Raw genomic sequence first — 138,346 nt, forward strand, 5'->3', positions numbered from 1 at the left:
GATTAAGCATTCATGGGTCTTTAATACAGTACAGGCTTTAGATTTGGGATTATTCCTCTTGGGAGTGGTGGAATTAAACACATTAGCTCACAGAGATAAGAAAGGGCACCAGAGTTTAGTTGCCATTAAAGTAGATATGGTGGGTAACAAAAATAGAAGGCAGGGGAGCCGTCTGTACTCTCACTTTCATGGATGAAGTTTTGTGAGTGTGAGGCGTGTAGGCTCCCGAGGGAACAGCCTGGGAGATGTAGGAGACGGAGGAAGCGGAAGCGGTGCTGGTCGGTCCCCGAGTTCCGGAGGAGACATCATGGTGGAGACAGAGAACCTCAGAGCTGCCCACCTTGAAGAGCCTTCCGCTCTGCCCCAAGCAGACACAGCTTTCAGTCAGTGCAGCCCCTCATGCCACCCAGCAAAGCCACCTTCCTCTGGGGCACTCACCACCGAGTGGGCAGGGAAGAGCTGCACGGGTGATTCCAACTGACAGCCCCTCGCTTGTCACTATTCGCGATTGGCACACCTGTCTGCATTTTCTTTTCTGTTCTGTTTGTGGATGTTGAGAATGGATCTGGTCATGCAGTCCCAGAAGCCGAGAGGCTGGACCACGTGTCCACCTAACTCACACGGACAAGGTGGGACGCAAGGGCTCTTCAAAAGCTCCATGTGGGTTGCACACACCTTCACTTCAATTCAGAGGTCTTTAAGTTTTCTGGTTTTCTTTAGTGTGCAGCCAGATGTGGGGGAAAATCAAACCCCATCAAGTCCTGCGCTTTGGAGCAATGAGAATCAAGAAGCACATGTCAAAAAACAGAAGTTTATCAGCATGAGGGAGTCCCTGAATTAAAAATATATCAGCTGACTCCACGTATTTAGAATTCTGGAGATGCAAAGCTAATCTATAGTGACAGAAAGCAGATCAGAGTGTCTGGGGCCAGGGGTGTGGGGGAAGGGCCCGTCGACAGGAAAGCACGGGGACCTTTTGGGGTGTTAGAAATGGCCCGTGTCGGTTCTAGTCCCGGTCGGGGCGCCGGATTCTGTCCCGGTTGCCCCTCTTCCAGGCCAGCCCTCTGCTGTGGCCAGGGAGTGCAGTGGAGGATGGCCCAGGTGCTTGGGCCCTGCACCCCATGGGAGACCAGGAAAAGCACCTGGCTCCTGGCTCCTGCTATCGGATCAGCGCGGTGCGCCGGCTGCAGCGCGCCGACCGCAGCGGCCATTGGAGGGTGAACCAACGGCAAAGGAAGACCTTTCTCTCTGTCTCTCTCTCTCACTGTCCACTCTGCCTGTAAAAAAAAAAAAAAAAAAAAAAAAAAAAAGAAATGGCCCGTGTCCTAACTGTGGTCGTCACACACATTAAACTCATCCACCCCTATACCTAAAGTGAGAGCATTTTATTGTATGTAAATTATACTTCCACAAAGTTGATTTTTCAAATATTCTGCCATAATCACCAAGGAGCCATGGGAAACCTTTCTAACTCATCTTTTATTTTAGTATAAAGGAAAATAGTTGAGCTAATACTCCAGGAGTCATTAGCGCTAGAATAGATTTTTTTTCCAAACAAAAATAATATATATCCATCAGCTTTAAGTGCTAAGGCTGACAGGTCGGCCGCTCTTGCCAGCTGCTACGTGAGAGCCGCACAGCTTGGACGGCTGCGTGTGGTGGCTTCATTCTCAGGAACGAACGGGAGGTAGCTAGGACAGGCTGTCACCTCCCACGTGGACATGGAAATGAGCACCCAGCACCCTTGAGTCCAGAGCCTCTCTATTTTCTTGTCCCCATCCCTTCCCCAGGTGTCAGTTTGGGAGCACTACCTGGGTTTCCACTCCTGAAGGCATTTGGACCCAGGAGCGGGAAGGTGTGCACGGCCAGCCCTAGTACCAAACCCGAAGTGTCACCTGTAGGGTGATGGCGAGGCCACAGGGCATGTGCAAGGTGGGGTTTTGGGGTGTGTGTGGTGGGGGGTGGGGAGCATCTTCAGAAAGTTCATGGAAATGCATGCTAAGAAAAACCAGGTGTGGACTTCAACTTTTTTTTTTTTTTTTTTTTTTTGCATCAAAATGAATTTCACATTTCCATGAACTTTTGGAAGTCGTCCTGCCGCAGACGTGAGGTCCCTGCTGGATGCGGAGAGCTGGGCTCTGGGCCTCGCGTTGACAGTGAGCATGTCCCAGCCGGGCCTTTGGTTCTCTGTCTGTGGTCCCCAGGCTCTTGGAGTGTTTATACTGCGCTCCAGGCCCGAGGAGAATTTACAGCCTTATCACTGGAATTAAAGGCGATGTCGGCAGGGGGATGTGCGTCTGGCTCGTGCATTTTCCAAGAGAGACTTTCAGCTCCGTGTACGCTCTCCTCTGCCTGCAGTTCCTCTTTGAAGATTTTCTGTCATGTTTATTGGGATAATGAGGATTTATTTTTTGCTTCTATTCCAATATTAATGCCAGGAAATGATTTCTATAGGAAACTATTCTCTTAAAACCACAAATTAGGTGTAATCGATATAAAGATGCTGCAGGTCAGTATTTCTCTTTTTAAAAACTCATCGACCATTAAGTTGATGCAAAAGAATATTTTAAATATATGAAAAGTTTACAGAGTATTGATACAATGCATGCAGAGCCTAGGGGAGGAATATTATTATTTTCTTATGAGACCCTTGAACTCCTTCCGGATCCCCCTCCCCTCCCATCCGAAATTTCCCACTATCAGTCTTTACTGTTTGTTTGTTTTTAATATTTATCATATATTTGTTTGAAAGAATGACAGAGACAGAGGGAGAGATATCTTCCACCTGCTGAGTCATTCCCTAAATGCCCACAACAGTCAGGGCTGGGCCAGGCAGAAGCCAGGAGCCAGGAGCTCCGGCTGGGTTTTCTCCATGGGTGGCAGGGACCCAAGAACTTGGATCATCATCTGCTGCCTTCCCAGGAGCTTTAGCAGGGAACTGGACCAGAAGCGGAGGAGTCGGGACTCAAACCAGAATCCAGTCTGAGACTTGGGCGTCTTAGGTGGCAGCTTAATTTGCTGTTGCTCACGCCCTGCCCCGCCCTTAATTCTGTTAATGTGAAATTTTACTGTATGTTTCCATTGTGAAATTACATAATTTTGGCTGGTGCTGCAGCTCACTAGGCTAATCCTCCACCTTGTGGCGCCGGCACACCGGGTTCTAGTCCTGGTTGCCCCTCTTCCAGGTCAGCTCTCTGCTGTGGCCAGGGAGTGCAGTGGAGGATGGCCCAAGTCCTTGGGCCCTGCACCCCATGGGAGACCAGGAGAAGCACCTGGCTCCTGCCATCAGATCAGCGTGGTGTGCCGGCCGTGGCCATTGGAGGGTGAACCAACGGCAAAGGAAGACCTTTCTATCTGTCTCTCTCTCTCACTGTCCACTCTGCCTGTCAAAAAAAAAAAAAAAAAAAAAAAAAAAAAAAAGAAAGAAAGAAAGAAAAGAAAAGAAATTACATAATTTTAAATTTTGGCATTTTTTGGACTTTATGTACATAGACTATTTTATACATATTCTTTTTGGTTGGTTTGTTTCAAGCGACATTATATTGCTGAGTCATCCATTCTGCTGTGCGTAACTATAATTCACTCAAGTTCACGGCTGTACTCATCCTTTTTGCTGGTGGACATTTGAGTTATTTCTAATTTTCTAATTTTTCTGTTCATATGATGCTATTGTCTCCCTACAGGGCTTCTGGTAGACAGTCTGATTTTCTGAAGCCCTTGGCAGGAATGCAATGACTGGGCCAGGGTGTGGGGATCTTCACCAACAATGCCGAGTTGTTTTCTATTCTGCATGTGTGGACACACCCCCTTACTAGCGGTGTATGTGTAGAAATCGTCCACACCTTCCCCAGGGTTCAACATTGTGAGATTATTGTTTGCAAATGTAGTGACCACCAAACAGATCCTTATATGATTTCACTTGAATTTCTGCAATTACAGTACTGAAGAGTGTGCACATCTCTCATCTGCTTATTGGCTATTTATGGGTTTTCTCTTCCATGAAGGCCTGTTTTCCATTACCCATGGCTGTTTCTTAGTTACGTATATTGTAAATATCTTCTCTTGATTTATGGTTTGTCCTTCTGCTATCTTTATGGAAAATTTTTGATGAACTGCAAGTCTCACATTTAATGTAGCTTAATTTATCAGTCTTTGTCCACTTGCTCTGTGTTTTCCATGTGTCTTATTTACGAGACCTTTGCCTCATCCCAGGTTGTAAATATAGTCTCCTCTGTGGTCCACGAGTTTTGTGATTTTCCTGGTGCCTTCCAGTCTTTAATCTACCATCATCGATTTTCACACTTGGCACGAAGTGCAGTCTCGAATGTGCTTTTTACCCTATAGGTACCCGATGGTTCCAGCCCTGTTGAGTGAAAGGGCCCTGGGACTTTACAGCAATGGTCGTAAACTGGGTGTCCACTTTCTGTGGCCTGCGTGGGCTCCCTACGCGAGTTGCGGTTGAAGCCCTCCCAGCCTCCCACGGCGGTGGTGTTTTCTGGGCGGTAATGCGGCTTGTGGGGGTTTGCCAGGAGAGGAGGAGGGAGACTGCGTGAGGACACAGTGAGAAGGCAGCCGTCTCCAAGCCCGGAACGGGCCGCCCTCCAGGAGCCAGATGAGCTGCCCAGACTCCCTCACCTTCAGGACTGGGGAACGAGGGTTACTCAGGCCACCCGGTCCCTGGTGTTGGGGACGCCGGCCGCAGCCGACTAATGCACCACAGATGGCATTCGCTCCCCCCCCATTCTGTTTTTTTTTATTATTATTATTAACTTGTCTATCCCTAAGATGATAAGATATTGAATCAATTATTCATTGTAAATGGTGATATATGTTACATTGCATTCCCCCTTAGGACTTTAATTTTTCAAATAAATACCAGAATCAGCTTGTCACAGAAAAAAAAAAAAAACATTGGGTGTTTTATTGGAATCATATTGAGTTTCAATATCCACTGGGGCACATGACCTTAGTGGTATTGAACTTTCCAGTCTTTGAGCATGGCATGTGCTGGGACTGAAGGTTTCTCTAGCGCATAAGCCGACTTCAAAAAGCTCGTGGAGAAACGGATTTAGAAGATAATGAATACTTGTCATAACTTTTTATAACTCTCTCTCCATAAATCTCTGTTCATTCTTTTCTTTAATGATTTATTCATTTGTTTCTCTGAAAGGCGGAGTGTCAGAGAGAGAGAGGGAGAAGGAGAGAGACAGAGAGACAGACTTTCCACCACTGGTTTATTCCCAAATGGCCACCACAGCCAGGGCTCGACCAAGCTGTGGCCAGAAGCCAGGGACTCCATTTGGCTCTCCCACACCACAGGAGAGTCGGCCACCTTCTGCCTTTCCTAGATTGGAAGCAGAGCAGTAAAGACTCAAATGAGCACTTGATATGGGATGCTTACATTGCAAATGGCAACTTAACCCACTGTGTCTTAAGATGGCTCCTGTCCTTATTAAATTTGTCCTTAGAACTTTGGTGTATAATATATATATAATGCACACACACACACACACACATTTAAAGACAGGCACAGTTAAAGACAGAGAGAGAGATTGATCTTCTGTCTGCTGGAAGACACCCCAAATGGCCACAATGGCTGAGGCAGGACTAGGCCAAAGGCAGGAGCCTGGATCCCCATCCTGGTCTCCCATATGGGTGGCAGAGGCCCAAGTTCTGGATTCACTTTCCAGTACTTTCCAGACACGATAGCAGGAAGCTGGATTGGAAGCTGGGTCTCAAAGCTGCACTCTGGTGGGGGATCCTGGCGTCGCAGGCAGTAGATCAGCCTCCTGCACCACAACAGCGGCCCCAGAACCTTTATATTTTTGATGATATGCCTAAGGCATTTTCTAAAAACCACATTCCTCAACTATTTAGTGAAGGAGAATAGAAATGCAATTGATTTTTATACATTGATGCTTATATATAGCAACTTGTAATTCTTAATCAGTTAATTTCTTCAATGCAATAATTTTATCTGGGAATAAAGATAGTTTTGTTAGTATGCAATCCTTATACATTTTAAGTGTTTACTTATTTATTTTTGCCATAATTGCACTGAGGAGGACCACTGCTGTATGGCTGGATAGATTCAATCATAGTAGGCAATCTTGTCTTATTTATAACTCCACCAGGGAAACTATCAACATGTTACCATTGTGATGTTAATGTGGATGCCCTTGATTGAGTTCAGTAAGTTAGTTCTATTCTTTGATGAGAGGTTTCTATTATGAACGTCTGTTCAATTTGTCCAGTGCTTTTTTATTATCTTGATGATCACATTTATTTTCTCTATTACTGTGATATGTTTCTGTAATTGATTTTCTAGTGTGAAATTAGTTTTGCCATCTAGGAAAACTTGATCATGATGCATGAGTATTTTATATTATGGGGTTTGGCTTGCTAATATTCTGCTTAGGAGTTTTTCATCTAATAGTCCAAGCTTTTACTTCTTAGAAGCCAAATAATTTAATCACCGTGGTCCAGAACCCCTGACTCTGAATCTTAAGAGAGTTAGTGAAAATATTTTCCATCTTGTGACCCTAAAATATGTGCAGCCAAAAAAAATCATTTTTTAAAGATTTTGTTATTTATTTGAAAGTCAAAAGTTAAGAACGGCAGGGAGGAAGATGGAGGTCTTCCATCTGCAGGTTCACTCCGCAAATAGCCGCAACAGCCAGAGCTGGGCCAGGCTGAAGCCAGGAGCCAGGAGCTGCTTCTGGGTCTCCTTTGCGGGCACAGGGGCCCGAGGACTTCGGCCATCCTCCGCTGCTTTTCCAGGCATGTTGACGGGAGCTGGACTGGAACTGGACAGTCCCACTGGAACTGGTGCCTATGGGATGCTGGCACTGCAGGCGGCAGCTTTACCCTGTATGCCACAGCACCAGCCCCCAAAAGAAAAATCTTTCACAGGCATCCAGAGAGCATAAAATAAGGCTGGCTTTTCAGTCCCAAGTAGCTTCTGCATCCATTGAATTTTCAGCCTTGAATTTCTTTTTTGAGCAATTTCACCAACAGCGTGAGAAACACCTATGTTTGCTGGACTGTGCTAAGCTGGTCATATCCATGTGTAACTCACCCTCCATATGTCTCAGTGCTTTGTAGCCACTCTTCTCACTGGCTTGCCTACTCGCGTGGCTTGGCCTCGCCGTGGAGCCTTGTGCTTTTCGGGACAGGCCTGAGGCCTGGCTTTCTGCAGCGCGTGTGTGCTAGGCTGCCTCGCCGCGCTGTGTTTCTCAGTTGTCACCTAAGAGCTCAGAGATGCTTGTCAAGTGGTGTGGTCAGCTTTCCCTGGGGAGAAAGCAAGACTGAGTGAGAGACGCACCCCCTGGAAACCGGCTAAGTGGCAGATCCTTCGTCTGAGCTCAGATGTGCCCAAACTGAACTTTGCCCAGGTCTGTCTGTCTATACCTCCCCCGATGACTTCTAAGAGGAATCAAACCTTTCATTTTGTTAGTGATCGCTCCTGGCCTGGAATCCCTTTTATGGCAGGAGGGCCGAGACCTCCCGTTTTATTAGACGTGTCAACGGACATGGCTGTTGGGAAATGAAAATGATTGAGCAGGGCCATTATGGGGAAGAATTTTTGAAAAGTGAGGGCAGAGCAAAAACAAACACCATTTTTAAGTCTGGATCTACCGGCCTTGGGAACTGAAAAAAAAAAATCATCATTTACCAAATTGGGCTTTGCTGCTTTGTTGCTTCATCTGACCTGAGCTCACAATTACCCTTTGTTACTCTCAACAGATCTTTGGGAAGAACTAACTCTGAGTCAGGCCTTGTCCTTGGCCTTGAAAGGCAAGGCGTGGTCCCTGGGCAGCTGCTGGGCTGCTGGGGGCTGCAGACGGAGCAGTGGCTCTTGCACGGTGGCGGCAGCCCTCCCTGAGCGCTGACTGTGAGCCTGGCACCGTGCAGGCGGCTGACCAGTTCTCCCTCATCTCCCTCTCAGGCCAGCCTATGGGGTAGGCACTGCGGTCGTCTGTGTGTTGGAGGCTCCGGAAGGAAGGTGGGAGGCATTCATTACAGTGCCCAGAGCCTAAGTTCTGGCCACAGCTCCCCTTCAAGTCCAGGTTCCTGCAGTTGCTCCCCGTTCCTGGGAGGCCACAAGTGATGGCTCCAGTACTTAGGTCACTGCCAACCACGTGGGAGAACCAGCGTGAGTTCCTGGCTGCTGGCTTTGGCCTAGCCAAGCCCTGGCTGTTGTGGGCATTTGTGGAGTGAGCCAAGGGATGAAAGATCTCTCTGTGTGTCTTTGTCTTTCTCTCTCCTGGTTTCTCTGCCTTTCAACTGAAATTAAAATACAAAATCAAAAATAACAGCAAGAACAGAAGAAGCACCTTCCTCTTTCTGATCTGAGCTGGGAAACAGTTTCGTATGTGCTCTCATGGTGCTCACAAGTGTGCAGTGTGGGGTTAGAGACTGAAGCCGGTTTTACACCAGGGCCACAGAGTCAGAAGCTGCAAGGCTGGCACCGGAGCCCTGAGCCCCTGCCTTCAATTCCACTGAACCATAGCAGCTCAGCTGCCTGGGGCAGACAGGACAGGGCGCGAGCAACTCGAAGGTGCATGGGTATCAGAAGGACCTCCAGTACACTGGTGCCTAAAGAAATGTATTATCAGGATGCAAAAAATGGAAGCACAATTTGACATCAAAGGCAAGGATTCCAATGAATTAGAAAGATGCCAAAAAATAAAATAAAGCTGCAGGCAATGCATCAGGGGGATGCTGTGTGCTGAGTGTTTATGTCCCTCATCTCACACTGAAATCTAGCCCCCTCTTGGGTGCTGGTGCTAAGAATCGAGGCCCTGGGAAGCATCGTGGCACAGCAGGTGAAGCCCCCTTTTGTGATGCCGGTATCCCCTATGAGCACCGTTTCAAGTCCCGGCTGCTCCACTTCTGCTCCAGCTCCCTGCTAGTGCACCTGGGAAAGCAGCAGAAGATGGCCCAAGTGCTTGGGACCCAGAACCCACGTGGGAGACCAGGATTAAGCTCCTGGCTCCTGACTTGAGCCCACACAGCCGCAGCTGTTATGGCCATCTGCAGAGTGAACCAGTGATTGGAAGAGTTCTCTGTCTCCATCTCTCTCTGTTACTCTGCCTTTCAAATAAATAGATCATTAAAGACAGTGAGAGAGGGAGAGAGAGAGAGAATGTTGCCAGTATGAGGGACCGGTCATTGGGGCTGTGTGGCAGTGAACGGGACAGCACCCTTGGTAAAGAGGCCACAGGGAGCTTGCTGCCCCATCCACTGTGAATACGGAGTGAGAAGACCCCCCACCCCACCCCCGTGTTCCTCAGCAGGGAGCAGCCCTCAGCAGGTGCTGAATCTGCTTGCATCCTGATCTTGGGCTTCGCCTGTGCGCGAAGATGCCTTGAAGCAAATAGAGCACCCTGCACCGGGGGCGGGGGCACCCACATCCACAGATGGTTGTAACTTGTAGTGGGGCTGCTTCCTTCTTTCCCACTCTCTTTCTGACCTTTCTTCTCAACGTAAAAAAATTCTCCCCCCCTCCCCCGCTCCTTTTCCTTGTCTTGAATGCATGCCTTAGTTAATCCTGACAATGGGCCCACAGGCACTGCCGACCCTTGCTAGTGGCAAGCAGAACTAATTCTTTTTTTTTTTTAAAGATTTTTTATTTATTTATTCAAAAATCAGAGAGTTCACAGAGAGAAGAGAGGCAGACAGAGAGAGAGGTCTTCCATCTGATGGTTCACTCCCCAATTGGCTGCAACGGCTGGAGCTGTGCCGATCCAAGGACAGGAGCCAGGAGCTTCTTCCGGGTCTCCCACATGGGTGTAGGGGCCCAAGGACCTGGGCCATCTTGTACTGCTTTCCCAGGCCACAGCAGAGAGCTGGATCAGAAATGGAGCAGCCGGGACTAGAACTGGTGCCCATATGGGATGCCGGCGCTTCAGGCCAGGGTTCTAACCCTCTGCGCCACAGCACAGGCCCCAACAGTCTATCTTATGAATGAGTATAATTTTACTTAACTGTTTGGTTCAACATTTATATCAATTTCACTTGTTTTTTTCTGTGGCATATATTCTTAAATAAAATATTTGTGTCATTTCTGTTCAAGTCATGCAATTAACAGGATTAAACTAAGATTTAGCTCAGAAAAGATGAAGCAGCAAGATACGAATGCTAACTCTTAGGTACAGGTATTGAAATATTTCCCGACTCCTTTTTATCTGTTTATAGTGCTTTCAAACCACATGTTAGGGTATGGGTTATAAACTAATTGCTCACTACTGAAATTTTAGGAAATAGAAAAACATAAGGCCGGTGCCACGGCTCACTAGGCTAATCCTCCACCTTGCGGCACCGGCACACCGGGTTCTAGTCCCGGTCGGGGCGCTGGATTCTGTCCCAGTTGCCCCTCTTCCAGGCCAGCTCTCTGCTGTGGCCAGGGAGTGCAGTGGAGGATGGCCCGAGTACTTGGGCCCTGCACCCCATGGGAGACCAGGAGAAGCACCTGGCTCCTGCCATCGGATCAGCGCGGTGCGCCGGCTGCAGCGCGCCAGCCGTGGCGGCCATTGGAGGGTGACCCAACGGCAAAGGAAGACCTTTCTCCCTCTGTCTCTCTCTCTCTCTCACTATCCACTCTGCCTGTAAAAAAAAAAAAAAAAAAAAAAAAAGAAAATTATAGATTAAACTAACTTGTAATGCATAAATAAAAAATCTAAAAATAGAATGGGGAAAACACCCCCACAACATTTACAGTAGAAATGGACCACACTCAATAGCAAGTTGGGTTGACACAAGAATTCAAGAATAACTTCACATTAAAAAAAAAGAAAAACATAAAATTTAAAATGCCCATAATTATAACTCCCAGGATTAATCATATTTTATGCAGTTTTGTTAGCATATACACTTTAAAACTGACATCATTTTAGATACACCACTATAATTTTCATTTTACTAGATGTGCAAACTTTCTAAATATTTAAATATTTTATTGATAAATAAGTATAATCATAGATAAGTACATATAAATATATACATATACAAACATGTACATGTTAAGTGTGTGATGTTCTAAGTGTTTTTTAAAACTCAGTTTGCAGTAAGTATATCACTTTTGGCTGTTTCATAAACAATCTGCATTTTGTAAACTACTTAATCACTGTTACAGGGTCCTTTCACATTCACCCCGCACTCTTTATTATTTACTTATGTAAAAAGACACGAGTCTGTCACACGCTAAGATATTTCCCCTGGCTTGTTGTTTTCATGCTATTTTATTCATGTTGCTCTTTACCGTAAAGACCTTTATCAATCCTTTCCTTAACATATCATTCCTTTGCTTTTCTATCGTAAGAACTTTAGCACCTGGAAGTGGGTTTGCTTCGCTTTGTTGAACTCTTTTCCCCGGTGGGATTTATTCTGGCCTAAAGCGTGCCGATTCGTGAGCCCAGTTCGGAGTGGTTATGGGTTGGATGGCCTCCGATAGGCCTTCCTTTTCTTTATTTTGTGATTCTGCAGGTCAGGAATGTTCTGGCTCCCGCTTGCTGCATGTGTCACCGTGAAGGCGGCTCTGCCGTTGGCTTTGACCGATGCTCCGTCTCTCAGAAAGCAAATAGATTGAAAAAGAGTTGTTTGAAGGAGAAGCCATAAGTACATAGAATTAGGGCATTTTAGGAAAGAATCTAAATGTCTAATTCCAGGAACAAATTCTGCAGATATAACTTGGAACCTCGCAACACCTTTTCATGGCTCTGTAAAAGGGCGAACGGAGGAGGCTCATTACAATTTGGAACGTTTGATTTGAGCCCACAGCGATTCATGCATCGGACAGCACCAGATCACTAGCAGTTTGAGTTGTGCTGGAAAAAAACGTTAAGGCAGAGTTCTTACGGGGTGAATACAGACGTGGAGCAAAGCAAGGGATGGGTGAAGGTTTAGCAACTGTCTTGTTTGCACTTTTGCAGGGAACGGAAGGACAGTATGACTCATGCCCAGCTGGCTGATGGGATTGAGGGGAATTAAGCTTCACTCTCTTGTGAATTACCCACTCCCAGGGAATGAGTTGGACACAAATTCTAGTTGACTCACAAAGGAACCTCCTGGAGGTGGGGCCACTTGGGCCTAATGGCCGCCCATTCAATTATTTTAACAGTTCCTCGGGCATTGTGCAAACTAGACTCACACTGTGCAGCGTTGGTGTTGCGTTTAGAGTTTACCTAATGTGCTAAGGAGTGCTGTGGTTGCTCTGAGGGTATGAGGGGTATGGTAGTGACTGCACGCACACCACATGCCGTGCTCTTCAACCCTCAGAACATTCTAGAAGGGAAATCCTGTGTCCCTCCTTTACAGAGGCTCAGTGAGTAGAAGGAAATTTCACCACTGCAAGAGGGGACTCCCCTGCTTGTCTTTAAAGTTGTGCGCATTATTTGAAAGGCAGATTCGTCCATCCATTGGTTACCTCTCAGATGTCTGCAGCAGCCAGGTCTGGGCCTAGCCAAAGCTGGGGTCTCCCACACAGGTGGCAGGGGGTCCAACTATTTGGGTCATTTCTCAGGACCTTTGCAGTTGCATTAGCAGGGAACTGGATCAGAAGCGGAGCAGCCAGGACTCACACTGCTGCTCTGATTTGGGATGCCGTCCTCATAGGTGGTGGCTTAACCCATTGTGCCACAACACCAGCCCTTCCCCCTTTTATTTGCTCCATGAAATTTAATCAATGCAATAATAAAAATAATACTAGGAAAAGTTCCAATGGGATACGACTTTGTTTTTCTAGGAATATTCTTGGAAAACTTGAACTAGTTTAAATCATAACTGAAGTTGTTAATAATATAGATGCTTTAAAATTTGAATTGACACGTTTGTATACTTTATGGTATGCAAGATGGCATTTCCATATATGTATGCAGTGTGAAGTGATGAGATCCATGTCACCGGCATACCCCTCCCTCAACTTGAGTCATCTCTCTGTGTTGAGAGTGATTTCTGTTTTACAAAGCAGGCTCTGTACGTGGCTGGTACTTCCAGCCTAAGCTTTGTGGAGGCACAGAGTGGGCCCTTCGTGCTCGGGCAGACAAGGAAGCTGAGGTGCTCAGAGGCCACGTGCAGAGCTGAGGCTTCAGACCATGACTTTGAACTCCACCCTCTGTGCTTCCCCTGCCTCTCGCTGCTGTTGCTGCTGTTCTCCAACCTGCTCCGACCTTTCCAGCAACCCGCATGCTGCATTCTAAGTTCTCATCGCTGCGGTGCCCTCAGCCGTCTGACTCAGGTATGCGCTCTGACACAGAGTGCTGTGGACTTCTTTCATCGAGTCAGACTTTCAGTGAATGAGTTACATGGTTTTCTGTCCAATGCGTCTCTTAAGAGTATGGAAGGTGATTTTTTATGAGGTTAATAAATATTTAATCACAGACATGATTCCTTAACACTTCATGATAACTGCCTTCATTTTTTGGTGGTACATAAATTTTGAAAAAAAAAAAGCTTTTATGTATGTAGGAAAGTATGAATTTTTCAGTAACTGTATTAAAATAATAACTCCTGGCCATTTCCCAGGGAAGAGGCAGTCATTAATAAAGCGGCAGTCTTGTTTTTCATCCTTGTAGCTTTCATCCTTGTTGAGATGCTACCACTTCTGTGACTTCACTCTGCAATATTTCTCTCCCTTGAGCACCATTATAATAGTTTCTAACACTGCTTTATAGTACCAGTCCCTCACCCTACTTGGAGTGCTTGGAGTATCAGCGTATCTAGGTGATTGGCTTACACAAAATGTAAAATTGAGAGGTAACTAATCAGGATATAAATAGTGAATGAACAGTAGAGACACTCATGTGTCTCACGTGTTATTGTATGGAAAATGCCAGCCCCGAATGAAAGACTACATTAAAGCTCGTTCTAAAGTAGAAAACACAACTTCAGTATTTTAAAATATAGCTAGAAACAGAGCATTGGATATGTTATATTAGGACCAGGATGTGTGTTAAAACTTAGGATGTGGCCGGCGCCGTGGCTCACTAGGCTAATCCTCTGCCTTGCAATGCCGGCACACTGGGTTCTAATCCCGGTCGGGGCACCGGATTCTGTCCTGGTTGCCCCTCTTCCAGGCCAGCTCTCTGCTGTGGCCAGGGAGTGCAGTGGAGGATGGCCCAAGTGCTTGGGCCCTGCACCCCATGGGAGACCAGGAGAAGTACCCGGCTCCTGCCATCGGATCAGTGCGGTGCGCCGGCCGCAGCGCGCCGGCCGAGGCGGCCATTGGAGGGTGAACCAACGGCAAAGGAAGACCTCTCTCTCTGTCTCTCTCTCTCTGTCCACTCTGCCTGTCAAAAAAAAAAAAAAAAAAAAACTTAGGATGTGGCCGGCACCATGGCTCACTAGGCTAATCCTCCGCCTGTAGCACCAGCACCCCAGGTTCTAGTCCCATGTGGGCGCCAGGTTCTAGTCCCGGTTGCTCCTCTTCCAGTCCAGCTCTCTGCTATGGCCCGGGAGTGCAGTGGAGGATGGCCCAAGTCCTTGGGCCCCTGCACCCAAATGGGAGACCAGGAGAAGCACCTGGCACCTGGCTTCAGATCGGTGCAGCACCGGCCATAGTGGCCTTTGGGGGGTGAACCAACAGAAGGAAGACCTTTCTCTCTGTCTCTCTCTCTCACTGTCTAACTCTGCTTGTCCAAAAAAAAATCTATTTTATAATTTGAAGATTCTCTGATAATTTGAAGATTCTCAATAGCTTTCTGCAGAAGCATTCAGGGTGATTGCAACATAATGCACGTGAACTTACATTCAGTAGCTTTACAGTTGATTAGTGCTACAGGCAACATTGATTCAAGAAAGAAGTACAATTATCAACATGCTTGCTCCTTTTGATACTTTAATACAATAATACAACTCGAGATACGTGTAGTCTCAAAACTAGTCTTTACATTCTAGAATAAAGTTCTTTCTAGAAAGTTGTGTGATTATACCATAGCATTTTTAAAACCTGTAAATACTTTTAAGATCGTATGGTCTGAACTACTTATTTACATGATTTATCAAGAAGTAATATGGAAAGGTGATATCAAATATTAGTAGAGGCTGTTCAGTGAAGTGAGGGTGTTTTCCAACCCAGAGCGAAGGCTGTTCTGTGGGTGTCCTTTGAGAATACACATGTCACCTGTTGGACAAAACTAATACGAGCAAGCTGTAAAACTGTGATGACTTCCGGTAAATCTTGGAGATAATTTTTCTGTTATCAAAAGATCTGATTTTGATTAAAATAATATGAAATATTTTAGTCACTGTCCAAGGTAAAATTTCAGAATGACTCTCACAGACCCTTGGACATCACCCTACGACCCCGCTAACTTCCTCCCTTTGCGTTCTGTGCATTTCTCCTGAGTGTCTGCATGACTGTTCACTGTCTTGTTCCTCTAAAGAGTGTGATTAACTCGTCTGTTTCATAAGCATTGTACAGCCTTGCCGCATGTGTAACCGAATGTTTTGTCATGGAATTGTAACTGGTTTGTTGAGCAGTCTATCCAGTGAGACACAAGCATCAATCCAGCTAATCCTTCCCACTTCTTGCATTGTGCTGTTCTCTCTCTCATGTACTGTGCTGCCTCCTGGACAGATGTCAAACTTCCTGCCATTTCACGTCATTAAAATTTCAGCCTAGAATTCACTTTCACCCTGTGTCAATCTGAGCTTAAGTGTGAGTATGTAGATAGGAAGATAGATAGATGTACTCTACTTTATTTTATTACATTTTGACACAGAGAGAGGGGGAATCTTCCATCTGCCGGCTCACCACTCACACTGTTGAGTGGTCTCCCACTTAGATGGCAGGGGCCCATCTTCCACTGCTTTCCCAGGCATACTAGCAGGAGCTGGATCAGAAGTGGAGCAGCCAGGATTCGAACTGGGGCTCATATGGGATGTCAGCATTGCAGGCAGCATCTACCAGCATCTACCAGCATCACTGTAGAAATTCATACATGTCAGTGCATGTAGCAGAAGTTCATTGTCTTGTTATTGTTCAGTGATACCCTGTGGTATGAATATCCACAATTTCTCCATTCTCCTGTCAATGGGTTTGTGTTATTTCTAATTTTTCCAAGCTATTGTCAGTACTGCTGCCATGAGCATCCTGTACAAGGCTCTTTGTGTACATCTGCATTCGATTTTGAGTAGGCGTCAACAGGTGAAACTGCCGAGCCATGCGACAGTGTGTGTGTGTGACTTTGTTGTCAACTGCCATACTCTCTTTGAGAGTAGTTGTCACATTTTTACACTTTGACACTTTCAGCCAGTAATATAAGGATTTCCTTTATCATATCCATGTCCACACTTAGTAGAGCCAATCTTTTTTATTTATATCCGTTCAATTGTATCTCTTGTGGTGGCTTCCTATGCCTTTAAGTAAAAAAAAAAAAAAAGTGACTAGTGGTGGTTTTGCTGCAGAGTGTCTCTAGAAGACTGCATGAGCATGGGAACATGCCGGGTTTCCTTTGAAGATTGCGATTCCCTCTTTGGGACACAGACGTGGCAGGGAGACTTTTCAGCCTGCAATCCTGAGTTACTATTGACTATGAGCTATGGAAATGTACTGCCTGTTAAAGAACTAACAACTGGATCATGATCCTGCCCTTGGCTCTGGGCTTAGACAGAGCTTGTGAGTTGGGGGACTGGCTGCTGTCACTAAACACCATAAACCGAGCGGCTTAGAAACAAACTTCTTTCTCCCAGCTGTGGAAGCTGGAAAACCCAAGACGAAGGCGCCGGCACTTTTGCTGTCTGGGGTCAGTCCGTGTCTGGTTCACACACAGCACAGTCCTGCTGCATCCTTACGTGGTGGAAGGGGCGAGGGGGCCCTCTCGGGGTCTCTGATGAGCATCCTAATCCCCTTCATGCCCCACGCTCATGACCTGGTCACTCCCGAGGGTCTCAGCTCCTGCTGCCATGGCGTTGGCAATGGACTTTACCCCTCGATGACAGGGACAGGGAGGGCAGAGGGGGGGGAGGGGGACTTAAACATTCCAGGCAGGCAGCGCCTTCTCTGGCTTCCTCCCCCCCCTCCTCCCGCCAGCACTTTGGGGTTGGGCAGGTTAGTTTTAGGAGCCTCCACCTCCTCCTTGTCCTGGTTCAAGCCCTTCTCTGAGGCTGGAAGGAGAAGGGGCAGGTGTGCCTGTCCGACTGTGACCGTCAGGCTGCTGCGATTTTTCTCACACAGCCTCCGTGGACTCTCTCTGGGATCCCACGGGTGAGGTTTTGTGGGAATGGAGGGAGAGCACCATGGGGGCCTCCCTCTGGCCCCTTCTGTGGTGTGGGGCAACCAGCCCCAGTACCACCTCTTCCAACCCTCTCCCTGGGGCTGTTGGGGGCACACCGCAAGCCCCTCCCTCAGGGACCTCCCTGTGGGTTCCAGGCAGCTGGCTCAGGCCTGGCTTCTCCCACAGCCCCTCACCTGGCCCCCAGGACCCTCACACATCGAGGGGGTGGTGGGCCGCTCCCCTCCCACCTGCTCAGGGAGCTGCAGTCCAGTAAAGCCCAAGCCTTCACAGCTGTTCCACGGGGGGACGAGATGCCCCTCCCTGCAGGAAGGAGAAAACATGAACAATTCCCTTCTTCACCCCGTGGCCGGGAGCAAGGCGGCGTCGGGGAAGGGGAAGAGGGGAGAGTAACAGCAGCTCCCCCTCACCCGGTTTCATGGCTCAGAGCCCAGCAGTGTCTGCCTCCCACCTTCCAGTCTCCTGCTCACACTCACTAACCCTGGGTGTGTGCAGGTAGGTGTGGCGTGTGTGTGTGTGTGTGTGTGTGTGTGTGTGTTGGGGCTGTGGGGGTAGCTGGAATGGGGTAGCTTCCCTTCCAGTACTTCTCACACTTTAATCTACCTACAGAACATCTAGGGATCTTGTAAAAACCCAAATGCAAACATAGAAGTCCAGGTGGGATCTGAATTCCTGCATTTAAAAAGGTGTTTTAAGTGTATGAAATACACGTATCGCAGCCACGTGCACCGTCTTTAAGTGCACCGTTCAGTGCCGTGAAAGGCATTCACGCTGTTGTGCAAACGTCACTCCCATCCAGCCCCAGAACCCCAAACTCTGCACCCACGTGGTGCTCAGCCCCACCCCCCTCCCATCAGCTCCTGGAAAGAGCATCTGACTTCTCTGGGGCATTTGCACTGGTTGGATCACAGAGCGCTTGTGACGCATTTCGCGCTGTGCCGAGCGCTTAGGGCTCGCCTGCCCTGTGACATGGGCCCGCGTGTCCCTGGCGCCCGCCCGTGGCGGAGGCGCCCAGGTGGTGCTGACGCGGGGCTCCTGGGCGGGGCTTTGAAGAGAGAGCCATTTAAGAAGGCGCACGTGGTGGGGCTCAGCTGGGCCAAGACTTCACCTGCAGGCAGTGAGAAGCGGCTGCTCTGCCTGCTGCCCAGGACTGATTCTGTCCGTCAGGGCACAAAGGCCACGCAGCCAGTAGGTGCACCGAGGCCAGGTCGCTGGCGCTGTGAAGGCGCATTCTCCATGACACTAATGCCGGACCCGCGGGTTTAGCATAGAGCAGATGACGCTGCCTCGTGTGGGCAGGCCTCCTCCGCCAGCCGGAGACTTTGAGAGAAAAGCCCCGAGGCCCTCACAGAGGAGGAGGTTCTGCCTCCCGCCGCCCTCAGACTCGTTTCTCCGCTGGGTGTCCAGATGGCCCACGGCCCTGTCTGCAGCGTCGCACCTGCCAGTCTCCGTGACCGCGTGAGTCAGTTCCTTGAATTCAGTGCTGTTGTCTCTCTGTACACAGCCTAGGGGCTCTGCTGCCCTGCAGAGCGTGGACAGAACAGTGCACGCTCCTGTTTCAGGGCTCTGGCGGGCAGCCCCTGATGTCTGGTATCACACTGGGTGCCGTGTTTGGCCTCTTGTTTGTTCACGGCCGCCATGAGTCCAGTTCTAAGACTTCGCCGTGATGATAGATCAAGCTCTGGTCAGTAACTCCCAAACTTCAGTGTAAACGAACCTCACCTGGAGGCCTTGTGCGCCCACCCCAGGGCAGGACTGGGCTCACCTGAGGCCGTGGCTCAGCCCCTCTGGTTTCTCCAGGTGATGGGGAGATACTGAGAGCTGCTGGTTTCATGCGTTCACTGTAATTGCTGTGTGATGTCCCACGGTGCTGTGGGCTACACGAGAGGGTATGTAAATCAGCAGCACCGCTCTCGGGTGGATATGGGAGTCGTTTCATAGTCCAAAATAGCATAATACAGGTTCTAGTTGTTGTCTCAGGCACACAGGTGAGCTTTTCCAGGCCGTGGTCTCAGGTGCTTCAGCCCCCACACCACCTGTGTATAAGCAGTATCTTCACCCTCTTTGACTATGCTGGGAGGAAAATCACAGGTAATCACTGGTAGGCAGGAGTGCAAGTGATTTTTTTTTTTTAAATCTAAGAGGCATTTATTTCGGCAGTGCAAGGCTTTTCCATGTTTGAAAATAAATACAAACTTCCATATGGCCAGAAATATTACTAGCCATCTTAATAGAGATAGGTTTACAAACCTCAGTAGTTTGTATATATGTAAAATGTGTATTTTTTCTTACCTAGAAACCTTTTATTTAAGCAAATGATTTTTGAGCCAAAATCAAGGTTTTCACAGGTTTGGTTCCTTCTGGAGGCTCCAAAGGGGGAAAAAATCAGTCTGCTTCCTGCGGTTTCTGATTCGCTGTCATTTCTCGGTATCTGGGCTCTGAGCTCATCACTGCAGTTGCATCCTTACCTGGGTGCTTCTCCTCGGTAGGACCACTCCTGTTCCCTCTCCCTCTGCCTGTGTCTTCCAGAAAACTCAGGGACACCGCAGTGAGGTCACCCGGGTCACCTGGGGTGGTCTAACCCGTCTCAAGATGCAGAACTGTGCCTGCATAGTCTCCTGCGGCAGCAGTGGGCGTTTGCACAGGGTCTCAAGTCAGGTTGCTCCTCTGAGGTCATGGCTCAGCCTGCAGCACCCAGTGCTCTTTCCTGGTCACCACATTCAGAAATCAACACTGGGTGCTGAATATGATTGGTGTCTATTTGACTTCTGTTGACAAGATGATATCATCATGTAATTTTTCTCCTTAAGTCAGCTAAAATGGTGAAGTATAATGAATAGATTACCCAATAGTGAAAGACTCTGGCATATGGCAATGCATTTGGTGATAGTGTGTTATACTTTGGTATTCTGCTGGATTCTCGTAGCTAGTATTTTGTACATTTATGATGCTTGTGCTGATGTTCACAAATGACTGATCTCTAGCTATGTAGCACACACTCGGGTACACACATGTTCCCTCCACCCCCAGCTTTGGTAAAAATATTATGCTTATGTCAGAAAAAGTTTTAGGGGAATATATTTTTTTACTTTTCTTGAAAGTATATATATATATATATATATATTTTTTTTTTTTTTTGACAGGCAGAGTGGACAGTGAGAGAGACAGAGAGAAATGTCTTCCTTTGCCGTTGGTTCACCCTCCAGTGGCCGCCGGCCAGCGCACCGCGCTGATCCGATGGCAGGAGCCAGGTGCTTTTCCTGGTCTCCCACTCGGGTGCAGGGCCCAAGCACTTGGGCCATCCTCCACTGCACTCCCTGGCCACAGCAGAGAGCTGGCCTGAAAGGGGGGCAACCGGGACAGAATCTGGCGCCCCGACCGGGACTAGAACCCGGTGTGCCGGCGCCACTAGGCGGAGGATTAGCCTAGTGAGCCGCGGCGCCGGCCAGAAAGTATATATTTTTTAAACTTTTATTTAGTAAATATAATTTTCCAAAGTACAGTTTATGTATTACAATGGCTTTGTTCCCCCCATAACTTCCCTCCCACCCGCACCCCTCCCATCTCCCGTTCCCTCTCCCATTCCATTCACATCAAGATTCATTTTCTATTATCTTTATATACAGAGGATCGATTTAGTATATATTAAGTAAGGATTTCATCAGTTTGGACCCACACAGAACATAAAGTGTAAAGTACTGTTTGAGTACTAGTTATAGCATTAATTCACATTGGACAACACATTAAGGACAGAGATCATTTGTATACTTGGAGGTAATGTAAGTAACATTTGAATTGCCTGTTTCCCAAGACCTTGTGGAATTTTTTAGAAACCAATTTGTCCAGACCATTTTGCAAATAATTGAATATGTGCTCAGCCGGCGCCACGGCTCACTAGGCTAATCCTCCGCCTGTGGCACCAGCACACCGGGTTCTAGTCCCGGTCGGGGCGCTGGATTCTGTCCCGGTTGCCCCTCTTCCAGGCCAGCTCTCTGCTGTGGCCAGAGAGTGCAGAGGAGGATGGCCCAAGTGCTTGGGCCCTGCACCCCATGGGAGACCAGGAGAAGCACCTGGCTCTTGCCTTCAGATGAGCGCGGTGCGCCGGCCGCAGCGGCCACTGGAGGGTGAACCAACGGCAAAGGGAGACCTTTCTCTCTGTCTCTCTGACTATCCACTCTGCCTGTCCAAAAAAAAAAAAAAAAAAAAAAAAATGTGCTCAAGTTCTTAGATTAAAATTGGTTTCTTAAGTCTTTCAGGCAGGTTTTCAAATCTTTTCCATTGATTAGATTAATAGATTTGAATGCTTTTTCTACCTATAGGTTCTTCCTTTATTTTGTATATTTATACATTTTGCTTTCTTAATCAATTGTTAATAGTTTATCAGTTTTATTTCTGAAAAGCAGGTATTAGCGTGATGAGTTCTGTCAGTTTTGTTCTTTGATTTTTGCATTTACTGTCTTCTTTATTCCTTCGCCTCTTGGATTTGTGATCCTTACAGTTAGGCATCGCATAATGGTTTTTCAGCTAATGATGGGCTGCAGATAGAGCCCAAGATGTTAGTGGAGCCGAGGGGCAGGCGTTTGGCCTAGCGGTTAAACCACCTGCTAGGAACTGCTGCATCCCTAGAGCACCAGGATTCAAGTCCCAGCTATGCTTGTGATTCCTGGGAGGCAGCAGGTGTCAGGCCCAATGCTGGAGATCCTGCCGCCATGCGGGATACCAGCCTGGAGCTCCTGGCTGTTGCTTCCGCCTGGCCCAGCCTCAGTGAACTCGCCCATGGAATCTCCCTCTGTATCTCTCCAGTTTTTCAAATTAACAAAATGAAGCTGAGCTGGAAAAATTATTTTCGTGTGGTGACATTACAGTGTCACATTGCCATCAAACAACACGTTACTCAGGGTAGTGGTGATGCTGGCATAAACAGACATGTGATGCCAGTTGTATGGAGGTAAAGTATGGGACCCATGCTGTGGTGTAGCGGATAAAGCTGGCGCCTTGTTGCTCCCCCTCTTCGCGGAGGAACGACACAGGACCCTGCGCTGTTCTTTTGTCTGCTCGGCCCTTCCTGGGTTTGCTGCTGGTTCTTCCCGGGTTGGCTGCCGATCCTTCCACCTCCATGGAAGGGCGGTTCCCCCTGCCACTTTCCCCACTTCCGCGGGGGAGCGGCACACCGCCGGCCGGCTCTCTTGGGGGCTGCTCAGATGTTCCTGGTGCATGTTGTCTTTCTCCTCCTTTATAGTCTTCCACCAATCCCAACTCTGCTACCCACACGCCGAGCACACTGCTCTCCTCCAATCAGGAGCAAGATCAGCTCCTGCAGCTCAATCAAATTGGCGAGAGGCAGCTGTGTAGAAGTTGTTTACTCCTCTCCCAGCGCCATATTGTGGGAGAGCAGATGCATAGAATAAGTCTTAATTCCAGTAACTTAGTCTAGTCCGAGTTGCTCCCCACAGCGCCTACAGTTCCAGCATCCCATATGGTGTTGGTTCAAGTCCCGGCTGTTCCATTTCCAATCCAGCTCCCTGCTAATGCGCCTGGGAAAGTAGTGGAAGATGGTCCAAGCACCTGGGCCCCCGCAACCACATGGGAGCCTCGGAAAAATCTCCTGGCTTCAGATTAGCCAGCTCTGGCCATTGCGGCCATTTGGAGTTGGAACCAGTTGATGGAAGACCTTTCTCTGTATTTCCTTCTCTAAATCTGCCTTTCAAATAAATATACAAATCTTAAATAAATAAATAAATAAATAAATAAAGGGTGTTTTTAAAGGACTTATTTGAAAGAGTTACACAGAGAAGGAGAGGCAGAGAGAGAGGTCCCCCACCTGCTGGTTCATTTCCCAGTTGGCCACAACGGCTGGAGCTACCCTAGTCTGAAGCCAGGAGCCAGGAGCTTCTTCCAGGTCTCCCACACAGGTGCAGGGGCCCAAGGACGTGGGCCATCCTCCACTGCTTTCCCAGGCCAAGCTGAGAGCTGGATCAGAAGTGGAGCAGAAGTTCAAGCACAACTTGAACCGGTGCCTAAATGGGATGCCAGCACTGTAGGTGGTGACTTTACCAGCTGCACCACAGCACCAGCCTCAAGTGTTTATTTTTTAAAGAGTAAAGCCTAAGCAATCACATACAGTAAGTACTACTATACTTTTTGTCATTATTTTTCAAATGTATTCCTTCTGCTCATTAAAAACAGTTTATGTGACACTAGCAGCACCAGCCCCCTGTGATAATCTTTTAATTATGGATTCAATCTCTTTACATGTTATTGGCTATTCAGGGTTTCTAGGTTTTCACAGTTCAATTTTGTTAGGTTTATGTGTCAATGTTTCTAATTTTTCTAGATTTTCCAAACTGTTGGCTTATGCTTGTTCATAATACCTTGTGATCTTTTATATTTTTGTGGTAACCAATGTGATCTCTCCTTTTCACCTCGGATTTAATTGTTTGAGCTTTCTGTTTTTCTGACCAGATGAAGTTGTGTCAATTTTACTTTTTCCCTCGAAAACCCAAAACTTAATGTCATCTACAAAATTTCATGCTATAAAATTTCCATCTTGGTACTCCTTTTGTTGATGGGATAGGTTTTAGCATGTTTTGTTCCCATTTTCACTGGGTCAAGTCATTCTAAAATTTCTCTTGTGTTTTTTTTTACTGGCCCATTGGTCATGTAAGAGCATGTTTCATTTTCATGTATCTGACCTGTTTGTAAAATTCTTCTCTTTGATTCTTAGTATCATTCCATTGTAATCAAAGAATATACATGCCATGCTCTCAGAGTCTTAAAATTCATTGAGGCTGGTGTTGTGTCCTAACACATACTGTGTGTCCTAGATGGTGTTCTTTATGATGATGAAAAGAATGTATATTTGATAGCTGTATGGTGAAATATTCTGTAAATGTCTAGTAGGTCTATGATATAAAACTTGATTGTTGGATTTTCTTGGTAGATAATCTATTGATGAAAATTTGCATGTTGAGGTAACTCGGTAACATTGTACTGTCATTGTGTTCTTCTGTGTCTAATAATACTTGTTTTATATAATTCAGTGCTCCAGCTTTGGGTGAATTTATATTTACAACTGTTAACTATTTTTGTTCAATTGATCCATTCATAATTATGTAGTGACCTTTTCTGTCCCTCTTGTTACAGTTTTTGTCTTAAAACCCATTTTGTCTGATTTAAGTATAGCTACTCCTGCTCACTTTGGGTTTGCATGAGTCTTCTGTAACCTCTCTCTGTCTGCGTGTGTCTTTACTGGTTGAGTTTCTTGATGAGCATACTATTTGGTCTTTCTTGTTTTTATGCACTCAGACAATTTGAGTCTTTTTTTGGGGGGATTCCAATGTAGTTTAAAAATTAGAACACAAGCCGGCGCCGCGGCTCACTAGGCTAATCCTCCGCCTTGTGGCGCCGGCACACCGGGGTCTAGTCCCGGTTGGGGTGCCGGATTCTGTCCCGGTTGCCCCTCTTCCAGGCCAGCTCTCTGCTGTGGCCAGGGAGTGCAGTGGAGGATGGCCCAAGTGCTTGGGCCCTGCACCCCATGGGAGACCAGGAGAAGCACCTGGCTCCTGCCATCGGATCAGCATGGTGCGCCGGCCACTGCACACCGGCCACGGCGGCCATTGGAGGGTGAACCAATAGCAAAGGAAGACCTTTTTCTCTGTCTCTCTCTCTCTCACTGTCCACTCTGCCTATCAAAAAAAAAATTAGAACACAAATTTTTATAAAGGGAACAGATTCCGTGTGTTTCATAGGTACAGTTCTAAGAAAATACACATCCTTTGATCTCTCTTCCTCTCCCTCCCTTAGTCTCCTTTCTTCCTTTCTTGTTTTGTCTTTAATTTTTGCAAAGACATAATTTCAATCCACTCCATTATCACAGGCTTAAATCACCGCTAGCCATAATACTCAACAAGTAAAAAGTAGGAAGACTCCACTTTCACAGGAGTATAAATAGGAGCTAAAATGGCACTCAAACTGCCAGATATGTTTCATTCCTGCACATTTTTTGTATTCTATACTAACTGCCACATATCAAACTTTTTTGGACTGGCTTATTTCACTAAGCATAATGGTTTCCAGTTGCATGCATTTTGTACCAAAGAGCAAGTATTTCATTATTTTTTATGTCTGAGTAATATTCCATAGTGTATATATACACCACTTTTTTTTTTTGACAGGCAGTGTTAGACAGTGAGAGAGAGACAGAGAGAAAGGTCTTCCTTCCATTGGTTAAACCCCCAAATGGCTGCTATGGCTGGTACGCTGCGCCGATCCGAAGCCAGGAGCCAGGTGCTTCCTCCTGGTCTCCCATGCGGGTGAAGGGCCCAAGGACCTGGGCCATCCTCCACTGCACTCCCGGGCCACAGCAGAGAGCTGGACTGGAAGAGGAGCAACTGGGACAGAAACAGCGCCCCAACCAGGACTAGACCCCAGGGTGCTGGCGCCGCAGGCGGAGGATTAGCCTAGTGAGCCGTGGCATTGGCCAGTACACCACATTTTCTTTATTCAGTCACCAGTTGATAGACATCTGGGTTGATTTCATATCTTAGCTATTGTGAATTGAGGTGCAATAAACATGGGAGTAGAGATGAGTTGTTCATATGGTGACTTTGTTTTGTTTGGGTAGATTCCAGGAGTGGGGTGACTGGGTCATATCGTAGATACACTCCTCCATCATGGCTGTACTGGTTTACATTTCAACAGTAGGGCATTATTTTTTTCCCAGTGTCCTCGCCAGCATTTGTTGATTTTTGAATTTTGGGTGATAGCCATTCTAACTGGGCTGAGATGAGACCTCATTGTGGTTTTTATTTGCAGTTCCCTAATGGCTAGTTATCTGGAGCAGTTCCTCATGTGTCTATTGGCTGTTTGATCTTTGAAAATGATTGTTCGTGTCCTCTGCCCATTTCATAACTGGGTTATTTTGTTGTTGAGTTTCTGGAGCTCTTTGTAGATATTGGATATTCTTTATCATTCACTTGCATAGTTTGCAAATATTTTCTCCCGTTCTGTCAGCTGCCCTTTCACTTTACGGAGTGTTTGGTTTGCAGTGCAGATCCCATTTGTCAATTTTGGCTTTGTTGTGCTTCTGGGATCTTTTCTAAGAGTCTTTGCCTATGCAATGTGTTTCAGGGACTCTCTGATGTTTTAATCTAGTAATTTGATGGTATCAGGTTGTAGATGTAGGTTCTTGGTCCATTTTGAGTTGATTGATTTAGTTATTTTTTTAGCTTGTTTGTCCAAGGTTGGTTGGTTGCAGATATGTGGATTAGTTTTGGTCTATGTCTATTTTTGTGCCAATACCAGACTGTTTTGATCATAACTGCCCTGTAGTATATCTTGAAATCTGGTATTGAGATGCCTCTGGCTGTTGTAGTTGTCGAAGATTACTTTAGATATTCAAGATCTCTTATATTTCCCTATGAATTTTTGCATTGTTTTTTCTAGATGTGAAAAGAATGTGCTTGGTATTTTGATTGAATATTTTGTGTAGTATGGACATTTTGATTATATTAATTCTTGCAATCCATGAACATGGAAGATTTTTCTGTTTTCTTTGTTTCTTGTTTTTTCTTCTTATATTTCCTTCTTTGTTCTATAATTTCCATTATAGAAATATTTTATATCTTTTGTTATATTTATTCCAAGGTAGTTAAAGTTTTTTGTAGCTATTATGAATGGAACTGATCTTAGAAGTTCTTTCTCATCCGTGGCATTGTCTATATATACAAAGATTATTGATTTTTGTGTTGATTTTATATCCTGTAACTTTACTAAACACTCTTGCGAGTTCCAATAGTCTTAGTGGAGTCTTTTGGTTTCCCTGTATCTAAGATCATGTCATCTGCTAACAGGGTTAATAATATTAAATTATTATTATTATTAAATGTTAATTAAATATTGATATGAATAGTTATGTTAAATAATATTAGCAGTGGTGAAAGTGGACATCCTTTTCTGGTTTTAGGTCTTAGTGGACATGCTTCCAACTTTTCCCCGTGCAGTGTTGATGCTGGCTGTGTGTGTGTCCTAGATTGCCTTCATTGTGTTGAGGAATACTCCTTCAGGACCCAATGTGCTTAAGGTTTTACCATGAAAAGATGTTATATTTTATCAAATGCTTTGTGCACCTGTTGAGATAATCACATGGTCTGTAGTTTGTTAATGTGATTATATTTGTTGATTTACGTATGTTGAATCATTGCTGCATTCCAGGGCTAAATCCTAGTTGGTCTAGGAGAATGATGTTTGTGCTGTGGTGTTGGATTCATTTAGTTAGTATTTCCTTTTGTTTGTTTTGAATAGTTGGAGAAGAATTGGAATTAGTTATTTTTGAAGGGGTGGCAGAGTTCAGCACCAAAGCCTTCCAGTCCTGACTTGTCTTTGTTAGGAGGGTCTTTATTACTGATTGAATCTCTTAGTTACTGTGTAGGTTTTCTGTGTCTTCATGACTCAATTTTGGTAGATTGTACATGTCCAGACATCTGATTTTTCTATAATTTCCTATTTGTTGAGATATATCTGTACTAATTCCTGATGATTCTTTTTGTTTCTGTGGTATCCACAGTAACATTGTGCTTTTTTATCTCTGATTTTATTAATTTTGGCCTTATAACCCCTTTTTTTGAGTAGTTGAGCCAATTTTGTTTTTTCAAAACAGCTCTCAATTTCACTGATTTGATTTTTTTTGTTCCAATTTTATCTATTTCTTTCCTAATTTTAGTGATTTCTTTGTCCTAATTTTGGGTTTGGTTTGTTACTGTGTTTGTAAGCCCTGGATATTCAGATAATTTATTTCCAATTTCTTGATGTTGGCACTAATTGCTATAAACTTCCCTCTTAATACTGCTTTTGCTATATCCCAAAAACTTGGCTATGTTGTGTTTTCATCTTCATTCATTTCTTGGAACGTCTTGATTTCCTTTTGGATTTCTGTTACCCACTGTTCATTCAGGAGCTTGTTTATCTGTCTCCATGTATTTGCATATTTTCTAGAGTTTCTTAAATTATTAATTTCTACCTTTATTCCATTGGTCAGAAAAGATCTATGGTATGATTGCATTTTTTTTTAATTTGAGACTTGTTTTATGGCCTAGCAGATGGTCTATTCTGGATAAATTCTATGTCCTCATGAAAAGAATACATGTTAAGCAGCTGTGAGATAAAATGTTCTGTAGATATCAGGTCTGTTCGGTCCATGGTGTAAATTAGCTCTATTTTTTTTTTTTTGTCTAGTTGATCTTTCTATTGATGAAAGTGGGGTGTTTAAATTCCCCATTATTATTGTACTGAAGCCTATGTCTTCCCTTAGATCCAATAACATCTGTTTTACATAGCCAGGTGCCCTGCCATTGGGTTTATATACATTCACTATAGTCAAATCTTGCTGTTGATAGACCCCTTAATCATTACATAATGCCTTTCTTTGTCTCTTTTAACAGTTGTTGTATTCGTGTCTATTTTCTGATATTAAGATGGCTCACCTGTTGGTTTTTGCTTTCCCTTGGCATGGAGTATCTTTTTCTAGCCTTTCATTTTGAATCTGTGTGTCTTTGTTATTAAAGTAGCAAAGCAATGAGTTTGGGTTTTTTTAATCTATTAAGCCTGTCTAACTTTCAGTTGGGAGAATTTGGGCCATTTATATTCAAGGTTATTGTTAAGTAATGACTTGGTGCTGCCGTTTTTCCATAAATGTTGTTTGCTTTGTATTTGCCTTGTATTTTCACTAGAAGATTTTCTGCCTTCACATTCTTCACAATGATGACTATCTTTGTTTCTTCGTGTAGCACATCCTTAAGTATCATTTTTAAGGCTGGAGGAGTGTTGATAAACTCAATTTCTATTTGTTATGAAAGGTTTTTATTTCACTTTCATTCACACATAAGATCTTTGCAGGGTATAGTTTTCTGTGTTGACAGAAATGTGTTGACAGAAAATGGACTTTGTCCATTTTCTCCTAGCCTGTAGGTTTCTGATGAGAAGTCAGGTGTCCGTCCAGTAGGAGATCGTTTGAAGGTAATTTGGTATTTCTCTCTTTTTTAAAAAAGATTTACTTATTTTATTTTTAAGTCAGAGATACAGAGAGAGAGAGGTGTCTTTGATCCGCTGGCTTACTCCCCAGTTGATCGGACAGAGCTGTGCCGATCTGAAGCCAGGAGCCTGATACTTCTCACAGGTCTCCCACATGGGTGCAGGGGCCCAAGGACTTGGGCCGTCTTCTACTGCTTTCCCAGGCCATAAAAGAGACCTGGATCAGAAGCGGAACAGCCAGGACTTGAACTGGCACCCATATGGGGTGCCAGCACTGCAGGTGGTGTACAGTTAAGAATACTTCATTTATGCTTTACTTTTGAAAGTGTGACTATAATGTGTCAAGTTGAAGATCTTTTCTGATGATGTCTGTTAGGAGTTCTATGTGCTTTCTGTACTTGGATGTCCCCTTTTTAGTCCAATATAGGGAAGTTTTCTGCTGTTAGTCCAGTGAATAGGTATTCTAACCCATTTTCTATTTCCACACCTTCAGAAATTCCTCAGGCATGTATGTTAGTTCATTTGATAGTATCCTGTAAATCTTGAACACTATTTTCAGTTTTCCTAATTTTTCATATTTTTTGTCTGAGGTATTTCCAAAGATTTGTCTCCTAACTCAAATACCCTTTCTTCTGCTATGTCACAGTGCCAACCCCTTACCAGTTATTTAAAAATTAAAAATAAATATTATTCTTCATCAGAAAAACAAAGAGTAAATGGGAGGACAGGATTTCTCTATTGTGTGTGCACTGAGCCTACTTCCCCAAAGTTTGGAAGGATTTTTTTTTCCTTTTTTTAAATATTTATTTATTTATTTGAAAGAGTTACACAGAGAGGAGAGGCAGAGAGAATGGTCTTGAATCTGCCGGTTTACTCCCCAGTTGGCTGCAAGGGTTGGAGCCGTGCCAATCTGAAGCCAGGACCTTCTTCTGGGTCTCCCACGTGTGTGCAGGGGCCCAAGGACTCGAACCAGCGCCATGCCGGCACTGCAGGTGGCAGCTTTACCTGCTATGCCACGGTGCTGGCCCCTCCACTGTATTTTTGATTTAACAAATAGAATATTGCATTTCTAATATTTGAGTTTGATTTCTATTCAGTATCTCTATCTTTTGGAAACATTTTTTAGCAATGTCATGTATGGTTTTCTTAACTCCTGTATTTGCTTCTTCATGTTTTTGAGTAATTTTATCATCATTCTTTTGATGAAATGCTGAAAAGGAATTCAATCTATTTGTTTTTACATTCTAATATTGAAGTGTTAGTATGTTCCTTTTGGGGAGTCATACTGTGTTGGCTGTTGATGTTTCTTGCGTTGTTATGTTCATTTTTATGCGTTTGTGGAAATACTTGTTGGTTTTATCCTGTTGTGGCTTTCATCTTTAGATTGTCTTGCTGTGGCTTTGTGGAGTGTCTGCTCTTTTAGTGGATACCCAGAGACATGTGCAGGGTAGGACCAGGGAACTCTGGGCAGTGCTCAAGGATAGGGCAAGAGTCCAGGGTGATGCCCAAGTTGTGTGCAGTAGGTCTCTATTGTCAGGAGGAGGGAATGGTATGATCACATTGGACGATGTTATCACAGCCTCACCTCTCCTCTGCCAAAGTGATCAGTGCTTAGGATGAGCTCACAGTGGGTACACACCCCTCCATGGAGGTGCATGAACCACACAAAGAATCTGTGTGGTCCTCAGTGTGAGCATGAAATCCTCTGACCCATCCCAGGCACTCAGGGAACTCTGAGCCTCTGAAGCCAGACACAATGACTGCCCAGAGACCCAGCTACCCTCCAAGCCCTATCAAGTGGTCATAGGATTCCCACACTCAGCACACAGGGCTTCCACAGTCACAGGGAGCCGGGGATCCACTCAGCCCTGTGAGCCTTCCCTGTCCACCAAGGGAGCCAAGGCATTCTCAGAGCCAGCCTTCTGTCAATGTTCCACTTGGACAGTTTGAGTCCAGCACCTACAATAGAGTGAGAGGAGGGGAGCGCCTCACAGGCCTAAGTGGGAACCTCCATCTCCCAACCAACTCTCCAAGTCAGTAGGGACTGCAGGTTGCTCTCTCTGATAAAATCCCCAAGCAGTATCCACAAGATAGTTGTAGCACCCTGTACCCAGATTATTAAAAAGGCCTTTTTCCCTGCTGGCCACTGGGTGCTCTTCTGGGGAAATGGGAAGTCACTGTGCTCTCCCTTCACAGGGTTAGGTGGGTACCCTGCCTCCCCTCTAGCACTCCAGGCTGGACTCAAAGTCAGTGTTGTCTGCAAGGTTCCCCTCAGGCCATGTCACCAGTGACGTGCTCCAGGAGATGGTGTCTCCCCCAGCCCCTGGCTGCGGGAGTCACCAGTGTCCCTTTGTTCGCTGCTGCCTGTTTGTACTCTCCACCTGCTCCATGGTTTCTCTGTACTTTATCTAGAATTTCCACTGCAGACTTCCCTCCAGTTTTCCCCTAGGATTGTAGATACTGTTTTCCTTCTGTTGTCTTCTCATAGACAAAATTAGCATCTTTTCCCTAGTCCTCCATCTTGGATCCTCTAATCTGAGTCTTTTATTTGGGAAATGAAATCATTTTCCACTCAGTTATTAATGATAAGTAAAGACATACTACAGTCATTTTATTAAATTTTTCCGAGCTGTTTTGTCTATCTTTAGCTGCTCCTCCTCCTTCTTTTAAGCATCTTTGAGGTTTGATGGTTATCTAAATAGATAAGGTTGAGTCTCTGCTCTATGTTTTTTGTGTTTCTGCTCTACAAGGGAGTTTTGCACATTTACATGTTTGTATAATCAAGGTTACCATTCTTTTATATCCCTTGTTCTCCTTGTTTTGGAAAGAACTGATTTTTCCATATCTGAAGGATAGTTTTGCTGGGTATATTATCCTTGTTTGGCAGTTTTTTCTTTCTCAGTACTTTGAGTATAGAATCCCACTGCCTCCTGGCTTGTAAAGTTTCTTCTGAGAAATCAGATGTTAATCTATCATTATCACTTCCATGTCATTAATGAATTTCTCTTGTTTTTTTTTTTTTTAATTCTTTATGTTGTGTGTATGACAGTTTGGAGAGGAAGCTTTTGGGTCCAATCTAATTGGGGTCCTTGAGCTTCCTGGTGCTAGATGTCCACATATTTCTTATGATGTAGAAATTTTTTAGCTACTATTATATTGAATGACTTTTTAAAATTGCCTTTTCAATCTCTTATTCTGGAAACTCTAATGTAAATATTTGTTCTTTAATGTGTCCTGTATCAGTCTTTCTTAATTCCTATTTCCCCATATTTTCTTCTATCTGACCAAGGTTTTCAGTGCTATTGCTTTCAAGTGCAGAAATTCATCTTGATCTGGACTGTTGTTGGGGCACCCAGGTATTTTTATTTAATTTATTGAGTTTTTCAGCACCAAGATGTCCATTATTTTTATATTGTCCATCTCTTTGCTGAATTATAAATTTTGAATTCCTTTTCAGGCAGTTTTTAGAAAAGATTTACTTACTTGAAATGCAGAGTTGCAGAAATGGGGAGAGGGAGAGACAGACAGAAATCTTCCATACCCTAGTTCACTCTCCAAATGACTGCACCTATGCCAGTCAGGAGTCTAGAGCTTCTTCTGGATCTCCCACACAGGTGCATGAGTCCAGGTACTTGGGCCATGTTTTTGCGGTTTTTCCTGGGTGCATTAGCAGAAGCTGGATCAGAAGTGGAGCAGCTGGGACTCAAACCAGTGCCATATGGGATGTCAGCACCACAGGCAGTGACTTTACCCACTCTGCCACAGTGCAGGCCCCTTCAAGCAGTTTTTATTTCCTTTCCTTTGGGATCTGCTACTAGAGATAATATAAGGCATCATGTTACTTTGATTGTTTTTTTCATGCTTCTGGTGTCTCTATGTTGGTTTGTGTGCATCTAGAAGATGAGTTTCTTCTACCAGTTTATAGAGTGGCTTTAAAAAAAAAACTTTTATTTAATAAATATAAATTTCCAAAGTACAGCTTCAGGATTACAGTGGCTCCCCCCTCCCCATAACTTCCCTCGCACCGCAACCCTCCCATCCCCCACTCCCTTTCCCATTCCATTCACATCAAGATTCATTTTCTATTATCTTTATATACAGAATATCAATTTAGTATATATTAAGTAAAGATTTCAACAGTTTGCACCCATACAGAAACACAAAGTGTAAAGTACTGCTTCAGTACTAGTTATAGCATTAATTCACATTGTACAACACATTAAGGACAGAGATCCTACATGGGGAGTAAGTGCACAGTGACTCCTGTTGTTGACTTAACAATTGGCACTCTTGTTTATGGCATCAGTAATCACCCTAGGCTCTTGTCAATGAGCTGCCAAGGCTATGGAAGCCTTTTGAGTTCACCAACTCCAATCTTATTTAGACAAGGTCATAGTCAAAGTGGAAGTTCTCTCCTCCCTTCAGAGAAAGGTACCTCCTTTGATGGCCCGTTCTTTCTATTGGGATCTCACTGGCAGAGATCTTTGATTTAGTTGGTTTTTTTGGGGGGTTTTTTTTTTTTGTTTGTTTGTTTTTGCCACAGTGTCTTGGCTTTCCACACCTAAAATACTCTTATGGACTCTTCAGCCAGATCTGAATACCTTAAGGGCTGATTCTGAGGCCAGAGTGCTGTTTAGGGCATCTGCCATTCTACGAGTCTGCTGTGTATCCCACTTCCCATGTTGGATCGTTCTCTCCCTTTTTGATTCTATCAGTTAGTATTAGCAGACACTAGTCTTGTTTATGTGATCCCTTCGACTCTTAGTCCTATCATTATGATCAATTGTGAAATGAAACTGATCACTTGGACTAGTGAGATGGCATTGGTACATGCCACCTTGATGGGATTGAATTGGAATCCCCTGGCACGTTTCTAACTCTACCATTTGGGGCAAGTCAGCTTGAGCATGTCCTGAATTGTACATCTCCTCCCTCTCTTATTCCCACTCTTATATTTAATAGCGATCACTTTTCAGTTAAATTTCAACACCTAAGAATAATTGTGTGTTAATTAAAGAGTTCAACCAATAGTATTAAGTAGAACAAAAAAATATTAATATGGATAAAGTATTACATTGTACATCAACAGTCAAGGACAAGGGCTGATCAAGTCACTATTTCTCATAGTGTCCATTTCAATTCAACAGGTTTCCTTTTTGGTGCTCAGTTAGTTGTCACTGATCAGGGAGAACATATGATATTTGTCCCTTTGGGACTGGCTTATTTCACACAGCATGATGTTTTTCAGATTCCTCCATTTTGTTGCAAATGACCGGATTTCATTTTTTTTTTTTACTGCTGTATAGTATTTATAGAGTGGCTTTAAAATAAAAGACCTCGTCCTGGTGATACGTCCTAGTATGCTGGTTGGGTTAGAATGTGTTGACTTTGGTTCCAGGTAGATGTAGTATTATAGCTTCTTTGTAGCCTCTTCAGCTGTAATTAATGTCAGTTATACTTCAAAGTGTGTTTCAGTCACCTACAGCATAAAGTCTCTTAGAATAGCTCTGCAATTTGAGATCCATGTCTCTTAGTGAAGATGAGTTTGCTTGCATCTCTGGGCATAGTTTGAGTTGCATGAAGGGAAAACCATCCTTCTAGGCATTGCCAGGAAATGCATAGCTGTCAGAACAGAGGTGTATGGTACCTGTCAGTATCTGAAAGCATGGCCACTGCTGGGCCTGGGCAGGGCATCTGTCAGAGTCTGCAGACTGCTTTTGCAGGGCCACGGTAGCCCAAATGCCCAGAACTGACTTCCTATTTTATTTTGTTGGCTGCGTTTGTAGGTGAATGTGGCTGCCAGGCTGCTTCATGCAATTGTGGGTGGGTAGGCGCTCAAGATGGCATTGTGTAGCAGGAATCTGTGCAGGGAAGGGTATTCCATGGACTGAGTTCTTTGGATCAGTACGGTAGTGTGGATTCCCCCAGAAGCCCCCACATGGCCCAGGGACTGTAAGGGCTACAGGCTTCTCCAGCAGCCAATACTTCAGGTCCCATTGTGGTGGGAGCCTCCTGCATGCCGACTCTGCCACGTGAGGTCCTTCTTGGTTTAGGGTTGATGTTGGCCACAGAGACAGGATGACAGACACGTTACATGTTCTGGTCCCTTCCTTATAAGGCCCTCCCGGATCTCCATGCTCTATGGCATCTCTACACAGCTCTATTGTATTCCAGGAGCTCAAATACTGCTGTGGAACACTGGTTTTTAAGTTTTCCTGGTGTTGGTGTGTATGTGGAAATGTTCCAGACTTGCCATCTTGCTGGTATCGTTCTGCTGAGCATTGTTTTTGGTGGTAGTCAGAACAGAACTGTTCTCCAAAAATTTATCACGACTGTGTAGAAACAAAGCTGACTTTTTTTGCCTGTTGATGTGTTCTACAGCCGCTGTATTCACTTAATAGTTCTAACAGGTTTCTCTGGAAAGTTGAAGTTTTTCTACATAGAACGATCATGTAACCTGTGAAAGGGTAATTTAACTTCCTCGTTTCTAATAGGGATGACTCTGTTTTACCTATTTCTTACCTAATTACTCTGAGTAGTTAGAAATATGTTGAATAGAAGTAATGAAACTAGGCTCCTTGTTTTGTCCCTACTTTTAGAAGAAATATTTCACCACTGAGTATTATGTCAGCTCTAGGATTTTGTATATGTCCCTATTTATTTTGAGTTAGTTTCCTTCTATTCCTAGTTTGTTGAGGTTTTTTTTGTTTTGTTTTGTTTTGTTTTTTTGTCATCACGAAAGGGTGTGCAACTTTGTCAAAAATTTTCTATGTCAAGATGATTATGTGGAATTTTTTCTTCACTAGGTTAATGGGATGGAATACATCAATTTTTCATTGATTTTGTTTTCAATGTTGACCCATTTTTGCATTCCAGGAATAAATGTACTTGCCCATTGTGTATAATTTTTAATTATGTTGTTTATTGCTGTGCAATTGTAAGGTTTTTTATCTGTGTTTATCAGGGATATTGGTTTCTAGTCTCGTTTTCTTATAGTGTCTTTATCTGGCTCTAGCTTTGGGATTGGGTTAACTTTCCTCATATAGTCAGTTTCTAAGTTTACCCCGCTCTTCAATTTTTTGGAAGAGTTTGACAAGTATTGGTGTGACTTCTTTAAATATTTCATAGAATTTACCAGGAAAGTGATTTTGGACTGGGCTTTCCTTTGTTGGGATATATTTCATTGTCAAAATCATTATTAAATTGCTCGACTAGTTACAGATATTTCCTGTTTCTTTAAAACTCAGAAGGTTATGTGTTTCTATACATTAGTCTGTTTCATTTAGGCTATCTAATTTTGGTGTTAAAATTGCTCATAATACTCCTTAAAATTTTTTTTGTCTTTTAAAGATTTGTTTATTTAATTAAGATTTATTTACTTAAAAGGCAGAGAGAGAGACAGATCTTCCATCCACTGGTTCACTTCACAATAGTTGGGCTGTGCCAGGCTGAAGCTGGGTTTCCCAGATGAGTACAGGGGCCCAAGCATGTGGTCCATCCTCTGCTGCTCTCCCAGGAGCATTAGCAGGGAGCTGGATCAGTAGTGAAGCAGCTGGGACTTGACCTGGTGTCCATATGGGATGCTGATGCTGCAGGTGGCAATGTACCCACTATGCCACAATGCTGGCCTTGGCTTTATGTATTTGTTTATTTGAAAGTAGGAGTTACAGTGAGAGGGAAGAACCGAGAGAGGAATTTCATCAGGTGGTTCACTCCCCAGATAGCTGCAATGGCCCCTGCTAAGTCAGGAGCTTCATCTGAGTCATGCACGTGGGTGGCAAAAACCTAGACATTTGGGCCGTTTTCCTCTGCTAGTTCTGGGCCATTAGCTGGGAGCTGGATCAGAAGTAGAGCAGCCAGGACACAAAACAGTGCCCATATGGAATGCCAGCACTGTAGGCAGTGACTTTAGCCACTATGCCACAGCACCAGTCCCACATACTTTTGGTTTAGAAAAATCACTGGTAATGTCTCCTCTTTGCTTATGATGTCAGTCTTCACTCTATTTTCTTAATCTAGCTAAAGGTTTGTCAATTTTGTTTATTTTTGAAAAACCAATTTAGTTTCTCTATTTTCTGTTATTTCGGTAGTTTGTATTTGGTTTGTGCTCTGAATTTTATTTTCTTTCCTTCTGTTGTGTTTGCATTTTCATTTGTTGTAAGAACATTTTTAGTTTTTCTTGATGTCTTCATCGATCCAGTGGTTGTTTAAGAAAGTGTGGCTTGCTTTCCACACATCCGTGGATTTTCAAATTTCCCATTTCCTAAGGATTTCTAGGTTGATTTTATCTTTTTTTTTTTTTTTAAAAAAATACTATATGAGACTTCAGACTTCTTAACTTTGTTAAAATTAATTTTGGGGCCTAAGGTGTGCCCTTGGCTGGGACTGTCCCCTGTGTCCCGGAGAAAAATGGTCATTGCATTGTTGTTGGAGCGTGCTCTTCATCGTTGGGCTAGAGCCACTTGGTCTATAGCGTTGCTTGACTGAGATACTTATTGATCTTCCTTCTGGGTGATATATTCATTATTGAGAGTGGAGTGTTGAAGTCTCCTAATACTACAGTGCTGTTTATTTCTTCCTGTAATGTGTCAATGTTTGCTTCCTATATTTATGGGCTCTGGTGTTTGGTGCGTATGAGGCACTGTCGCGAAGTTCTTGGAAATGTGTGTTATAGAAAAGCTGTGCATAGATTTCAAAACAATTTTTGCACCAAAGTAAACACTTTTTATCCCTTTTCCATGAACTTTTTGAAATAGCTTCAAATATATTATAACTGTTACTTTGATCTCTTTTCTCAGTTGTACATGGTTGTAAGGTTCAACGTGATAATTTCATACATGTACTCAGCATATGATGATCAAGTCAGGTTAGTATTTTCTTGTCCTTAAACATAAAAAAACCTTGATCAACAGTTAATGATGATGCATTTTGGGGGGAGTAGTGTGATATTTCAATAAATGTGCACAGTGTTGACAAGTCAGGGTAGTGATTCCTTGTCCTTATTTCGTTGTTTGGAGAGTTCTAGCTTTTCTGTTGCTGTATTGGTGCGATATGCAGTAGGTTATTTTGAACTGCAGTCATCCCACTGTGCTGCGGAGCACTGGGATGTATTCCTGTTACCCAGCTGGTATCCGTCTTCCGTGTGTCCCCTCATGCCCCTCCCGTCCGAGCCTCAGGTAATCACTATTCTGCATTCCGACTGACTTCCTTTCAACTTCCACGTATTAGAGAGAACGCGCATACTTGTCTGTGTCTCACTTAATTCGAGTCACATGATGCCCTCAATGTCCATCCATTTAGCTGCAAACCGTGGTATAGCATTGTTTCTTTTCTTTTTTTTTTTTTTATACAGGCAGAGTGGACAGTGAGAGAGAGACAGAAAGGTCTTCCTTTGCCGTTGGTTCACCCTCCAATGGCCGCCGCGGCTGGTACGCTGCAGCCGGCGCATTGTTTCTTAAAGCTGAAAACTTCCTGTGCGTGCGTGTGTGTGTGTGTGTGTGTGTGCTTCTGTGAGTGTTCACCAAGAAGTGACTGTTCATATCATTTGGCCATTTGATGTGTACTTACACATGAACACGAACACATTTTTTTATTTGTTGTCTAATAGGATTGCAGGTTAATCCCCTATCTTGGCCAGTGTGAGCAGTGCAGTAATAAACATGAGAGTGCAGGTGGTACTGGATGTGCTAAGTGCATTTCCTGTGGCTGTATACCCAGACGGGGGCTGCTGGGCTACAGGGTGGATCTGTTCTTAGTGTCTGGAGGAACCTGCATTCTGCTCTCTGAGATGACTGCACTGGCGGGCATTCTCACTAAGAGTGTGTTGAGTTGTCACTTCTCCACACCCTCACTAGCATTTTTTTGGTCTTCTTGTTAGTAGGCATTCTAACCGGTGTAAGCTATTTCACTGTGGTTTTGATTTCCATTTCCTGATAGCTAATGATGCTGAAATTTCATAAGCTTGTTAATCATTTGAGATTCTTCTCTAGAGAGGTACCTATTCATATCATGTGCCCTTCTTAAATTGGTTTGTTTTTGCCTTTCGGTATTAAAGTTTCTTGTTCCTTTTCGATCCTGGATGTTAATCTGTCACGGGGAGTGGTCTGTGCTTGCTTCCTCACATTCTGTTAGTTGCTGTGCAGAAGTGTTCTGGTTTTCTGTAATCTGATTTGTCCATTTTTGCATTTGTTGCCTGTGATTTTCGAAGTCACTTCCTGGGGCCGGCGCCGTGGCTCACTTGGTTAATCCTCTGCCTGCAGCGCTGACATCCCATATGGGCACCAGGTTCTAGTCCCGGTTGCCCCTCTTCCATTCCAGCTCTCTGCTGTGGCCCAGGAAGGCAGTGGAGGATGGCCCAAGTGCTTGATCCGTGCACCCCATGGGAGACCAGGAGGAAGCACCTGGCTCCTGGCTTCGGATCAGTGCAGCGCCGGCCGTAGTGGCCATTTGGGGAGTGAACCAACGGAAGGAAGACCTTTCTCTCTGTCTCTCTCTCTCTCTCACTGTCCACTCTGCCTGTCAAATTAAAAAAAAAAAAAAAAGTCATTTCCTATGGCAGTGTCTTAAAGTGTTTTCCCTGTATTTTCTTCTAGTAATTCTTTTTATTTTAGAAGTCTACCATTGTATGGGATGGGAGAAATGGGGTCATTTGTATTCTCCTGCTTATGGCTACCCAGTTTTCCCAGCAGCATGTATTGAAGAGGCTGTGCTTTCCCAAGTGAATGTTTTTGCCGCCTTTGTCAAGACACAGGTGACTGTAGCTGTGCGCATTCATTTCCAGGATCCCTGTTACGGTACGGAAGTCTGAGTGTCTGTTTTTATGCCCGTGCCAAGCTGTTTGAGGTAGCATACATCTGTAGTATGAAGTAAAATTATGTTGTGACGCCTCTAGCTTGTTGGTTTTCCAATGTCTGTTTATTGTTATCTACTTGAAAGGCAGAGAGAGTGTGATTGAATGATTTTATCCAATGGTTTCTCCCCAGATCCCTGCAGCTGACAGGCCTGGGCTGAGGTGAAGCCAGGAGCCTGAACCTCGCTCTGGGTTTCCAAGTGCATGGCAGTGCCACAAACGACTAAGACGTCAACTTCAGCCTCCCAGCTCTGCGGTAGTAGGGAGTTGAACCGGAAGCAAAGTGGCTGGAACTCAAACCAGCACTCTGACATGGGATGCAGGTGTCTCAAGCATGGCTTAACCACTTTGCTAGCTTGGTTCTTTCTTTTTTTTCCAAGGTGGGTTTGGCTATTTGTGGTCTTTTGTGACTAAGTGTAAGTTTCAAGGTCATTTTTATAGTTGTGTGAAGAACGCTCCTGAGATCGTGATGGAGATCGTGCTGAGTCTGTATGCCACTTTGGGGAATATGGATTTTTTTTTTTTTTTTTGACAGGCAGAGTGGACAGTGAAAGAGAGAGAGACAGAGAGAAAGGTCTTCCTTTTTGCCATTGGTTCACCCTCCAATGGCCGCCCCGGCCGGCGCACCACGCTATTCCAAAGGCAGGAGCCAGGTGCTTCTCCTGGTCTCCCATGGGGTGCAGGGCCCAAGCACTTGGGCCATCCTCCACTGCTTTCCCTGGCCACAGCAGAGAGCTGGCCTGGAAGAGGGGCAACCGGGACAGAATCTGGTGCCCCGACTGGGACTAGAACCCGGGGTGCCGGCGCCGCAAGGCAGAGGATTAGCCTAGTGAGCCGCGGCGCCGGCCTATGGATGTTTTAATTCTTGCAATCTACAAGCATGAGAGGTCTTTGCATTCTTTGTGTGTCATCCTCTGTTTCTTTTGTAGTGTTTTTGTAATGTTCATTACAGAGGACTTTTACCTCTGGTTCAATTTATTCTTGGGTACTTGGCCTTTTTTGTGGCTATGATGAATGGATGTTTTTTCCTTTAGACTTCGTCATTGTCCCTTTATTCTTGCAGAAGTGCATTCAGTCTCCACATAATATTTTTAAAGATTTATTTATTTGAAAGTGAGAGTTAGAGAGAAGGAGAGGCAAAGAGAGAGAGAGAGAGAGAGAGAGGGGTCTTCAGTCTGCTGGTTCACTCCCCAATTGGCTGCAATGGCTGGAGCTGCGCCAGTCTCAAGCCAGGAGCCAGGAGCTTCTTCCAGGTCTCCCACGCAGGTGCAGGGGCCCAGGGACTTGGTTCATCTTCTACCTCTTTCCCAGGCCACAGCAGAGAGCTGGATCGGAAGTGGAATGCTGGCACTGTAGGCAGCGGCTTTACCTGCTGCACCACAGTCTGCCCCCAGTCTGCATATATGTGCATGAATTCTAAAGGTTCCTCTTGTTAATATTTAGTTGCAGGCTTTTGTGGTAAGAAAAGATATGTTCATGAATTCAATATTTTTTTAATTTGTTGCGGTTTGTTTTACAGAGTAATGCATGTTGTATTCCAGGAAGTTTTCTGTTTGCAGATGAAAACAGTGTATATTCTGCAGTTATTGAAGTGGTCTGTTAGTATCTCTTGAGCTCATCTGGTCTAGGTAGAGTGTAATACTATGTCCTTGATTTTTGGAGAGATGCATGATCTGTCCATTGACCAACGTGGGATATTGAAGTCACCAACTAATATTGTAATAGTCTGTGGCTCCATTTAGATCTAATACTGTTTGTTTTATATAAGTGGGTGACCCTGCACTGGGTTCCTATATATTTATAACTATTATTTCTTGTGGGGTCAATCTCTTGATCATTACGTAATAGTTAAATTCTTTGTGTCTTTTTACATTTTCTGTCTTACAGTATGTGTTTTCTGACTTAGGTTAGCTACCCCAGCTCTCTTTAGCTTTCAATTTGCATAGAACATGAGTGGGCTTCCAAAAAATGCATGGCAAACCCACATTACCTTTAAATTACATTCTTCCATGAACTTTTAGAAGCTTTTTATCATTTTACATCCTGTCACTTTCCATCTGTCAGGTCTTTACTGATGCAACGATTTTCTTGTAGGCAGCATATCAGGATTTAAAAGCTCTAGTAAGTCAGTGTATTTTAATTGGGGAATTTAGTCCATGTGCAATGTGACTGACAAGTGAAACAGTGCACTCATTAGAAAATTTAAAGATTTATTATATTTGAAAGGCAGATTTACAGAGAGACTCAAACACAAACACACACAAGCAGGAATATATATATATATCTGTATCATCTATATCATATATATATGAGCAAGCAAGAGAGACAGCTACTTCCCAGATGGCCACAATGGCTGCAGCTAGGTCAGGTGGAAGCCCAGAGCCAGGAAATCCATCTGGGTCTTCCATATTATTGGCAGGGGTCCATGCTCTTCGGCCATCTTCTACTGCTTTCCCAGTTTCATTATCAGGGAGCTGGATTGGAAGTGGAGCAACCAGGACTTGAATCGGCACTCATACAGGGACGCTGGCGTTACTGCACCAAAATGATGGCCTTTTGTAAAAAAAAAAAAAAAAAAATTTGAATCTTTGGTACCTTTTCTCTCTCATTCATGTGTGTGATTTAGTGATACTCTATTAATGAATTTTGGTTCTTTGTCTTTTTATGTATCTGTTCTTCTAGTGAGTTTTATATGGTCTGTGTTTTCATGATGGTAGTTAACTTTGTTTTGCTCCTGGATGTGGGACTCAGTAATGTAATAAAATAATAAAAGGCTGGTCTAGTGGGAATGAATTACCTCAGTTTGTGTTTGCCTTACTAATTATTTCTCCTTCGTTTCTGAAGGATAATTTTGCGAGCATAGTATTCTTGATCAGCAGTTTTTGTCATTAAGAGCTTGAACTACATCATTGTCTTTGCTCCTGGCCTGTAAGTTTTCTGTTGAGAGATAAGCAGTTAGTGTGATGGGGTTCCTAATTCCTTCTTGTGTAGTACCTTTGACAGTTTGACTGTAATCAGTTGCTGTGAGGATCTTTGGTGCTTATGTCTGGGGTTTTATTGGGCTTCTGTAGCTAAATAGCCAAAATCGTTCTCAATATTAGGGAAGTTTTTGGTGATTACTACATTGAATAAATTTCCCCCCTTCTGGAATTCTAAAAATTCCAGTATTTTTTCACTGAATGGTGTTCCAAAATCTTGGAAGCTGTATGTATGTGTTTGTTTTGTCTGATGGGCTTATTTCATAATATGTGTCTTCAAGTTTAGATGTTCTTTGTCTGTTTTGACCTAATCTGTCACTGAGCCTTCCAGATGCATTTTTTTTAAATTTGACCTATTTAGTTTCCCTATTTCTAGGACATTTATTTGGTTCTTTTTCAAGATCTCTATCTCTTTGTTGAATTTCACACTCATAGCACAAGTTCTTCTCCTAATTTTAATAAGCTGTCTGTCTGTATTTGTCATGTATCTCAAATTTCCTGTTACCCTTTATTATATTCCTTGGAGGGTGTCACCCTACCTTGGTTTTCCATACTTCTTGTGTTTCTACACTGATAGTTGTATATCTGGCATGCCATTTTTCTCTTACGGTGACTTCTTTTTTATGAAAGGCTTTTTCCTAACCATGTGTGCGTAGTTTGCATTTGGGAGGCTACTTAGCTTTAGTTGCAGTGGGACTCCTGTTGCCATCTCCTTGTTCCGCTGTGGTGTTTGATGGCACCAGGGGCAGAAGCCTGGAGCAGGCGTTCTCTGTGCCGACAAGGTTCGGCAGTGTCAGTGGAGGCCCACAGTGGTGGCAGCAGGGTCATGGCAGTCCTGCCTTGAGTCTTGGTCGTGTCCCCCGGGTCCTGGTAGCAGCCTGCAGGAGGAGAGCTGGGGCTCTGAAACTTGGTCAGCAGGCTGGTGGGGTGTGCGGTCTCAGATGCTGCAGGAGCACCTGTGCCCCCCCCCCCCCCCGGAGAGGTTACACGAGGCCCCGTGTTGGCTTGCAACAGTGGGGACTGCAGGAACACTGGCCGCAGTCCTAGCCGGGGCGGGGGCGGGGGGGGGTGGGGGGAGCGTATGTTTGGGTCTCAGCAGCAACAATGAGCACTTCCCTGCCAGCCGGAGGAGAACCATTGGGGGGAAAGTTCAAGTTCAAAGGAGCAAGCACACGTACAACCAGGACCAGATCACCTGTCCTTGTAGCACAGGGCACTGTGTGGGCGAGGGTGGCGGGGCTGCCACTGGGTTCCTGAGGCTTGGTTCCTCTACTAGTGCAGGGGGATGTGTGTGGGGTCCGGAGATGAGGATGTGTGGGGGCTTCTGTTCTCTAAGGCAGCGTGGAGTCCTACAGTGACTGTGTCTGAGTATGGTGCCAACTGCTACAACCGGTGCTCCGGGGCTCAGGGGAGACAACGTGATTGAGTTTTCAGAAAGACAACAGCCACGAATCCTGCAGGCAGGTCTCCTTACTGGACCCCATGTCTGTGATGACTGTGGGCCCCTCTCGTGGCTAGGATTGGTGGCAGCCAGCACCTGGGTGATTGGGTTTGCTGGGATTCTCCTCTTCCCACTTTGCTCTGCAATGGGGATTGTCCTCAGCATGGGACCCGGGTGGCAACTGCTGGTTGACTTCGCTGCGCTCATGCCAGGTCTCCGTCTTGTGGGTCCCCGCATCTCCCTTGCTGAGTTCAAGTGTTCTCCATCAGGCGCTCATCTACAGACACGCAGCTCCGACTCACTTGTTGGGCTCCTCTCCTCAGGCCTGGTGGAGTCTTCTTTGTTCTTTGTGGAAGTTGTTGAGGTTATTCCAGGTGCTTTGCGTGTCGATACAAATGTTGGAATCCATTTTTTCAGTTTCTACAAAAAAAAATGCTGGTATTTTCATAGGAACGACATTGAATCCATAGATTGATTTAAGGAGAATGACTCCTTATCAATATGGAGTCCTCTGATCTGTGAACATGCCAAGTCTCTAGTTATTTAGGTTTTCTTTACTCTCAACAGTGGTTTCTAGTTTTAAGTGCATAGGTCTTTGACATTTGTCACATTTATTGGTCTTTCATGCTTTGTCCCATTTATTGCTTTAGTATTACATATTTTTCGTGTAACTGGAATTGTCTGTTGCTCGTATACAGGAATGGAACTGATTTTTGTATATTTTCCATATTGATCCTGTATGTTGCAACCTTGCAAAAATCACTTAGTAATTCTAGCCACTTTTTGGAGATGCCAGTGGATTGTTTTAGGCAGTCAATCATGTCGTCTGTGAAGAAAATAGTTTTACTCCTGTCTTTGCATTCTGGATGCGTTAATTCTTTTTCTGCCTATTTTGATGTTTATGAGCTTCCAATGAAAAATGAAGCGGAGGGAGTGAGAGCCATTATTCTTGGTTCTGTGGCTAATCCTGGGGGAAGAACTGTTTTACCAGTAAGTGACAACAGCAATTTCTGTGGATGTCCTTTCTCGGGTTGAATGAACTCTCCTGTTCGTAGTTTGGTGGAGAGTTTTCTGATGACCAGGAGGGCATGTTGGAGTTGGTGATACACTTTTTCTTACCTGATTAGCAATACCACTCGTCTTAGTGTGTTTGGGCTATTTTCCAAGAACGTCAGCAGCTGATTAGCTTATAAAGAAGAGGAAGGCACCGCTTGCCTTATCGCTGCTTCATAGATGGCAGGTTCCAGCAGTCTCCTCCCATGGTGGAGGAGACGCAGTCCACTGGGGCGTTTCTCTTCAGGGCACTCCCCTCACTCATGAGCGGTCCCCTCTCGGGGTCTAATCCCTCCCAACGGTCCCCCACCTCCTAATAGCATATCCACTCAACTCAATGTATTTAGCATCTAGATGGAAGAGTCACCGTGAGTTAAGGGGACACAGACCTTCAGCCCACAGCATCACCGGTACTGCAGAACAGCTATTATCACATGAGACAGACCGCCCTGGATCTGGGTGCTCAGGCCGCTTCGCATTGCACCCGAGTGTACCGAGACTCATTCCTGAGCCCACCCTTTGCCAGTCACCTTTGGTAATGAGCAAGAATGAAGCATGAGGAGGAAAGTGCAGGTGGATTGTCCTAGTCACCTCTGCTGTTGATACGAAGGCGGCGAAAGCCTACTGTGGCCTTCACAATTGATTACTAACAGGAAGTTCAGAGACCTCCCCGCCCCGATACCATAATTGGAGGAACAATAGGAACACTTTCTACATAAGTACATGAAATGGTATACTAAATGAGACCCTTCTATCTAGATGCTAAATACGCTGAGTTGAGCTGAATGGATGGTTTCAATTTCTTTGATCACAGTAAATCGGCACATTATCTTTGACTTGGTAGTAGGGTGTGTCATTGGGCATTATGCCAAATATATACATAGACAACAAGTGTTATTAAAATGAGTACTGTACACATACAGCAAAGCTGTTTCTGTCTTTGTTCCTCTCAGGGTTTTTGAAAGAATCTTAAGAAATCTGGGTGTCATTCATTGCTGGTAAATATTAACATATCCATAGAGAGGCAGAGAGAAAGAAGAGGACTGATGATAGAGGAAAGGATGGGGGGCGCACATGGGCGTTCAAATGCAATTGTTACTGCAGATAGCCAAGAGTCGGGGGCCCACATGGCTTCAGAACCCTGTTTACACAGTTATCTCCCACTTGGTACCTTTATTTTCCTTGCGCCAGTCAGTTGCTGGAAGCCAAGTCATGACCATTATTCTCATCTGCCCACGACGGAGCTAAATCGGGAACTGAAATTTCCGTCCACAAGGCAGCAGCCAGGTGAACCTGGCGCACTCTGCTGCACTCTCCCTCCAGTGGGCGCCGCGAAGCATGCTGGGTATCGATGCCCTCACTGCTCATCTCTTAGGGCGTGCAGAAGCCCGGCTCGAGACTGAGAATGTCTCTCCAGGAGACAGAAATTGTAGTGATGAAATCTTGGTCATCTTTGCAGATCACAGCAAGTCAGCAGAGACACAAAACCAGGAACGCTTTGCTTCCTGCCCAGTCGACTCTGTAGGCGAGACCCTGCCCGAGGGCTGACTAACCTATCGCAGCTCACTAAGCACAGGCTCTCACTGCTGGGTTGACATTCACTGAAATGTACAATCATGTCAAGGCGGAATTGCTGCGGCTACATTTTGTTCACTCTCGCCCAGCAGCGATCTAAACGGCGGGAGAAAATCACTCGTGCAGTGCCTCTGGATGCTTTTGACGAGTTAACATGTTAACCAAGAAAAGGCTGTGCTGTCCGACTATTGGATGAGTTATTGGGAAAAGGGAAAATATTTATCTACGAATTTGTCAGTGAAGTATTTCCAAGAAGAAAGTATAAATGGAGTCTATTTTAGTTCTTTCTTACTCTGAATGACAGGCTTAACATTGTTGGAAACCTTAAGAATATAATGACTACATCTTTAAAAGTCTCCAGGGATTCTTGGCCATTAGTATGGTGGAGTCAGGAAATTATTTATCTGTAAATTAATCTTCCTAAGCAGATTTGCACCCTTCGGTTTGAAAGCAAAACGTCTGAGTCTCCACTTGAGCGACTTCATATCTGAAGAGCCTACATCTGTGAAAACATTTCTAATGAAAACACGGAGGCAAACAGAGTTATATAACGAAATCGGGGAGCAGCCGCGGTCCCGCGCTGTGGCACAGTGTAGAAACTACAGCGGTGCTCTTGGCCCACTTACTCTGGGGGTGCAGGAGTTCCACGTGGTCCTCAAATCGGGGCAACAGAGGGCCATCAGCGTGGCCGGGCCCTAGAGCAGGGGGCAGGAAAAACTGCGGCTGCCAAGTCCAGGCTCAAAAGGCTGTTCTGTCATTGCCTAAAGACACAGACCCGGGTGCTTAAAACAGACTGGAAAAGCGGAGCTAAATGATAAGGTTGTTCTGGTGCAAAGAAATCTTGAATGCCACAGTTTTTTCACAAGAACCTTTTTCCAGGAGCTTTTTCGAAGACCCCCCTCCCATCAAAGATGGATTTAAATTTTGAAGTCCTAATGAAGAATGACTCAGCCACACTTGATTTAGACCACCAATCACCAGTAAGACATGAAGAGTAACTTGGGAACTGGTGATCAGTTGTTAGAGACAATTCTCCAGTCGGTGTCTATGATCTCAATTGTCTGCTTAGTTTACAAAACCTGTGCTTTCCACTTGTTTTTAAGATTTATTTATTTGAAAGGCAGAATTAGAAGGAGAGAGCTTTGATCTGCTGGTTTATTCCCCATATGGCTGCAGTGGCTGGGGCTGGGCCAGCCTGAAGCTGGGAGCCAGGAGCTTCCACTGGGAGTCCAACATGGTAGCATGGGCCAAAGTACCAGGACCATCTTCTGCCGCTTTCCCCGCGACATTGGCAGGGAGCTGTATTGAAAGTGGAGCAGCCAAGACTGGAATCGGCACCCATATGGGATGCTGCTGTTGCAGGCACTGACCTTACCCACTATGCCTCAATGCTAGCCACACTTTTTTTTTTTAAAGCAGACCTTAACTTTATGAAGGATCAGACTTTATAATTCTGAGTTTTAAGGACCTTCCAATTTACATTTGTAACTCAGAATTTTAAGTAGTCATTAGGGGCCGGTGCTGTGGCGTAGTGGGGTAAAGCCACTGCCTGCATCGCCGGCATCCCTTATGTGTGCCGTTCAAGTCCCAGCTGTTCCACATCCCAGCCAGCCCTCTGCTATGGCCTGGGAAAGCAGTGGAAGATGGCCCAACTCCTTGGGCCCCTGCACCCACATAGGAGACCCAGAAGCTGCTCCTGGCTCCTGATAGGCCCAGCTCTGGCTGTTGCGGCCATTTGGGGAGTGAACCAGCAAATGGAAGACTTCTCTCTCTGCCTCTGCATCTCTGTAACACTGCCTTTCAAATAAATAAATAAATAAATCTTTTTAAAAAGGTAGTCATGAATTTGCACTACTATCAGATTATATTAACAAAGGTACTACAAGCCTATGAAGAAGTGTCTTCAACAGTATCTCCTGTTGGCCTGCCAGCGACCCTTGTGCAAAAAACTTTTCCATTTGAGAACACTGGGTAGACAGATTTGGGGTAGAATATGAAAATTATTAGTTCCAGAGACAGAATGAGTTCCTGTCTGCTGGTCATTTCTTAAATGCCTGTAGTAGCCAGGGCTGGGCTAGGCTGAAGGTAGGAGTTGGGACTTCAATCCGGGTCTCCCGTATGTGGCAGGATACCAGTAACTCTGAGCTGTCACTGCTGTCTTCCAGGGTCTGCGTGAGCAGGAAGCTGGAGTTAGGAGGCAGAGTGGGGACTGAAGTCCAGGCATTCCACTGTGAGACAGGAACGTCTTAACAGCTAGGCACAATGAGCACCTGCATTTTAAGTGCACTGAGCGGCCTTATGTACAAGTATGGAATTAAAGATGTCTGTTTTGGTTCAAAATGTTTTGAAAGCCATGCAAGATTTTTAAATATATTTTTTCATAAACTTTGAGCCCTCATGTCGTCACAGTGCACCCGTTGTCACTGTCCATGATCCAGAATTTTTTCATCGTCCCCAACAGAATCTGTGCCCACTAAACTCACTCACCCCCCAGTAATGCCCATTTGACTTTGTATTCTGTGAATTTAAGCATGCTTACTTAGAGCAAAAGCAATGCATGAAACAAAACCAACTCCAACAGGACCAGGGCAGTCAGCTCATAAACCTGCCAAGGTCAGGGAAGCGTATTTTCCCAGCGGCTGTCGTCATACACCCCATACAGTGTTGACCCCAGGTATTTCATGAATTTAGCAAATACAGTCCGTCCTCTGCCTCCCTTGAGTTCTGCATCCCTGGATTCAACCAGCTGTGGATCAAAATACTGTAAATCTGTACCTGAGGACATGTGCAGCCTTTTCTGCCTTGTCCATTTGCTATATAACACAGCACAACTACGACCCACTTGGTAGGAGGCACTGTAAGCCATCTAGTGATGATTGCATGATATTCAAAAATACATTTCAGACAAAGGGACTTGAGCACCTGCAGAATGTGGTCTCTGCAGGGGGTCCCGGACCTAATATCCCAACACCCAAAGGACAGCTGGCCTGTTGGCACTGCCTCCATACGGCAGGCACTGTTTTAGGTCTGGCGCGTGGCAGAAACGTACACCTGGTTTCTGCTCTCATAAGGCCTTGGGTTCTGGATGACTGTGGTTCCCATCATTCCTGCTCTATGAAACACGAAGAGGATGCAGTTCTGATACCAATGGCATCACACACGCCTCGTGTCCATCATCCATGTCCAGCACCAGATCAGAAGTGTTGAGAGCAGACCATGATGTGTTTTTCACGATTTTTCAACAGTGCTTTCACAGGCCTTATTCCCAACTCACGATGAGTCTTCTGCCCTCATGTCAGTGTTCTAGATCTCGCTACACATCTGAGGCTTTGGGTGGGCATTTGGTCTAGCGTTTAAGATCCCTGTTAAGCCTGGGACCCACATCAGAGTCGTGGGGATTGATCCCCAGGATCTAAGGCTAATGCAGACCTTGGGTGGGGGTGGGGGGTGCAGAAGGGCGGATCCAGCAGGAGTGTTTCAGGCAACTGGCTTTCTGCCCTGACTTGGGAAACCTGGAATTTGTTCTTGGATCCAGGGTTGGGCCCTAACCATTTTGGGAATGTGGGGGAGAGAAACATCAGATAGGATCTCTCTCACTTGATCTGTCAACAAAATAAGTAGAAAAAAATGTTTCCAGTTAAAACCCTGAAAATGTTATAAACTGCAGAAATTAAGCAGAAAACTATTTTTTTTTTAGTATTTTCAATTGTAAATATGGATCTTGGGATTCCACTTTTGGGCAAATCCATAGACAGAAGGTAGAGGGCAGTAGAGAATGGGTACTGTGAGTGTTCTTGGATAGTGAAGATGTTTTAGATGGTAGTGATGCTTGCACAATGTTGTTAACACAGACAAACCTATGGAATTGTGTACTATAAAACGGCATTTTTTATGGTAGGCAAATTACCTTAGTTTTTCAAAAATGAATTAAGGAATCAGTCACACTACACACAAATGATAGTGAAACAGTGTCTAAAGAGTTCTTGTGAACTCTGAGAACCACATCAGTCAAATCTGAAAAGGGTGCAGACCAGCACCATGAACTAGGCTGTCTGTGAACCCAGGTTCAGGCTGGGCAGGAACTGGATAGGGCAACAGGGAGAGGCACGACCATTTGGTCAGACGAGGTCATCTGCCTGCATCTGTGCAATGGCCGACAGGTCCCTGAACCACACTGCAACTCGAGATGGCTTGCTGCAACAGGAACTCAGATCCAGATAAAAACTCCTGGGATACAGTGTAGAGGAACTGGGAGTGTATACAGACATGGTGTAGGCAGAGCTGGTGGATGAGACAGGCTCCTCCCACGTAGTACACGCCAGCCCCAGATGGGGAAACCGTAGGCTTTCTCCATGACAAATGCAAAACTTATACTTTGCGCTAAAATGTGGGATGAAAGGCCTCTGCTGACGTGTCACCATGAGGAAGCACGGTCACACACGGCCCTGCCTGCTCACGGAGCTGCTGCGGCACGCCTGCTGACTGCTAGACATGGACCGCACTTTGGTCATCGGTCTGAAGACCTCCCATGCCACTTGCAAATGGAATGGCGATTGCTGAAGGACTCCAGAAAGACTCTTCCACGTGAACTCTGCTAACTGTAAGGCTCCAACAGTATCTGCAAGACAAGGCCTTGAAACAGACACAGTGACTTGAAACAGGAAAGGAATGAGGCTTGCCCCGCTAATTAGAAACATAAGCAAGGCTACTTAAGAACAGAGATACTTACAATTTTGATTTTATTTGTTAAATTACAATAGCCAAAAGATCACTTTACAGAAGGCAAAATAAAGCACACATCCATTTTTAAAAAGTCCTTTTTTTTTTTAAATCTAAGGCCCCCTCTAGTGTTTGAAAATAGTCACAGGCAGCACACAATGCAACTGAAAGTACACCCAGTGCACCACCCTAGACCTCCCACAACAAAAAGAATACTTCCATACATGTGGCACAAAAATCAGTGAGAGAAAATAACCATAATTAGCATTTCAAATTCCTGCTGTGATTAACAGATTCATTATTCTCTCATTCAGTCACTTCTTTGTAATTTACTGCTGGGTTGTCATTAAAAGGTTAATACTTCGTTAATAAGAAAAAAACATTAATGAATATAAGGATTTAGTTTTCCAAATACTATACCTGTTGGAAGTACAGAAAATTCATTTAATGGTACCAAGCATCCTATTCTGATTTTATGGAACTTACTGGTAAATACTGGAATCTTCCTCAAGTATACAAGGGCACTTGAAAACAGTCATGGAAAATGTGCATAAACTTTGAATTGCATTCCTCCATGACTGTTTTGAAGTACTTTCGTATACTCCAATCTACTACATTTAGGAATCCAAGTTTTTAATCACACAACCTGTTTATCCAAAACCTTCCTGTTGAAGGAGGTAGGAAAGTCTTACTGTGAGAAGAACGCTGGCTTTGAAAAGTATGATGTAAAAGGACTTGTAAAGCTTATACGGCACGTCATCGATCCAGCAACTCAACCTCATGTACTTCTGAAAAAGCCTCAAATTACGAGTGAAAAATAGTTGCTTTTTCACTCTGTGTTTGCAGCTGAAGCCTTCACGTGTCTGTTTCCACACTCTATGGCAGAGGGTTTGCATTTACAGCTGGTATGTCATTCCCTGGAAAATAAGAAGTCTCTAATCTCAACAATAAAAAAATACATAATGAGACCTTGAGCAGGAGACCAACAGGGAAACCCCTATCAAACAGTTAGCGTTCCGTGTTCTTAAAAGTGGAGTCTACGGAAAACTTGCAAGTTGAACGGCTCGAGAGGAGTTGGATGTGCATTCGCTCTGTTCACATCAGTGACTAACGTGTGATCCACTGCCATGCGGCTTCTCTGCAGGGACCCCGCCGTGTTTCGGAAGCTGTCACTGGCACATATTAAAAGTGGAGGATGTAAGTTAGGTCATCTAAAATGAGTTTACATTTACAACTTTGTCTCCATCTTTCAGATCCAGATGTTTAAATGGAAAAAGACAGGGCAGCTCTAAAGTGCAACATAGACTATGTTGGCTCAGCGTGAAAATCAGTCCACTGTGGTCATATCTCCTAGGACCAACGTAATGAAAAGCTGTTTTGAAGGTTAGCCATCAGATCACACACCAGAAAACACTGAAAAGTCACTTAAAGTGAGCATGCAAAATAAGTGTACAAAATACAATTAGAAATAAAAGGAGCATGGGAGAGGTAGCATCAAGTAAATAACATTAAATAAATACTATACAATGACATACAAAATTTGACTTAGAAAAACTTAAACAGCATGTCAGAAATCCCTTTCTCCGAAGTTTCGAGGATTTTACAATGTCAGTAAAATTTAGCTCTGGAGTCCGTGTGAAGATCTTTCCAAACGTTATTAATTACTTGCATTGTTTCTTGCCAAAACCTCTCTGATCTGTCGGTCGAGCTCACTGATTATCCGATCCTCATGACTGTACACACCCGTTCTCATCAAAGTATCCCTTTCTTCTATCAGGCGAGTCAAATAATCATCCAAACCTTCTTCGAGTGCAGTGCCGTGGGGGCTGTCCGCTTTTCCACTTGTAATCTCTCTGGAATCCTGGTACTGTTTCTGTTCTTGTTGTCTTAACCTGAGGAGTCAAGAACAAATGGCACTCTAGCAGGCAACAAATACTGTTTAGGTTTTCTTAACAGCACTGTTTAAAAACAACATGATTCCTTGGTAAAGTCAGTTTTTAATGCCATTTTCAGGAAGAAAACAAAGCGATGTTCCACTTGGCTAAGTCAGTCACACTTAAAAAGGCAGTTTTTAAAACAATACTTATTGTAACTGGAAACTACATAAACTATAGAAATGTTGGAGCTGCATGAAGAAAAACACATCGTCTGTAACCGATCAGCCAGAGATAACCCATCTGAGCCACATGAGTGTATTTCTCCTCAAGTTTAAAAGTACACACATGTACATCCAAAAATATGTACTTTCTCTTTAACCAACTGAAACCGTATTTGCAATGCTGTCTGTTTTTCACTTACACAGTGCATATCTTCCTACATCATTGTTCTTTGTTAGCATTCCATCATTCGCATGGACCATCATTCACTCATCCTTTACTGTTGACCTTTAGGTTGTAATTAAGCCCTTGGTATGGTTTAGAACATGGAATTCTGTTGCTAAATTCACTCAATAAATGTCTGTACTCAACAGGGATATTGCATTGAGTCAAGAAGGAGAGGCTCTACTATGCAGCTTCTCTTATTCACGGACAGCAAAATTCTAGAGATGTTAAGGTTCTGTACAGATACCTTCAAGTTCTCAGTCGGAGATGAAAGGTTGGTCATTATGTCAGGAAAACAGAGCAGTGACAGTACTTGGTGTTACTATCACTGGGTAGCTATGCTAACTTTGGGTATGTTTTAATTTAGAATACACAATTAAGATACATTCCTCTACAGCACTGGCTACAACAACATTTTGATGTGCAAGTCTTCCTAAATTTTATCTTCATAAGAAAGACAAAGCAGTTGAACCTAAGCCCCTCTATAACATGGTCTTCACAGTAGGAAAACCAATGAGAGGCAAGTCAACTTTGGAATCTGAATCTACGCTTGGGGCGAGATGGGGAGGAAGCATCGTTCAGGAGTGGAGTCCTGCTGTGACCCCCCAGGAGGACCAGGCCCTGGAGGGTACAGGAATCCAGGAAGTATACTGTTTCCTTTGATTAGTTCCTCTGAAATCTCAAACTCCCATAATTTGTCACGAAGGAAAAGGACACTGAAGGAATCTGTCTAATAAGGACACCAAATAGCTTTATCACTTGTAAAAAAAAAAAAAAAAAAATAGTAAACAAGGAGGAGCACTGTGCTCGGAGACCTCGGTGGAAAATCAGCCATTAAATGAGATAATGGTACAAAACTTGCCAATTAATCTGACCAGCTCCTAGTGGAAGACAACAGCAGATTTCTTTTTTTTTTTTTTAATTTATTATTTTTTTTTATTTTTTGACAGGCAGAGTGGACAGTGAGAGAGACAGAGAGAAAGGTCTTCCTTTTGCCGTTGGTTCACCCTCCAATGGCCGCCGCGGCCGGCGCGCTGCGGCCGGCGCACCGCGTTGATCCGATGGCAGGAGCCAGGAGCCAGGTACTTTTCCTGGTCTCCCATGGGGTGCAGGGCCCAAGCACCTGGGCCATCCTCCACTGCACTCCCGGGCCACAGCAGAGAGCTGGCCTGGAAGAGGGGCAACCGGGACAGAATCCGGCGCCCCGACCGGGACTAGAACCCGGTGTGCCGGCGCCGCTAGGCGGAGGATTAGCCTAGTGAGCCGCGGCGCCGGCCGACAACGGCAGATTTCTGAATAGCTGATGCCCCTACCCTAAGTCTTCTGCTACCTTGGAAGAAGGGGTCTTGCAAGCAAAGTAATGCTGCACAGTGCCTCCCTACATACCAGAAAGTTGAAACACTTCGCTCTTGGGCCTTGCTTACACAACAATAACAAATCCTAGTTTTACACAATGCATACTATATCCCTACCAAATCTTTACTGACATGGAAATTAGCAGTAATGATCACAACATAATTTTAGAACCTGTTAGCTGGGCACATACATATAGTTAATACAGGAAACATTGACAATATCCCTGAGTAAACTTGCTGCCACTAGGAACCTACTGGATTGTAGGTCTGAAAGTTCCTTCTTGCAGTGAATTGAGTGAGCTTCTATATATTTTTTCACTGCTCAAGGAGAGAAGCCTGTGTATTTTTTTAGTACGGTAGCCCTCTAGATACATGAAGGCAGTGTAATATTACCAGGTGGTCCAGGTGTTGTCTTCCCCAAGGTCAGTATCTTTCCTCTCTCCTTGCCACTTCTGGGACAACATGGTAGACAGCCCCCTTGTCTCTGGGAGGCTGATTTTCTTCAAAAGCGAATACTGACCACTGTTATTAGTACATAAGACCTCTCTGGCTTTTTCATATGAGCTGTCCGATGCCATCCTGCCTATGACTTAACCTTTTCTTACACACAGAGCTCCTTTGCTTTTGTCCCTTATAGTAATTTTGTTGATTTCGGTTCTCTGTGAATCTTGTAGTAAGAGATTAGTGCAATTCAAGTTGGGATGATTTACAAACTGGACGGGCACAAGTGGCTATCCTTAAGGAAGCCACTACAACAACACTTAGCAAACAGCAGAGACATTACATATACTTGGTACACTGAAACCAATGAAGTGCTATTTATGATGGAAAGCGCTGGAAGACAAGGTTCATGGCATACTCCATGGATCTGTAACTACTTCCACGTCTACAGTGCTGTAGATACTGAGTATCTGCTGAATGACGGCATGGGTTTGGCCCTGCCGGTGCAGCGCTTTTCATCAACCTGTTACAACTGGTGCTTGCTCATGCAGCCTTCAAATACAGCTGCTTAATTCAGCTCGAAACCCATCTAATGTAACAACAGCATGTGTCCAGCGCAAACATGGAGATGTCACAGGATACTTCCATCGAATATGTGTGTGTTCCTCACGAACTGTATCCCCCAAACTCTGATGTTGGAGCTCTGAGCTGCCACGTGATAGGGTCTGTAGGAGACAATCAGGTGTGGATGAGACCGTAAGGGTGGGTGGGGCTCTCATGGTGCGATGAGTGCTCCTTCAAGGAGAACTACCAGAACGCATTCTCTCCGCATCTCATGAGCACACAGCGAGAGGGCAGTCCTCTGAACGTGGCCAGTTGGACTTTCCAGCCCTTCAGTCTGTGTTTTCTGCCCTGGCAATCTCGGGTGATTCAGATGGTACGCTGGGCTGAAACAAAAACGCACTGCAGCCCCTTGATAAACTAAGCAGAAAGGTCTTTTCCCCAAACTACCCTCCAGAGAGACTGTACACATTCCAAGGGGAATCTGTTCCAAGAACCCCAATGGATGCCTGCAGCAGCAAACAGTACTGAACCTATGGATGCTATGCTTTTTTTCTATGATAGTGTACAGTACACTGAAGTAAGACATCACGAGCTTGTGATGTTTCTGAAAATACCTTCTTGTACCATACTCAGCTTTCCTGTGGGCTTGTGTGGTGAGACAGGACCTATGTGAAGAGATGGGGCTAGCTACGTGATGGCAGCCTTGTGATGCATCGTTAGGCTAATAAATAAAAACTACTTGAACCCACGCAATGTGACACCAAGACAGTTGTTCTGACCCTAGAGCTGGCTACTCCGTGATACCAGGAGGGTAGTAAGTACAGTGTGGCTCTGTTGGAAAAGGGATGACGCAAGTCCAGGAAGGAGAAGCAGAACGTGAGATTTCATCACACCACTCAGAACGGCATGCATTTCAAAGCTTACAAATGGCGTATTACTGGAATTTTCTGCATACTATTTTTGGACTCTTGGACAGTTAGCTGTATGTAACTAAAACCACAGGAAAGAAACTGCAGGAAAGCAGGGACTACTGTAATTAAAAAAAAAAACAACAACAAAAAAACTGGTGTCTGACACAGTGAGCCTCAATAAATGAGGCATTGCATTACTGATATTAATGTAATTAACTGGACACTTCTTATACTTTAAATACATAGATCACAGAGGAAACGTAGGGAATCTACTTCAGGATTATGTTAAATGCAATTTTCAATTATATAAAGATGTGTACCTTTTTTGGAAAGGCACAGGGAAACAGAGGGAGAGACGGCAAGAAGGGTCTGGTTCACTCCCTCAGTGGCCTCAGCAGCGAGGGCTGGGCCAAGCTGAAGCCAGGAACCAGGAGTCCACCTGGGTCTCCCTTGTGTGTGGCAGGGACTCCAACCAGGACTCTGATCCGGGATGCAGGCCTTGCAAGCAGCAGCTTAACCTGGAAGAGCACAGCACCGGCCTCTGTTTTGCCCTTGGCAGACCTAAGGTGGTGTGTTCCTGGGACCAGTGCTGACTGAAGGTTCCCCTAAGGAGCAGTGCGGCGGTGCAGGTTTCGCAGTTTCCTACGACGCAGGCCTTCCACATTCATCAGAGTCCTGGGTGCCTCACTTGCGAAAAGCAGCAAAGATGGCCCACATGCTGGGGCCCTGCCACCTATAGGTGAGCCCCGGCCCAGCCGCTGCTGCCACGTGGGGAGTGAACCAGCACTAGAAAGCTCTCTGTCACCTTGCTTTCAAATAACTAAACAATAAATCTTAAAAAAAACTAAAAGCTTCCTAAGGACAGGAAAAATGTTGATTTAAGAAAGATCATCAGAACTGTTGTTCTTTTTAGAAAAGCCAATCTTGATTGTACCTGTTCAATTCATTTCTTATATCCAGTAACTCTTGCTGTTCAGTTTTGACTGTGTCTTTTTCCTCCGCAGCCAGGTAACGCAGTCTCATCTGTTCCAGTTCTTCCTGCTGCTTTTTAAGGCGAGCCATTTGACTTTCTTGCTCCCTCTTGAAAACAGAAACAAGCCAGATACATAATGGGAGTCAGACAGAGATTTCACATGCCTGGACTTGGGATCAGAATCCTATTTTGACAGTTCTGATGATAGAGCCCGGCACTGTCTAATCTGCAAGTGACGTATAAACTAGACATGTTCAGCATGGGAGACCAGGAGAAGCACCTGGCTCCTGCCATTGCATCAGCGCGGTGCGCCACCCGTAGCGGCCATTAGGGGAGTGAACCAACGGAAGGAAGACCTTTCTGTTTCTCTCTCACTAACTCTGCCTGTCAACACACACACATTAATTAAAGCAGCTTTGACCCATTACTAATTCCAGCCCCACCCCAGAAAATAAGGTCTTTCTTCTTTGTGAGCACACACAGAAACAGAATCACAAAATACACTGTAGGTTGTGTTAGGATTATTCTGTACTCCTCCAGGTCAAGAGAAAATCTTTTTAAAACAACATCTGGCCGGCGCCACGGGTCAATAGGCTAATCCTTCGCCTGTGGCGCCGGCACACCGGGTTCTAGTCCCGGTTGGGGCGCCGGATTCTGTCCCAGTTGCCCCTCTTCCAGGCCAGCTCTCTGCTGTGGCCTGGGAGTGCAGTGGGGGATGGCCCAGGTACTTGGGCCCTGCACCTACATGGAGACCAAGAGAAGCACCTGGCTCCTGGCTTCAGATCAGTGCAATGCACCAGCTGCGGCAGCCATTGGAGGGTGAACCTACAGAAAAGGAAGACCCTTCTCTGTCTCTCTCTCACTGTCCACTCTGTCAAAAAAAAAAAAAAAAAAAAAATCTAACCTTTCCCAGGCTGTTCCCTGACTTCCTCAAGCAGTCTCTCAATAACAGACCTTTCTGGAGCTACAAACAATGCCAGACTGTGACACTATCTTCTGCACATGAATCCTTCCACACAGTCCTTAAGAAACAGTGTTTTTCTTGAGGACAGCCCCGCACAGTGGGAAAGCCAGGTCACTAGTAATGTATCATCTATGTTTTCACACTGAGTAGTTTACTGAAAGGAACAGTGAAAGCACGAGTAAATACTGTGCTAAGAGAACCACTATGCAGACCCGAAAAAGAGCACGGCCAGGTCTCCACCAGAACTGTTTGCTCCCAGGGGCACCCACCCTTACCCCAGGTAACTGCTGCCCTAACCAGACAGGAGCCACCTTGTGAGTGCTCTGGGCTTTCTCTGGAACTGTGTTGTACGTATTATTTTCCTTCAGGCTTCTTTCATTAGCATTGTTTGCAAGACTGATTTGAGTTACTCTGTGTAACTGAACATCTTAAACATTCATATAATGTAGCGTACCACTGAGAGAGCATGCAGTTTACTCCACTGTACTTGCAAAAAGACGTCTGGCCACTCTGCAGTGCAGTATTATAAATAACTGCATGCGTGTCTACCAGGCCTTCAAACTGCTGGGTTGGAGGCTGCGGAAATTTTTCAGCATTAGCTGTACTACCAAACAGTCTGAAAAGTAGTCATAGCAGTTTGAGCATTCCAGTGTTCCATTTTCTTGCCAACACTTGGTAATGTCAATTTTTCTTTCTCTTCACTGACAGGTGTTACACTGGTATCTCATGATTTTTATTGTGCATTTTTCCAAAGAGTAATGAACATTTTTTAATGGCATGTGGATATCTTGATGTATAAAGTTGCTATTCAACCTGTGCAACTCTTCTCTACTTTGTTTTAGCATCTCACTGATACTTGTATATACTGGTTAATCCCTTTGTTACATAAATTACAAATATTACCCAGAGCCTTTATCTTGCCTTCTTCATCCTTTATTGGTTTTTTACTAACAGAAGTCCTTAATCTTAACGTAGCATGAAGGTGATGCTGGTCTAATTAAAGTGGGGGGGGGGGGGATGTTCTGTTTTTTGCTCTTTGGTCAGTTTAGTGAATGGTTTTCACCACCCTTATCTCTGAGCACCCAGGGCCCCTGGAATTTGTCCCTTTAGAAAATTCTGGATGTTGGTGGTAACTGCCTGCTCACTTTTGCCCTTGCACATTCTTACCAAGGGAAAGGACTCCTTGAATTTGGTGTTCTTTGACTGATTTCTTGAAAACACTAAAGGATTTCCCTCTAGGCATAGCTTCCCCAAGTTCCATGCTTTGATATGCTGTAATCTCATTTTTCAGCATAAAGTATTTTTATACTTACCTTTATTCTCCAATGTACCATGAGTTATCAGAAGTATATTATTTAATACTCCAGCATTTGGGGTATTATTACATTTCAGTTGCCAGCTTAATCTCATTGTGGCTAGAGAACATATTCTGAATTACCATCTTCAGCAATGTGTTTAAGAACTGTGGTTTAGTCTAGTATGTGGGCGATGTGGCTTAAAGTTCCATGTGCACTAGAGAACACCTATCCTGGACTTGTCTGTTTCTTGATGAAGTATTCTAGACATAACCAATGGTTAACTTCGTTGTCTCTGTTTGCTAACTTTCTGTTGCTTGCTTTGTCAATTCTCAGGAAAGTTAGGTAAAGTGAATTAACCCTCTTAAATGATGAAGAATACTCCCTACAGTAATGGTATCTGCCTAACATCTACTTGCCCGATCCAAGTGCTGCAAGAACTTTTAGTATTTTTTTTTTAAAGACTCATTTACTTCACAGAGTAACGCAGAGAGGCAAAGAGAAAGAGACAGACGCGCCGATCTGAAGCCAGGAGCCTCTTCCGGGTCTCCCACGCGGGTGCAGGGGCCCAAGAACTTGGGCCATCTTGTACTGCTCTCCCAGGCCAGAGCAGAGAGCTGGATCAGAGGTGCAGCAGCCAGGTCTCGTACTGGCACTCATAAGGGATGCCAACCCTTCGAGCCAGGGTGTTAACCCACTGCGCCACAGCATCGGCCCCAGAACTTTTAGTATTGATACAGTACATATTTCTCCTTCTTTCAAAATCCAAGCATGCTGTATCCTGATATTTCAGCTATGTCCCTTATTTACCATATTTTCTAAAAAAATATTTATTTGAAAGGCAGTGTGACCGAGGGAAACACAAAAAGAGATGTTTTATCTGCTGGTTCACTCTCCAAATGGCCGCAACAGCTGGGTTATACCCCGTCAAAGCCAGAAACCAAGAACTCCATCTGGCCCTCCCACGTGGGCGGCAGGCATTCCAACACGTGGGCCTTTCTGCACTGCTTTCCGAGGTGCATTAGCGGCTGGAGCAACCAGGACTCATCCTAGTATTCCAGTATGGTATGTGGCAATCCCAGCTGGGGGCTGCACCTGCTGTGCCACAGCGCTGCCTGCCACCCCCCCCAACCCACCCATATTTACCTAACTTTTGGGCTTCCTTTTCACAGGGTACTTTTTAATCTAATGTTTGTTATTAATGGGGACGCTTAGTCCATTTATGTGTAAAGCCACTGATAAATCTTTGAAATCTTTTCATCGTATTTTCTACTTTGATGGCTTTAAATATTTTATCATTGATTTTCCCCCCTACATCAACTTGTTATATTTCTTAATGTTTTTCTACAACTTTTAGTCTGATATTTAATTTCCATTACTCTTGAGTGTTCTGAATTTGAGTCGTCATTTGTGGTCATTTTCCTTCTGTCCAAAAGACAGATATCTTCTATGGCATCTACCTCAGGGTTGGCAGGACTGATTCTCCCAATTTTTACTGGTGTAAAAAATCTTAGGTCACTTTACTATATGAAAAAATTTTTTTTACTGGGTATAGAATTATAAGTTGGCAGTCACTGTCGTACTGTCATTTAATATTTTAGGGACAGAATTCCACCGTCTTGGGAATTCTGTGACACTGATTGAAAAGTCATCTGTTAGTCTTACTGTTAGACAGCAGTCTGTAACTACCTTCCAGCCCTGGCTCCCAGCTGCTTTTAACATTTTCTTTGCTTTTATCCTGCTTGGAGTTCACAGATTTTCTTAAATCTATGCACTGAGAGATTGTCTACTTTAAAAAATCTCAGCCAGCATCTCTCTGAATATTGCTCTCTATGTTCTCTTGTCCAGAGGGGTGTCCAATTGCACATACGTTATTCTATGTCACTTCAGTCCTTTTAAACACTAGTATTGGAAACTGCAAATCTGTACAACCAACTTCAAGCAATTTTTAGTTCTCTTCTACCAGATAGTAAACATGAGACAAACTCTTAGGTATACAAACCATGTTCACTAGGGAGGAAAACAACAACAGATAAATTTTAGTATACTGACAGAGAATGATTCCATCCACACATAGAAAGTCTAAAAACAGGCAGAAGCATTGGTGTTACCAAATTTAAAAATATCCACAAGGTAGAAAATTATAAAGAAAATCAAAGCAGTAATAAATCCTACATTCAGGCCCGTGGCTACTTGTGGAAACCAAGGAGAAGATGCAGTTGAGAAAGGCACCCAGAGGGCTTTTACAGCACTGATAAAGCTGTGTTTCTTAAACGTGACGGCAGGTGTGGAAGGTGTGCAAGACTCCCGCCTTTGAGATGTGAGACATATTTGATTTGAGACATATTTGATTTAAAAATATTTTAAGGGACGGATATACCAAATTGTTAGCTCTGGTGGAAGAGGAGATAAGATTATTGGTGATTTTTATTTCTGTGTTATATATGGTGGAGCAAAATTTGTTTTTACAATAAGCAAAATGACTAAGCTGAAAAGAATAAAACTCACTCACTTTAGCATTAGGTTACACTTATCTCCTTTAAATGCCTTGAATTTTTAATCAAGTATACAGTATTAATAATAATCGCACATGCACACACAAATTAGAGGTTTGTGAAGGAAATCCTGTCTACTGCCAGGTGCTCTGGGTTAAAGGCTCCTCAATCAAGTGAGTATAATCTTTATTTTGCCTTGGCTGCCCATAAATCCAGAGAGGAGATGTAAACATACACACACTAGACTAAACAGCGGCTATAAAGTGGCCACTACTTACTCTCCCACTCACACATACCATGTAAGTCTGTGGGAAAAAACTTACAACTAAACCAAGGAACTCAAGTCAAGTTTTCTGAAAATAACCCAGAGCTGACAAGTCAGTAGGAGGGCCTGGATGGTTTCAAGACACAGTTTTTAACCAAGACTTGGACCTCCAACTGTTTTCTTAAACAAAGATTTACATCCCATCCTTGGCTAAATTACTTATAAATTAATCAAATTAATTACTCTGAGTGGATAAGCAGAAGGCTGGACAAGATACTGCTGATGTCAGCCGATGAAGTCTGTGTTGTTTTAACTAAATGTATCAGCTTGGTTTTAAACAGATCTACTGTGCACAAATATGGTAAGGGAACCACAACCCACCTAAAATCTTAGCCCTGCTTCCTGTCCTGGGAACACAGATACCTCGATAGAATACATTTGACTTAATAAGACACAATTCATACTTCATAACAATGATCCATGTATTTAAAAAAAGGCGGCTTTATTTTGCTTACAGAATTCACTGTAAGGGGTCAAAGGTTAAGTAAATATAGAAGTGTTATTTAGAATACAGAGGAGTAAAGAAATCTTGTTTTTTAAATATTTCCATTGTACGTCTTCATGGAGAAGGGAAAAAGAAAACTGAATTACCCCTGAAATGTCGAACAAGTAGAACTCTGAACTTTGTCCCAAGTGCCCAAACCTAGAAGGGGGGGGGGGGGGATCATTTGCTTGTTCTCTAAATTAGGGCTCATTTGCTGTTACACTTAGTTATATTTTACAGCTGTTACCTTTTCAGTTACCAAAGAACACAACAAGCTGCTATTTGGAAGCACAACTTTTACAGTTGTGAATCCAAAGAAAAGATTTCTAAATAGTTACAAGATTATAATTTCTTAATTCACAAACGGACTATTCCAGGTCACCTTTGAGTAATGGAAATCTCTGTGTAAACATTCTTTTGGCAATGGGCACCAAGCATTAGATCTTGTTTCCAAGTTCCACCAGCTGGGTTTTGTCATCAACATTTATTAACAATCTAAGATACGGCTTTCACCGTCTAATTCGTACTACACAAATGTTTTGCATGGCCCTCTGGAGGGTTTTGATGTGACAAATCACTGGCAGAGATTACAGCCCCGTGGCTATTCACCGGAGGCAATGTAAAATTCGCATGGTACTAATCCAATTTAAACAAGAAGCTGCACAAACAATCCTGTGCACAAAAGCAGACAGATGATGCCAATTTTATATCAAATACAACAAATGTGTTTTTATTAAGAAATATTGGGAACAATTTTGAAGTGAATTTGTTTCACACACACATGCATCGGATGAAGTTATTAATTTCAATCGTTCCAAGCAGTGAACGGCTGCGCCCAGTTCACTATGGCAATCCCCACAACTCCAACTTCTCATCCTAAAGGGCTGCACCTCCGTGTGGTCTGCAGCACATCAGCCGTTCCTAGTGACCTCCAAGTGTGTTTGCAGTGTTGTTTCTAAAGCAGACAGTTTCTGGGATACGGAGTAACCCTGATCTACCATGCCACAGCAATGAATATCATGGCATTCAAAGAGCAAGATGACTGTATTTTCTGTCAGGAAGCAGAACTCTGGGAGATGAACTACTAATTTTTAACACTGCTTTCTTTCCTTTTCCTAATGCACTTAGAGTAATTCCAGAAGGAGGCCTCTGACCGTTTATAATTGTCTTTTTAGGAAAAAGAAGCTATTTTGCCAGAAGATGGCAAAAATGGGTGAGGATGGATGTGTCAGGAAGGCGAGGGATCGCAGGGCCATCTGTTATACAATATCCCATCTATAAAACAAATAAGCATGAATTTGGGGAGGGGGCTTCTATTCAGCACATTTTTTTCAACTGATATTGATAATGTCTTATAACTGTCATTTTATTTGTCAGTTAGCATTCACTGCAACTTCTTTGGGGGGGCAGGGTAGGAATTATCTTCCACTTCTCATTTATTCTCTCTTGTAAAACTTGAAAGAATCCTAATGGTGTTACCTGAAACATTTTCTCTATGAAACAAACACATTGATAACACAACCGTGCTCTGGTTTTTCTAACACTTACTGACTTCACTTGGATGGATGTCTCACCACGCTGCTGTATTCTTGCGAAATACCAGTCCGCCAAGCTGAACTTTCAAGTCCACATGGGAGACAACTGCCGTATCTGTAGCACTGTGCACAGGTGCATAGCAGCTCTCAACATCAGGAATGACAGGATGGTCAACTCAACTATGGATATTTCTTCATACTTAAAGATGCCATGTTGCGTATCTTCACCACGTGGCCCTTTCCCCTCTGTACAACACTGATTAAAACTACCATCCACTACAAAGCGCTGTCTTTCTCAACTCTGTTCTCCCCTACTTCCCTGCCCCTGGCACTCTGGAACAACATCCCCTGCTCCACGGTTACTGCTGATGCTTTCTTCCAACAGCTACTCAGTTATGATTCCTGCAGACACCACACAGCAGCTTTAGGGCTCCTCTCCCTTTGACAAGGCACCACTGACGCAGCACATGCTCCGTACTGAACACTTCACAGACAACTCACGTACTTCTCATTATACCAAAGAGGAGGCTAGCATTAGACCAACTGCCAAAGTAACAGTGGTAATAAGAGGCAGAGCTAACACTGAAGCCAGCTCTCTTAACTGAAAGATCATGTTCTTAACTACGAAGAGGATTTATGATCCTTCTGTCAGAATTTGTGTCCTGTGACTTGTAACAGCTATTCTCATCACATTGTTTCCTTGCCCCCAATTCCACAGGGACTCCTACCTGTCGTACTGTAAGACACCTGTGTATTTTGGCATTGTGCCTTCAAGTTAGCTTCTTCCAGGGCAATACTCTTGATCAGATAGCCCTGCCTGCCATGGCTCATTTTCTTCTCCTTGAAAGCCTTCTGTTGCTTGCTGCTGTGGCCCAAAACCATTCGATTGTGAAAGGCAAAGATTCTGAACCTGCACTTTGGTCAGACGATTTCAATCTTCGCTCCAGGGACTGGCACTGTGGCGCAGTAGGTTAATCCTCTGACTGCAGTGCTGGCATCTCAAATGGGTGCCAGTGTGAGTCCCGGCTGCTCCACTTCCGATCCAGCTCCCTACTAAAGCACCTGGGAAAGTAGTAGAAGACGCCTCAAGTGCTTGGACCCCTGCACCTGTGTGCGAGACCTGCAGGGAACCTACGGATAGAACACCTTTCTCTCTGTCACTCCCCTCACTGTGTAACTCTACCTCTGAAGTAAAATCTTCAAAAAAAACAAAAAACTTAGCTCCACGCCTGCATGATCATATGCACCTTAATTTCTTTAGGGCTCCCTTTGCTCATCTGTACCTGGGAACTGGGGTCATGTTCCTCAGGAACTCTGTCGGGACTGAATCAAAGGTCTCGATGCAGTGAGCCTTCCCCGGCATCGTCCTGATGGCCCCGTCCCTCTAGTAGCTATTGTCTTCATCAGCTCTCCTTCATAAGGTTCACAGAAAACGAGTATCGCAGAATTACTCTGGGATTTCAGGTTTTTTTTTTTTTTTTAAACAAAACCAACTTAAATCCATTTCCGTGAACTTTATTAAGTACCTTCATATCAGTTGTCTGTGGCACAGTTGCAAATTTTATCTCCGCAAAGGATTCCTGCATCCCTGTTTTGAATTACTGAATTTCTTTCCGTAAAAATTAAAGCATCCACTTTGCAAATCTTATCTCCTTCCCATGCTCCAATCAGCTTCTTAGAAACTATTTCCAAAACTGGAAACTCTCTACAGACACTACAGCTCCGCTCCTGTCACAAGGATCTTACTGTATTCTCCCTGCAATGACCTCTGACGTGGGCCCTCTGCTGTTTCACAGAAACGCTCCCTGCCTCTCTGCTGCGCCCATCCTATTCACTGTCCACATTCCCCCACTATGTTACTAACTTACAACCAATTCCTCCATTACAATCCGACCTGTTCACCTTCAGACGTCCATCTCAAATACCTCCTCTTCTAAGACCTCTTTCCTCACTCCTATTAAATACATGTACTTTCCCTTCCTAAGTACTCTGTGTAGTTTTTTCCAAGGCTCTTGCCATCAGGCAGTAAATGGTTTATTTATAGTTGTTTCTTCCTCCCTGAGAGAACAGACAGCATCCTGTAGCACTATATACAGTGTCTTCCTCAGTCCTATCAGCATTCATGACTTGACACCACAAGAGGAAAATCCCATACCTGGCTTCATGGGACAGTTTCTGGTCAAAAAGCAGGCACCCTAAAAATGCTATATAAAATGACTTTGAGACTAAGGGGCATAGTGGATTTCATGTTTACGCTTGGATCCTGTCCACAAGATACCTCATTATGCATATGCAAGTACTCCAAAAGCTGAAGAACCACCAGCACCCCCCACCGCGCCCCGCTTTGGGTCCCAAGCATTGAGGACATGGGACTCTGAATCAGTATATTCACTGACATCAGGGTAAATCGTCCGCTACTATGTAATTCTCATGCATACTGCTAGTACTCTTGCAAGTTTCAGGATAAAACTATAATTTGTTGTCTAGTAACAAGAAAAGAGATAAGCATATAAGAAGAACTCAGGACACAACTATCAGGGTTTTTAAAGTCTTTTAAACTTCCGCAAAATTAGCCATGTTTCCTTTTCTCTACTGAATTAGTCCATCTTCCTACAATTAATATTTTAAATACTTTGTCAAACTTAATTTTGAAGATTCCTTCCCACCCTCCCCCACAAGGAGGTAAAAGGGAGTTATTTTTAAGTGAGAGCTAGATAAACTACTCCAAACTTCTTTTGGGGAAAGAAGATAACTGACAACTTGGGGGGGCACCTAAATGTTTCCATTTTTAATTATGAAAAAGGAGGATCCTACGTCAAACACTTTTTTTTTAAAGCCTCTAATCTCAAAGAATAGCACTCGTGCTTCAAATGCAGACATCTAAACATTACAGATACTGCTAAACATGCAAACTTGTAAAGAAAGAAGGGAAAAAGACATAAAACGAATACGCCATAAACTACATACCTGTTTAAGTCTGGCAAGTTCTTTCAAAGCTCGTCCCCACTGTTGCTTGTAATGCAGTTTAGACTTAGTTGCAGATTCCAACTTTCTTTCAAGTTCAACCTAACAGTGATTAAAATCATATCAAGTGAAACACTATACCACTGTGTACAATCACTGAAAGATAATATATACAAAGAGTCTGGCTGAAGAAAAGAGTTTATATAGCGTAACATACGACATCATCTAAAACTGTTATATAATTGACTATAAATATTATGGCACATGAACATTTTCTTGTTTAAAATATGGTCTTATTTTTATTGCCTAACAGCCTACACCAAGAAGAACTGAATTAGTCTTAGCCTCCAGACAGTTGCTATAAAAGTATTTACACATGTATATTACATAAAGATCATAGAGAAAAAAATACATGATTTTCTACAAAAAGCAGTTCTGTTCACATTCCAAGTTCGCTGGCATTCTACATCTGAGAGACCCGGTTTCCCTTCTGGAGTCCTATCGTTACAAACATACTTTGGCAAAACCATGGAATGCTGAAAACACTCAAATGTTTTATCAGAAAGTAGTTTATTAAGAATGAGTATAAAGTCAAAAATATTTGAAGAATGTTAAAGTAAATCCAAAGGTTTAAAAAAAGTCCTTAATAAAACATATCCAACTTTTACTTTTTATTTTTCCCCTCAAATACATAAAGAAAAACACTAAAGTGATTCAATTAAAACGATGGTTATTTATACTTGCAGCAGGCAATCTGTTGTGCGTGAACTGAAGCCAACTTGGCAGTGTTATGGAATGTACTCGCTCGGTTTCAAACCAAGTACCAAACAAACTCGTGGAGCCAACAGACAGTTTTACTATTAAGTGATAATGTAATAATCTGCTTGAATTACAGTAAAGCACTGTTATTTGGAACTGACCAAATTTTTTTAGATCAAATCTAATTTTTTCCATATATACAGTTTCTAATGTTTTGTAGAAAAACAAAAGCGAAGACACTACCCAAAAATTCACACTTCAGAAAACTCCTATGAAAATAAAACGAAGGAACAGCAGATTGCCAAATTCCCTTCACAAGAGACCAGAACATTCGCTGCAGTAATATATGACCACATGGAGTCAAGGTCTTTGCTGCTTTACAAATCCCTAGTGCTCGGATTTAAACGTGTTGACATTTTCCAACCAGACTCAAGCATCTTAAGTCGAATAATACTGCTGAGATTATCGGGGATGATCTCTTCCACTTATCCCCCCAAGATTTATAAATATTACTTGGTAATTTAACAAGAGGCCGTACCTCAGAAGAACAGATCTTTTTTATAGCTGTGGGATAAAGGGGGTAGTCAACTATGGTAGTGCCCGTGTCCACGGTCTTGCAGAAGCCTAGCATCCTGAATGGGAACCAGGATGAGCCGAGAGGTGTAAGTTAGACCCAGTGGACTAGCTCTACTAGCAAACTATCTGGGTTCTATCAGTTTTGCCACCATTATTAAAATAAGTCACGAGTACATACTTGTTCATATTAATTTAAAATACCTGAGTAGTTATATGTATACTTTTAAGAATAAAGCCTCCAATTAGTATTTCTGAGACACAAACTTAATTCATTCCTATCACCAAATCAATGACACACAATTTGAGTTCTCCTTTTTAAAGAATAAAGAAATCTCTGATTCTAAAGAAATATATGGACTCACCTTCCTGAAAAATACACACAAGTAAATCTAGGCACTCAGAGAACCCTAGCTAAGAGCCTTTATTGTAAGTAGATCCGAGCCTTCTGGAACTTTTGCACTTGTCCACAGGGAAGTAATGAATCGTAAGCTAAATGATAAACTCCTACTCAGAGCCTGGAGAGGTTGAAAGCACAATTTCCCTCCTCCTACCCTTCGTATACTGACAATTACAGTTCTCTGCTACAAGTATGGAATTGACTTTGTCTCTAATCCCCTATTCCTAGGTCCATCGGCCATATAGAACTGCAGATCTCTCCCTAAAAGATTTTCAAATTTTATTCATTTATATTCCCACTGCCACTTCTTAAGCGCAGACTCTTCTGTAAGAGGATCTCATGTCTTTTCAGCCACCAGTCTCTTCTAGCTACAATCTTAAAACCACCATGAGATCGACTCACTCTACTAAAAAGTCTACAAGAGCTACTATTGGCCTATAGTATCAAGCCTAACTTCTCTCTCTGGGATTCAAGGCACTCCAAGACATTTGTGGGTACTTTATAAAGTTTGCAGAAAGATGGGATTAAATACTAGGTTTATTTTGATGCAACACATTTTGGAAATTCATGCACAATTTTCGTGATACACATTTTCCATGAACTTTTCAACACCTGCCTTCTAGTGTTCCTCAACAGGAAATCCTGTATTCCAGCCAGGTCTGTGTGCCCCGGGCTCCTGAGTCTGCCTGTTCTTTATCTTCTTTGCTTACTTAAACCTTAAGGCTCAACTCCTACCACTAACTGCAGCAGTCAACGGTTTCTCTCTTGTTACAGTCCCTGGTATTGGATTACTCAGAGTCATTTACTGCTCTCTGACCTACCTTCCCAATTACCTTACAAGCTCTCAGAAAGTGATGTTCCAAGATGGATGACCATGTGCTTGTCTTTCCCGTTTGACTTTTGTTGAAACCATCTACATTCTTTTCTTTTCTGTCTTTTCAACCTCTGTATGCCCCACTAAATTGTACAGTTTCCATATTTTATTTTTTAAAGTTCCAATTATTTTCAAACTATGCAAAACATGTTTATAGGTAAAAGTAAACCACAAAGTATTCACTTATTATATACTAATCAAAAATTATAGCAGTAATTACTGTAATGGATCTCAATGTTAACTCATTTTTAGACCACTTCAATGAGAATGGAAATATTTGTGTTACATTAACAAAATGAGTGATCAGGAAACACAGAAGGCCTTTAATCAGACACAACTGGAATACCTAAGGCATAAACTTTTCTACCACGGTCTCCTTTTGTGCTCTTACTTCTGTTACTATTTTTGAGAAATAAAATTCTGCCCTCTTCTGGCTCCAAAAAGGTTTACACAAGGTTTTTTCCAACAGCAGGAAAGCTTTGTTTTACTAGGCACTTCAGCGTGCGGATTAATTCACTAGGTCTACTACAGAGGCCACCCAATGACACACTTCCTTCTTTCTCAACAGGACACTAGCTACGCTTTCATGTTCAACAACCTTGATGGTTTCAACAACAGTGCCCTTGAAAGAAGGAACGTTTTAAACCATGTAAAATTTCTATGGCTGTGGCAGTTATTATTTAGTGAGCTAAATAATATTTTTATTTAGGGAAAAATAAGATAATGCTTCTGTTGAAACTGGTACAATTTCGGAACCCAGATAACAAAGTAAAATGGAACTACTCTTTGACACCTCTTATCTAACAGATATTGTGAGAACTGGTGAGGTATTATCCAGCTAGTACTTCAAATATTCCTGAAAAGGACTACATAATTCATATTCCTAAGCAGAGAAATACTTTAATACTTGGCTTTATCAAAAAGGGTGGGCACTGTCTAACTGGATTCACGTTCATAAGTAGAGAAATGAAGAGACTATCCATTGAAATATTCAAGACACAGAATCAAGAATGCTTTGCAAGTAAAGAAAGTAGGCATAAGAAGATGACCAGAAAACAGTTTTGCAACTGAGAGACTGCAGAGATAGTTCATGCATCCAGAAAGGTCAGATGAAAACCAGGTTTCAGGAAAGAGGACTGGGTTTAGTTTTGGATATTCTGGGATATCTGAGACTGAAGTTTCGACCTCAAGGGTCCAGAAGGACAAAAGAAAGACACTGTTCTGACAACAATCCTACTATCTTGTCCAGAGGCCACCTCATGTTTACAACACAACAGACGAAATGGGAAAGCAGATACGAGAATCCAGCCCTCTTCTAGTACCTGGACACTAAAGGGAACTGCAATACAGTAAAACAATGTCATTCCTAACACAGTTTCTTGCTATAGTAACTGCTACTATGTACTGAGCTTATTTCTTGCATGAATAAAAATTTTTAAACATCTCCAGTTTTAATTTCTAGTAATGAGGGTACTCCAAAGACCTCTTGTATCTATCAATTTTAAACAGTTCATGGGAAATGCATTATGGAGAAAAAACTTTTTACTAAAATAATCAACTTTCGAAGTCCCCTGGTGTTAAGGGTCTCAAGTCCAGCACATAAGAGAAAATGCTGCATCAGTGGGACTCCAGTGAGAGACAAATGCTGTCCTCTTACTACAGTTTTTACACATACTTAAAATGTAAAGATAGCACAATGTACATCAGATGCTTGCTAAATAAAATAAATAATGCCCCAGGTTCTAATTCTTTTGTCAACTTTATTAGCCTCATTTCAAAGACATGGAAGTAGAATTACTTGCCCAAGGTCACTGTCAACTACCATTATGTGCCACCCAATTTCCTTGCCAGGGCTTTATAGGCCCCTATTATAAACTTTAATCTTGGGGCCAGAGCTGTGGCACGGCGGGTTAAAGCCCCAGCCTGCAGTGCCGGCATCCCTTATGGGCGCCGGTTCCAGTCCCAGCTGCTCCACTTCTGATCCAGCTCTCTGCTATGGCCTGGGAAAGCAGTGGAAGATGGCCCAAGTCCTTGGGCCCCTGCACCCACGAGGGAGACCCAGAGGAAACTCCTGGCTTTGGATCGGCGCAGCTCTGACCACTGCAGTCATTTAGGGAGTGAACCAACAGAATGGAAGACCTCTCTCTCTTTTGAACTCAACCTCTCTCTCTGTAACTCTGTTTTTCATATAAAAATATTAAAAAAAAACCAATGTAATCTTGCACCCTCTCCTGCCAGCAAACCTTCTAGGCTTAGCTGTACCTCAACACCTGCTCCCTGGACTCAAGGTCTTTGCACTGCTGGCTCTTGTCCACATGTTACCTCCTCCAAGAGGCCCTGCTTCATTGTCCTATGCACAGCAACATCTGTCCTGCCGTGCCCTCTACACTGCCACATTCACTCTAACACTTTCCTTTTTGTTAATTATTGCTTAGCGTTACCAAAAAGTATTTATTTACTCCTCTTGAATAGAGCTCGAGGAGTATCTCCTGTTTAGTTCAATGCTAACAATCAACCTGGGAACACAGAGCGAACTTACCAAATGGACGGTGAACTGAGAGATGCAAACTTAACACCTCAAAAACCCTTTTGTACCAAGTTGACAAAGCTATAAACCACATGTGCTCCCTCAACTGACGCTCACGGAACGAATATATGGAGATTTCGAGTGGCAGAGATGACTTTGCACTACTATCGATACATTTTTACTTGGCGCACAAGGCACAGTTGCTGTCCAGAGCACAGATCACAGGAAAATAGCTACAACATGCTTCCCACCTGGGCGAGTTGAGAAGCCAGTTTGGACTGGCACAGCTGTCGGAGTCACAGCATTACAATTCCAGAAGGAATCTAACCCGCATCTGAACATAAGCGCTCAGGCTGAGTGGTTTTCCAAGCAGTTCAGTACTCTTCCTTTCCCTGCAGCACTCCAAGGGGGACCACACGTGACTCGACTCTACGCTCTCATCTGCTATGCTTTAGTCCTTTCTCGCAAAGCTGAAGGCTATCTCATGCTGCCTAGTGTCTCTGTTACTACAGTCACGTCCTTCATCAACACGCAGTAAGCCAATCCTATAAACCAGACAGGAAAGAGTAGAGAAACGATCCTTCATGTTTCCAACTCCCAGTGCTGCGTCTTTCACTACTGCCCCCTTGTGGCTGAGTCTACAGAGAGCAAAGTGCAGGGAAGCTGTCAGGAGGAGGGGGAGTACAGGGGAGGGCTGGCACAAAAACCAGATGATGACACAACTGAAGCTCACTTTCTAGCAGTATTGCCTGTGTGTTCCTCCTGTATGTGTGTGTGTGTGTGATGTCTTTTTAATCATACCTACAAATGATTAAATTACAAAATGCAAAAACAGGTATTGTCAAACTTCAGTACCTGTTGGCGTCACACTTTTTTTTTAGTGCCTAGCCCCTCAATGTTCTCTGCTTAAGGAGAATCCCAGTATAAAGGCTTGCTAACCACAAGAAACCAAACAGGAGCGCGCTGCCTCCTTCCACGCTGAGTGACAGTGCACACAGTGATCTAAATGAGCACGCCGTCCAGAGAGCAGTCACAATGGCTCCCACAGACCCAGCAGTTCTGTTCTGGCACTCCAGCCCTGGAGTCTGGAACCCAGGGACAGGACAGCAGCACCTCCACCAAGAGCATCCCACATAGGCTGTTCTGAGACAGGACACCGCCCAGGCCTTGCCGCCACTAGTTCCTGCGCACATTTTCAAACGGTTTCTAGGCTTCATTCCCAGGGTCAGTCAGTTGTGGTGTTGGCGGCCAACAACTCGACAAAGTCACATGCTCTTACCTGGTATTAGAACACTACAGGGGAACATCAGCACACTGCACACGAGCCTCTTACTCACTGAGTTTATACAGCTATCACCGAGCCTGGGTAAGCTGCCAGAGATGACACGTACCTTTTCCAAGGTGAGAAGATTTATTTCAGACTGCAGACGGATTTCAGGTTTGCTGCTCTGCTGATCCTTGAACTGCTGGAACTCTTTTTCCAAAATCTTGTATTTATTTTCAGAATCACTAAGCTGCATTAAAAAAAAGTTATTTTAAAACAATGATATTCAAAGTATATTACAGAATTCAATTCAACAGTGTCATTTTTTCCTTATCCTACACCATGCTTTGAGCAGAAGACTGGCAAATGATGCAAAATATGAGGAAAATACTGATCTCTCATAATTAAGTTCAGTAAATCAACTGACAACAAATCTACACAACTTCTGTATACATTTTTTTAAATTTATTTTTATTTATTTGAACGTCAGAGTTATATGGGGGGGGGGGGGGTCCTTCCATCCAATGGTTCACTTCCCAATTGGCTGTCATGGCCAGAGCTGCACCGATCCAAAGCCAGAAGGCAGGAGCCAGGAGCTTCTTCTGGGTTTTCCACGCGGGTGCAGGGGCCCAAGGACTTGGGCCATCCTCCACTGCTTTCCCAGGCCAAGCCCAGAGCTGGATCGGAAGAGGAGCAGCCGGGACTAGAACCGGCACCAACATGGGATGCCGGCACTTCAGGCCAGGGCGTTAACCCGCTGCGCCATAGCGCCGGCCCCTTTATTGTTGTTTTTGAACTACATAATTTGGACCAGGCAAAACCAGGAAGCAGCCAATCAATTCGGATCTCCCACAGGGGTGGCAGGGGCCCAAGTACTTGGGACATCACCTGCTGCCTCGCAGGATGCACGTGAGCTCCAAGTTAGGATTGCGAAACAGCCAGGACTCCCCACCAGGCACGCAGGGCCTCTGTCTCTTGCAGTGTTGGTTTACTTTCACGTTCGTGAAAGGCTAAGTGAGAGAGGGAGAGGGAGAACTCCTCTACCTGCTGGTTCACTTCCACAAGCCTGCAGCAGCCAGTGCAGGCCAGGCATGTCCACACCTGACAATCTTCCCTGTCAGTCAAGTTCATTTTCTTTTTTTAACATCTAAAGTTGGGCCTTTTAAAATACTTTTTTTCACTTTTTCATCTTCAACAAAAACTACTAAACTTACTCCATGTGGCAGTTTCTTGACCATTCAGGGACATTATCCTGAACGGTTACTACAATCATGCTGTAAAGCAGCAAGCTATTAAGTCATGCTGAGCTCTTTTCTTCTTTTGCTACACAGCCCAAAATTTATCTACTAGAGGACAGATCCTTTATCTTCACCAGTTCTCACCAGGAGTGTGCTTAACTATCTCTCTATCCAGCTCATTAAAACTCTGTGTAAGGCCGGCGCCACGGCTCACTAGGCTAATCCTCCGCCTAGCGGCGCCGGCACACTGGGTTCTAGTCCCGGTCGGGGCGCCGGATTCTGTCCCGGTTGCCCCTCTTCCAGGCCAGCCCTCTGCTGTGGCCAGGGAGTGCAGTGGAGGATGGCCCAGGTGCTTGGGCCCTGCACCCCATGGGAGACCAGGAAAAGCACCTGGCTCCTGGCTCCTGCCATCGGATCAGCGGGGTGCGCCGGCCGCAGCGCGCCGGCCGCGGCGGCCATTGGAGGGTGAACCAACGGCAAAGGAAGACCTTTCTCTCTGTCTCTCTCTCTCACTGTCCACTCTGTCAAAAAAAAAAAACCTCTGTATAAAATGCATGTAACCTAGTCAGAGGTAGGCTTAAAGCAGGTTTTCAACACATACAATGTGAAATGTATAATCTGGGCATCTTGGAAATTTACCTTTTTCCCCAAATCTTAGACCAGCAGTTCAATAAGAAGTATACCCTGGGTAATTTTCCCACCAAGGCTCTTCCTACAAAGCCGTAAGCTAAAGATACCTGTCTGGGACAGAACACAGATACGTACTTCTTGAGAGCTCCCTTGGTGATTGCCAAACATATTAAGGGTCGTTACTCTAGAAGGCGGAGTCTTCCCAAGAGGAAGAAGTGACACGTTACTGGTGAATCACAGCACAACTGCCCAAATTCACGATTTTCTCTCTATATTTTAAATGAGATCCTCAAAATAACCATCAAATTCGTATTCACTGCTACCTAAATGAGACTGTAATTGACCTTGAGCTGCTAAGGAAACTGTTCTTCATGACAGAGTAGACTGCAGAGGCATTCATCACATAGATCTGGCTACACAGAAATTTTTCCGAATAGATGCGCTTGATTTCTCACAGCTTGATCCTTCTCAGCACTGTTTATTGAGCTCCTATTACGTGCTGGTGACCAGGCTGGGCTCCAGGAATACAGCTATGAACCAAAACAGTTTTTATGGCACACTGTGACCTAAACTAAATGATCCTACATTCTGAGCATGGCTACGTCCAACTTTTGATGGCTGGATGCAAGAACAGCCTGCCAGAGAGCCAGAGCGGCAGCAGAAAAGGCAGAGGACTGCTCAGAGTGATGGTAGAGGTGGAGCAGAGAATGTGAGAAGACAGGACAATAGTGTTGATGATGTCAGTGCATTTCAGTGAGGTAAGACCTTTAAACTGCCCCTGAACTCAATGACTTAGCCACTGAGGGCTTCTCTGACAAACGGCTGGCGTACTGGGGACACACATCGGTGTGGGATGGGTTAAGATGGGAGTGTATGGTGAGGACATGACAGAAGTACAGAATTCCCTGACGAGTTTTGGTTCTGGACCCATTTTGGTCCAGTGCTACATGAAGAGTAAAAACTGTACACTGGAAGTCACCTGAAATGCGGTGCAGTTTCACACAGTTCCAAGGGCAGGAAAACTATTCCAAGTTAGCCTGACTTAGAAAACGACCCAGCTTAAAGCATACTTGACTCACAAGGCAGTACACGAGTAACAGTCCAATCACTGATTCTCATCACTTTTCAGGACACTATTTCTATTACTTCTAGAATGCCAATTCAGAAAGTCTAAGAGGACGACAATCATGTTATCCAACCTGCTGCTGAAGCCGGTGTTTGTCCTCTTCCAGCTGCTTGATCTTGGACCTCTCCAGCTCCACCTGGTGAGCACAGTCTTCTTTGGCCCTCCGGATCGAGTCCTGAAGCTCCTGTAGGTTCCGCTCACGTTCCAACTGAACTTCCTTTTTCTCTCTTTGAAGCTGCAAATAAAGGCACCTTACAGAGGCTGGTCTATTGCTGCTACACTACACTGTGTGACAGTCTCTTACCATCAATGTTAATTCATAAATACATGTGGAACCCCTATGCTACCTGTATAAATTCAGTTGAAAAGGTCTTAACCACTCACAGTTCCCACTTGACTAAAGCCCGTTTTTATTATACAACCAAGTGTGTCCAAGTTTCTTCTCTTCTATTACAAACGTCTGATTCTCTGCTCATTCATTTTGGAGGTAATGATGCCTCTGCACTAGGAACACACACATACTGTATGTATAATGAGGAGCTTAGTGTGATTTGCTAAGAAAATTATAACAGTTTTAAAAATGGACTTAAAAATGTAACGTGAGAGGCCCGTGTTGTTGGTGACAGCAAAGCCAGTATCTCAGATGGGCACTAGTTCATGCTCTAATCGCTCCACTTCCCAGCCAGCTCCCTGCTAATGGCCTAGAAAAAGCAGCAAATGGTGGCCCAACTGTTTGGTCCCTGCTGCCTACAAGGGAGACTCAGATCAAACTCTGAGCTCCTGGCTTTGACGTGGCACAGTGCTGGCCAATGATGCCATCTGGGAAATCAATCAGCGGACACAATCTCTCTCACTCTCTAACTCTGACCTACAACTTAAATAAAATAAATCTTTTAAAAAAACACAAACATAACTAGGCATAATACTAATATACAGTCTCCTATTCCCTGGGCAGGAAAGAAGGCAATTATTTTCTTCCTGAAACAAAAGCAATATTCTTTCTTGAGCCTGTTTTCTTCTCTGTGGACAGTACAAGCACCCTTTCCTTCCCCAGCGAGGGAAAGGTAACTGAAGACCTCCACCACTAAAGCAGCGAGCAAAGCTGCCTCACTGGTAGCTACCTATTCCTAACACAGAAAACACGCTTCAGCACTTAAAATGGCAACTCTCTCCGAAAAACAATTTCCATGAAATACACTTTATGTAAGTATCAAGCAAACAAAATACGTGAGTTCTGTAAACTTTGTGAACTGAAGACAGATGAATGGAGTACCTCTGATTCAGCACTGGCAAGCTGCTGCTCTCGTTTCTCTAAGTCAATCAGGGTTTTTTGCAGTTTTCCTTCTAGAATACTATATTCAGCCACCTACAATACAGTAAAAGAAAAGTTATCTTCTCTCCATATTCAAAACATGTACATTCAAAAAGACGTAGCAGGGCCAGCGCTGCGGCACAGCAGTTTGAGCCGCTGTTTACCGTGCTAGCATCCCACATGGGCTGCACTACTCCCGATCGGGCTCCCAGCTGACGACCTGGGAAATGCACCAGAAGATGGTCCACATGCTTGCGCCCCTGCTAACCATGTGGGAGGACCTGAAAGAGGCGGCTGGCTCCTGGCTTTGGCCTGGCCCAGCACTGGCCATCGCGGCTGTCTGGGCAGTGAAACGGCGCATGGGAGATTGATCTCTCTCTGCTTCTCCCTCTATATCTGTAACTCTGACTTTCAAATAAATCTCTCTCTCAAAAAAAAAAAAAAAAAAAAAAAGGAAAAGAGTACCATTTCACTGAAACAGGACCATAGCCTCTGAGGATAGGAAAGTCGTAAACTGCATCCAGCAATTCAAAGTGGAATTCTTTCTTTTGTACTCTACGGATGGAAGTCCACTTAGCTTCTGCTTCGACATCTCCAGTGCTACTCAGGAAACTGTTCTCCATCCAGGCAGGCAGAGTGCTGGTAAAATCTTGCACTTAAAACCCAGCTGCTCAGGGTCTGCCTTACGCAATGCTCCAGGAGCCTCCGAAGCCCTCTGAGCCAGCCTCTTCCTGGAACCAGCACTGTTGGCTAGATGGCCAGTCAGTTCCAAGTCAGTCCCTCCCTCTACTGGTTCTGCGATCGCTGAGGCTTCAGCTTACAAGCATCTCCATAACAGCCACTCTCCTTTCGTCAACAATCTTAACTCCAAGTTTACGGCCTTCATTTTCCTGTAGACGTTACTGCTTTCCTGGGCTCCCCAACTTTAATTTCACATTCCTTGATTCCACCCACTACGTTTCTACCAGAATGACTGCTCTAAGATGACAGTTTCTCCCTTATCTAAAAATCCTTTTAAAGGCCAGCACTGTGCCTGTGATGCCAGTACCCCATATGGACAGTGGTTCGAGTCCTGGCTGCTCTACTCCCGATCTACTTTGGTCTGGCCTGGTCCTAGCCTTTGTAGCCATTTGGGAAGTAAATAAGTAGATAGAAAAACCTCTCCCTGTATCTGTCTTTCCCGAACTCTGCCTTTCAAAAAATTAAATCTTTTCCAAAAAATCTCCCATTAAGAACAGCTTCTCCAATGTCTGTGCCATCTCAATGACAGGACACCGAGAAGAATTTGAACGATTATGTTCTCCATCCTCTTCTAAAATGGTAACTAGCTCTACCATTCTAGATACAGAGGACAGAGTCAATTCCCCGCCCACTACAGGTGCCTCAGGGCATTACGGCTCCCTTCTCTCCCTCTCCGGGAGCCCTGACAAGTCCTACAGGATCCAGTGGAACCCGCACCCTTCTCGCACTGGCCACCAACCCTCCTGCCTTACTCCCTGAAGCACACCATCTCCTCTTTTCCTCCCACATTAGGTATATAATTCTATTCATGCGGGGCCTACTTTAAACTTCTCTGCCTTTGTCCATGAGGCTGTTCCTGTTCTGAACGCCTTTAGCATCCACCTGGCAGTCTCTACTCATGTTCACCAAAATGCGACCACCACCTTCCCTGTGTGACCCTTTCCCCGATCCCTTCCTTGGAGGCACATGACAGCCGCTCTCCAGCCCTCTAACAGGCAGGAACATCTAAGACAGAAGAAACATGACCTTAGCTCTTCCACAGAGCAGAACAGGACGCATACACGCCTTCAGATAAACTTTCCAAGTCTTAGTTTTAAAAGCTTCAGTTGAATAAAACAAAATAAATGAAAAGACTCACACATCAAGGACATGAAAAATACTACAATGAGATTCTCAGAAAATTTAGTCTTAAGATTTCATCGTGGCCAGTGCTATGAGGCAGCGGTTACACTGCTGTCTGCAGGGCCAACATCTAATACAGGTGCCAGTTCAAGTCCTCGCTGTGCGAGTTCCAATCCAGCTCCCTGCTAATGTGCCTGAGAAAGCAGAGAAAGGTGGCACAAATTCTTGGGCTCCTGCACCCATGTGAAAACCTAGAAGAAACTCCTGGCTCCTGCCTTTGGCTTGGCTTAGTCCTGGCTGTTGCAGCCACTTGGGGAGTGAACCAGAGGATGGAAAGATCTCTCTGTCTCTCCTTTTCTCACTCTAACTCTGCCTTTCAAATACATTTTTAAAAGATTTCATCATAGTGAAAATAAACAAAATCTCCATTTTCCTCCTTATTGATTCTACACTGGCTTACAGAATTTTTAAAACCCAATCACCTTTGTCAGCATCGCCTCGTTCACAATATTCTTTCAAGAAAGGACACTGTAAGATAAATGTACTGCAGTACTTATTTAAGTGCACTTAATTTTAAAGAAAATCACCACCTCAAATCTACCTTTATAATGTAACTAAATCAATAAGCAGTTCACAGTTTATCAGTGAAGCACCATATTCAGTTTTCCGACTGGAGTTCTTCAATAGCAAAAGCTCCCCACTCCAGCTGAAATGGTGGAAGGAGTTGCACACATGCAAACCAATGAAAAACTTCAACCGAAAATATCACTATTACCAACATGGGAAAACACCCAAAATTATTACTTGATGAGTTTTTGTTTTTCCTTTGCCCCATTACACTGACCCACTTTTTTTGTTTTGTTATCAACAGAAAGTCCAATTATGGCACAATTTTATTACCTTTTCAAAATTTTTCATGATTCAAAGTTGAAAACCTCAGTACTAAAAAAGTTTTTAACAGAATAAAAAAAGTAATTTACAGATAAACTCATCTTGCCTTAAAGGCATAAAAATGGTATTTTCTAAAGCCCTTACTTTTAATTAATACCTAACACATGAGGTCTGTAAACACTGCATTAAATAAAATCTACTTTTGAGTAACAATAGAACTAGTAAAAGATTTAAATACGTGCAAGGGTTTCTAATTTAAATTCTCGTTACTGCTGAACATTTCTTAAGAATAGAGGCTTTGAAGTAATCAAGTCTTTCTCTTTTAGCTTTTTAAAAAACTCAATGGTTATTCAAGTTTTAATGGCTTGAGAATTACGTTAGAAAAAGTTGACATTGATAAAGTCAAATGTGTAGTGGACTTCAGCTTCCAAGCACAAAAGACAAACTGAACAACAGCAGGAAACGGCTGCTCCCAGGTGTTGGTGAACAGTGAACACAGGACTGTGATCCCTAAGAGGCAGGCAATTCAGGAGGCAAACCTTGCACTAACTTGAGCTTACTGTCTTGGGGGAAGTTCCCAGACTGTGTCTCAAGGTGGGAAGACCAAACAGATCCCGCTCATGCTGCCCAGTTGAGGAAACAGACGGGAGAGGATGGGGCCACCACCATCTGCCACGAGAGGCTGGAAGTGCATACTGGGTGGGCACTGGTGACCTGCAGTGTTTCTGAGGCTGAACATTACATAATACTGGTGAGACACTCAGAAATATCTCAACCCGAGTCTCATTGCCAGGGTTGTTTTCAGAACCTTGGGTGTAGATGAATAAAAACTTAACTCTGTATTGCTTTCTTAATAAGATCAGGTGGTCTGGTGTTACCATTTTTAAAGCTGTGATTTACTTTAGGATTTAATTCTTCATCACAGCTTAAAAGTTTCTGAGTTACTTATAGATTATAATGCAATCTATACACAGGTAAATGTGTTAATTTGTTTTTCACACAGAGGCGGCACTTTTCTCCAGAGTATTCTTTTTAAAAATACTTACTTTCCTAAATAGATGGTATATTTGCATATTTCAAAACCCACAAAGCGCCAAGCTTCCGTCTGTTCCGAGCCTTGTGCTCACCGCACTGTCACTATTCTCACAGTCTCCTCACTGCCTGTATCAGATGTTACAGTAATGCCCCCGTCCTCTTCCACCGTCACCCCACCTCTACCTTTTTCTTTACTAGTGATTCCCTCTCTCGGTCTCTCTTCTTCCATTCCTCTGCAAGAGCTTGCATATGAGCCAGTTCTTTCTGCTTCAGCTACAAAAGGAGGGAAAAAAATCATAAAAAACCTGACTATCACAAAGAAACCAATCATTTACTTTCAGTTACAGAACTACTCCATATTAATTTTTTTCAGGCACTCTTTTTATTGTTAAAAAAGAAAAAAAATAGGAGGCTGCCTGAAGCAAGTAAGAGCCGTGTGAGAATCATTCAGGAGCCCAAAGCTCCCACGGTTGGACAACGACTGACGTCCCCCGTTCCAGGCGGGAACACTGCGTGAGGACCCAAGGTCAAGACAATCATCCTCATTCCTCATTTAGCACCACAGTCACGGACAAAGTCAGTGCAGCCTTTCTGGTGGGCTTCTCCACGTCATCAAATTTCAACTGTTTTTTTAATCTCAATTTGTCTTTCTGAGTAAGGCACTGTTGATATTCAATGAAACTAGAGATAGAACAATGAGGGGGAAAACCCTGCTCTAAAGAAAGAAAATACACCAAGCTAACAGAAATACTTTTAAAGTAATGTTTTTAAAATCACCTGATTTTCAAAAATGTCTTCTTGCATCTCCTTCCACATTTCCAGCTCCAGGGCTGCCTTGTATTCTAGGGTTTCCCGCGGCTCCGGCTGGATCTCTGAGGGGCAAGGTGCAGGCGGAAGGGAGGGCTTCTGAGGCACAGCAGAAAAACCCTAGGATACCAACAAGAAGGCATATTTACACCAAGCGCCCTCACACACATACTACGGTCAGCAGATGCACTCACACGCTCTATTTACCTGTGATGAATCAGAGACGAAAATCTCACGCATTTTCACCAGCCCGTAATCTTCCAGAGTGATTGTGTAGGAAAGATCTACTATCTTGTTATTTGACCTACAGATGAAACAGCAGACACTGTGCGAGTCAAGCACACACTTGCGAACCCCGTCCCTCCCTCTCCGGGCTTCAGTGCTGAGTAGTGGGCGACACTCTGAGCGTGTGCCTTTCTCTGAAGGGAGGAGAGAACTTCCACTTTGATTATGGCCTTGTCTAAACAAGGTCAGAGGTCATAAACTCAAGAGGTTCCCATAGCCTTGGCAGCTCATGACAAGAGCCTCGGGTGATCACTGACATCATAAATAAGAGTGTCAACTGGTAAATCAAAAGGAGTCACTGTGAACCTGCTCCCCACGTAGCACCTCTGTCCTTAATGTGTTGTACTATGTGAATTAATGGTAAAACTATCTTCAAACAGTACTTTCTACTTTGTGTGTCTGTGTGGGTGCAAACTGTTGAAATCTTATACTAAGTATAGAGTTGATCTTCTGTATATATAAAGATAGTTAAAAATAAATCTTAATGAAGAATGGGATGGGAGAGGGAATAAAGAGATGGAATGGTTTGCAGGTGGGAGGGTGCTTATGGGGGGGGGGGGGTACCAGCTATTATCCGAAAGTTGTACTTTCAAAATTTGTATCTATTAGAAGTTATCTACTCAAAAAAAAAAAAAAGAAAAAGAAAAGAAAAAAAAACGGAATAACATAGCCAGCTAAGCAGAATCACCACCCAAATAAAAAGAAAAATGAAGGCCCATTCTGTGACCTGCATTACCCTTGTGCTGCTATCACAGGCACGCTTTCACTGTAAGTTTGACGCCAACACTGTTCACCATTAGAACCTAAAAAGCGTGTTTTTTCTGAAGACAAGATATTAGAAAGCTGAATCCTTGCAATTCCCAGAAGTAAATCTTTACTCATTTTATCCTTGTGCCACAATTCAACCAGCAATGGAATCCTATGGAAGACAGAAACATGTGTTCATACTCAGCAACTCAGAACTAAAATCTCCAAACACCCTCACGGTAGCCAAAGATGTTTCTGTTACCTGGATTGTCACCAAATATAGTATTGAGAATAAAGGCTCAGTTCAACAAGGACCAAATAAGGAACGCTACCACACTTCCTGCACCTCTTTCTAGACAATAAAGAAAACCCTCCAAACACGATTATTCCCACAAATGGCTACATAATTTTCAGTTACATGTCATTCTTCCTTTAAAATACATATATTTGGGCCAACGCCACAACTCAATAAGCTAATCCTCCACCTCCAGCACCGGCACCCTGGGTTCTAGCCCCAGTCAGGGCGCTGGATTCTGTCCTGGTTGCTCTTCTTCCAGTCCAGCTCTCTGCTGTGGCCCAGGAGTGCAGTGGAGGATGGCCCAAGTGCTTGGGCCCTGCACCTATGGCAGACCAGGAGAAACACCTGGCTCCTGGCTACAGATCAGCGCGGTGCACTGGCCGCAGCAGCCACTGGGGGGGTGAACCAACGGAAAAAGGAAGACCTTTTTCTCTGTCTCTCTCACTGTCCACTCTGCCTGTCAAAAAATATATAAATAAATAAATACATAAAAAATTAAAAAAAATACATATATTTGAATTGTGACACTCTGAGCAACCGAGATATTTCAAAGATCTCATTGTTCTTCACAAATCCATTTCATACAGCTACATTAACACCTCCAGTTTACAAATGAAAAATCAGAAAAAGTAACACACTATGTTCATCCAGTCAATAATAAAAACTAATTCTTAGTAATCTTCAGATACAAACAAAAGTATTTGACAAAGGTCATAGCAAATGAAATTAAAAGATGCTTATCTCAAAACAGGAAATTTTAAAATCCATACAAATGAGTCTCCAAAAATCTATGAAAATGAATACTGTGAAAAACCATGAACAAATTTCTAAAGTTTTCACACCAAAATAAACTTACTGTTTGATTTGATTTCCCCAAAGTTTCTTGAAACATCCTTGTATTACATATTAGAAAATGGGAAGCAAGACCATTTTTTAAAGCTCCTTAATAACCCACAGATTATTTTTAACAAAGTTCAAATATCTAAACTCAAAGTATGAAAGTAGAAAAAGTCCTTTAAAATAAACCACTAGTGGAAGCACAAACGTCACAGACATTCCTGGTAAATAAATTTGTAGCTTGAGTCTCAAATGTGTTACATTTTCTGGATTTCAGCTTGTATGAATTGCCCTTTTAAGTAATAATATATACAGAATGTATACACATTACCTTAAGAAAGTATCTTGCAGCTGATGAGGCAGAGTTGCAAAATCAAACGCACAGTAAGACTGGGGAAGGAAAACTTCCATGTTTTTCCGAACTTCTACAGGAGGGTTAGTCATAATAGGAGCCGCACTTCCAAAGAATGGATATGAGTACCTAGAATTTAAGAAAAACAGTGTTTGTCGTAAAAGTAAAATACAATTGTTAGGAGCAAATATCATTTTTTAAAATAGAATACACTAGGAATGCCCAGCTGCCATCTGTGAAGAGACCATGCTTCCTACCATCTCCTCTTTGCATGACCAGGTACAAACCAGGACTTTCTACCTTACAGTAAGTAACCAGTCAAGAAATGCTTGCAAAGTTAATTTCTAAACCTACTTTCCTTCATCCAACAGTGTTCTGATCTTTTATAGGCTTAAAAAAAACCCTTCATCAACACCAAAAGGATACATTTATGGTAATCTGTCTTTGAACAGAGGGATGAAAGCAACTCAGATGAATTATGGATGAAACAAAGACTGACACAACCGTATCTCTCCCTTTCAACATAAAAACCACATTAGATTAAATGAACAAAGGCCTAATCTTACTCTGTATTTGAAGCCAAATGTGAGGATATTATACTGCTCACTTAAATTTTATCTTGTCTCATTATATATAATCTCGTTTTACACATAACATTTCAAATTTTAACTCTACTTACAGAAATAATTTTTGTGACACAATCCTAGGCATTCACCAATTCCTATATAATTCCAAATCTACTAGAATCAAGTCATTTATACATTGAGCTTTTCAAATAGCAGTCCTACCTCACATATTGCATTGCACTGCAAACCACAATTTCATATCAATGTGCACAATATAAAATGTGTCAAACGGACAAAAAAATAAATGACAAGCATTTTTTAAAATGACTTAAAATGAATCAAGGGCAGAACTGGTAACCCTGATCTCCAAAAGAATCCCATGGACACTGGTAAGTGGATCCTAACTGTCACTTCCTCGGTTTAGAACAGCATTCCCCCTTTCCTTTATCAAATCAAACACTGTTCTCCCTCAAAACCTAATTTCTGAACCTGTCTTCCTCACGAGGGTGAGCTCTTTGCTTATGTGGCTCAGCACCCTGAGTATCAGGCCTACTGTAGGTGTTTAATAATTAAGTAACTGGTCCTCACGAGAAGAAGTAAACACAAAAACTTATAATAAGTGCCTTGTAACTGGGCTTGTGCCAGGCTTTCCTGACAGCTGTGATTTTTAAATCAGCCCTGTTTCTGTGTCTCTGGTAAACATCCTCTCTAGGCATCCTAAGGTCAGACTCTCCAAGCAGCAGCAGGAGTGAGAGCTCAGTGAAACAAGTAGAGATTTTGAAAAAGCTGGACAAAAGAAGCAAAAGATAATAATTGTACTTCTAAAAGCAATTTTGAGGTGTTAAAAAAAACTTTGACAAAAGCTTTATCTATGAAACTCAAAACCTTCATTCAAACCTCAAATTTCAAATAAAAACATTCTAGACTAATTCCCAGCACCTGACAGGTGAACCGCAGAATTCAGAGGTGAACCCTATGAATTCACAATCACACTCCACACAGGGTCCCTTCAACTCTGGCCATCATTCATGCAGGAGGCGATGTGTAGTTCCCGAGATTCATCAGAATGGCAAGACAAATGTTGTCACTTCAGTCACATAAAGACCAAGAATTTTATGTCAAATGCTAATGCTGACTCCGAGAAATTTATGATCGCCTAAATCTTCCAAACACAACAAATTACTATATTACATTTCATTAACATCTCAGTCACAAATGTCTATAAAAATGTAGCATTAAAAAATTCTTGTATAAAGCCATTCATTTAACTGACAGATTTTATACTGATGAGACTGGACACATTCCACTTAGAGCTCATTAAATATGATATTTAGATTCACAGCTATAAAATGTAGGTTTCAAGAACTCAAGTTTCCAATCTAACACAGCTTTACAAAAAAATCAGATACTAGTCTCGTATTATTTTGGTCTGAGGCACCTTTTACCAGAAAAACACCTCTCAAGTTCAAGAACCACTGTATTTCAACTGGCAGCATTAACATATTATTATATCAGAATAGGTCAGAATGGTTACTTCTCACACCACCAATGCCACCCTGGTTTAAATTCAAAGTCATTAGGATATAGCCTTACCCCCTTCTAGGTCACTGATTGAACACAACTTCTTTGGTGCAATTTCTCTTTGTGCCAATCTCCAAATAGAAGAAAGGCATTTCTCCTCAGAAAGTAATACTTTGAAACAAGATCAAATCACACCTTAATATACAGTTGATTGGAAAACCCATTTCCAAGTCATGGATACTCCTTAAGTCTATTGAAAAGCAAAAATGATGTGATGTTGCTGGAACAGCAATCTTCTGCCCTGAAGCTGTTTCCGATGCATTGGATGCAGCCACTGGCTGGGGCAGTGAGGCAGGCACCGAAGAACTGATAGCTAAAATACACATAAAAACAAAACAAAAAATTCCATTGGTTCACAGTTTCTCTTAAGTTGTTCACATTATTTAAAGATACCATCTCATTTACCTTCAGGCAGCAGGGAAACTATTTTGTTTCATAAACTAATGAACTGAGGGATAATCATCTTAAAATTTATTTGCCCAAAATTATGAAAGTTTTAATTCCCATTCTAAAGCTGTGTAAACAAAGAGCTTATTCACAATATACACTGCACACATATAGAACTGACGCAACAGCGTATGACTGCAGCCTGGCTGGCATAGCTCATTTTCAAGAGGCAGCTACACATAACTTAGCTTTCAGAGGGTTATATTTGAGACTTGCAGCAGAAATAATTATACCACCTTTTTAAAAGTACTTTAGTTATTTTAAACACATATGAAAAATCTGAACAAAATGCTAGAACGTGAAGAAAGACTTAACTAGTCCTACCTTATTATAGAACAGGGATGATCAGTAAGTGGCCCAAGTCCTACCACTACTCAAGACTCCAACTGTCCCTAGTTACTTACACTACAAAGTGCAACTGTAGAACCTGATGCAATGGATGGAAAATTTAATAAAACGACTTCAACATATATTCTCATGCTTTCTCATCATTAGGATAAAAATGATTATTCTGAGATGATTGTAAGTTGTTTCCTCTAAAATTCCAATGAATTTGAGTCAAGAGTTTAATAGTTTAAAAATGTGTCTGAGGGGCCAGTGCTGCAGTACATTTAAGCCACCCCCTGCAATGCTGACATCCCAGCTGCTCTACTTCCAATCCAGCTCCCTGCTCATGCTCCTGGGAAGGCAGCAGCAGATGGCTGGGCCCCTGCCACCACATGGAGACCTGAAGGAAGCTCCTGGATCAGCCCTGCCCAGACCTGGCTAATGTAGACATCTGATGAGTACACCCGCAAATGGAAGCTCTGCGTCTCCCTCTCTGTCACTCCAACTTTCTAATAAACAGACAAATCTTAAAAAAAAAAATTAAAATAAAAATTTACCTGAAAGAGCTACATTCTTTCATTTCTTTTGACTAGGCTCTTTACAGTATAACATGAAAAACTCTCTTACCTTAAGCAAATTCTATCATGAGGCTAAATATATTGCATTTAAATTGAAACACTGTTATTTAAAAAAATCTACGATTGATTCTCACTAAGAACCCATGAAAGCACTTAGTCATTTACAAGATCTGGGGAAAAACAGTCTTACCCTTTGGATTCAGTTTTGTGTCTTTATCATACTGTAAGCTTTCTACTTCACTTTCTGTGGCATCATCCTTTGTTGGAGGTGAATGGTTAGAAGGTGCAACAGGTGACATACATGGCGATTTTGGCCCAGTAAGTGTCTTCTCCTTGATGGGGGTTAAAACTCTCTTCTTTGAATGCTCGGGTTCATGTCCATTCTGGGTCTTTAATTCAATTAAAGACTAAAAACAATTTTTAAATAAAGTATAATTTGCAAAGAACTTTCCTTCACAATTAAGCAAAAAGTTGGCGTTGCATTTGTTTTTTTGTTTTTGTTTTTGTTTTTTTTTTAATATAAGCTTCCTTTCCCAGTTTGGATTTTCCTAGTCTATTTTTCTTCATAATTTGCAAATGTCCTTATAGCATCTAGGACCAGAAAAAGGAAGATGAACAGAAAGGAAATGTGATATTCAGAGCACAGTACCAAACTGTATCCTAATGGATAAGGAGGAGCATCTGTGGCTGAGAGAGATCTGAGAAAAGATGGCATGCACTGGAATCCTTGAGAGTAGCTACTCCTACACCAACTTGGTACATGTGGGTGTGTGTATGTATATATATACAGATACATATTTTTTAAACTCTCTCTTCAGGTTTTGTAAGGTTAACTCACAACCTGTGGAAACACTGCTTCTTGAAAGGACAAGACATTACAGCTGATTCTGGAAACATTTAAAATCAAAAAGCACGTTTGAACAAATGCGCATGTCTACCGCAGAATCTGCCTGAAGAGACAATGAGGAATACAAAGCACTAATGAACCAAGATTCTGACTTCAGCTCAGATTTTGCCAAACAGAAACTTTGTTTACAGAGGAGCTCCTTTGCTGCCCGTCGATGATCACTGTGAGGGATGGGTTGCACCAGACAAGACAGTCCCAAAGGCTAAGAGGGCTCTGGGCACACTCAACAACTGCCAGCAGTGGAGGTACAGACCTTTTCAGACAGGCCCCCTCCCCCAAAAGAAGTATCCTATAATGTAGGCCACTTACTAAGAGTGAAAAACAAATCCCTAGGCCAGGCAGCTCTTCTGCCTAATTTTCTGAGTAGACATGCATGAGGAAGGGGGGCAGGGCACGACTTGCCTGGCAGTCCACGCCTTCTTTCTGCAGAGCCACAGACACTCCCACCGTCGGGGCGAGCTCCACCGGAATAGGTGCCAGCTTCTGTTTGGCGCGGTTGGGAGGGTCAAGGGTAAAAGCACCCTCAACAGTGACCGGGTGCTGGTTGATTTCTGCACTGCCCCTTTTCAGTAATCCCGTTAAAGGTATTTCTGTACTTCCAAGTGACTGGTCCCCACAGCAGAGATGGATCTAATACGAAAGAGAACATCAAAACAGGGCTTTAGGCTTCCTCTTCTCTCCTAAATACCACAAGGCTACAAAATGATTCATCAAAGGAAAACACAATCTAATTATCTCACTGAACTGCAAGTGACTAACGAATGCTTACACATGACTTTCAAGACTGGTAATAACATACAAAGTTCTACTGCTGATAGAAGCTATTACTGCTTCCTAATTCCTTGCAGTACTGTGTAGTCACGCTACCACCCCTTGTTCTGTTTCTTTGGCAAGCTATAGTTACTTTAGCACTCCACTGCGGGGAGGCAGAGTACGGCACAGGTTAAGCCACACATGGGATTCCTGCGTCCTTTACCGCCGTGCTCAGCATCTATCCTGCCTGTGCTGCTGATCCTGCTCCCTGCTAAGCAGCATCCTGGGAGGCTGCAGATGACTGAGTGCTTGGACTCCACCACACATGTGCAGATCTGCATGAAATCCTGGGCTCCTTTCTTCAGCCTAGCCTAGTACTGGCTGCTGCAAGCATTTGAGGAATAAACCAATGAATGTAAGATCTCTCCTTGTTGCTTAGCCTTTCAAATAAATAAGCTTCAAAAATTTCATTATAGTACTTTACATATGTAACATGGTCAACAGAGTACATAAATTTAAATAGGAAGCAAATACCTCAAACATTCTTGCCATTTTCGTCTTAACAATAAGCATAGCCTCAAAATTAAGTGCATCAATCATATTTGGAATCTAAAAACCTCAATTTTATTTAGTCATTTACTAAAGAACTGAGTGTTTCTTTTGCTCATTTCTCATTTTACAGATCCTTTATATAAAACAAGCTTAACAATAAAAACTACAAGAATACACGGGGGCGCGCAGGGTGCAGAGGAAGCACTGTGGCACAGCAGGTAAGCCACTTCCAATCCAGCTCCCTGGTCACATGCCTGGGAAGGCAGCGGAGTTGGTCCAAGTCCTTGGGCTCCAGCACCCACACGGGAGACCTGGATGAAGGTCCTGGCTCCTGGCTTCAGCCCTGCCCAGCTCTAGCCGCTGCAGCATTTGGGAGTGAATCAACAGATGGAAGACCTCTTTCTCTCTCTTCCTCTCCTCTAACTCTGCCTTTCAACTAAATAAATAACATCTTCAAGAAAAAAATTACTCCTGGCATGGAATATGCTTTTAACCATGGACAACTACCCAAAAGGTCAACATCACCACCTTTTGACAACTACAAACAGATTACAGCTATATATTATGTGATTTGTTCTTTCTCTTTATTATATTAAAGCCTGGAACAGTTCCCATTCCTATAACAAGCAATCGCTATATAAAAGATATTTTTAGTTCTAATATAAGCAGTGACAGAGTTAAGAGGCATCTGTAACTTGATCTTTATGTTATTAGGTGTGACATTTTCCTGGGCTGAAGAGGAAGTATTTTTATGACTTCATGTTCTCCATCAGAAGCAAACTAATAAATAAAGCAATCTTTTCAGTAAGAAATGATTTTGTTAGATGCAGAACACAATGCTAACTGCTTTTTCCTGCATTTCATCATTTTATAGCCTTTAGTTTCCCAGTTATCTTGGGTTTAGCTGAACCACCCCCCTAAATTACATTTCCACTACAATTTCTAAATGTCTCTTCTCACCTCCTGCCCAAAACACAAGCAGTCTCATGACTGCCAGTACTCCCAACAGTGACTACCTAACCTTGCATTTCACTGCTCCACTTCAGTCTCATCAAAAGCAACCGTCATAAAACAAAAGCAGTTATCATGAGGTTAGGTTCACTTTAAAACAGAATCCACTTCAAGGAGTACAAAAAATTGAAACAACACTCTACCTCAACTCAAGTTTTAGAAAACTGTTTTCTCTCTTCATTTTTCAGAGTATTACGCTAAAAAATTTTGCTATCTAGAGTATGACCTGTAACACCAAAACTTGAACTGTGACTACAGCTCTAGGCTCGGGTAAAGTTTTTTATTGCAAAGGACTGACAACTGATCTAACTCTTTCCTCAAGAACTGGGCGTAGATGCAGGATCTCTTAAGCACTGACTTCATGACTCAGAAAAATACCTAAAAAGTTAAAAGATACGGCACAAATATGGCCTCCTCTACTGAAATAAGGCAGAACGTAGGTACTAAAGTAATGTTTAAAAATCCATCCTCAATAAAACATAACTTGCGGCAGTACTTACCTGTAGTTTAGACTGAAGTGCCAGGTAAGCACGCAGAATCTCCACACTGCTACGAATACGAACCGATGCTCTCTCTGGCTCAAAGTCTGGGTTGATTAGATCAGCAAAGGGTTCATTTGTGACGTCATTTCCCAGTAAAGAGTAGTAAAAGAAGAACTCAGGCTGTCTTTCTGGAAGTTTCATGGTACATGGAATTAACTAAATAATGAAGGGAAAACAAAAGCATGACTTTCTAAACTACTAAACATGGTTAGTGAGTCTGTTACATTCCAAAAATCTTGGCTAAAATGCTGCCAACTCTTTATTTGAAACCTTAAGATTTAGCACTTAAACAAAGTTTATAAATCTCCACCAAATCTCCAGTTTGTTTTTTTTTAAGGACTGTGACAAAAATACAGAGCCTATAAAAGGCTTTTATAGATTTATGTTGTTTTAGTGTTTTTACTTCATTCAAATGATCTATGAATAAATATGTCAAAGTTGTTTTTAGAAGAAACAGGACAAATACTTTAAACTGAGTTTTCCTTATTTTCACATTTTATCTTTTCTCATCCTTACTCCACCCTCAGAGTGGCTCTACTTTTAAAACAAAGTCTTAATCTAAGCGATTTAACATATAATATCTACCCTTGGCTTTTGATAAAAGTTTTTTAGTTACTCTGCCAAAACCTGGAGAACTGTGAATTAACAGCTACAAAAGGATGCCCTCCGTACTACTTCTCCGAGCTGCCAGTCTTATGATTACAGGCAGGATTCCCGTCCTATGAAACATAAAGTGTCTACTAGGAGATCCTTAACGTTCACTAGAACATTGTGAAACACGAAACTGTAAACATTTAATGTGTCCATCAACAGGAAATGGCTTTAATATATTTAGTTCACCCCAATCAACATCTTAACCAGCAGGCCAAAAATCCACCTCTCACTCTGCCTCTGAGTAAGAAAAAAGAAAAAGCTAAATGGTTAGTTTGATCAAAACAAAAACATTCATATTAAGCACTCACTCGCCCCACTCTCCCGTATCTAAGCCCCAGGACCCACAAACCTGCTTTTGGTTGCTACTTTTCCTATTCTGGATACAATACGTAAAATAATAATACGGTATGTGATCTTTTCTGTTTAGACATGTTCACTCAACATATTTTCAACACTCATGCGTGCTGTACCATGTATCAGTACTCTATTCCTTTAATGTACAGAAAGCCCACATTTGTGTACTCACTGTCTCCTGATGAATGCAGTGTGCACCCTGGAGCTACTGTGAACAGGCATTACATATTACAGAGGAAAAGTATTCCTAACACTTCAAATTTCTACAAGAAGTACATTACTTAAATAGTAAATTTTCCCAGTAGCCTTTTTTTTTTTTTTTTTTTTGACAGGCAGAGTGGACAGTGAGAGAGAGAGAGAGAGAGAGAGAAAGAAAGAAAGGTCTTCCTTTGCCGTTGGTTCACCCTCCAATGGCAGCCGCGGCCGGCGCACTGCAGCTGGTGCACCGCGCTGATCCGAAGGCAGGAGCCAGGTGCTTCTCCTGGTCTCCCATGGGGTGCAGGGCCCAAGCACTTGGGCCATCCTCCACTGCACTCCCTGGCCAAAGCAGAGAGCTGGCCTGGAAGAGGGGCAATCGGGACAGAATCCGGCACCCCGACCGGGACTAGAACCCCGGGTGCCGGCGCCACCAGGTGGAGGATTAGCCTACTGAGCCGCGGTGCAGGTATACATACTTCATACATTTCATAAATACAACTCCAGGAACATACTGCTTCTTCCTACACTACCCTCCCTCCCACCCACACTTCCATCTTTCTTCTTCCTCCCTCTCCTATTCCCATTCTTACTTTTTACTAAGATCTATTTTCAATTAACTTTATACACATAAGATTAACACTACACTAAGTACAGAGTTCAACAAATAGTATGGGGGAAAAAAAACTGTTCCTCAACTGTTGAGACAAGCACTGTTCAAAGTCATCAAGTCATCACTTCTCTTTTTTTTTTTTTATTTTATTTTTTTTTGACAGGCAGAGTGGACAGTGAGAGAGAGAGACAGAGAGAAAGGTCTTCCTTTTGCCATTGGTTCACCCCACAATGGCCACTGTGGCCGGTGTGCTGCATCAATCTGAAGGCAGGAGCCAGGTGCTTCCCCCTGGTCTCCCATGCGGGTGCAGGGCCCAAGCACCTGGGCCATCCTCCACTGTACTCCCTGGCCACAGCAGAGAGCTGGCCTGGAAGAGGAGCAACCGGGACAGAATCCGGCACCCCGACGGGGACTAGAACCCGGTGTGCCGGCACCGCAGGCGGAGGATTTGCCTAGTGAGCCGTGGCACTGGCCCAGAGTCATCACTTCTCAAAGTGTCATTTTACTTCTACAGATTACACCTCAGGTACTCGATTAATACCTAAAAGGGAACACATGGCATCTGTCCTTTTGGGACTGGCTTATCTCACTAAGAATGTTTTCCAGTTGCATCCACTTTATTGCAAACAACAGGACTTCTTCTTTTCACCACTGTGTAGTATTCCATGATGTTATACCCCTGATCTCTTTATCCAGTCCTCAGCTGACAGACACTTGGGTTGATTCCATATCTTAGCTACTGTGAATTATGCTGCACTGAAATTAAGGGTACAGACCACTCTTTCAATATACTGATTTATTTCGGTTAGGGTAAATTCCGAAAAGTGAGATGGCTGTGTCATACAGTAGGTCAATGTTCAGGTTTCTGAGGTATCTCCATTCTGTTTTCCACATTGGCCGCACCAGTTTACATTCCTACCAACAACGGATTAGGGTGCCTTTTCCCCCCACATCCTCGTCAGCACTTGTCATTTGTTGATTTCTTTATCAAAGCCATCTTGACAGGAGTGAGGTTAAACTTCATTGTGGTTTTGATCTGCATTTCCCGCAGTTAGTGATCCAGAGAATTTTTTTATGCGTCTGTTGGCCATTTGGATTTCCTCTTTTGAAAAACGCCTGTTTAAGTCCTTTGTCCATTCCTTAACTGGACTGTTTTGTTGTTGTTGAGTTTCTTGAGCTCTTTTTATATTCTGGATATCAAGCCTTTATCAGCTGCACAGTTTGCAAATAATTCCTCCCATTCTGTCAGTTGAGTCTTCCTTATCCCAAGTGTTTCTTCTGCAGGACAAAAGCTTGTCAATTTGATGTTATCCCACTTGTCAATTTTGGCTTTGACTGCCTGTGCTTCTGGGGTCTTTCCGAAGAACTCATTGTCTCTGCCAATGTTACCCAGGGTTTCTGCAACATGAGATTTAGGTCCTTCAGTGGATTTTTGTGCAAGGTGTAAGGTAGGGTTCCTGCTTCATACTTCTGCATGTGCAGATCCAGTTTTCCCTGCAGCATTTGTAAAAGAGACTCTCCTTGCTCCAGGCATTGACTTTAGCTCCACTGTCAAAGAAATTGGTTGTAGATGTGTAGACTGATTTCTGGCGTTTCTATTCTGTTCCATTGGTCTATGCCTCTGTTTCTGTGCCAGTACCAGCCTGTTTTGATGATAGCTGCCCTGTAGTATGTCTTGAAATCTGGTATTGTGAAATTTGTTTTTGTTGTTCAAGATTACTCTAGCTATTCACAGGGTCTCCTCTGTTTCCTTATGAATTTCGCATCATTTTTTCTACATCTGAGAACAATGTTCGTAGTATTTTGATTGGTATCACACTGAATCTATTAATTACCTTGAGCAGTATGGACATTTTTATGATATTGGTTCTTCCAATCCATTAACATGGAAGATTTTTCCTTTTTAGGGGTCTTCTTCTATCTCTTTCATTAATGCTTTATAATTTTCATCATAGAGATCTCTAATGCCCTTAAATTTATTCCAATGTATTTAATTTTTTTGTAGCTATTATGAATGGGATTGATCTTAGAAGTTTCTCAGTCATGGCACTGACTTTCCAGTAGTCTCTCAGTGGACTCTCTTGGATCCCCTATACAAAGAATCACGTCATCTACAAATAGGGACAGTTTGATTTCCTCCTCCCCGATTTGTATCCCATTGATTTCTTTTTTGTTTGTTTGTTTGTGTTTAATGGCTCTGGCTAAGACTTCCAGGACTATATTGAATAGCAATGGTGAGAGTGATCATCCTTGTCTGGTTCCAGATCTCAGTGGGAATGCTTCCAACTTTTCCCCTTTCAATAGGATGCTGGCCATGTGGATGTCACAAATTGCCTTGATTGTGTTGAAGCAAAATGTTCCTTCTCTACACAATTTGCTTATGGTTTTTGTCATGAACGGATATTCTAATTTATCAAAAGCTTTCTCTGCATCTATTGAGTTAATCATATGGTTTTTGTTCTTCCAATTGTTAATGGGATATATCACATTGATTGTCAATGTTCAACCGTCCCCATATACCAGTGATAAGCCCTGTCTGATGGGTTGCTGGACTCCACAGGCTAGTATTCTGCTGGGGGTTTTTGCAACTATGTTCATCAGGGAAACTGGTCTACAGTTCTCTTCCTCTGTTTTGTCTTTTTCAGGTTTAGGAATTAAGGTGATGCTGGCTTCATAGAAGAAGTTTGGGAGGATTCCCTCCCTTCAATCATTTTGAATAGTTTGAGAATTGGAGTTACTTCTTTAAATGTCTGGTAGAATTCAGCTACGAAGCATCCAGCCTTTTTTTTTTTTTTTTTTGGAAGGTATTAATTGCTGATTCAATTTCATTCTTGGTTATTGGTTTATTTATGTTTTCTAGATCTTTATGAAGCTCAGTTTTGGTAGGTTGCATGTGTATGAGAATCCATCATTTTGCCTACGTTTCCCGATTTGTTGGCACACAGGTTTTCATAGTAATTCTTGATGATTCTTTTTATTTCTGTGGTATCTGTTGTTACATTTCCTTTTGTGCCTCTAATTTTACTGATCTGGGTCTTTTCCCACTGTTTTTTTTTTTTTTTTTTTTCATTAGTTAGGCCAATGGTGCATCAATTTAATTTTTTTCAAAAAATGAGCTCTTCATTTTGCTGATCTGCATTTTTTTTCAATGTTTATTTCTTCTCTAATTTTAATTATTTCTTTGTTCTTGCTAATTTTGGATTGGGTTTGCTGTTGATTTTCTAGGTCCTTGAGATGTATTGCTTTTCCAATTTCTTCATGTAGGCACCAACTGCTATAAACTTTCCTCTTAACACTGCTTTTGCTGTGTCCTGTATGTCTTGATATGTTGTTCTGTCATCTTCATTCGTTTTCCAAAAGTCTTTTCATTCCTGTTTTGATTTCTTCTGTGACCCACTGTTCATTCAGCATGTTGTTCAGTCTCCATGTGTTTGCATGTGTTCTAGAGAATCTTTTTAAAAAAAATTTTTTTATATATTTATCTGAGAGGTGGAGTTACAGACAGCGAGAGGAAGAGAGAGAGAAAGGTCTTCTGTCCGCTGGTTCACTCCCCAAATGGCCACAATGGCCAGAGCTGCACTGATCTGAAGCCAAGAGCCAGGTGCTTCTTCCCGGTCTCCCACGCCGGTGCAGGGGCCCAAGGACTTGGGCCATCTTCTACTGTTTTCCCAGGCCATAGCAGAGAGCTGGATTGGAAGAGGAGCTGCCGGGACTAGAACCAGTGCCCACATAGGATGGCGGTGCCGCAGGTGGAGCATTAACCGACTGCACCAAAGCGTCGGCCCCCTAGAGATTCTTGAGTTGTTGATTTCCAACTTCATTCCATTGTGGTCTGAGAAGTATACGTGCTATGATTTTGATTTTTTTTTAATTTGCTGAGACTTGCTTTATGGCCTACCATGTGGTCAGTCCTAAAGAAAGTCCATGGACTGCTTAGAAGAATGTGTTTTGCAACTGTAGGATGAAAAGTTCTATAGCTATCTGTTAGGTCCATTTGGTCTATAGTGTTGATTAACTATTTTTCCTTGCTGATTTTTTTTCTGGGTGGCATGTCCACTGCTGAAGGTAGACTACTGAAGTTCTCCCATTACTATTGTATTGGAGTCTATGTCTCCCTTTAGATCCATTAACATTTATTTTAAATAGCCAGTTACCCTGTAATAGGGTGCATATACGTTTACTATAGACACATCTTCCTTAATCATTACATGGTGCCCTTGTCTCTTTTAACAGTTTTTGTGTTAGAGTCTATTTTGTCTGATATTAAGATGTCTACACCAGCTCTTTTTTGGATTTCTGTTAGCATGGAGTATCTTTTTTTATCCTTTCACTTTCAGTCTGCATTTATCTTTGTTGATGAGATGTGCTTCTTGTAGGCAGCAAATAGATGAGTCTTGGTTTTTAATCCATTCACCATACTACCCATGATGCCTTTCGGGGGCATCATGCTGTTTTCCTTATTGTTGTTTCTTGAATTTGTGTGTTTATTTTCAAACATTTGTAGAGATACTTGGTTTGGTTTTCCCCTGATTCATCTTTCTACTACACCTCTGTGGGCTTAGTGGACTGTCTGCTCTTTTGGTGAATACCTAGAGGTATATGCAGGGTGTGCCCAGGCAGCTCTGTCCAGTGCTCCAGGTGGAGGCAAGTGTCCAAGGTGACACTCAAGTTGGGCATGGTAGATCTTTCTTTTCAGAGGGGGTGGTGTGCTCAGCTCTGTTGGTGTAGTCTCACACTCACTTCCTCTCCTCCAAGGCTCATGAGCTAGCCACGGCGGGTGCAATTTTCACCCAAAACCACACATAGTATCCATGTAGATCTCAGTGTGAGCATAGATCCTGCAGCAATGGCCCTCCCCAGGATATCAGGGAGCCCCGAGTGTGTGGAGCCACTCACAGCTTCTGCCCAGAGTCCCAACCACACTCTGTGCCCTCCCATGCAACCAGGGTTTTCACAGTCCCAGCGCACAGGTTCCCACAGTCACTGGTACCCAGCACCCTGTCAATTCTCCCAGCACGACTCAGTATCTCCTTTCAGCTGGTTCCTGGGAGTGCAGACACAAGCTGGCACAGCTGTATGTCCAATATGGCACCCGCCTTCTCTCAGCTTGTTACAGGATGCCGTTGTCAGGTGGCTCAGGAGAGAGAAATGTGCTCCTTTTTTTTCCCCTCTAAGCTGGCAGGTACACTGTCCGCCACAGGACTCCAAGCTGAATTCATGCCAGGCTCTCCCCACAGCTTTATTGCCAATGGCTTGGGCTGCTGCAGTCCGGTCTCACCTCACTCTCCAAAGCTGGTGCGGAGGCTCCTGGCTGCTCGTGCTGCGCTTCCACACCCTCCACGTAGATCCACAGCGTCCCTCTAACTCGTGTGGAGTTTCCACTGCAGTTTTCTCCCTCACTCTTCCCTCAGACTGCACTCTCCACACTTTTTTAAAACTGTCTTCCCCTAGACTAGAGCAGTAAGCTCCCTACTTATTCCTCCATCTTGCAATCTCCTCTCAAATAATGAATTTTAAAAATCCTTTTATGTCAGTCCTGACAACGTCATACCATCTAACTGGAAACAGTTTATCATTCTCCTAAAGTCTGAGATTTAACACATTCTCTTACTGACCAAGATCAAACTCTATTTAGCAAAAATGCTTTCCAGTATGAAAGAAAACATTTTTTAAACTAATTTTTCAAAAGTAAAAAGGCCAACCTGCAAATCTTTGATACCTAAAAGTCGGGTTTACAAATAGAATGTTTTGCAATTCATGAATCATTAACCTTAGCAAAAGCCTTACCTGCTCCAACTGGGTGGCAAACGCTATAGTGACTGACAAAATGAAGGAGTCAGTACAATACTCTGCAGGTCCAATCTGATGGTAGCCTCCCTCCTCATTCAGCACCACCACGATATCCTTGGGGTCAAGCCTCGACAAGCTGGCAGGTACTGCAGAGAGGAAAACATGCATTACTTGGCAGTCTGTCATAAACCACCGTAAGATTTTTAAAAGCTGATTGTATTTTCTAACTTATTTGGCAACTGTCATAGAAAGAGAACATTTCAATCAAGTTTCAAATTTCTCACACATTCTCCAAAGAAACCTAACTTAATCACCATTTTGTTGCTGTACATAAAGAGTCATTCTGAAATGGGACATTTTAAAACTTCATTTAATAAATCACATAGAAAAGGCATTTATCACTGGTTTCCTAGTGTCGGGAAATTAAGAATGAACCAGACTTGGCAAAGACAAAGACAAAGACGACTGAACAGACAACACGGAGTGTCCTAGACAGGAAGCAATATGTACAAAGAAGAAAGCAAAAGCTTCCAGCTGAAAAACCAACGTAAGTATGTGTGCTAAATCACAGAATGAGCACTAGCATAAAGAAAGAAGTGTGGCTGGAGAGATAAGCAGAGGTCATACCATAAAGGGTCTCCTTGATTACTACTTCGAAGTATTTGTACAGCTTTCTAAGAATCAGGGAAAATCAAAACACAATTTTGAAAGCGTCCAATGTAACCAAGTAGGTTTCAGTATGACATGACAGCAGAGAGACAAGGGTTTTTCAATTTGATTAAAGGGCTGGGGTAGGGGTTGGAGTGGAGGTGGGGGGTGAGGGGGGAGAGCAAAATTTGGCACAGCCTCGGGGCCGGCACCATGGTGCAGTAGGTTAATCCTCCACCTGCGGTGCTGGCATCCCAGTTGGGTGCCAATTCTGGTCCCGGCAGCCCCTCTTCCAATCCAGCTCTCTGCTATGGCCTGGGAAAGCAGTAAAGATGGTCCAAGTCCTTGGGCCCCTGCACCCGCATGGGAAACGGGGAAGAAGCTCCTGGCTCCTGGCTTCAGATTAGCACAGCTCCAGCCATTGTGGCCATCTGGGGGAGTGAACCAAGGGATGGAAGACCTTTCTCTCTGTCTCTCCCTCTCACTGTCTATAACTCTACCTCTCAAATAAATAAATAAAATCTTTAAAAAAAAAAAAAAAAAAAAAGAATTTGCCACAGCCTGCATCCCAGACTGGAGTTCACTGATACAACTTCTAGGTCTGCTCCAGATTACAGTCCTGCTAATATACACCTTGGGAGGCAGTGGAGATGACTCAAATACTTGGGTCCTTCTACCAATATGGCAGATCTGGATTAAGTGCCTGGCTCTTGGCTTCAGAATGGCCCATTCCTGGCAAAATGCATGTCTTGACACTTGTCCATCTCTTCAGTTAATAGTACCTATAAAGCCAATCAGATGAAGATGCCCAAGAGGCAGGTGACACTTGGCTCTGAAGGCTTCTTAGAGTTCTCTACCATAGAAAGTAGTACTTAACAGGTGCGTGGCCAAGCCGCTAAGACACAGACTGGGATGCCCACCATCCTGTACGAAGTACTGTTGCTCCCAACTCCAGCTTACTGCTAGTGTACCTTCTGGGAGGCAGCAGTGACAGCTCCAATGGTTAAGTCCCCACAGTCCCCACAGGAGACCTCGATGAAGTTCTCAGCTCCCAACTTCTGCCCTGTGCTTACAGGCATTTGAAGACTGAATCAGCAGCTGGGAGCTCTGTGTCTCTCCACTCTCTAATTTATTGTTAACAATTTTTTCATACTCCAACAGAAATGGAGATTTTCTCTGATAGGTTCATTAGCAGATTGGGCACTGTTGAGGTTATGACAACAGAAATTTCCAAAACTAGAAAGCAAACACAAAAAAGACTGAAAATTCTAAAAACAAAACAAAAAGACATGACTCAGAATATACAAGAACTGTGTAAGAACTACAAGATGTGTAATAAGCACGTAATGGGAATACAAAAACGAACAGAATGAAGGCAGTACATGAAGCAACAATTACTGAGAACTGTACCATATTCAGTGCAGACAACCAACTACAGACTCAGCAATCTTAGAGAGCACCAAAGATACGAATTGCATCTGACTACTCAAAAATCATGTAAGCGAGAAAAGAGTAGGGGCCGGAGCTGTGGCGCAGCAGGGAAAGCCGCCACCTGCAGAGCCAGCATCCCACATGGGCGCCAGTTCGGGTCCCGGCTGCTCCACTTTCCAATCCAGCTCTCTGCTACAGCCTTGGAAAGCAGTACAAGACAGCCCAATTCTTTGGGCCCCTGCATCCACGTGGGAGACCCAGAAGTAGTCCCTAGCTTTTGGCTTAATATTGGCACAGCTCCGGCCATTGCAACCAATTGGAGAGCGAACAAGTGGATGGAAGACCTCTCTCTCTTTCTCTGCCTCTCCTTCTCTCTCTGTGTAACTCCAGCTTTCAAATAAATAAATAAATCTTTAAAAAAAAAAAAAAAACAGTGGAGTGAAATATTTAAAGTCTTGAGAGAGAAAAATCCACCAACTTAGAATCCTGTGCCTGGTGGATGATCCTTAGAAAGTGAAAGAGAAAAACAGACTTTCACAGACAAACTAAACTGAAGGGACCTGGCCACCCTAGTGAAACAAGCGAAATCGCCATTCTTCAAGTAACTGAGACGAGGCAGAAACTTAGAACTATACAAAGAACTGAAGAGCACTGGAGAACAACTAAGTGAAGTGAAAAAAACCTCTTTTTAATTCTTAACTGATCTAATGGTGTGAAGCCAAAATAATAGCAACACTTTATTCAATTATGCTTGTGTGTGTCTACATATATATATATATGTGTGTGTGTGTGTGTGTGTATAGATATAGATACTTACTAGCAAGTAAAATGAAAGCAAGGATATAAAATACAAGAGGACAGTATTAACATTTGCTTACTATCAGGTACTGAAACTACCCAAAGTGAAAACTTTAGTGCACTTTTTAAAAAGTAGGAAACAAAAGTATAACTGACATGCTATGAAAACAGAAAATGAAATCATACAGAACCACCGAAAAGAGTGGGACAAGAACGAGGAGAACAAATGGAAAACAAATATGCCTGACATTAAAACAAAGGTACCAATAATCACTCTGAATATTCATGGTATACCAAATACTGTTATGGTGTGAGTGTGTTTTGAGTACTCCCAAAGGCCTCATGTGTGGAAATTAAATCTCTATTATGAGCTATCAAAAGGATGGAACCTTATTTTGACAATGAATGGCATTTGAAGTGAGGCGTTTTTGAAGTCAGTAGGATTAGATAAAGTCATTAGGGTGGAGCCTCTGACAAAGATTGTCAGACCAAAAAAGAAAAAAAAACCACTGTTGTCTATAAGAAACTCACTTTAAATATAAAGACAAACACAGATTAAACATTAAGGGATGGAGAAAGATATACCATGCCAACATTAATCAAAATAAAGTGGGAACCATTATGTAATTTTGGACATAGAAGACTTCAGATCAAGGGAAGTTAAGAAACAAACAGAGGTATTGGGTAATCATAAAGGAGTCAGTTCACCAAGAAGACCTAACAGTCCTTAATGTGTATATATGTAACCATAAACGCCAAAGTATATGAGGCAAAACCATGTAAAACTGCAAGGAGAAATAGCTGTATCCATTACTATAGCTGAAAACCTTAATATCCCTTTATCAGAAATGGACAGATTCAGCAAGCAGAAAATCGGTGGAGACTTAGTCAAACTGAACAATATCATCAATCCACTGGATATTAAGAATATCTAGAGCCGGCGCCTTGGCTCACTTGGTTAATCCTCTGCCTGCAGCACCAGTATCCCATATGGGCACCAGGTTCTCGTCTCGGTTGCTCCTGTTCCAGTCCAGCTCTCTGCTGTGGCCCGGGAAGGCAGTGGAGGATGGCCCAAGTGCTTGGGCCCTACACCCGCATGGGAGACCAGGAGGAAGCACCTGGCTCCTGGCTTTGGATCGGCATAGTTCTAGCCACAGCGGCCATTTGGGGGGTGAACCAACGGAAGGAAGACCTTTCTCTCTGTCTCTCTCTCTGTCTGTCTAACCTGTCAAATAAATTAAAAAAAATAAATAAAAAAATATCTCTGGGGCCGGTGCTGTGGCGTAGTAGATAAAGCCACTGCCTGTGGTGCTGGCATCCCATGTGGGCGCCAGTTCAAAGTCCCAGCTGCCCTACTTCTGATCCTGCTCTCTGCTGTGGCCTAGGATAGTAGATGGCCCAAGTCCTTGGGCCCCTGCACCCACGTGGGAGACTGGGAAGAAGTTCCTGGCTCCTGGCATTGGATCATCACAGCTCCAGCTGTTGCGGCCATCTTGGGAGTGAGCCAGCGGAAGAGAAGACCTCTCTCTCTGCCTCTGCCTCTCCTTCTCTCTCTGTGTAACTCTGACCTTCAAATAAATAAATCTTAAAAAAAAAAAAAAAAAAAAAGAATATTTCTAGACTACTTCACTACTTCATTCAACAGCAGCAGCAAACACTTCCCTTTCCGTCGGACATTAACCAACAGACAATATTCTGGGCCACAAAACACCTTAACAAATTTAAAAGTTTGGTAATCAAGACACGTCTGCTTTCAGACCACAACAGAAATAAGCTAAACAGTAACAGAAAGATACATAGCTGAAAATTCCCAAATACTTGTGTATTAAACAACACACTTTTTAATAACATGTAAGTCAGGGGCCAGCACCATGGCTCACTTGGTTAATCCTCTGCCTGCGGCACTGGCATCCCATATGGGCGCCGGGTTCTAGTCTCGGTTGCCCCTCTTCCAGTCCAGCTCTCTGCTGTGGCCCAGGAGTGCAGTGGAGGATGGTCCAGGTGCTTGGACCCTGTACCCGCATGGGAGACCAGGAGAAGCACCTGGCTCCTAGCTTCACATCAGCGCAGCCATTAGGGGAGTGAACCAACGGAAGGAAGACCTTTCTCTGTGTCTCTCTCTCTCTCTGTCTATAACTCTACCTGTCAAATAAAAAAAAAAGGGGGGGGGGGGAGTCGAAGAAATCGCACAAGAGACTAAAAATTATCTTGAAGTAAATGAAAATACTAACACAACAAAATTTGTGGGATGCAATGAAAACACTGCTCTGAGGGAAACTCATAGCACTGATGCACGGGAATTCATCACAAAAGATCAAAGATCTGCAATCAATCATCTTAACTTCCACCCTAGAAAATCAAAAAAAGAAGGGTACTGAAGTCCCAAGTAAGCGAAAGAAAATTTACTGACCTCTTAATTTTTTAAAACTAAAAATAGGAAATCAATGGAGAACAATCAACAGAATCAAAAGCTGGTTCAATAAATTAGTAAATAAAAGCCAGAATGTGGGGCTGGCGCTGTGGCATGGTGGGTTAAGCCTCTGCCTGTGGCACTGGCATCCCGTATCAGCACCATTTTGAGTCCCGGCTGCTCCATTTCTGATCCAGCTAATGGCCTGGGAAAGCAGTGGACGATGGCCCAAGTGCTTGAGCCCCTGCACCCACATGGGAGGCCTGGAAGAAGCTCCTGGCTTCAGATCAGCCCAGCTCCAGCCACTGAGGCCCTTTGGGGAATGAATCAGCAGATAGAGTCAGGAGATAGAAGACCTCTCTCCCTGTCTCTCCCTCTAACTCTGCGTCTCAAATAAATAAATTTGTAAAAAGTAAATAAACAAGAAAGCCTCTGGCCAGGCTAAGTTAGAATATAGAAGGGAAAGAACACAAACTATTTTCAGAAATGAAAGAGGAGATACCACTACATAGCCCACGGATATCAAAAGGATAATAAAGAAATGCTGAGTACAGGCCGGCGCCGCGGCTCACTACGCTAATCCTCCACCTAGCGGTGCCGGCACACCGGGTTCTAGTCCCGGTCGGGGCGCCAGATTCTGTCCCGGTTGCCCCTCTTCCAGGCCAGCCCTCTGCTGTGGCCAGGGAGTGCAGTGGAGGATGGCCCAGGTGCTTGGGCCCTGCACCCCATGGGAGACCAGGATAAGTACCTGGCTCCTGCCATCGGATCAGCGCGGTGCGCCGGCCGCGGCGGCCATTGGAGGGTGAACCAACGGCAAAGGAAGACCTTTCTCTCTGTCTCTCTCACTGTCCACTCCGCCTGTCAAAAAAAAAAAGAAGAAAAAAAAAATGCTGAGTACAAGTTCACTCCCATACTTGATAATCTGATAAATGGACTAAGTTGTTGAAAGACAACTTCTGCCAAAATCACACAAATAGTCTGTTTCTGTAACAGACTACTAACGGAACTGAATCAATACCAAACAAACGTCCAAAACAGAACGCAGATCCGGACAGGCTCAATGGCAAGTTCAACCAAACTCGTTTAACTCCGTAAGTCCTTGCTAACTGGCCTAATGCTGCCTTGCAATTTAGAAATCCTTTCGGAAGATAAAAACAGGGCATATTTCCTAACTCATTCTATGAAGCGAGCAAATTCCTGATAACAAAAAATCATATTAAAGTCATCATCAACAAGATGGACCAATAATATCTCTTAGGAACACACTTACAGGTGCAAAAAATCTTCAATTTGCAAAGTGACTCCAACAAAGTATAAAGTGATCATGAGTACTCCATTACCAAGGGGGATTTATAGCAGGTATGTGAGGCTAATTCAACATTCATGTATCAATCTAGGTAATCAACCACATCAACAGACTAAATAGGAAAAATCATGTGATTGCATCAACAGATACAAAAAAGTACCCACAAATATCCTATCATACTTAAGAAACTTGAAACATTCAAAAAAAGATCAAGATCAAGCAAACACAAGCAATGAATAGAATTTGAAATAAAACACATTATCAATTACAGCAATATCCACAAAAGTGAAATACTTATGTATAAATTTGACAAAATATACACAAGATCTGCATGCAGAAAACTACAAAATTCTGATCGAAGAAATCAAATAACTAAATAAATGGAGACATAATGCTTGTTGCAGGATAGGGAAACAGTACTGCCAAGACATCAGAGCTCAAGTTGATCTATATATTCAGGCATTCCCAATCAAAATCCCAACAAGTTATTTTGAAGATACTGACAAAGTGAGTCCAAAGTCTATGTAAAGAGGTAAAAAATGTCGAACAGCCAGTTAGTACAGAAGCTGGCTTCACTGCCCTAGGCTCGAAGGGAGCAAGGGATCAACAGGAAGGAAGGAGACAGAAGATCTTCTAAATATCCCAGATTCTGTTACAACAGGAAGTAACCTCGTTACGCAGGTATCTGCAGAGCTACTCATATGAACTACAGCATGGGTGACCTTGACATCTCAGTGTGGGTTTCTCGGTCGTGCCACTACCCCTCTGGTGCTGGGATGCTGACAGTAAGGGACATTGTGTGTGAGAAGAGGCCGCATGCAGGAACGCTCTGCAGGTTCACTCAATTTTGTTGTGAAATTGAGTCTGAAATTGTTGTACAAAACAAAATTCATTAAAAAGGAAAAACAAAGTTTTTGAGTTATAGTTGATTTAATAAAAAACAATGTATCACACTGGGCTTTCCTTACACTCACCCAGGAGGAAAATATTCCTAAGTAGAAATTTCCAAAACCAATACAATCCTGCACTGTTGCATTATATATGAAATAAGCAGGAAAAAAGCTTTCCCTAAGACGTATACACAAGAGGTAAGAGCATCCAGTGCTGCATGCGTGTGACGTCACAGTATCTGCCCGATGCACTACACTCGATCAGTTCACAGCCTCCACAGATCCCCAGGACATACGCTTCCCCCTCGCCTTCCTAAAGTTCTACTCAGAACATCAATGACTCAAAACACATGTTCAGAAATGATGCACAACAGACCTTTTCCATCTCGAGGAGGGGCTCCCTTTGCTTTAAAACTATCCACGGGTGCCTTTGTATCTGTCTCCAAAGCGATGCTTATCTGTATCTCTGACTTGAACTTGGTGTATTTATTACTCAGCAACTGGTACCATTTTGGTGCCTAGAGAATAACAACAAAACTCATTAACAATTAGAAAGTAAAAGGACTAGAAAATGTATGTAAGGTCGTGATTAATTTGCTGTTGTTTTGCAGCACTTTCTCTTAAAAAAAGACTTCCTCCAAAGAAATTAATCCTACTTCAGCAAGCCCAAAGTCGCTTGTCTCTTAGAAAATACCACAAAGAAGTTTGGAATGTTGGGGCTGGCATTATGGCGTGGTAGATAAAGCTGCTGCCCGTGACGCCTGCATTGCATATGGGTACCACTCGAGACCCAGCTGCTTTACTTCCAATTCAGCTCCCTGCTCATGCGCCTGGAAGGCAGCAGAAGATGGTCCAAGTCCTTGAACACCTGCACCCAGATAGGAGACCTGGAAGAAGACCCTAGCTGCTGGCTTCAGCCTGGCACAGCCCTAGCTGTTACAGTCATTTGGGGAGTGAACTAGTGGATAGAAGATTCTCTGTCTCTCTCTGTAACTCTACCCTTCAAATAAATTAATTAAAAAAAAAAAGAGAGAACTTTGGATTGTCTTTGTTGCATACGTGCCCATGCTTCAAAAGGTAGAGCAATGAGAGGGAAGAGTCTGTATGTGTATCTTTGAACTTTACAGGCCCAATCCCACTACATTCCTTAAGCAGCAAGAAACTTCCAACTTTCTGTTTCTCTACCTTGTAATTTCCCACCACTTTATTATACATTTTCTTCCTGCCAATTCCTGCTTTATTCTGTTTACATCAAATTAGGAAAATAAAACTACAGTGAAGGCTTGACAGTAGAGTTCTGAATGTTTAGCCAGGCACTTGCTTGCTCCTGAAACAAAAGCCTGTTCATGGACGCAAGTATTCTCAATTACCTCCAGCCTTCCCTAGAGAACCTCAGAGATCACCCCACCTCACTCCAGCCAGAAACAAGCCTCGGCTCTGGGCTCTGTGTACCCCAGCACAGGAACCACTGGTCAGTGGGGCCACCATCTGCATTCCTGGAAGCAGCCCTCTCTCCCTGACTAGTGTTAGGTAAAAACACAGTAACCGGTGGTTATGCTGATGACAACCAAAATCTGCTGCTTCATGGTTCAGTTGCATCTGGTACAGAAAACAGCACTAGCAAGGCTTTCCGATTTGTTAAAAAATATGTAACTGATTTTAAAGATTAAAATGCATAATATAGTGTATTTTTGCTGTATTTGACAAATATTTTCTAATTTTAAGGATAAGCTGGAAGAGACTATTTTCAGCTACTCACAGTTTTACTTTTCCGTTATGTAATTTAGAGAAGTAATTGTGGATTTTGTTGAGTTACTATTTTTGTACAGAAAGCCACTTTACTTTGAACCTTCAGTGCTGCACTAGACAATTCAAGCACCTCTGCTGGTGAGCACAAGAGGACAAGCAGACAGCATCCGACTTTCGTAAAACTAATCCTTTCAAACCCTGCTCCTTAACTTGGTTCACAAATATGCCAGCCAACTATCCTGAAGCCCAGGAACACCAAGGACACTGGGAGACATCGCCTCTTCCCTCGGCTTTCCCACCCAAAGAGCATTTGTGTTCTCTGCAACCAAACTCAATGCACAAGTGCCTTCCACTGATATGCCTGTGGCAAGAGAAAAGTCGCCTAAAAAAATGTCAGGTACCCAATCAGGGCCTTTAGTTCAAGTGTAAGAATAAAGAAGGAAAACCCTGGGGCCGGCGCTGTGGCGCAGCAGGTTAAAGCCCTCGCCTGAAGCACCAGCATCCATCAGCACCAGTTCTAGTCCCGGCTGCTCCACTTCCGATCCAGCTCTCTGCTATGGCCTGGGAAAGCAGTGGAAGATGGCCCAAGTCCAAGTCCTTGGGCCCCTGCACCCATGTGGGAGACCTGGAAGAAGCTCCTGGCTCCTGGCTTCGAATCGGCGCAGCTCTGGCCGTCGCGGCCATCTGGGGAGCGAACCAGTGGATGGAAAACCTCTCTCTACCTCTCTCTGTAACTCTTTCAAATAAATAAAAAATAAATCTTAAAAAAAAAATAGAAGGAAAACGCTCTTCAGGATAGTGACTACAGGCAGACAGGTGACCAGTAACCAAAGGCTAGGGGAGATACAGGTCCTCTTTTAAAGCACTGTAAAATTCCTGCTTCTTTTACATGATTCCAATTTTGGGCTGGTCCGTTTCATGTACAACTATCTTTGCTATCAGCAGTAAAAATTTTAGTAACAGACACATTTTTCTTCTCAAGGATTCTAATTTAAGATTAAAATACAGAATAGAGATATTTTAAACACCTCTAAAAAACTTTTTATTTTAAGAAAATTGTGACCAAAGAAAAACTGAAAGGATGGTTGCTGCAAGTCAGTAAGAACAGAAAGGTCTGAGGGTACTTAGGAAAAAGCACTAAGACAGGAATCAGGACGCCGAGCTGTTGAGGGGAGGATAGGGGACAGTTGGCTGGATGTAACACGTGGTGTTTCGACACCCTCACTTGCTCCACTACGTAAGGAATGCTAGGAGTGATGAAGCAGGGGAGACCACCACGACAGCAGAGGTAACAAACCCAAGGAACATGGGAAGAGAACAAGGAAGAAGGAACATGGGAAGAGAACAAGGAACATGGGAAGAGAACAAGGAACATGGGAAGAGAACAAGGAACAAGGAACATGGGAAGAGAACAAGGAACAAGGAACATGGGAAGAGAAGGGGTCCATCTCGGAAAAGGAAGCGTACAGGCTGAACGATGTTAAGCTTGAGTTAACAGCAACCAGAACACAGGACTGAGATCAGGGACAATTTCCTTATAGCTCTCTGCTATGGCCTGGGAAAGCAGTGGAAGATGGGTCCAGCTCTTTGGGCCCCTGTACCCATGTGGGAGACCCAGAAGAATCTCCAGGCTCCTGGCTTCAGATCAGCACAGCTCTGGCTATTGCGGTCACTTGCGGAGTGAACTGGCGGGTGGAAGACCTCTCTCTCTGACTTTACCTCTCTCTGTAACTGTCTTTCAAATAAAATAAATCTTTAAAAAAAAAAAAAAAAGTTTGGTGACTGTAGACTAAACAAAAGTGGTCATGTAAGCCTATGCCTGAGCCATCAGGTCTATCAGTTTGTATCTTTTTCATCAATTTGGTATCTACTGAAAATTATCGTTAACAAAGCACCAAAGGTCAATACCTGCTTGGTTTCTTGAGCAGTTCTTAAGTCCAGAACAATGTACCCTATAGTTTCTTTGGCTGAAGATACAGGATCCAAGGCGAAACACTGGAGTTTGATAGGCGTACGCTGTAGCCTGTAACATTACAATTCAAGTAGTAAATAAAATTGGTTTTGCTTACCTTGTGCTGACTTTATATTAGCCTTAAAAAAATGCCCATTTATCAAAATAATGCAATTTTCATGGATAAGCGATCCACTCTCTATAAAAAACCTTATACGTGATAAGAAATATTAGTTTTATCTATTTACCTCAATATCAACTAAGTAACATAAAAACCCTGTCAAAATCCTAGTCTGCCTCATGTAAAAAGTTATCGTCTAGCTCAGTGTCTTTTAATATTTATTTATTTGGAAGGCAGTTACAGAGGGAGGGAGAAAGATTGATCAATTTCCCATCCTCTGGTTCACTCCTCAACAGGTGTGGCTGGGCCAGGCTAAAGCCAGGAACCTCAACTCCATCTGAGTCTCCCACGTGGGTGGCAGGGGCCCAGTGATTTGAGCCACTTCTGCCACTTTCCAAGGTGTATTAGCAGGGAGCTGGGTTGGAAGTGGAGTAGCTAGGACTCTAATTGCATTCATATGCAATGCTGGCATCGCAAGTCACCTTAACCCTCTGTGCCACAATGCCAATTCCTAGCTCAGTGTTTTTAAACTGCTATAATGTACAAGGATAGAAATCTTTCTGAGTCCAAAACTATCAGGAACCTTACAAATACACCTACTATGTGTTTATGATTCTTTTCACAGCTTAAATCATCTAAAACCATAAAATAAGCTACTCAAGTTTAAGCTAATACTTGAGTATAACCCATGACAACGCTCTGTGAGCATGTTTACCAGCAGAGCATCAGTTCATTTTGTTTTGGAGCCCTAAAGCAGACAAGGCGCTGCACTGACCTTGCCCTCTCCACGGGCACTTGAGTATGAAATGGCACTTAGCACAGATCCAACTGATCTGTATTACTTCCTCAGCCTACAACAATCACAGTGGCACCACTTGCTACTAACACAATCGAACACATGAGCACAAACTCAGGCCCAGCATGTCATAGCAGGACTCTGCTGATACAGCTGACACCACAGAAAGGAAACACAACATTGTGATATTCTCTAGGAATTACCCCTTTAAATAAACCCATCGACTGATGAAGCAACAAGTTTCTATTTTCATTTGATTTATTAGTGCTGAGAAAGAGTAAATACTGACATAACTGTGTTTCCTTAAAGGTAATACATTTTCGATAATTTGATAAATAAAACTATTGCTGTTCTTGCCTGCTTCTGGTCACTAAATTCATGAAAAAAATGAGATGCTGTAACTTTATTTTATACACTAATAAAGTATTTGTCTAAAATCAAATATAAAATTCATTAGAAAGAATCCCTTATACAAGGGTCTTCAAAAAGGTCATGGAAAACAGAATTAAAAGATCAGTCTATTTTGGCACAAAAAACTCTGAAATGCATGGGTAGTTTTTTGGAACACACATGCTCCATGAAATCCTGGAAGACTCTTTGCATTATTACTTTCTTAATTTTTCACTGGAAACCTCTTTATATGACTTGCAAGGCAGGTAGACATATAATGAATGATTTAACACTTACAATGAACTCCAACACATGTTTAACACTGAGTGGCCATAATCAAGGTACTTCTAGAGTATGTACTGTTTCACACACTAGCAAAAGACAATCATAAACCATGTCGTGTCGCAGTTAAGAGCTTAGGCCCAGACTAACTGGAGTCTACCAGCACACAGCCCACAGATGTAACGGACTTAACTTCAGGGCTCAGTTTTCTTATCTGTAGTAGGGGGAAATAAAAGCAGCAACTTCAGAGAGCTGTTCTCATGTTCAAAGAACTTGTGAAGGCCTACCATTAGGAAAATTTCCCAGCACATTAAAAAACAATAAATACATGATCATTATTATAATCTAAGAAACAGAAAATTATTTTTTATAACCACCTGACAAAGACCAATAAAGATGCTAATCTGAGTAAAAAGTAACAGTCACCTGTGCTGATGCAGCACTTTCCTATCAATCTCCCAGGCTAACTCAGTGGCAAACTCTGGCTGGTCGGTATGGTCCACAGGATCAGTCGCCAACTGTTCTCCATCAAACTTGGCTTCCACTACAAGCATATGCTTCGGACGCTTGGGAAAATGACGACCTGGAGAAACAAGACTAGGACGATGAATCGGTAGTGCACAAAGATTAAAACAGGATCATGGCCGGCGCCGCGGCTCACTAGGCTAATCCTCCGCCTAGCGGCGCCGGCACACCGGGTTCTAGTCCCGGTCGGGGCGCCGGATTCTGTCCCGGTTGCCCCTCTTCCAGGCCAGCCCTCTGCTGTGGCCAGGGAGTGCAGTGGAGGATGGCCCAGGTGCTTGGGCCCTGCACCCCATGGGAGACCAGGAAAAGCACCTGGCTCCTGGCTCCTGCCATCGGATCAGCGCAGTGCGCCGGCCGCAGCGCGCCGGCCGCGGCGGCCATTGGAGGGTGAACCAACGGCAAAGGAAGACCTTTCTCTCTGTCTCTCTCTCTCACTGTCCACTCTGCCTGTCAAAAAAAAAAAAAAAAAAAAAAAAAAAAAAAAAAAAAAAACAGGATCATTTAGCACAGACTTCTCAAATAGGCATGTTTTCAAGACGGTTGACTTCTCACGTATTTCATAAACTACCGAACACATACTCACTTTCTTAATTCACAAAAACATCAAACTGAAAGCTGTACGTCAGTGCTTCTCAAACACTAACATGCACATCAATCACCGGAGGATCCCATTCAAAAGGAGACCCTGGTGCAGCTGTCTCGGGGGGCCTGCTATTGTCAGCTCTAACAGGACTTCAGGGATGTCAGCGCGACTGTCCTCAGCTCACATTTCTGAGCAGCAATGGTCTCAGCGACATCTGGAATTCCAGAGCTAAATATGTCGTTATCCAAGTCTGAGGGATCACCTGTCTGTACCTCATACAGAACAGCTGCCTGAAGAAATGGGAAAGCTAATTAGCTCACTTGGTTAATCCTCCCCCTGTGGCACCAGCATCCCATGTGGGTGCCAGGTTCTAGTCCTGGTTGCTCCTCTTACAGTCCAGCTCTCTGCTATGGCCTGGGAAAGCAGTAGAAGATGGCCCAAGTCCTTGAGCCCCTGCACCCGCAAGGGAGACCAGGAGGAGGCACCTGGCTCCTGGCTTCGGATCGCTCAGCTCCATCTGTTGCGGCCATTTGGGAAGTGAACCAATGTCTCTCTCTCTCTCACTGTCTGTTACTCTACCTGTCAAATAAATAAAAATCTTAAAAAAAATTTCTTGCACCTGAATTTTCCCATTATTTTCCAAATCAGCTAAAGAAAAATAAACACTCATAGCACATTCACTCTGTTCTCAAAGGACAATGCCATGTATGATCAAGAAATATTAAAATATTTTATCTATACATCACTTTTAAAAAAAATTTTTTTTTATTTATTTGAGAGGTAGAGTTACAGACAGTGAGAGACAGAGAAAAAGGTCTTCTGTACTTTGGTTCACTCTCCAAATGGCCACAACGGCCGGAGCTGCGCCAATCCAAAGCCAGGAGCCAGGCACTTCCTCGGTCTCCCATGTGGGTGCAGGGGCCCAAGCACCTGGGCCATCCTGGGCTGCTCTCCCGGGCCACAGCAGAGAATAGGATTCGAAGAGGCGCCACTGGGACTGGAACTGGCGCCCAAACCACTGCACCGCGGTGCCGGCCCCTATGCATCACTTTCAATTTGTACCGCTTAACTCCATGACTTAATGAAGGCCTGTTCAAAATTAGATATTATCTGAGACGGTGGGCTGCAAAAAGAGCAAAAGAGAGCTCACCCTCCAAGAACTGTGGGCCTGACGGGAAGAATCAAAGAGAAAGGTAAAGAACACCAAAGCAGCAGCACTGGAAACCCTGCGCTCTCTTCCAAGGTGCGAGGAACTGTAGCCACGGTTAAGTAAAAACCCACACCTCGACTGCAAGCCATGTGAGCTGCAGTCCCAGCTCTCAGATGTCTCAGACGCCTCACTCTCAGCCCACAGGAGCCTCTCAGGACCCCACTTCTGCTATCCTAAGAGTACTAAGCTCCCCCAGGGATTTCACATAGAGCAAAGAGCTTGTATGTTCAGTCAGGCTACCCTAACGATATCGGCCAACAAGCTTTAAACAAGAGGAAGTGCATCCAGTGCGGCTGTTCCTTCTCAACACCTTGTGCAAACACTGCCTCTTCTCCCTCGGGATCTAGGACTCGGCCCCACGTTTGCTCATGGTGCAAACTCAGGCACCATCTTCTGAACAAAGGGCATTTCTACAAGTGCTGTCAGGGAAGTGCAAGGCTGGGAGTGGACGAGACAAAGAAAGATTGGAAAAGTAGCAAGACACCTACCACTGGGGCCACGCGTGCCATTCTAAGAACTACGGACATTACGCTTAAGGACACAGGAGGATTTTAGCAAAGTACGATTTTCATGTTTGAAAGAATACCTCCAGACAGTACTGGGGGCAGCTGCTGTTTCTGGAAGGGAAGACAACACTCAGAAAACAAGTACTGAAAAGATCACAGTGGGTAGGGGGGTCCTCCAACAAAGGCAACAGCGATGGAAACTCGTCCATTCAACAGTCTGCATGTAGCTCCTGCTAATACTTAAAAAATGAAACCACTAACACTGGATACCTATTTGGAATTGGGGATGGAGACACAGCCTGGATGACAATGAATCCCAGGTTCTTGGTTTGAGTCAACATTGTAGCTACCATGAATGGAAGCACAGACACACAGGAACAAGTTGAAGCGTGGACCACAGCCAGTTGTGTTTGTAGCAACAACGTAACTGACAGCCCTGCCTCCAGCTTCTATCCTGCACAACTCTACTGACCTTGAACTGACCTGGAGAAAAGCATTCTACTGAGAACTACACGCTGCCTACTTATCATGGTATTCCTGGTCACCTTGCTAACCCATTCCACGTCCTACTGTTCACGCTCATTGCCACCTCGGCCTGGGTTGTCCAATCACCCAGAACGACCTTCTATCGTCACCTAGCTAAAGCTTACTCATAGCTGAAGATACTTCCGCCACCCCCACCTCAATGCCAAACCTGCCACATAGATGTCATGCATTTTTGATATCTTTTCAGTTTATTTCAAAGACAGAGACAGAGAAATAGACGAAGAAAGATCCTCCATCTGTTGGTTCATGGCCCAAATGCCCACAACAGGCAGAGCTGGGTCAGGAGCCTGGAACTCAACTGGGCATGTCTTATGTGGGTAGCAAAGACCCAAGTATTTGAGCCATCATCTAGCTACTGTCTCGTAGCGTGTGTAACCGCAGGAAGCCGGGTCAGAAGCTGAGGAGCCAGAATTCAAACCAAGTACTCCAGTCTAGGAAGGAGCCATCCCAAACAGCAACTCAGCTACTGCAACAAATGCCCGCCAGTGCCGTCAGTATCATACCACATCTCGTCATACTCGTGTACCGTATGGCACCTTACGTTGATCTCCCCACACTGACAGCCTCTACATCCCTGAAGGGGGAGGAACGTCCAGGCCCTGCCAACGCAACCACAGGTGGGATTTAAAATTCAATCCATCTACAGCCAGTTAATCTTGATGTTGATAATTTGCGTGGCCCCTGAATGTTGCTACAAATACCCAAATACCCAAATACCCCTTTGCAGAAAAAAAGGTTCCCACATGTACTTTAAACAGCCATCTACCTGGGAACACCCTGATTCCTCACGGCTTCCCGTCTCCTGCTTAACAATTCACAAATTCAGATTTACAATGTTTCCTTCCCTCTCAGCCCCAGACAGTACCAGGACTCCAGCAAACTCCCTCCCTGGGAGGTGGGGACAATCTAGCTGCACCTGTGGCCCTGCCGCACAACTGCTCCTCCATTTACCTAATAACTTCCCTCCCCCTCTGTGGCTCAGTGCAGGGTTCTTGGTGCTAATTCCTCAGTGCTCTTTAGCTTTCTGTTCCCAGGGTTTCAAGACTCAGTCTTCCCACCAGATGCTCAGTTCCCGGGGGCCAGTGCTCGGTTTCACTTTTCCCAACCCCTCATCTGAGACAACACCTGGTTCTGAACTGCGGACTTGCAGTCAGCTGGTACAAATCAAAGTGATGTGCAGACAGAACTGTTTCTTTTTTTCTTTTTTTGACAGGCAGAGTTAGTGAGAGAGACAGAGAGAAAGGTCTTCCTTCCGTTGGTTCACCCCCCAAATGGGGCACTTGGGCCATCCTCCACTGCCTTCCCTGGCCACAGCAGAGAGCTGGCCTGGAAGAGGGGCAACCGGGACAGAATCCGGCGCCCCGACCGGGACTAGAACCCGGTGTGCCAGCGCCGCAGGCGGAGGATTTGCCTAGTGAGCCGCGGCGCCGGCCCTGTTTAGTATTTCTTGATTGCACAGGGCACTGTCTTTGTGAACAGAACGCATACATGCGCTCACTTTAATTTGCAAAGTACTGGTAACTGAGTCAACAGGAACAGTACGGCCCAAGTACATCTGTTTTTGCTCGTCTGCCTTCCCAGGACTTTAGGCGACTGTTGTGCACAAAGTATACAGACGGGGATACCGAAAACTAGGGAATCACGTTTAACCGTGTAATTCTGAGTTACCGAGATGACCCACACTCAACAGCCGGAGCCTGGACAGCGACTCTGACGTCACGGGACACCTGCTCCCAGCCGCAGCCTCGGGCTGCTGCACCTGCAGGGCCCCCATCCCCTGCTCAGCTCGGAGCCTGCAAGGTGCAGCCTTCCTTCCGCAACACCCGACAACTCCCGGACCGCCTCGGGCCCTCCAGAAAAGCCCCCCTCCCCGGGCCGGAGGTAGGGCTCCCCTCTCCCACGCACAGGGAGACACCGCCAGCGGACACGGCCGCTCCCACCGGCCAACACAGGACACTCAGCTCTACACCTGCTAACCGCCGCGGCGGGACGCCCCCGGAGGCAGGGGTCTCCCGGGCGGGGGGTGGGAGAGGGCGCCGGCCCGAACGTGCGCCCTGGGCACCTGGCAGCCCCCCACAAGGCGGCTTCGCAGGGCCATGGCTCCTTCCACGGTCGCGCTCCACACCGGAGCACAGACAGGCGGGCCCGCAAGCGCAAAGACCACCCGCTCGCCAGGTGAGCGCACCCTCGGGCCACTCGGGCAGCCGCGGGGGCGCAGGCCGGGGTCGGGGTCTCGGGCAGCCGCGGGGGCACAGGCAGGGGTCGGGCCCTCACCTTCCAGGATGGACACGACGATGAGCAGCTGGTCGGACTTGGAGACCATGGTCGCGGCCGGCGGCCCGCAGGCGGCGGGGTCTGCGGGCGGGGCAGAGGGTCTCCGTGAGGGCCGGGGGGTCCGGGACCCCCGGCAGGGTCCCCACCGCCCGCCCGCCCACAGCCCCTGACGCCCCGACACCGCTGCGAGGCCGGGACCCGCAGCCGCCGCCTCAGCGCGCCCCGGCTCCCCTGCCCCACGTCGGCAGCCCAGGCCCTAACCCTGCCCGGACTGTGCCGCGGAAGACCAGCCCGCCGCCCGAGGACCTTTTGCCGCCAGTCAGCCGCTTTTCAAACGCCCGGGCAGCCGCCGCGGCCTGCGCCGCGCCGCACTTCCGCCTAGCAACCAGGCCCGCAGGCCCAGTGCCGCCGGGAGGCTGGAGGACCAAGGGCGATCGAGATCGGGGCCGGCGAGGATAGAGCGCCCGAAGGCCCGCCTCGCCTCCCGCTCGCTTCCGGAGCCCCAGGGAGAAAGCGCGTCCATGACTTCACAGCGCCCCCTGCTGACCTGAGCGGGGAGAGGCGGGCGAGCCGAGCGGCCTCACCGCGCAGGCGCACTGCTGCCGGACCGGCGAGGCTAAGCATGGCGTATTGTGTGGTGGACGGCCGTCCCCAAACGGACACGTATGCCTGTGGGAAGTAACACACTCGCGCACGCCTGCCGTGCGTTGAGGGGACGCGCCTCAAGGCTACTTAAAAAAAAAATGTCGTAGAAAAATAATGGCTGACTCCTCACGCAGCCGCCCCAGCGTCCATTCGGCTCTGACTGTGGCCGCGGGCGCTGACGTCAACGCCCCAAGAATTTCCTGCACCTCCGAAATCCCCGAACAAACACCACCACCGTGGCGTGCTCGGGGAGGCGTCCGGGCGCGGGCAGAGCCCGCGACGCCTTCCCCGCCGGCCGGCCCGTGGCTGCGCGGAATCTTGCGGAGCTCGGACCGGACGCCGCCTGCGCCCTCCCGCCGCCCCGCGGTTCCTAACCCGGTTCCTAACCCAGCCCGAGTGTCCGTTCTGGAAGCCGAGGACCTGGCTCTGGCCCCCTGTTGGCTTTTCCATCCCCTGTGTTTTGTTCCCCCAGGAGGAGGAGGGTGTGGAGGCCTGCAGGCTTCCTCCCCAGCCCCCTGGGGCTCTCCTGAAGTGCTTTCGTCTCGGTCCGCTACGCAGGCACCGTGAAAGCAGCCAGGATCCAGCCAGGCTCGCACGCCGACGCCGGCACCAGCTGCAGCAGTGACCAGCTCCACTCTGCATGGTGCAGTATTTTGAAGGAAATCCCTACCCGACTCATCTCTTGTTAGGCACATCTGAAAACACTAAGTGTTAACCACAATTCCATGATTACACGCCCAGAATTAATTCCGTACTATCATTACACAGCTGCCAGACTTCAGTGTCTAAAGTTTTTCAGTAGGTTTGATTAAATCGGGGTCCAAACAAGTCCGGAACACCATGCGCTTGTCTGATACATCTCTTGTTTCTTTTAATCTAAGAATTCATTCCTGCATTCTTTTTTCTGCCTTAGTTTACCAAAGCGTAAATCCTGTTGGTATGATGGCCATGCTGTCATTGAACGTAGCCTCTGCTGAGAAATCTAATAAGCATGTTCACTGTGACAACGTTTCTAATAGGTTGGGAAAGAATCAGTGGCAACAAGAAAAGTATATGCGAAAAGAGTAATCAGCATTAACTTTATATAAAGCGAGAACCAAAAATCTCCAACTTTGTGTTGGGGACCTAGGGAACCTCTACCTGTCAAATTCCAGGTAGCCTCAGACAAACCATTTTACCTCTTCGAGCCTTGGTTTCAGCTATAAAATGATGGCATACAGCCGGCGCCGCGGCTTAATAGGCTAATCCTCCGCCTGCGGCGCTGACACCCCGGGTTCTAGTCCCGGTTCTCCTCTTCCAGTCCGGCTCTCTGCTGTGGCCTGGGAAGGCAGTGGAGGATGGCCCAAGTGCTGGGCCCTGCACCGGCTTGGGAGACCAGGAGGAAGCACCTGGCTCCTGGCTTCGGATCAGTGCAGCGCCAGCCTTAACGGCCATTTAGGGGGTGAACCAACGAAGGAAGACCTTTGTCTCTCTCTTTCTCTCTCTCTCTCTCTCTCTCTCACTGTCTAACTCTGCCTGGCAAAAAATTAAAATAAAAAAAAATGATGGCATACAAGATTTCTTAGTTTAAGATTTAAATATAGTAAACATCACTTGATTATTATGTTTTACTTGTTTGAGCAGCAAAGAGAGAGAAAGAACTCCCATCCACTGGTTCACTCCCCAGATGCCCAAAATGGCCTGGGGTGAGAGGGTCAAATCTGGAAGTTAAGAACTCACCCCTGGTGTCCCACGTGGGAGGCAAGAGTCCAATTACTTGAGCTCTCACCATTGTCTCCCACAGTCTACATAAGCAGGAAGCTGGAGTCAGGGGTCGGAGCTGGGTACTGAACCAAGGGACTCTGATGTGGTTCATGGGCGCCTTAACTGGCATCCTAGTCACCAGGCCTGCCCCAGTTATTATGTTTTTACACAGTCTCAGGCCTTACAAAATAGCAATAGAATACCCAGGAAGTGCCCATCCATGCACCTTGCTCTTGTGCGATGGGATGCCAAGCAAGGCTAAAAACCTATACCATAAATTACCACTGCATGCCAGAGAAAAATCCAAGTCGTGGAAAAATCTAACCAATCATTAGATCAACTAAGAAATTTTCTCACGTGGTAAAAATCTCACACAGTTCTCTTTATCTAGATTTCCCTCACAAACAACATTAATACTTCTAAAATCACCTAATCACAGATACTGAGCAGTCATCAACTTTGTTGGTGTGGTGCATTTTTTACAGGCTGAACAAAATTAATAAATATGAAATTTCCCATCTACAAATGGAATTATAATTCCATTACCATCTATATCTGTTAGTCTGTAATCTAATTTCCTTTCATATTCTATGTTAAACAGGAGTAACTTCAGTTTCTGCCATAAATCATCACATTTGAGCTTAAATTCATGAAGGAAAATTTTGTTATAAGTATATGAAGTACCAATTACTGTTCCAAAATACGTAGTAAATAAATGCTAATAACATATGTAATTTTCATCTATTAGAGAATGTGCGAACCACTGCCCTATAGCATACCACCATGTTAATTCAAATTGATAGGTTCTGAATCCATTTTAAGCCTTTATTTTTAGGTAACTATTTCACGTTTTGGAAAAATGCTTAGTATTTCTCTGTATTTTTTCATCTTTTCAGCAATTTCATGGCCCACCGTAGGAGGGATCAGGAGCTGTAGTTCCCTCTTTTATCCCCGTTCCCCAGTCATGCGCACACAAACTCATACCCAAACCGGGTACAACTTGAGGCAAGCTGCCAGGACTAAACAAATCAGCAAATTTGTTGAGTAGCTGCTATTTGTAAATGTGTGGAGCCAAACCCTGCCCTTCAAGAGGTAGTTAGGAAACAGTCCCCTTGTGGAAGAAGGAATGGGAGTGAAAGCAGTTACCAGGACCCCTCCATTCAGTGCCCAGAGGACTCCACCCTTTCCACGCAGGCTCTGATCCAACTGCACTCAGCAAACAATCGGGGTGCCTTTAATCCCTTAAAGGAGGGCCACTAATGTGTATCATAAGAAACACAAACATCAAAGACCAGAAAGAGTTCAAAGAGTCATTCATACCGGGATGAAATCCACGATGTATTAGCCTGTGACATGGCCAGGTTGCTTCTTTCCAAGCCTCTGTTTTTCCATCTGTAAAACAGGATGAATAAGCCTTATGTCACATGGTTTGTGTGAGGATTAAATGGCACTGCTTCTACGAGGGGCTGAGGCCGTGATGTGGTCACTTTTATTGTGAGTTTGGAGGGACCATCTGTTATGGTAATATTTTGTGATTTTTTTTCCCCTTTCTGGTTCTGCAAGGCAAAAATAATCAGATTCTTTATATTCCTCCACCTTGGCCAATATCCATGTGCTAGAGGTGACAGCCCCCCAAAAGCCCCTGTCCCTGGATTTTTGTGAAAGAGCACAGTGGAGACATATCCAAGTGAACCACACCTGCAGGTCAGGCCGGAGCTATAAATGACAGCAGTGGGCTAGACAGGGCCTGCGGAAGGGCGGCACCACACTGTCTATCCCTCTACCTTCCCTGTCACAGCTGGTCACTGCGTGTCGCCAGGTTTTCATAGGAACCTAGAATTATGGATTTTGATGCAAATTCACCAAAATATAAGTGCTGGTAATGAACTTCACCTTAAAAACAGAAAGACTGCAGGAGCCACACCAAATACCTGTATCAGTCGCACCTTACTTATCTGTAGTCTAAATTCACGATCGTGGCTTTGGAGGGCAGAAAAAAGAGTGGTAAGGAAAGTGGAAGAGACGTCCTAAAACTGGGCACAAAAGGGATTAGGATGATAGGCAGAGGAGCCACTCACGTCTGGCAGCACTCGGAGCGGGAATGGGAACACCCCATGGAATCCTTAGGGAAGACGTAGGTCCCAACCTATCATCCTTGGCACAGATTCTCATGCCCTGGTTTGAATCAGAATCAGTCAACTGACTAGACTTCCAGAGGCCAGGCTGACCTGGATATTGGACAGCTTATCAGTGACCAGCAGGGCCCCCTCAGTATGCGCTCCGAGTGAGAACCTCAGGACCACTGCTCAGCACTGTGTGGAAGGAGCAGCCCGAGTGATGTTGAGACTGAACTGCAGTTGACAGGCAGAAAGAGCTGGGAGTTTGGCCCGAATGCTCAGATTCCTGCCACCCATAAATTCTCAGATTCTTGCCACCCATATGGGAGACCCAAATGACGTTTCTGGCAAGTGGCGTCATCCTAGCTGTGGCTGGCATTTAGGAAGTGAACCAGTGGATGGAAGTCTCTCTCTCTCTCTCTCTCTGTCTCTCCCTCTGTCTCTGACCCTCCACCTTTCAAATAAGTAAATAAGTCTTTAAAAATAAAAAAGGAGGCCGGTGCCGTGGCTCACTAGGCTAATCCTCCACCTGCGGCGCTGGCACACCGGGTTCTAGTCCCGGTCAGGGTGCCGGATTCTGTCCCAGTTGCCCCTCTTCCAGGCCAGCTCTCTGCTGTGGCCCAGGAGTGCAGTGGAGGATGGCCCAAGTGCTTGGGCCCTGCACCCCATGGGAGACCAGGAGAAGCACCTGGCTCCTGCCTTCGGATCAGTGTGGTGCGCCGGCCGCAGCTCACCGGCAGCAGCGGCCATTGGAGGGCGAACCAAGGGCAAAGGAAGACCTTTCTCTCTCTCTCTCTCACTGTCCACTCTGCCTGTTAAATAATAATAATAGTAATAGTAATAATAAAGGAAAGCAACATTTCTTGCATGCGCTCTTCTGTGCTGTGGCTTCATGGGATTACTTTAGGCTACGTTGAGCTCTGAGCCGCCCTGTCATGCTGTGTGCCAGGGTGGCTCTCTCTGAAGCAATGGGCAGAGTGCAGGGTTGGGGAAGGCAGCGGACAGGCAGAACTGGTGACACTGATGGAACTGCGGCAAAGAGAAAATAATGCCCAGGCTGCTTTGCAAGGACAATGCCATGGGCAGATGGCGGGTGCCCGGATGAAAGACCTGCCAGTGTAACATTGTGATGTTGAGATGCAGGCCGTGGACTGCTGATTCACATATTGTGTAATGTCTGATTGTGTCATTGTTTGTTTTTTCTTCTGAAAAACTTCCTTTTGACACATTGAACCCAACTCTGAAGGAAAAGGTGGTGCCAGCCCACTTGTCTGTCTGGTGGGGAAATTCTGGGGGGTGTTTTGGTGGTGGAAGTCTGATACCACTAAACTGAAACACTACAAGATATCTGTGGTGCAGGGTTCCACTAATCTGTGATGTCACAAATACACCTAGGGGGTATAAAGCTGTCCCTTAACTTTGCTTTGATTTTAATGAACGAATAATTATAACACAACTCAGGCACTAACACCTTCCTTGGAATTCAAAGGAGGTTCTAGATGTATGGCCTGGGATCAGGGAAGACAAATACCTCCCTCAACCTCACTAAGCGATGGTCCAAGGAGCTCCCCCAGCCCACAGCTGGCGGGCTTCGCCAGAGGTTGCACCAGGAGTGTGAAAGTTTTCATCACTGGATGACTCATCCATCACAAACCGTCCTTCCTCAGGGATGGCGTGCCTTGCTGCTGCCAACATAACGCTTGTGTTGGAGTGCCTGTGTTTCTTTCCAAGCAGGTTCTAGCAAGCCTACCAGCCAAGAGGATGTTGAGAGAGGACTTTATCTGCTGTTGCCTTGATTTTGTCACTCGTGACCCAAAAGATGACAAACAGGTGTCATGTCCCCCATATTCTAAAGAGCACCCAAGGAAACTAAGGCCCAGAGACTTCTCCCAGGCTGGGTAAGAGATGACCAAGCTGACCTGGCTACTCACAACGTCAGTTGGCACTCATCTAGCACCGTGTGCATAGATGAAGAGTCAGGCGTGGTGAGTAATGCGCCAGAAGCCAGTTCTGTTAGAAGTGGCCAGCGCGTCCCCTCAAGCCTCAAGCCTACTAAAGGGAGTGAGTCTAAGAGAATCTTGAGCAAAGATGGAAGGGTTTGCTGGTCAGCAGCTCACTGTGGAGTAGGGAGGAAAGAAACAGACTGTGTGTATGTGTGTGTGTGTGAGAGAGAGAGAGAGCGAGCGAGCGCTGGCTGATTAGCAAACTGCATCTGCACTGTGCAGCTGAAGTAGGCAGGCCCACCACATGCTACACGCCTGATTAATAGAGCAATATATGCATTAAGCTCTATATAGGCATAGTAGATCAAAGATGTCAGATTATTGTTTAAGGTAGATGATCAGAGATACAACTGGGCTGAAAGCTTGGCCCTATTTACCTCCTGTCTCCCCAGGTTACAAAGCAACTTAACTATGGGTAGTTCTACACCTGCTCCTTTGGAGACGCCCTGAAAGATCTGCACTTAATAATTGGAAGACCCTTCAACTAGATGGGATTAAGGAATTATAACTAATACAATGTATCCATGTAAAATGCTTAAGAAGAGCTCTGTTTTTATTTCCTCAGGTTCTAGAGAGAGACTGTAAAGCGGTGTAGCTCTGCATGCATTCTTAAGGAGTTACTTCTAAGGGTACAGTTAAAAATTGCCATGGGATCACAAATCCCCTTTGGGCTAGATGGTAATGTTAACATCTTAAGTTTTAAAGTGATCATATAGGTGGGATGAAGTGTTAGAGTGATCGTGTCAATAGGATTAAGTGTTTATTACTACTAATAATAAAGTTAAAAAGAAGTAAATGCTCCAACATGGGAAGCGGTCTGTACAGCAGACTCATAGAGTGGCAATGGCTTTGAGTAGCACTCAGTGACCTCAGGATCAGCCCTAAAGACATTCTGGTCTGGCTGGAAAGCGCACAAGAGCATTTCAGGCGTGGAAAGCCAGGACATTGCGCAGAAAGTGTCTCTACGTGGAGAACCTCCCTGGGTGTGACCCCAGTGGAAAAGAGTGGCCGTCAAAGGACGGACTTTTCTCCGGAGGGAGGAGAAAACTTCCACTTGCTTATGGCCTGTCTGAACACTGATGGAGTTTGTGGAACTCGGAAGGCTTCCATGGCCTAGGCAGCTCATGTCAAGAGCCTCGGGGGATCACTGACGTCACACGTAAGAGTGTTAATTGTTAAATTAACAACAGGAGTCACTGTGTACTAACTTCCCATGTAGGACCTCTGTTCTCAAATGAGCTACAGTATTAACTTTGACGGAAAAACTTAATCCCAAAGATTTGCTTTGCTCTATTGTGTGATAGTATGCATCGTAAGTTCTAGTCATGTCTAAGTGTCAGACTCCATTGCCTGTTTTTAGGGATTTATTTAAGGTTTAGTAAGTGCCTCAAGTGGGAAATCTTGCATACATGTCTCCGTGAAATTCCTATCTAGTATGTTTAACATAGGGTCAGATATTTAAGTGCAGCCAAGGAGATTTCTGAGAATGGCAAAGTTCTATGGACTTTGGACCCCAAGATTTGGATTCCAGGCTTTTGCGTATAGCTTTAAAGACGCCCCGATTCAGTCTCCATGCTGAAAAGGGTAGTTGCAAAAGTTGTTCCAGAGAACTAAGGAGCTTCTAAATAAAAGCTCCGGGTTTGGGAATTGCTGATGACAGGATTCTATGGAACTTGGAGTCCAAGATTTGGATTCCAAACTTTTGTATACAGCTTTAAAGAGGCCCTGACGCAGACTCCGTACTGAAAAGGGTAGCTACAAGAGTTATGGACTCCAGCATCTGGATTCTAAGCTTGTGTTTGCTTCAAAGCCTCTGAAACAGACACTGTGCTGGACAGGAGAGCTACAAAGGTGTTCCAAGGAATCAAGGAGTTTTTAACAAAAACTCCAACATTAGGAATTCCTGAGCAAGCCATTCAAAGATCCTCTTCAGATCAGTTTCAGCATAAATGAAAGGGACCTGACCAGGTGCTAGTGAGCACGACTACCTCCGTGAAATTAGGATTAAACTTCTACCTCTTAAGTCTTCGCAGGTGAATATGAAAGACATGCCTGACTGTTCCTATAAGCCAATCAGAAACCTTAAGTACTTCAAAGCAAAAAGGATCAGTAAAACTTTTGCCTTTGTCTCCTTAAGGCAAACATGCTGTACCTGCCTTCCTTGATTATCTCTTAAGAACTGTTATTGAGGATTAAGCTACCTAATGATTTCTTCTATTATTCTCTATACTCAAGCTAAATGGGTTTATAATCTACATAAGGGTGGCCTACCATTACCCACTATCTGGGAATCTGTAAGATACGTTGTTTTTATCTAAAGGGGCACCCCACTTACAATTGGTCTTGTTCCAGTTTTGCGTATACTAATTAACAACTTATATGTTTCAGAATTCAACTTCTGGGAGTAACTGACCACACAGGGGACACAGACCTTGGCAATGACTGAGACTGCCCCAGCTCACAAAGCAAATTTGTTAGAATAGGCAGAGACCTCCAGACCCTGGATAGGCAGGGCCTGCACTACGCCCCTCATAAGCAGGAAGCAGTTACAGAAGAGATGATTCGATGGCCATCAGCTTCCCTTAGGATTAAGGGATGGAGTCTCTAAGGGGGGAATGAAGTGGGCAGGCATATGGGTTAAAATCGATTAGGTTTGTGAGCTGGAAGACCACGCCTTCACCACGCCCCTGTGTGTCCTCATCCTCCTCCCTGGCCAGACTTGGTGCCCACCAGCCAATCAGGTTAATTAACCACTCCCCTTTGGAGTGGGTTAAAAGCCTGGGGCACAGTGCGCTGGGGCTCTCTGCGCTGCTCTTCTTCCCTGGCCTCTTGTCAGGACAGGGCTGGCTGTAGCCCTGTGCCTCCAGGGTGCACGGCCTTCGGGCCATGTGCTCTAGGCTTCCTGGCCTGGATGCTCATCCACGTGGCTGGTTCCTGGTGCTTGGTATGAACCCTATTCACCTCTCTCCCCTAAATAAAGCTCTCACTCTCTTATGCACCTTTCTTACTAAATAAAAGCTTGAAACGTACCATTCTGCCTCATTTATCTGTGCCGGTATTTAGAATTCTTCTCTAAATACTAGGCAAGAACCCTCTCGGGCTTATTAATATCGGGGATTTGGTAATAAGCCTGTGGTGAAATCATAAGGCACCCCAAATTCTGGTAGCGCATGTGGTATCCTGGATAGCATTTCTAGGGAACTTTAAGGGGCCACATTTCAGGGTAAATTTTAGGGGGTCTTTTCTGATTTCACAGTGACAAAAATGTGTGAGATTCTGTGACTCAAGAGAACACAGTGGGGGCTGGCGCTGTGGCTTAGCAGGTAAAGCTGCCCCCTGCAGTGCTGGCATCCCATATGGGGGCTGGTTCAAGTCCCGGCTGCTCCACTTTTGATCCAGCTCTCTGCTATGGCCTGGGAAAGCAGTGGAAGATAGCCCAAGTCCTTGGGCCCCTGCACCCTCCTGGCAGACCCGGAAGAAGCTCCTGGCTCCTGGCTTTCAGTTGGTGCCGCTCTGGCCGTTGTGGCCAACTGGGGAGTGAACCAGTGAACGAAGACCTCTCTCTCTCTCTGCCTCTCCATCTCTCTCTGTGTAATTTGGACTTTCATATAAAATAAATAAATCTTAAAAAAAAAAAAGGAACACAGTAGAGGGTCACTTTGATGGAGTCATCTTGCTGTCCAACGGGACAGGCCACGAGATGAGGAGGCTGCAGCAGGAGCAAGATGCTGGGGAGGGGAGTGTAGAGGCCAGGGCGGGAATGGATTGGGTTTCAGAAACACTCGAGCAGGAGCAGAGGTAAGCAGGTTCACCGAGTTAAGCAGGCCTCCCAGGACTGACAGAGCACACGGTAAAGCCCTTCCCCTAACTTCACCCCTAGAGCTAATTGACACGCGTCCCGGGAGAGATTCTGCCTCGGCCTGGGCGCCGTTCAGAGGATCTTGGATAGAGAAGGAGCAGCAAACACGTGATGAGCACACCTGCGTCTGCTCCGTGATGTGTGTTTCCAGTCTCCATCTCAGCCCAGTTCTTTGGAGGAGAATGCTCCCAGAAGAGAAGTGAAAAGGGTGGAAAAACTGATACCACTTCTTCTGCACGCCAAGTCTCTTAGGTGGAAACTGCTGGAATGGAGGGATGGGAGATGACACACCCAAGAGGAAGTGGAATTTTAGATTTACATGAACTGAACATTTTAATAGCTGAAAAGCCCTTGGATCTGACCAAGTTGTCATTAAGGGGCGGGATAAGGGGACTCACTGAAGCAAACTTGAAAGCAGTCATTGGGGAAAATGGAACCATTTCGTAAGTGTACTTAACACAAATCCAGGTTGTTGAATAAACAAATTATACCTTAGCATCTTCTGATCTTTCCAGCAACCAGGGGTGAGAAATGACCTGCCCACAAAATCATGTGGTCTGGCTCTGCCAAGGTCACTGCAGGTGTAACTTGAAGTTCAGTGAATCTAAAGCAGGCTCACTTATAAGTGGATAATTTTGTATGGCCCACAAATGATGCTATAAATACTCAGATGGTCCTTGGCAGCACAAAGGTTCCCCACTTCTGCACAGCAGAGAGGGAAGTGTTTTGGGTTTTTAGCTCCATTTTAACAGATGAGAATGCTGGAAGCTGGGTAACTTGAACACTTTGGTAACAATCAGTACTTCAGCCTTCTGAGTGCTTGTGTGAAGCCACCGCAGTGATTCTCAGATGGGGGTATGCACGTGCCCTGAGCCATGGAGCCGTGCCAGGAAAGGAAACTAGAAACACAGTGCATCATATTGTGAGGAGTAATGTTCACCAAGTGGCAAGAAATTAAAATACATGAAAACAAACACATGAGTATGTAGGTATAACCCATTTTTGCCTGACTTTTTATGATAAAACATAATATCTCGAACTCTGTTTTGGATCACATCCTTATCCCTCATCCCACCAAAACACTGTCCATGTTTCCCTACACTTACAGGGCCACTTGGTTGATTTTGAGAAATTCATTATGTCCTTGAGCCATAGTCACATTAAAAGCTTTTTGGAGGGCTGGGATTGTGGTGCAGTGAGTTGAGCCCAAGTCGCTACCAGTTCAAACCTGGCCATTGTGCTTCCCATTCAGATCCCTGCTACCGAGCCGTGGAGAGCAGCAGATCATGGCCCAAGCACTCGGACCCTTCCCACCCACGTGGGAGACCTGCGTGGAGTTCCAGGCTGCTGGCTTTGGAATGCTCCAGCCCTGGCTTTTCTAGGCATTTGGGAAGTGAACTGGGAGGTGGAAGATCTTGTCTCTGTCTCCTTTTCTTTCTGTCACTCTGCTTTTCAAATGTATAAATAATTTTTTAATAAAAAAGCTGTTTGTAACCACAAAGGAGACAATATAATATCTAAGGGGAAGTGATGTCCTACTTTTACATAATACTCAGTGGGACTGGAGAAGATTAAAGCTATTATCCTAGTTATATGTTAAAATGATTGTCCCAGCAATACAGTGAGGCAAGGTCTTAGGAAGACTCACTTGGAAATTCTAGTTATTCCAGATGTATGAGGGTACCTTGAAAAAGGCTGTGGAAGGGCCAGCGCCGTGGCGCAGCGGATTAAAGCCCTGGTCTGAAGCGCTGGCATCCCATATGGGCGCCGGTTCTAGTCCCAACTGCTCCTCTTCCAATTCAGCTCTCTGCTATGGCCTGGGAAAGCAGTGGAAGATGGCCCAAGTCCTTGGGCCTCTGCACCGGCATGGGAGACCTGGAAGAAGCTCCTGGCTCCTGGCTTAGTATCGGTACAGACCCGGCCATTGCAGCCATCTAGGGAGTGAACCAGCAGATGGAAGACACCTCTCTCTCTCTCTCTCTCTCTGTAACTCTGTGTTTCAAATAAATAAAATCAATCTTAAAAAAAAAGAAAAAGAAAAAGGCTGTGGAACATGGAATGAGCCAAATGTAATTTTTTCATTATATGCATTTTCCCATGAACTTTTTGAAGATCTTTCCCACTTGGGTGGATATTAAAATGAGAGGTGCTCTTAAAATTGTTGAATATGGTTACAAAATATCTATGTACTGTAAGTTGTTATAAATGTGAGTTATATTTTTAATCATACAACTGATTAATGTTCCATATAAGAGTTGAATCCAAAATTTTTTGACTAAGAATCTACGGTGTTAACATTGACTGGCTTATCCTAACATTAGCCAGAAATACATTTCAAAATCTTACTAATATAAATTATAGTAAGTCATAAAATTTGTGCATTTTGTTCATTACCATATCCCTGGTACCTAGAAGTATCTTGAATAAATTTGTAGCAGAGACTCAATACTTCTTGTTAAATAAATGAATTAGGCTACATTTACAAAAATGTTAGATTATATCTGCATTACTGACAGAGACTATTGAGATATACTTCCTATTCGTAGACAAAGGTAAATACATAATTAGATGCAAATCAAGAAATACAGCTGGGACATTGTCTTGTTCAGACTGACCAGAGAAAATTGCTAGCCATTCTCTGATACATGGAGAAAAAAGTTTTAATCTACTTGAAATCAAAAACTCTTCAATAATACAAAAAAAATTATTTACTGAACTTGAGAAGGAGAGAAGGGCAGGGAGTGGTGATTCGGGGAGAGGCTCCAAGGCTGGGCTGGCTCCGCACAGGTGACTTGGCAGGAATGTCACAGGGAGGGCGAGTGGGTTAACTTGAGAAAGTATGCCCTACATGTGCTAACAGGGAAAAGGAAAATCTAAAAGATAAGGAGAGAGACCTAATACTAAACCCCTGCTACATTCCATTTCTCACTGAAGCCTGACAGTCAGGGAGGATGACTCATTAGGGTGTTAGAGGAAGGCTGGGAGGGAAGGGACTGAGGAATGGGCAGGGAAAGGATGGCGGCGGGAAGAGAGGAAGGGAGGAAGAAATTAAAAATCTAGGGGTCTGTAGAACTTAAGTCTACAGAAGAGGTATTTTCTAAATATGTTTTTATTTTTCTTTAAGATTTATTTATTTATTTGAAAGTCAGAGTTACACAGAGAGAGGAAAGGCAGAGAGAGAGAGAGAGAGAGAGAGAGAGAGGTCTTCCATCTGCTGGTTCACTCCCCAACTGGCCGCAATGGCTGGAGCCGCGCTGATCCGAAGCCAGGAGCCAGGAGCTTCTTCTGGGTCTCCCATGTGGATGCAGGGGCCCAAGGATTTGGACCATCTTCCACTGCTTTCCCAGGCCATAGCAGAGAGCTAGATCGGAAGTGGAGCAGCTGGTTCTCGAACTGGTGCCCATATGGGATGCCGGCACTTCAGGCCAGGGCATTAACCCACTGCACCACAGTGTCGGCCCCCAGATATGTTTTTAAATAGTATGCACCTGTCAGCCAGTTCTAATAATTTTTATTCATATAACATTTGAATTGTATCAGAATGTAGGGTATTATAGTTATGTATGACACTCAGGCAATGTTTTATTTATTTTACTCTGTTTTACTCTATTTTGTTTGAGAAGCAGAGAGACAGAAACAGAAACAGAGAGAGAGAGAGAGAGAGAGAGAGAATCAGAGAATCTTGTATCTGCTTGGTCACTCCCCAAATGTCTTTAACAGCCAGCCCTGGGTCAGGCTGAAGGCAGGAGCTGGGAACTTAATTCAGGTCTCCCCCATGGATGGCAGGGTCTCAGCTGCTTGAGCCATCACTTGCAGACTTTGGGTGTTCATTAGCAGGAAGCCAGAGTCCAGGACACGAACCCAGACACTGTGACATGGGACATGAGCAGGAAAGCCAAGTCCTAACCCACTGCACTAAAAGCCTGGCTACAGGCAGTGGTTATAAACAAAGTGGTTCATGTGATCTCTATCAGGAAACATCAGTACACCAATATGATGCCTGTTTAGGAGGGTGACCTTGAAAAAGAAATTTGATTGTTTGTTTACTATGTTCCTGTTGAGAATTTTAACAGTGTTTTGGTATGGTGCAGCCTAAATCCTTGTTTAAATTGACAAGTTGTTACATCACTAGCACAGTGAGATACAATTAATTAATATCTGTCAGACAGGGGGATTATTTGTTTCAACTGCCAATGCTCAAGGGCTGGAATAGTGCTTGGCATCCAGTAGGAGTTCCGTATTTTTGTCAGGTGAATGGACAAAACTATATTGGATTTTAGCCAGGAGATGAACTCTAATGCTAACCCTACATTCTGCATTCTGTATTGGAGTACTGTCTCCTACTGCGGAGTAAATTTATGAAAATGCTGACACTTTCTTGGACTATTGATTTCTTCAAAAGAAAATGTGACAGCATCACCTTATTATATTTGCTAGTAGTTTACTACTTTTGTGAAAATGTCTCTTTCTTAACTAGACCAAAATAGAACCACCAGGCACCATAAGATTCCCAAGAGTTTCCTTAAATTTCAAATATCCAAGCCCATATCACTGTATATCTTGAAAGATTTTACCTCTGAACTTACATAGGGAAATGGAATGAATTTATCGTATATATTTTCAGTAGAGTTCACTTTTTTTTTTTTTTATTAAAGTAAGCATCTCAGTTTTAGGAAAACTGAGCAGGCATACGAGAGCTGGAATTTGCTTCTACTTATAAAGTATTAAATGGCATAAGGAATGCATCTCAATGGGCCAGCTTATCACGCCATCCAAAGAGCCAACCTAGCGCTTCCAACAGCAGAGCTCAGGGAGCACTCAGCTTACACGTGTGGTCAGATTGCTTTTCTTGTCCTTTCCATGAAAGTGTTTCTGCCTGGATCAATTAGCTTTCTCCCTACCAACCTGGTTCTCATGAGTGTGGGTCCCTAATGTTAGCATTTTCACATGGAAAGGTAGAACTTCATAGCAGATTGTTGTATTCAGCATTTTCAAGTCCATTTAAATGATCTGATAACCAGAATTGAGATAAAATTATTCAGTACATTTTTCCTTTCCCCATAGCCCTACAATAAATCAATACTGGCTATATTCAAAGATGATAACTTAAGAAGACATGTTCTTTATTTCAGTCAAAATTTCACTCGGTAAGATATTTTATAAGTCTCCCACCCTCAAAATAAAGTCTTGTTGGATTGAAATGTTTTAGATTTTATAATTAGAACCTACACATCAGTTCACATTAGTTGTTTAGACCTTATCTCACATGGCCTTCTGTTCTAAAATCTCCAATGTGGACTTCTGCATACTAGGAGAACAGAGTTAATTTAATGCATTTTTCCTTAATTTAAGAGCTTTCTTTTTGGATGTACCTATTTCTTTTTCCTACTCTCTTGTGTCAGCAAACCAGAAATCAATTTAAATCTAGATGATCAATATTCAGCTAGCTTGTATACCTTACTTCCTCAGTGGCCTCATGCTATTATAATATGTAGGAATGTATGAATCCAGCAAATTAAATCTAAGTAGATAATGGAAGATGGATGGCAAAGTGCCTGGGATGTGTAGTCTGCAAGACAAATATTGCTGAGTTTAATGGAGAGAAAGTAGAAAACCCGAAACAAGCATGTCTGAAGGGCAGAAGATTTTCTCTCACAATGTAACACAAGTTCCACAAGTATTCCGGCACCTAAGTAATCTCAAATAAAGACATACACCTTAGCTGCAGTGAGATTTATCCCAGAAGAGAGACGCGTGCTCACATGTGGTTTTCATCACCTCTGCTTCTCACTGTATCCTAAAAGTACTGACCTCCTAGACACACCAGCTGCAAAGTGGACCGTGGAATCACGTCACCAGAGAGGGATCATTTTTAAAAAGCGACTCAGGGGCGGGTGTTGTGGCACAGGCGGGTAAGCTGCTGCTTAGGATGCTGCATTCCATATTAGAGTGCTGGTATGGAAACGGGGCCCGCTGTGCTTCCAACTCAGCTTTCTGCTAACACGCCTGCAAGGCGGCAGATGACTGTCCAAGTATTTGGGTTCTTACCACCCACACGGGAGCTCCAGATGGAGTTCCAGCCTTCTGTCTTCGGCTTGGGTTGTTGCTGCCATTTGGAGAGTAAACCAAGGACTCTCTCTCTCTCTCTCTCACCTCTGCCTCTCCTTCTCTATCACTCTACCTTTTAAATACATAAATAAATCTTTTTAAAAAATAATAAAAAAGAAACTTACATTTATTTCTTATAGCTTTATTTCTATGTCTTTATTTTTAAAGCTCTAACAATATTTTTAAGGATTTCAATAAATGTTAGGGGATGAATGATCTGAAAAGATCTCACTTTTAAAATCAGAAGTATTGCTTTCCACTGCTTCCTTAAAGAATTATTAAAATCTCTGTTCAATGTAACTCTTCAACTCGATGATGTGATACATAAATTATTCATAAAATAATGTATTTTAATTATTTCTTATCAGCATTGATATTTTAAGATTGGATCCCAAGGATATTACAGGTAAAACATAGTTTAAGTACAAATCCTATTGTTGAGATTTGCTTTAAGATCATTGACATTTTGTGACTGTTAAAAGCCCGCATCTCTTATAACCCAACCATATTATGATGTTGTATTTAATGGGAACTTTTAGAATTAATATTTAAGATGCTATTCGAGATGACCAACTTCAATCAACAGTCCGAGACTAAAGCAACTTGTCTTTTCTTATTCCTTTCAACCTAGAAAGGGAAACTCAAGGTGTGATAAAATGACAAATTATATGTTTTTAAATTTTATTTATTTATTTCCTTATTTATTTATTTTGAAAGAGAGAGAGAGAGAGAGAGATTGAGGTTTCTTATCTGCTGGTTCATTCCCAAAATGCCTGCAGGAGCCAGGAACTCAATCTGGGTCTCCCACATGGGTGGCAGGGACCTGGGTGCTTGCGCCATCGTCTGCTGCCTCCCAGGGTGCAGGTTAGCAGGAAGCTGGAATCAGCAGAAGAATCAAGTCTCAAACGTAGGCACTCAGATATGAGATGTAGGTGTTCCTAAGCAGCATCAAGCACTACTCCAGTACCCACTCTGGCCAGCTCCTAGCCTGAAGAATTCTTCAATACGGCAAATGTCGCATCGGTGTTAATATGCTTCCAGCTGCAAAAGTACGTAACTTTACCCTGCCGGCTCACAGAGTAAGCAAGTGTGTACCTCTGGTACCTGAGAAGTAGGAGGGCTTTTAGGGTCGGTGCAGTCCCTTCAAATCCCTCCTTGTGCCCTCCTCTCTGAGCTGCTTCACTCTCGGGTCAGGCTCCTTCGCTGGGGAGAGGCTGGGACACTCCCGCGTGTCACCACAGCACATGGGGACCGCCAGAGAAAGGCAGCTTGCCCCTTCCGGGCGCTTTCTCCCAGCAGCAAGGACATTTCCTTCCAAGCACTGAGACTTTGGCTCGCTGTGGCCCCCATGCTCATTCCTGTACTACTGTGGTCAGCGCAATCCTGCAGCTGAATTTCTTGGGCCCTGTTCCTAAACCAGTCATTGCTGCAAGAGGTGGAGATTATCCTTGAATTAACCAGGCCTCACTCCAAAGCTGGAGATGAAGTCACCTCTCCCTGAAGTTCGTGGAAACACAAAGAAAGTTAAGATGCAGCTAACAAGGAAGAACTAGCAATGGGGCTTGGGTGGCATTAAGAATCTTTAGTGGCAGAGAGTGAAGCTTTTCTGTAGGTGGTGGCCTTTGATGTTGATCTAAATATCCAATGAAAGGCAACAGAACATTGCGGAGAAGTGATGATCGAATGAAGGGGATACCAGCAGCCCTAGACTGTTTTTATTCGGCTGTAATTCTCCACATTCAAATTTGCATCTGCACCAGGGTCTCCCACTGAACACCAGGAATGCTTGGAATCCACACTGGGTCCTTCGGGAATGAGATGACAAGGGATCAGAACCAGTGGTGTGGAAGAATCAAATGGCGCACTGCTTACGAATACTTTGCTCTAGGGGCAGCCTCTTTTCTCTCCATGTTCTGGTTTCACAAATTCCATGATTAAAAACTATTGCTTTTTTTCTTTTCATTTCAAGGGAAATAATTTTTTAAGCTAACCTAGCTCTAGGAAAATCAACTAAATTGATTGTGCTTTGCTGACCCTAAGATGTTTTTCTGAGTAGGGAATGGGTCGGGCTAACTGGAGCTCTGTTACACTTTTCTCAGCAGAAGGCAAAAGACTTCTGAGAAAGCCTTGTTCTACAGTGGCACCACTTTAGGTAGGATCAACTTCATCTTGGAAATATTTGAAAAAAATTTTTTAATACTAGCTGTATCTTACACAAATTCAATATAGAAAATAAAGTCTGTGTTCAATGGAATGAAGAATAA

General features: G+C 44.0%; 1 protein-coding gene across 6 annotated transcripts; it reads right to left on the minus strand.

Annotated features, from left to right (window-relative positions):
• Positions 1 to 51,879: 51,879 nt before the first annotated feature.
• CEP120 (centrosomal protein 120) lies at positions 51,880 to 120,053 on the minus strand. 6 transcript variants are annotated; one of them, XM_002710153.5, is made up of 21 exons: positions 119,914 to 120,053; positions 119,608 to 119,688; positions 114,390 to 114,546; positions 112,332 to 112,446; positions 109,051 to 109,192; positions 101,189 to 101,337; positions 93,544 to 93,741; positions 91,130 to 91,357; positions 90,011 to 90,227; positions 88,604 to 88,781; positions 86,301 to 86,450; positions 84,824 to 85,006; positions 84,010 to 84,106; positions 83,773 to 83,922; positions 83,179 to 83,268; positions 79,168 to 79,260; positions 77,968 to 78,129; positions 75,028 to 75,150; positions 68,507 to 68,605; positions 58,403 to 58,548; positions 51,880 to 53,768 (listed from the first exon to the last, which is right to left on the minus strand). In XM_002710153.5, the coding sequence occupies exons 2-21, from the start codon at positions 119,654 to 119,656 to the stop codon at positions 53,534 to 53,536; spliced, it is 2,961 nt and encodes a 986-aa protein (XP_002710199.2). In that variant the 5' UTR covers positions 119,657 to 119,688; positions 119,914 to 120,053; the 3' UTR covers positions 51,880 to 53,533. The 6 variants fall into 6 exon arrangements, with proteins under 6 accessions (XP_002710199.2, XP_051700083.2, XP_069932149.1 ...); XM_051844123.2 differs by having other exon boundaries at positions 119,869 to 120,014; XM_070076048.1 differs by lacking the exon at positions 109,051 to 109,192 and having other exon boundaries at positions 119,914 to 120,033.
• Between the last annotated feature and the right edge of the window lie 18,293 nt (positions 120,054 to 138,346).

This window comes from Oryctolagus cuniculus, chromosome 6 (genome assembly GCF_964237555.1).
Source record: "Oryctolagus cuniculus chromosome 6, mOryCun1.1, whole genome shotgun sequence".
Taxonomy (NCBI): domain Eukaryota; kingdom Metazoa; phylum Chordata; class Mammalia; order Lagomorpha; family Leporidae; genus Oryctolagus; species Oryctolagus cuniculus.

Coding starts and splice junctions, on each gene's coding strand:
- CEP120 (XM_002710153.5), bottom strand. CDS start 119,656: ATGGTCTCCAAGTCCGACCAGCTGCTCATCGTCGTGTCCATCCTGGAA. Junction 101,338..109,050: donor CCCTCCTCGAGATGGAAAAG/GTCTGTTGTGCA, acceptor TCCTCTCTGCAG/TACCTGCCAGCTTGTCGAGG. Junction 85,007..86,300: donor CTGCAAGATACTTTCTTAAG/GTAATGTGTATA, acceptor TGTCTTCCATAG/GATTCCATTGCTGGTTGAAT.